This window comes from Ovis aries, chromosome 25 (genome assembly GCF_016772045.2).
Source record: "Ovis aries strain OAR_USU_Benz2616 breed Rambouillet chromosome 25, ARS-UI_Ramb_v3.0, whole genome shotgun sequence".
In the NCBI taxonomy this organism is placed as follows: Eukaryota; Metazoa; Chordata; class Mammalia; order Artiodactyla; family Bovidae; genus Ovis; species Ovis aries.
Window position 1 is genome coordinate 2246656 of NC_056078.1, and position 144179 is coordinate 2390834.

The 144179-nt window shown below is 46.1% G+C and overlaps 1 protein-coding gene, 3 non-coding genes and 3 pseudogenes across 5 annotated transcripts; all 7 read right to left on the reverse strand.

The window, feature by feature from the left end:
- Positions 1-27640: 27640 nt before the first annotated feature.
- On the reverse strand, positions 27641-27752 carry LOC114112147 (5S ribosomal RNA; annotated as a pseudogene).
- Positions 27753-33474: 5722 nt separating this feature from the next.
- LOC114110879 (5S ribosomal RNA) lies at positions 33475-33589 on the reverse strand (annotated as a pseudogene).
- A 1889-nt stretch (positions 33590-35478) lies between these two features.
- LOC114112340 (5S ribosomal RNA) lies at positions 35479-35597 on the reverse strand. Its single transcript, XR_003587685.1, has one exon. It is a non-coding gene; the product is annotated as a 5S ribosomal RNA (ribosomal RNA).
- Positions 35598-37497: 1900 nt separating this feature from the next.
- Positions 37498-37613, reverse strand: LOC114112148 (5S ribosomal RNA; annotated as a pseudogene).
- Positions 37614-39478: 1865 nt separating this feature from the next.
- LOC114112149 (5S ribosomal RNA) lies at positions 39479-39596 on the reverse strand. The gene has a single exon (XR_003587681.2). It is a non-coding gene; the product is annotated as a 5S ribosomal RNA (ribosomal RNA).
- A 1876-nt stretch (positions 39597-41472) lies between these two features.
- Positions 41473-41591, reverse strand: LOC114112335 (5S ribosomal RNA). Its single transcript, XR_003587772.1, has one exon. It is a non-coding gene; the product is annotated as a 5S ribosomal RNA (ribosomal RNA).
- Positions 41592-49007: 7416 nt separating this feature from the next.
- LOC121817953 (amyloid-beta A4 precursor protein-binding family A member 2-like) lies at positions 49008-78467 on the reverse strand. 2 transcript variants are annotated; one of them, XM_042240803.1, is made up of 4 exons: positions 78337-78467; positions 69866-70060; positions 50239-50880; positions 49008-49620 (listed from the first exon to the last, which is right to left on the reverse strand). In XM_042240803.1, exons 2-4 carry the CDS (start codon positions 69944-69946, stop codon positions 49549-49551), a joined length of 795 nt encoding a protein of 264 aa, XP_042096737.1. In that variant the 5' UTR covers positions 69947-70060; positions 78337-78467; the 3' UTR covers positions 49008-49548. The 2 variants fall into 2 exon arrangements, with proteins under 2 accessions (XP_042096737.1, XP_042096736.1); XM_042240802.1 differs by having other exon boundaries at positions 49008-50880.
- Between the last annotated feature and the right edge of the window lie 65712 nt (positions 78468-144179).

A 144179-nucleotide genomic window follows, 5' to 3' on the forward strand; every position in this document is an offset into this window, starting at 1 on the left:
CTACTATGTAGAATAATACAGAAGTTCCTCAAAATTTAAAATAGAGCTACCATAGACCCAGCAATTCCACCTCTGGGTATATACCTATAGGAAATGAAAACAGGATATCAAAGAGATGCATGCTGTCCCATGTTTACCACAGCAGCATTCATGAAAGAGAAGATGTGGAAACAACTTTAGTGCCCATCCATGGATAAACAGCTAAAACTGCTGTGGCATTTATACATGTTGTTCAGTTGCTAAGTCAAGTCTGACTCTTGAGACCCCATGGACTGCAGCATGCCACAGTTCCGTCCTTCACTATCTCCCGGAGTTTGTTCAGACTCGTGTCCATTGAGTCGGTGATGCTCTCCAGCTATCTCATCCTCTGCCGCCCCCTTCTCCTCCTGCCCTTAATCTTTCCCACCATCAGGGTCTTTTCCAATGAGTTGGCTCTTCGCATCAGGTGGCCAAAGTATTGGAGCTTCAGCATCAGTCCTTCCAATGAATATTCAGGGTTGATTTCCTTTAGATTTGACTGGTTTTCTCTCCTAGCAATTCCAAGGGACTCTCAAGAGTCTTCTCCAACACCACAGTTCAAAAGCATCAATTCTTTGGCGCTCAGCTTTCTTTATGGTCCAACAACTCTTATATCCATACATCACAACTGGAAAAAGCATAGCTTTGACTATATGGATCTTTGTCAACAAAATGATGTTTCTGTCTAGGTTTGTCATAGCTTTTCTTCCAAGGAACAAGTGTCTTAATTTCATGCTGCAGTCACCATCCACAGTGATTTTGGAGCCCAAGAAAATAAAGTCTGTCACTGTTTCCATCGTTTCCCCATCTATTTGCCATGAAGTGATGGGACCAGATGCCACGATCTTCATTTTTTGAATGTTGAGAGTTTTTTAAAATATATTGGAAGATTTATTTTATTCTTTTCTTATTTATTAATCGAAGGATAATTGCTTTATAGAATTTTACTGTTTTCTGTCAAGCTTCAACATGAATCAGCCATAGGTATACATATATCCCCTCCTGTTTGAACTTCTCTCCAATCTCCCTCCCCATCCCACCCCTCTAGGTTGATACAAAGCCCCTGTTTGAGTTTTTTGAGCCATACAGCAAATTCCTATTGGCTATCTATTTTACATATGGTTATGTAAGCTTCCATGTTACTCTTTCCATGCATCTCACCCTCTCCTCCCTTCTCCCCATGTCCAAAGGTCTGTTCTCTATGTCTGTTTCTCCATTGCTGCTCTGTAAATAAATTCTTCAGTACCATTTTTCTAGATTCTGTATATATGCATTAAAATACAATATTTACCTTCCTCTTTATGACTTCATTCTGTATAATAGGCTCTAGATTCATACTGAGTTTTAAGCCAGATTTTTCACTCTCCTCTTTCACCTTCATCAAGAGGCTCTTTGCTTTCTGCCATAAGGGTGGTGTCATCTGCATACCTGAGGTTATCGATATTTCTCCCAGCAATCTTAATTCCAGCTTGCGCTTCATCCAGCCTGGCATTTTGCATTATGTACTCTGCATAGAAGTTAAATAAGCAAGGTGACAATATACAGCCTTGATGTAGTCCTTTCCAAGTTTTGAGCCAGTCTGTTGTTCCATATCTGGTTCTAACTGTTGCTTCTTGTTCTGCTACAGGTTTCTCAGGAGGCAGGTAAGGTGGTCTCATATTTCCATCTCTTTTAAGAATTTTCCACAGTTTGTTATAATCCACACAGTCAAAGGCTTTAGCATAGTCATTGAAGCAGATGTTTTCTGTTATTCCCTTGCTTTCTCTATGATCCAACAGATGTCGGCAATTTGATCTCTGGTTCCTCTGCCTTTTCTAAATCCAACTTGTACATCTGGCAGTTCTCAGTTCACGTACTGCTGAAGCCTAGCTTGAAGGATTTTGAGCATTACTTTGCTAGCATGTGAAATGAGTGGAATTGTGTGGTAGTTTGAACATTCTTTGGCATTGCCCTTCTTTAGGATGGAATGACTGTGTTGACCTATAAATAAATGTATTGATTTCTAGGCAGTGACATGAGCTCACAGCAGCAAAGTCATTTCTCCCCTGCCCTTTGTAAATAACTAATTAAATAGACATACAGGAACTAAAGTACTTAGCACCCTAAGCCAAGGGACTCAGAGAGCTATCCAAATATAAATCCAAAAATAAATAAATGAGACCTTGGTAAGGGCTGTGGATTCAAGGAGTCAGACAGCCTTCCCCCAATAAGTTAGGAGAGTTCTGACCTGGGAAAGTACAGGCAAGAGACTTTGTGCAAGCCCAGCCTGTCTGGAGACAGAGTCCAGCAAGCCACTGCCATGGACAGACAGATGAGAGCTATACCAGAACTACCCCCTTCCCTGGATACTGCCTGGGGAGGGAGACAGCAACTGCAACCTCTCCTGAGAGGAGGCGGAAAGTGGTAACCACCAGCTACCCAGCTTAGGGATTAGGGCTGGAGAAACTTGTTTCTCTCCAACAGCACCCTGGTTTCTGGGGGGGAGGGATGGAAAGAAAGCAGATAGAAACATTAGAACATTATATGAGCAGGTTACAGCTGTCTGCTTCAGAAGTCAGCATGGGATCTGCCCACTAGGCTTGGATTACCACACATAAGAATCTCCACCTGGCCTAAAGACATCCTCAAAGCCCCAGTGCTAACCGCACACCTCCCCCCATTCTGCCGACAGCTGCTGTGTGCACCCCCAGTGCGATGTGAGAGAGGCATCCAGGATACGGGGAGCTTGCTCAGAAAACCCGCAAACGGTGGGCAAAAGCGAAATCACAAACTTGACTTATAGCGCCACCTTCTGGAACACAAAATAAATGCCTCTAGTAGCCCTGGTCCGTTGTGGCTCAGTAAAGAACCCGCCTGCAATGCGGGAGTGGAGAAGGCAATGGCAACCCACTCCAGTATTCTTGCCTGGAGAGTCCCCATGGACAGAGGAGCCTGGGGTCGCAAAGAGTCAGACACGATTGAGCGACTAAGCACAGCACTACACAGTTTGTAAGAACCAAAGTAAACATAAATCCTTAACTAAGAAAGGTGTTTGCTACTTCAAATGTGAGTGCGCAGTTGCATATATGCAAACACTATGAAAACTCAGGGAAATATGTTATCACAGACAGAAAATTCCCCAGCAACTGAACACAAACGCATGGAATATTATGATCTGACTGATAAAGCATTCAAAATAGCTATTATGAAGAAATTCAACAAGAAAACTCAAGAAGGCAACCTAATAAACCCAGAAATAAATAAAAATGTAAGGATTTCCTCAGCAAAGATTTTGAAATTATTTTTAAACTCTGGACTGAAGGACTCCGTGAATGAATGAGATGGAGAATGCAGTGGAGAGCGTCTGCCCCTAGGCAGACCAGGGGGAGGAATGGTCTCCTGGAGGACAGGCCTATAGAAAGAATACAGTCAGGAGAATGGGAGACTTAATAATAGTGAAGAAAGCCTAAGAGCGCCATTGGTTTCCATCAGAAAGGCGAATATCCGAATAATTGGGATTCCAAAGGAGGGGAGGAAAAAAGGGGACAGAGAGTTTGTTTAAAGAAACAGCAGCTGAGGGACTTCCCCGGTGGTCCAGTGGTTAGGACTCGGCACTCCCATCGCCATGGGCCTGGGTTCGTTGCCTAATGGGGGAACTAAGATCTCACAAGCCAAGTGGTCCAACCGAAAAAAGAAAGAAATACAGCTGAGAACTTTACAAACCTGGGGAAAACATGGACATGCAGGTCTACAGAACTACTAAAACGCCTACCTTTCCAGTGCAAAAAGACACCAGCCCTGTGTCTGGAAGAGTCTCTGGAGGAGGGTATGGCAACCCACTCCAGCATTCTTACCTGGAGAATCCCACGGACAGAGGAACCTGGCGGACTGCAACCCATGGAGTCGCAAGGAGACGCAACTGAAGTGACTAACACGCGCATGCGCGTGGGCTTTTCCAGTTGCAGCCAGCAGGTGGTGCGCAGGCTAAACTGAAATGTCAGGTTAGTTTCAGGAAAACAACAAAGTGATTCAGCGATGAACGTAGAAAGTTACCTACTTTTCCAGATTTCTTAGATTCGTATAGGTTATCATGAGATCTTGAGTATAGTTCCCTGTGCTACACAGTGAACCCCTGTTTATCTATTTTAAATAAAGTGGCATCTATTAATCTCATATTCCTAATTTACCCTTTCCCCTTCCCCTTTGGTAACCAAAATTTGTTTTCAATGTCTGTGAGTCTATTTCTGTTGTAGATAAGTTCACTTGTATTAATTTTTAGATTCCACATACACATGTGTGATATTTGTCTTTCTGTCTGACTTCACTTGATACAATAAGTTCTAGGTTTATTCATGATGTGGCAAATGGCAATATTTCATATTATTTTTATGGCTGAATAATATTCCAGTGTGTTGAGGTCCTTTAATGGACTGGAACCTGGTGGTCTGGAGTCGACGATAAGAAAGTAAAAGAGAGAGAGAAAGAGGCTGATATTCCTTGGTTTACACAGAAAGCCAATAAAGCCTTTGACACAAGGCTTGCACTGCTTCACATAGGCACCAGGCACCCTCTCGAGGGGGTGAAGGCACAGCGCACCTTCTCGGGAGAGTCTCAGAAGCCTGGGCAAGAAAGTAGCTCAGCGGGCTTCTGCACTCCAAAGAATCAGCCTGAGTGAGAGAGAGAGAGAGACAGACAGACAGACAGACATGGGTACCCAAGCTCTGGAGTAAACGTGTTTTATTTAACATAGTGTGGGTATATATACTGTCTTACAAGGTAGCTATTTTCAGCAAACATAAAAATCAAAAGTCCAGACTTACAAATTATCAAGGAAACATAAAGCAATCCATATCAAAGAGAGAGGGTTGTAAATAATCACTTTTACCCTGTATGGTTCAGAAAAAGGAAGAGGGTCGTAAATAGTTACTTAACACCATATGGAAGAACTAACTTAGGAAATGCATGCATTCCTCAGCCCCAGAGTGGTTTGCCACACCTCTTAATTCCTGAATATTCAGGAATTAATAAGGAACAGAGGATTCATGACAGATCCAAAACAGCACGCAGGAAGCCTCCTGTTAAATGCTTCCTGACACATTGTATATATGTACCACTTCGTCTTTATTCATTCATCTGCTGGTGGACATTTCAGTGCTGCTATGAACATTGGGGTGACTGTATCTTTTCAAATCAGAGCTTTCTCTGGATATATACAGACTTTTTGATGATGGTTGTTCTAGCCAGTGTGAGGTGGTACTTCGCTGTAGTTTTGATTTGCATTTCTCTAATAATTAGCAATGGTGAGCATCTTTTCCTGTGCCAGATGGCCATCTGCGTGTCTTCTTTAGAGAAATATCTATTTAGGTCTTCTGTCCACCTTTTGATTGGGCTGTTTATTTTATAGACATTGAGTTATATGTGCTGTGTGTATATTTTGAAAATTAACCCCTGTTGGCCTCATTATTTGCAAATATTTTCTCCCAGGCCATATATTTCTTTTCATTTCCTTTGGTATACAAAATCTTTTAAGTTTGATTAGATCTCATTTCTTTATTTTTGCTTTTATTTCCATTGCCTTGGGAGACTGACCTAAGAAAACATGACTACAATTTATGTCAGAGAATGTTTTGCCTATGTTATCTTCTGAGTTTCATGATGTCACATCTTATATTTAAGCCTTTCAGCCATTTTGAGTTTATTTTTGTATGTGGTATGAGTGTGTGTTCTAACTTCACTGATTTACATGCGCCCAGCCAACTTTTCCAACACCACTTTCTGAAGAGACTATCTTTTCTCCAGTGTATATTGTTGCCTCCTTTATAGAAGATTCATTGATGGTAGGTGTGTAGGTTTATTTGTATTCTTGTCCATTGATCTGTATGTCTGTTTCTGTGCTGGTACCATACTATTTTGATTACTACAGCTTTGTAGTCAAATCCAAAGTCTGGGAAACTTATGCCTCCAGCTTTGTTCTTTTTCCTCAAGATTACTTTGGCAATTTGGGGTTTAAATGGGCTATTTTATCTATTGGATGTTTTATATAATTCACGAAGTAACCACAAAGCAAAAACCTAGAGTAGACCCACAAAGGGCAAAGAAGGGAGAAACAGAGCATACCACCATGGAAATTAAGCAATTTATGAATTAGGCTGAGAAAGACAGGAAAAGAAATAATGGAAATACAAAACATGAAAACAAATTGGCATTAGTAAATCCCTGCTGCTGCTGCTAAGTCGCTTCAGTCATGTCTGACTCTGTGTGACCCCATAGATGGCAGCCCACTAGGCTCCTCTGTCCTTGGGATTCTCCAGGCAAGAACATTGGAGTGGGTTGCCATTTCCTTCTCCAATGCATGAAAGTGAAAAGTGAAAAGTGAAAGTGAAGTCGCTCAGTCGTGCCCAACTCTTAGCGACCCCATGGACTGGAGGCTACCAGGCTCCTCTGTCCATGGGATTTTCCAGGCAAGAGTACTGGAGGTGCCATTGCCTTCTCTGAGTAAATCCCGACATATCAATAATTACTCTACATTTAAGTGGATTGATTTCACCATTAAAAGGCACCGAGTGGCTGAATGAATTTTTTAAATGACACCAAACTGTAAGAGAGATCCATTTCAGATTTAAGGACAAATATACAGTCAAAGTGAAGGGATGGAAAATTATATTCCATATAATTGGAAAGAAGTGGGAATAACTATACTTACATCTGACAAAATAAGCCGAAAATTGTAAGAAGGGACAAAAGAGGCTGATTATAAAGTGACAAAGTGATCAATCCATCCAAAAGACATAATAATAACAAATAACACACCCATCACCTAAATATGTTAAGCACCTAAATATATTAAACAAATACTAATAGATATGAAGGAAGATGATAAAATAGGAAAAGGTGAAAACTGTGACAGATTTTATTTTCTTGGGTTTCAAAATCACTGCAGACAGTCACTGCAGCCGTGAATTTAAAAGACGCTTGCTCCTTGGAAGGAAAGCTATAAGAAACCTAGACAGCATATTAAAAAGAAGAGACATCACTTTGATGACAAAAGTCCATATTGTCAAAGCTATGGTTTTTCCAGTAGTCATGTATGGATGTGAGAGTTGGACCATAAAACAGTCTGAGCACTGAAGAATTGATACTTTTGAATTGTGTTGCTGGAAAAGACTCTTGAGAGTCCCTTGGACAGCAAGGAGATCAAACTAGTCAATCCTAAAGGAATTCAACCCTGAATATTCATTGGAAGGACTGATGCTGAAGCGCCAATACTTTGACCACCTGATGCAAAGAGCCGACCCATCGGAAAAGACCCTGATGGTGGGAAAGATTAAGGGCAGGAGGAGAAGGGGGCGACAGAGGATGACATAGCTGGAGAGCAACACCGACTCAACGGACATGAGTTTGAGCAAACTCCAGGAGAGAGTGAAGCCCATGGGGTCACCAAGAACAGGACATGACCTAGTGACTAAACAGCAACATGAAAGGAGACACAAAGAGCAATACACTCATGGCAGGGCATTTCAATATCCCACTTTCAACAATTCATAGAACACCCAGACGGCAAGTCAGCAAGAAATGATGGAAGTAAAACATACATTAGACCAAAGGAATGTACCAGACATCTACAGGACACTCCATCCAACAGCAGCAGAACCCAACATTCTCCTCAAATGTACACGCCACATTTTTGAGGGTTGATCATCTAACAGGACAAAAAACAACTCTTAGCAAATTTAGGGAGACTGAAATCATAATAGGTATCATTTCCAACCACAATGACTTAAGCTAGAAGTCAACAACAGGAAGAAAGCTAGAAAATCCACAAACATAAGGAAACAAACAAAACATTCATGAAAAACCAATGGGTCAAAGAAGAATTTTTAAAAGTCTCAAATGAAAATAGAAACACAACTTCCCAAAATCCCTAGCAGTCCACAGAGGGAGGTTAACAGAGTTAAATGCATAGATTAACATTAGGAAAGTCTAAAATACACCATCTAACTTTAAGCCTCAAGAACAACAAAAAGCAGAGGAAATTAAACCTAAAGTTAGCAGAAGGAAAGAAATAATGAGAATAGAGAGTAGAAAGCAATAGAATGGATCAACAAAATTAAGAGATGGTATTTGTAAAAAATAAAATTGTGGGGATTTCCCTGGTGGTCCAGTGGTTAAGAATGCACGTTCTAATGCAGGGGATGTGGCTCCATCCCTGGTCAGGGCCTAAAATCCCACATTTTGCTCAGCAACTAAGCCTATGTACCCAACCACTGAACCGGCATGCTCTGGAGCCTGCAAACCACAACTAGAGAGAAGACTGAACACCCCAGTGAAGATCCCACAGGCTGCAACAAAGACCCCACATTGTCAAAGAAATATTTTTTAAATAGATAAAAATGAGAAAACTTTTTCTAGATTAACTAGGAAGAAAGAGAAAAGAAAGAAATGAAAGAGGAGACATTAAACTGTTAACACAGAAATACATAAAATCATGAAGAACTATTATGAAAAACTTTATGCCAAAATGACCTAAAAGAAATGGATAATTATGTAGAATTATACAACCTACCAAGACTGAACCAAGGGGGGAAAAAAGCAAATAACAGGCAAACAACGAGGAAGGTGATTGAATCAGTAATCTAAAACATCCCAGCACAGAAAACCTCAGGACCAGATGGCTTCACTGGTAAATTCTACCAAACGTTTAAGGAAGACTTAACACTAATCCTTCTTAAAGTCTTCCAAAATTTGAAGAGGTAGAAATATGTCCAAACTTTTCATATGAGGCAAGCATTGCCCTTATATGGACAGATAAGCACACTACAAGAAAACAAAACTACAGACCAATATCCCTGATAAACATAGATACAAAAACTCTCAAAAAAATGTTAGTAAATCAAATTCAAGAACACCTTAAAAAGATTATACTACCATGACCAGGTGGGGTTTCTTCCTGGGATGCAAGCAGGGTTCAACATATGCAAATAAAATGTGATACTCCACATTAATAGAATGAAAGATAAAAATAATATGATCATTTCAATAGATGTAGTAAAAGCATTAACAAAATATAACATTGCTTCATGATTTAAAAAAAAAAAAAAAACCTCAGTAAACTGACGTTAGAAAGAACACACCTCAACATATTAAGGGCATATACAACAAACTCAGACCTAACATTACACTCAATGGAGAAAACACGAAAGCTTCCCCCCTAATACCAGTAACAAGATAAGAGTGCTAACTCTCATTACTCTTATTCAGAATTCTGGAAGTGCCAACTACAGCAATTAGGCAAAACAAAGAAATAAAAGACATCTAAATTAGAAAACAAGAAGTTGTTCCATAACACAGGTAGCTCAGCCAGATGCTCTGTGACAAACCAGAGGGTTGGAATGGGGGGAGGAGAGGGAAGGAGCTTTCAAAGGGAGGGGATATACATATACTTACGGCTGATTCAGTGTTGTTGTACAGCAGAAACCAATACAACACTGTAAAGCAACGGCCCTTCAATTAGCCAAAGCAATCCTGAGAAAGAAGAATGGAACTGCTATACTCAAAAGCTACAGTCATCAAGACAGTATGGTACTGGCACAAAGACAGAAATATAGATCAACGGGACAAAATAGAAAGCTCAGAGATAAATCCGTGTACCTATGGACACCTTATCTTTGACAAAGGAGGCAAGAATATACAATGGAGAAAAGACAATCTCTTTAACAAGTGGTGCTGGGAAAACTGGTCAACCACTTGTAAAAGGATGAAACTGGAACACTTTCTAACACCATACACAAAAATAAACTCAAAATGGATTAAAGATCTAAATGTAAGACCAGAAACTATAAAACTCCTAGAAGACAACATAGGCAAAAAAACTCTCCAACATAAATCATAGCAGGATCCTCTATGACCCACCTTCCAGAGTAATGGAAATAAAAGCAAAAATAAACAAATGGGACCTAATTAAACTTAAAAGCTTTTGCATAAAAAAGAAAACTATAAGTAAGGTGAAAAGACAGCCTTCAGAGTGGGAAAGAGTGGGGGAAAATAATAGCAAATGAAGCAACTGACAAAGAATTAATCTCAAAGCTATACAAGCAACTCTTGCAGCTCAATTCCAGAAAAATAAACGACCCAATAAAAAACTGGACCAAAGAACTAAACAGATATTTCTCCAAAGAAGACATACAGATGGCTAACAAACACATGAAATGATGCTCAACATCAGTCATTATCAGAGAAATGCAAATCAAAACCACAATGAGGTGCCATCTCATGCCGGTCAGAATGGCTGCTATCCAAAAGTCTACAAACAATAAATGCTGGAGAGGGTGTGGAGAAAAGGAAACCTGTGGGGCCCTAAGTGGGAAACCTTGAAAAAAGGGCTAGCTTTGGGGTTTGGAACTAAGATGGCGCCTGGCCGAGGAGATGAGGGTGTGGCCTAAGTTTGTTAAAACTTTTGGCTCTGGATTTCCCGGCAGGTGCACAGCGCATGATCACCATAGACTCTTGTTCCGATGACGCGCATGACGACTTGACCTTTAACGTGATTGGTGCAACTATGCTATATTAAGATTTGACCTTTAACGTGATTGGTGCAACTATGGCATATTACAATTTGACCTTTAACGTGATTGGCCCAACCCTTGCAAAACCCCCTTGCTTGCCTATATAAACCAAGAGCTTGCAGCAATAAAGTGGAACTGCTTAGACGGAACCCCTGTCACGTCTGATTGTGTGTCGCTCGCTGAGGGGCTGGGTTGGCAGACAGCAGGCTCACCTCTCCTCGGGACCCCTCGGCTTTGCTGAGGGAAGTTCTACTGCCTCTCTCTTTATGCGGAGCGCCCCCCGCCCCCGCCCCCCCCCCCTCTCCGCAGAAACCCTCTTACACTGTTGGTGGGAATGCAAACTAGTACAGCCACTATGGAGAACAGTGTGGAGATTCCTTAAAAAACTTGAACTAGAACTGCCATACAACTAAGCAATCCCACTGCTGGGCATACACATCAAGGAAACCAGAGTTAAAAGAGACATGTGTACCCCTATGTTCATCACAGCACTGTTTATAATAGGCAGGACATGGAGGCAACCTAGATGTCCATCAGCAGATGAATGGATAAGAAAGCTGTGGTAAATATACACAATGGAATATTATTCAGCTCTTAAAAATAATACATTTGAATCAGTTCTAATGAGGTGGATGAAACTGGAGCCTATTAAACAGAGTGAAGTAAGTCAGAAAGAAAAATACCAATACAGTATAATAATGCATATATATGGAATTAAGAAAGATGGTAATGATAACCCTATAAGTGGGACAGTTAAGGAGACACAGATGTATAGAACAGTCTATTGGACTCTGTGGGAGAGGGTGAGGGTGGGATGATCTGAGAGAATAGCATTGAAACATGTATAATATCATATTTGAAACAGACCGCCAGTCCAGGTTCGATGCATAAGACGAAACAGGGTGCTCAGGGCTGGTGCACTGGGTTGACCCAGAGGGATGGGATGGAGAGGGAGGTTGGAGGGGGGTTCAGGATCAGGAACACATGTACACTCATGGCTGATTAATGTCAATGTATGGCAAAAAAACACTACAATATTGTAAAGTAATTAAACGCCAAGTAAAATTTTTAAAAATGGATTCCAAAAAGGAAAAACAAAACAAAAAAAAGAGATAAAGTGAAAAAAACTAAAAATTTGAAAAAAAGATGTAAATGTTTTCTATTTACTGATGATTATGATCTTATATATTGAAAATCCCAAACTCAACTAGAAATCTGTTGGATATAATCAAAGAATTTAGAAAAATTGCAGGATATAAAAACCAATGCACAGAAATCAGTTGTTTGTCTAAAACGAACAATGAAACATGTGAAAAAGAAAGAAAACTCACAGAAAGATTCACAATAGCATCAAATACAATAGAAAAGCTACAAATACAATAGAAAAACTCTAACCACAAAAATGAAAGATCCGTACAACAGAAACTGCAAGATTTTCTGGAAAGACATTAAAGAAGACACAAATTAATGGAAAGAAGACATCCTGTGTTCATTAGTAGAAGAGTTAATTTTGTAAATGTCAGATAACTCTTTATCAAAATCCCAATGGCATTTTTATAGAAATAGAAAAAACAATCCTAAAATTTGGATGAAATGACTAAAGATCCCAAATGGCCAAAGCAATCATGAGAAAGAAAAACAAAACCATAAGCATCATAGTTTCCAATTTTAAACTGTACTACAAAACTATGGTTTTTCCTGTGGCCATGTATGGATGTGAGAGGTGGACTGTGAAGAAGGCTGAGAGCCGAAGAATTGATGCTTTTGAACTGTGGTGTTGGAGAAGACTCTTGAGAGTCCCTTGGACTGCAGGGAGATCCAACCAGTCCATTCTGAAGGAGATCAGCCCTGGGATTTCTTTGGAAGGAATGATGCTAAAGCTGAAACTCCAGTGCTTTGGCCACCTCATGCGAAGAGTTGACTCATTGGAAAAGACTGATGCTGGGAGGGATTGGGGGCAGGAGGAGAACGGGACAACAGAGGATGAGATGGCTGGATGGCATCACGGACTCGATGGACGTGAGTCTGAGTGAACTCCGGGAGTTGGTGATGGACAGGGAGGCCTGGTGTGCTGCGATTCATGGGGTCGCAAAGAGTCGGACACGACTGAGTGACTGAATTGGACTGACAAAACTATAGCAATTAAATCAGTATAATACTGACGTAAAAATAGACCCATAGACTAATGGAAGCCCAAAATTAAACCCCTGCATATACAGTCAGCTAAAATCTAACAATGGAGGCAGGAACATCCAATAGGAAAAGAAGACAATCTCTTCAACAGTGGTGTTAGAAAAATTGAAGAACCATATGCAGAGAAGTGAAATTGGACTGCTATTTTGCAAAATTCAGAAAATTAATTCAAAATGGATAAACAATTAAATATAAGATCTGAAACCATAAAACTCCTAGAAGGAAACAATGAGAAGACACTCCTCAATACTGGTCTTTCACTGATATTTTAGGTATGACGTCAAAACCACAAACAACAACACAATCAAGCAAAGCAACTGCACAAGACAAAAGCTTCTGCGCAGTGAAAGAAACAGCCAGTGAAATGAAGAGACAAACTGCAGGAGGGGAGGGAATTTTGTAAATCATGTTTCAGAATAGGGGTTATCTAAAACATAAAAAGAACTCATAAAACAACCTGATTAAAAAATGAGTAGAGGAACTGAACAGACACTTTTCCAAAGAAAGCATGCACATTGCCTAAGGAACGTGAAAAAGTGCTCAACCTCATCACTAATCTGGAGAAGGGAATGGCTACCCACCCCAGCATTCGTGCCTGGAGAATTCCACTGACAGGGGAACCTGGCAGACTACAGACCATGCGGTCACAGAGAGTCAGACATGACCCAGCAACTATCACTAATCAAGGGAAATGCAAACTGAAACCATTATGAGGTCTCACCTCACACCTGTTAGGATGTTGATCCTCAAGAAGATAAAAATAACAAACATTGGAGAGAATACAGAGAAGAGGGGCCTTTTCTTTGTGAACTGCTTGTGGGATTGGAAGCTGGTGCAGCCACTACGGAACACAGTGTGGAAGCGCCTCGAAAATTAGAAGTGGAACCACATGATCACCAGTCCTGCTCCAGGTCTAAGCTCACAGAAGATGAAAACTAGTCACTGAAGAGACACGTGCATTCCCATGGTGAGAGTAGCATTAGTAACAACAGCCATGACATGGAAATAACATAAATGCCTCCCAACAAATAAACTGATAAAGAAAACGTGGGGGACTTCCCTGGGGGTGCAGTGGATAGGAATCCTCCTGCCAGTGCAGGGGATGTTAAAAGAGGAAAGTCAGTCCCACCCTGATCACCTTTTCCACAAGTCTCCCCTGTCCTACAATAAGGAAAGTCACCCCACAGAAGCAAGGCATGAACTACTAAATGGGGCCCAGGGTTAGTTATATGCAAGAAAATAACTGTTTCCATAAAGCAGTGCATTTTCCTGAGAAAAGCTTTTCACTCATCACTAGAGGAAATAGCTCTTGTCAAATTCTAGTCAAACACAGCGTGTGTCCAATGGGCAATGCCTTCCCAAACTGGCACGTGGGGACCCAGGGAGTGTGGGAGTGAAGGATGGGGAGAGGAGCCCCCAGACCAGCAGGTTCCTGGAGTTCTCGGCCCAGGGCCAGGCTTCCTGCCCACCAGACTCCATCATGTCCCACGTGTTCATCCAGTTCCTCTGGCTGTAATAGTTTGCATAGGCGTGAATAAGGCCTAATCTAGATTCTGAATATGTTTCAGTGGCCCCTCTGGTCCCCAAAGTCAAACAGGTTATGCTGAAAAAACCTGAGCAGCCTTAACTCCCTCAAAGGGGAGCTTCCATGCAGCTTTATGTGTGGGTTGCCGAGTTATTGTCTCCCCTGCATTAAACTAAGAAAGCTTTCTCAGTAATTTTTAGGTCTTTTCCCCCCACAGAAATCTGTTAATACTCATTTCTTGAATATCTTACAAGCCCGTTTCCCCACTCATGTAAATTCCTCAACTCAGCCTTTTAAAAGCCTTTTATATCAGATTTTAATTTGATGTGGAAAGTTGTTTAAGATAGTTATTAACTGGCAGAGATAACTGGGAAAAAATAACACCGGATTATTCAAGAGAATTTACAGCAATAACTTCTAATTTCTAATATTTCTAACTTCAACTGCTATCGCCTAAATTTAGTTCCCTATTCCATCAGTTCCTCTCAGCTGGTATACATTTTTACAGAATATAAAAGAAACATACTGAAACCAAAATGCCTCCTGCCTCCCTGCTTCAGCTGGTGGTTTATAGCGGTCTGAGGGAGGAACAATAGAGCATCTGGAAGTTTTTCAATCCCCAATGATGGGTCTCCCCAGGATGGTGATTTATCTTCAAGTTCCAAATCAGCTACAAGGTATGAGAGCAGAGTCCCTCTGCTAGGAACCTGAGGACAGTGGGCGATTGGTGACTCTGACCTGCCCTCGAGTATAAGTGGAAGAGGAGAATGCAGACAGGAACAGAGAAGCTCTGAACCACAACACGCACGGTGTGCTGCTAGAATGGTGTGCACTCTGGGAGGTCAGGAAGCAGAGAGGTGGCCCCTGGCCAAGGGAATCTTGCAGGAGATGACAGTCCACAAGGGGCCTGATGAACTGGGACTGAGGTGGGAAAGGCACAGACAGGAAGGCTAAGTCAACACCAGGAAATGCAAAGAAAACACTTTGCTTGGAGTGGAAACTCGATGTCAGAGCACAGAGTGCCCATGGCATTTAAATAACAGTTGTCAAGACAACAAGGCCTGACTGTTTAGCACAGGGAAATATAACCAACATCCTGGGATAAAGGGTAATGGAAAAGAATATTAAAAAGAATATATGAATAACTGAGTCACTCTGCTGTACAGCAAAATATTAACACAACATTGTAATTCCATTATACTTCAGTTAAAAAAAAAAAAGACTAGTGAAAACGAAATAGTCGGCCCACCTCAGTATCACTGAGCTCACCAATACCCAAATCTTGGTTTCTAATGCCATTCTCCAATCAAAGGAACCAAGGCTCCTGTTGGTTCCAGAACTGAGACATGTGTTAGGGAAATTAAATGAATAGTCTCAATTAGGCTTCAGAGACAGAGCAGAGCAGGCCTCTGACCTGGCGTCTAAGCTGCCTGGACACTGCCCTAACTGGGAGTGACTGGGAGTGACTGGGAGTGACTGCCTGCTGTGAGTGCAGAACTCGCAGCACCTTAGGTGAGATGGGGGAGAAACCTTGAGATTGTGGAGACCCTGCAGGAGGCCTGGCTGACCAAGACCCAGGCTTAACTACATTCCAAGTTTTACAAGAAAAAACAAACAGCATTAACATGAAACCAGAGCTGCAATTTGGTCACAGATTGGTGATATCAGCTTGCTTCCATCCTGGGATTATAAGCGGGAACCCAGAACTCCAATCGTTGAAGTCTCACCCATGGAGAGGATGTGCTGCCTGGGACCCTTTCCCAACTGGGACTCCAGACGTGCTGTGACACGGGACTTCACAGAGCTGTTTAAGTCTGGATGTTGGTCTAAACCCAATTTGGTGATGTATTCTCTGATCTTTCTATTTCTCTTTTCTTTTAATGTTAGTATGTTGAAAGTAAGCTAGATAATTTTTTGGTAAATATCTGTATCATGTCTTTGTATATAATGAGTGGCTTATTTTGTCAACAAATCCTTTGAACCTAAGACAAAAGTGAAAATTTTCGGCAAAACAGCAGGAAATACACAAGATAGACCCATTGCATCTCATCTTGTCAGAATGTAAAGAAGGCTGAAAACAAAACATGTACATTTTAATTAAAAAATACTTCATTGCTAAAAGATGCTAACCATCATCCGACAAGAGTTGCCACAAACTTCAATATATAAAAAAGTAAGAAAAAGAAAAAAACTCAGTATCTGCAAAGCACAATAACTGAAAAACAATAAAACAAGACATACCCATATTTTATGTCCTGTTCCTTTCAGTACTCAAATGTGTAAGTAAATATGTACACTGAACATCCCTTGATTTGTTTCTCCTGGTGCTCTGCTGGAGCAAAAGAACTGTCCCTTGCAGCATAAGGAATTTAGGGACATCAGTTACCAACAGATTACCTGGAAGCAGAAGTGCTCCCAGATATTTCCAATTTCTAGACAGAAAAATTCAACAGATCAGAATGGAAAGGTTAAGGTACACATCCTTAACTGCTGTCTCTGATGAGCTTTCCACCCAAAGCAGAGATATTATACTTGCTGTGATTCAAATGCTGCTAAGTGTGCTATACCTTGAAACTTGCTGTCTCAAAGTGGGAACATCAGCCTGCTCCTAAGCACCTGGGTCATCACCTGTGTCTCTGAGAAACTGGCCAGTCAGGCCTGACAGGATCAATTTAGAGCATTAAAAAATAAACAGCAAAACAAAACCCTTAAACCGTTAACATCTTTAGGTTTTTTTCTTTCTTTCTTTTTTTTTTTTTGAGACCTCACCACTTAAATGACAGTGGCCTACTAGATACTCACTTGGGAACTGAGGAGACTCATCTCAGCAGACTAAATGCCTCAACATCCAAATTTCCGAAAAAGGCACTCTGTGTGTCTTTCGGGTCGTATTTCACGAAGCCCCAGTCCACATCCCTTCTCCCACTCTTTAGTTGTGCTTTCGAACAGGGCCACTATGATGACCTTCTCCCCAAACGGGGGCAATTTGGGTGGAGGAAGAGGAGATCAGCAAGCAAATATAGTTTCTCAGATATCAAACCAGTTACCATAAACAGTTTAGAAGAGAAAAGCATAGTTTTCTGGGCCTGGACTGGCCTCACAGACGGGAGAATGAACAAAGCTGCAAAGACAGGCGGCAGCAGGAAGGCCAAGATCTGATCTGGGACAAAACTGAGATGCACAGGGCAGGCTGCAGGCTGTAATCACAGCCTTTACACCCCTCTAAGTCCCTTCTTCTCTTCCCTGCAACTCATTTCACAGGGGAGGATGGGGAGTGATATGTAGGACCGGACTCCATGGGCACCCCAGCCTCCAACTGCCATCTGGCGCCCACAGCCCCGCCTGTTGTTGTGCACTGGAGGGCCGGGAACCCCTCCCAGCCCTGCACATTCTGGAAATGGCAGTCAAGCAGCCCCATAAGACTGGGAGCTGACTGTGGCTCAGATCATGAATTCCTTATTGCAAAATTCAGACTTATATGGAAGAGAGTAGGGAAGACCACTAGGCCATTCAGGTATGTGATTATACGGTGGAAGTGACAAATATATTCAAGCAATTAGATATGATAGAGTGCCTGAAGAACTACGGATGGAAGTTCATAATATTTGTACAGGAGGCAGTGAAGAAACCACCACCAAGGGAAAGAAATGCAGAAAGAAAAATTGGCTGCCTGAGGATGCCTTACAAATAGTTGAGTAAAGAAGAGAAGCAAAAGGCAAAGGAGAAAAGAAAAGGGATACCCGTCTCAATGCAGAGTTGCAAAGAAGAGCAAGGAGAGATAAAAAAGACTTCCTCAGTGATAAATGAAAAGAAATAGAAGAAACAATAGAATGGGAAAGACTAGAGATCTCAAGAAAATTAGAGACACAAAGGGAATTTTCATGCAAAGATGGGCACAATAAAGGACAGAAATGGTATGGACCTAACAGAAGCAGAAGATATTAAGAAAAGGTGGCAAGAATACACAGAAGAACTATTCAAAAAACGTCTTAATGACCCAGAGAACCACGATGGTGTGATCACTCACCTAGAGACAGACATCCTGGAGTGTGAAGTCAAGTGGGCCTTAGGATGCATTACTAGTAGACGTGATGGAATTCTAGCTAAGCTATTTCAAATCCTAAAAGATGATGCTGTCAAAGTGTTGCTATCAATGTGCCAGCAAATTTGGAAAACTCAGCAGTGGCCACAGAGCTCGAAAAGGGCAGTTTTCATTCTGATCCCAAAGAGGAGCAACATCAAAGGATGTTCAGTCTACTGCACAGTTGCACTCATTTCACATGCCAGCAAGGCAATGCTCAAAATCCTTCAAGCTAGGCTTCAACAGTATGTGAACTGAGAGCTTCCAGATGTACTAGCTGGATTTAGAAAAGGCAGAGGAATCAGAGATCAAATTGCCAACAACATCTGTTGAATCATAGGAAAAGAAAGGGAACTGAAAGATTATTAGTGAACCATGAAAGATGCTGGGATTCTTGGCCTCTGGAGGAGAAGAATTCAATCTGGGGCAAGTGATGAGGCTTGATCACTCAGAGCTCTTTTATAATAAAGTTTTATTTAAGTATAAAAGAAATAGAAGCTTTCTTACATAGATCAGAATGGGGCAGAAAGAGTGCCCCCTGCTAGTCTTTAGCCGGATGTTATACAGTTACTAGCACTAGCTTGCTGTTAATTATAGAAAGGAAATGTCTCAAAATTCAGAGTAGCACCAGGCCCCTCACTCACAATGTACATTTTGAGATAACATTGGCACCAAGTGAGTCATCCCAGGCCATAAAACGGTTGACATGAATCTTGAAGAAAGGCAGGTTTCCAAGTAAATATAGAGTTTCATTAGATTAGGAGAATGATGTATGAGTAAAACATACTGGTTTTTGAAGTCAGTTCCGAGTCTTAGGCAGAACTGACTTGAAGACAGAGTCTAGAGTAAATACATATTTCATTAGCGTAGCTTAAGACAAACATTTCCACAAGAAAAATGCATTGGTTTGAGAAAAGTTCAGGTGGAGCCAGGTGTCATCATGACAACACAGAATTTTAAAAGAAACCTCTTTTAAACTTGTATCGAGAAGGGAAAAAATCTAACACTTGTTTGTTTCTGCTGCCGCTTAAGAGAGATTTTTAAAAAAATGTCTGACACTTGCAGCCTATTTCCTCCATTTGGAGATCCCTTTTCTTCCTGCCTGTTAGCTTCTCATTACAGAAAAACATCTGCTTCTGTTTCATGGACTGTGATAAAACCTTTGACTGTGTGGACCACAACAAATTATGGCAAATTCTTAAAGAGATGGAAATACCAGACCACCTTACCTGGCTCTTGAGAAACCTGTATGCAAGACATGAAGCAACAGTTAGAACCAGACATGGAACAATGGACTGGTTCAAAATTTGGAAAGGACTACATTAAGGCTGTATGTTTTCACTCTGCTTATTTAATTTATATGCAGAGTATATCATGTGAAATGCCAGGCTGGATGAAGCTCAAGCTAGAATCATGACTGCTGGGAGAAATATCAATAACCTCAGATATGCAGATGACGTCACCCTTTTGGAAGAAAACAAAGAACTAGAGTCTCTTGATGAAGATGAAGAGGAGAGTGGAAAAGCTGGCTTAAAACTCAACATTCAAAAAATGAAGATAATGGCATCCAGTCCCCTGCTTCATGGCAAATAGATAGGGAAACAATGGAAACAGTGATAGACTATTTTCTTGGGCTCCAAAATCACTTCAGACAGTGACTGCAGCCATGAAATTAAAAGACGCTTGCTCCTTGGAAGAAAAGCAATGAAAAGCTAGACAGCATATTAATAAACAGAGACATTACCAACAAAGGTCCATATAGTCAAACCTATGGTTTTTCCAGTAGTCATGTATGGATGTGAGAGTTGGGACCATAAAGAAGGCTGAGTGCCAAAGAACTGATGCTTTTGAACTGTGGTGCTGGAGAAGACCCTCCAGAGTCCCTTGGACAGCAAGGAGATCAAACCAATCAATCCTAAAGGAAATCAATCCTGAATATTCATTGGAAGGACCGATGCTGAAGCTAAAGCTCCACCTAATCGGAAGTACCAACTCATTGAAAAAGACCTTGATGCATGGAAAGATTGAGGGCAGGAGGAGAAGTGGACAACAGAGAATGAGACGGTTGGACGGCATCACTGATTCAATGGACATGAGTTTGAGCAAACTGCGGGAGATAGCGAAGGACAGGGAAGCCTGGCGTGCCGCAGCCTATGGGGTCACAAAGAGTCGGACAGGATTGGGGGACTAAACAACCTCCCCAAGGCACCTGCTACAGCTGGCTGAGACACCACAGCACCTAGAATGCGCCGCGACAGCCCCGCCTCCCGCCCTGCCCCTCCGTGAGCGCGGAAGGCTGGGCACCACCCCCACGCCCTACCCTGTGCAACCGGGAACTGTAGTTCTACAGCCCTGCAAGCCGCCGGCTGCAGCAGCGGAGACTACCGCTCCCAGAATGCGCAGCGAGCCCCCCCTACCCCTCGCCTTCCCTCCGGAGGGAGGTCCTGCCACGCAGAGAAGAGTGCGTTTTCTTCCCCAGCATCTCCTGCCTGCGGAGACAAAGCGAGGCGGGGAGCCCAGTGTGGTTGGAGTCACCCTGCAGACAGGTACGTCTCCACGAGATGCTGGTGGTGAGACTGGGTTTCTCGCTGACCAGCGAGCGGCTTGCACTTCCGGCAGCCCGCGCAGCGCAGCCTGGGGTTCCTGGAGCTCGGCTGGGCCAGCTGCCGCTCTGCGCACTCCTCTGGCCGCACCGTCTCCTTTGGTCCCCGCTCCGCCGCCAAGTGCAGTGAGGCTGGGGCGTGGGGAGCCTCCGTGGTTACTCAGATCTTTACGGAGAACACGTTGAGGCACCACGCTGGGTGTCTGAAACAGTAAGTCCAGTTTAAAACAGAAGTACGGTACCTGGTACCTAGGGACCTGGAATTGCCTTTTGAAGGCCTCCTTTTTCTCTCTCCCTCTGGACTGCGGTAAATCTTCCCTGTGGACCCGGCATCTAGAGCTGAAAGTGAAGGTATTAGTGGCTCTCAGTCGTGTCCTTTGCGACCCCACGGACTGTAGCCCGCCGTGCTCCTCTGTCCATGGAACTCACCAGGCAAGAATACTGGAGTGGGTAGCCAGTGCCTTCTCCAGGAGAACCTTCCAAACGCAGGGCTGGAACCCGGATCTACCGCATTGCAGGCAGGTTCTTTACCGTCTGAGCCACCAAGGAAGCCTGCCAAAGCAGTCTTAATAGACAAAAAAGGTATTAGATCACGGACTCTAGAGGAAAAGTCTAAGAGACAGTATGAAGGGCCAGAATGTTTTTTAAAAGCACTCAAACTGGCAACATAACTGACACGTATGTAGAAATCCCAAAGATTGTGGTAACAAAATGAATTTTTAAAAACCTGAGCCAACAGTCTTGCTAATAAATAAATTCATATCCTGTAAACAAAAGGATATACTTAGTAAAAGGACCGAAGTTTACATTTCCAAGTCATAAGGCAATAAAGTTACAAATAAGAGAAGTAGGAAGTTTAATGATGAACTCCTCAAAATTTTTTCAGTATTTTTTTTAAATAAATTAATTTCTGGGTGAGGGTGCAAGTCCAAAACACAAACAGAGTACCTATAAACGTCTGTGCTTGCAAATATATCCTAATCAGATATATTCAGTGAAGGTGAATCGAGAAAGTTCTCTGACTGGGAAGCTCCTGAATGCCTAGGTCTGTTGGTTGAAGCTCTTGAGTGCCTCCTTATGAGTGGGAGCAGCACGGAAGGTTGGGGGGGGCAGTGCTTGGAAATGGAACTGATGCAGCAGCTGGTAGCAGAGGCCTCCCTCCTCCTCAGCCTGAACCTGCCTTCACAGTCCTCTCCATCACAGAGCCATGCTGCCACCACAAGTGGGCTGGTGTTGGCGGACAAGATCACAATCACCCTGCAATAGCACATGGGGTGGAAACTGGCAGCAGCAGCTGCAGTAGGGGAAGTTAACAGCCAGGAAGAATATATGATCTACCCTGTGCAAGGACTTGTGATCCCAGAAGTTCTGGTGAGGACTCGGAGCCAGGCTGCTTTGTGTCTCCTTTTCTCCACCATTCTTCCTGTGACTGGTGTGGAAATCCACAAACACATTAACAGTGCCCCTCTGTGGGCTGTGTCAACACATGGAAGTACACAGATGAAGGAGTGTTTTTTTTAATTTATTTATTTAGCTGAGGCATGTGGGATCTACTTTCCTGACCAGGAATGGAACTCAGGCTCCTAACATTGGGAGCTAGTTGTCTTAGCCACTGGACCTGGCATCCAGCTTGGAATGGGTGTGCATGTTAATTGGTTGTGTGTGCTAATTGGCTACCGTTGGATGATAAACCACCCCAAAACCTAGCTAGCTCGTGGTTGAACTCATAGTAAGCACCGTGAGCTTAGCTCAGCTGAGCCATTCTTTCATTTCACCTGGACACCAAGGTGCGTGTATGGTCTGTTGCTGGTTGACTAGGGTGCTCTACTTTTGGGGTTGAGCTGGGGGCCACCTGGGGCACCTGGCTGTCATCCAGCAAGCTCATATGGGCTTGTTTTCATGGAGAGCAGGGATCCAGAAGCAAAATATTCACTATCTTTCCAGCCTAGGCCCAAAGCTGTCAGGGTCATACTTACTGCATTTTTCTTAAAGCACATGAGACCAGCCTCAACCCAAAGTTGAAAGGACTGATTTCTGTCTCTCCATTTTGGTTTCACTTTTTACAGAACCAGCTGTAAAATCACATTGCAAAGGGCATGGATATAGGTAGAAAACATACAATCACTGTTTTTACAATCAGTATCATCATGCCTAAACAAACAAGTTTTATATAAGGTGCAAAGAGAAGTATTAATAAATTGTTGAAAAGCCCACAGAGCTATTAAACAGCTGGGATACACTCTGTCACATCCACCTGATTCCACAGCAGTCGTTGCCAGTAGACCACTCTTCTCCTGCAACTACCCCAGGGTCCTGAGAAGGTGGCTGCTACAACTGAATGAAGATTCCTCTGATTCTTCCCATCTAGTACTATTCAACACCAAAATAATGCCTAAGTACAATGCAGAAGAATTTGAATAAGGAAAGCTCTGAGTTTAAGAAATCAGGTCCAAAGATATTTTCCTTTCTAATCATAGAAGACATTTTAAAATATTAATACCTAAAATGCACTCACATATTTGAAAATTCTTTTCATCACATTTTGCTGTTTCTAGACTATGTAAATCGCAAACAGACTATGATCCACCTGTCAGTTAAAGAATATATTTTTCAAATTAAGAGATCTTCAGCGCATTCCATTGGCTACATTTCATGAAATCAGCTGAGTAATGGTAAGGGTTTTCTCCTTTCCTTTCTGCAAACCAATTTTCCAGGACAAAAAAAAAAAAGATCCAGTGAAGATTCACAGCTGACTTGTGGCAGTAACTATGCCAAAGCTTAAGAGAAGCCTAGCAACCACGGCTGTACAAAGGCCTAATTACAGATAAGCCCCGCAACCCGCATTCCACCTCCAACAAGGCTGTAGAAGGCTTCCCCAGTCCCACAACTAGAGATATTACAGTACTACCAGACAGGAGGGGGCGGATGCAAAATCTCTGTGCTCTCCCACCTCTTTAGACCCATCCATGCCGGGGTCACGATATAGAACCCTGCTTTGGGAAGCTGTCTCCTAAGGTATCTGGTTACATGGGTCAGGGCCTCAGTCTTATGTGCCCCCTAACAAACCAAGGGCACCCCAGCCAGAATCATGACCTCCCATCATGCCTGCAATAGCGGGAGCCAACAGAAGAGTCGCTTAAGGTCATCTGCCTCACCCCTATGCCCTACCAAGGCACCCGGCCCCTAAGTCACCCAACAAGCCAAGGATCTGGCCCCAAGTCGGCAGCAGGCCCTTTACTCAAGCTGGAATGTTCACTAAGGCCAGCAGGCCAGCAACAAGGAGCCACTCCAGGAATCCACAGCCAGTGCAAGATGGCAAACCGTAGCATGTGTGACAGGCACAGGCCAGAGAGTGTTGGAGGAGTGTCTAATTTCACTTCTGTCATCACAACAAAAACTTGAAGCGACGGACCAGCATTACAAGCCCTTGGACTTGGTCATGGCTCTCGGACAGACCAGTGTTACAGCCCTGTGTTACACCTCAGTTTTATTTAGAAAACGAAGGAAAATACATCCTTGAGGCGTGAGGGCATGCTGACCCAAAAGACGAGAGGAGAGAGAGACCCTGGCCCTGACTCTCTTTTTATATGTTTTTCCTCCTCCTGGGCCTGCCGATGTGAGCTGGGCTAGCCTGAATGCTGTTTCTTCTGCCTGAGGTTCTCACTCTGGTCCTCAGCCCTTCCTTCTTCTGTTTTCAAGGGCTTTTCCTTCCTTTGTCTTTTAGCCACCACTCTGTACTCTTTTTCCTATTCTAACTACCTAACATTCCTCCTCAAGAGCTAGGAGGCCAATTCTTTTGGGAATAGGGATACCGAGGTCTCTAGCTACTTCCTGCTGAACTGGGATGGTGAGGGGTGCACCTCCCCTCTGCCAGTCTAGGCCTCAGAGTCTTTATAGTGGTGTCCATCTAAGGGTGAGGTGATATTTTCTGTGGTCGCTATAGTTTTATATATCCTTGTTGAACTGGCAATGCAAGTTGTAGCTTGTTGACTTGGGCAGAGACAAACAGGGACACATGATAATACATGGAGCAATCGCAAGCACATCAATATGCTATAACAAGGATGAGCAGGAGCTCGGCCAACCTCAAATTCCATCACAGGAAGATACCAAAGAGATTGTAGCCACCAGAGAACTCTCAGCTTGTTCCTTCAGATCCTGTGGTGTCTGAATTTTCTTGAGGACTCTGAGACTTTCTTTAACTTAGGAGGTTCAGTTCAGTTAAGTTCAGTCGCTCAGGCGTGTCTGACTCTTTGCGACCCATGAATCGCAGCACGCCAGGCCTCCCTGTTCATCACCATCTCCGGGAGTTCACTCAGACTAACGTGCGATCGAGTCAGTGATGCCATCCAGCCATCTCATCCTCTGTCGTCCCCTTCTCCTCCTGCCCCCAATCCCTCCAGGATCAGAGTCTTTCCAATGAGTCGCTCATCCCATGAGGTGACCAAAGTACTGGAGTTTCAGCTTAGCATCATTCCTTCAAAGAAATCCCAGGTTAATCTCCTTCAGAATGGACTGGTTGGATCTCCGCGGTCCAAGGGACTCTCAAGAGTCTTCCAACACCACAGTTCAAAAGCATCAATTATTCGGCCCTCAGCCTTCTTCACAGATCCACCTCTCACATCCATACATGACCACTGAAAAAACATAGCCTTGACTAGACGAACCTTAGTCGCAAAAGTAATATCTCTGCTTTGGAATATGTTCTCTAGTTGGTCAACACTTTCTTCAGAGAGCAATTTAGATGGCTGCAGTCACCATCTGCAGTGATTTTGGAGCCCCCAAAATAAAGTCTTACACTGTTTCACTGTTTCCCATTCATTTCCCATGAAGTGATGGGACCAGATGCCATGATCTTCGTTCTCTGAATGTTGAACTTTAAGCCAACTTTTTCACTCTCTTCTTCTACTTTCATCAAGAGGCTTTTTAGCTCCTCTTCAGCCTTGCCATTAGGGTAGGTGCTATATCTATGATTATTGATATTTCTCCTGCAATCTTGATTCCAGCTTGTGTTTCTTCCAGTCCCAGTGTTTCTCATGATGTACTCTTGCATATAAATTAAATAAGAACAGGTGAAATTTACAGCCTTGATACTCCTTTCCTAATTGGAACCATTCTGTTGTTCCATGACCAGTTCTAACTGTTGCTTCTGACCTGCATACAGATTTCCCAAGAGGCAGGTCAGGTGGTCTGTATGCCCATCTCTTTCAGAATTTTCCACAGTTTATTGTGATCCACACAGTCAAGGGCTTTGGCATAGTCAATAAAGCAGAAGTAGATGTTTTTCTGGAAAGCTCTTACTCCATGTTATGACTCAGTTTTATTTAGAAAATAAAAGAACAATCCTCTAGTAATTAGGGGCATACCTGCCCAACAGGGTGAAAAGAAGAGACAGAGATGCAGGGCACCTTAAATCATGATTTATATGGTTTTTCTTCCCCTCCTACCCCACCCCTCCGGACGGGGCCCGCTCTACCTAAATTGGATTAGCCAGTACTGTTTGTTTCCTGAGGTTCCTCACTGCTACACTTACTACATTTGTTCTGTTTCCCCTTTTTCACTGTTAGTACAATAATCGGAGACTCATTTTCTATTATCACTACACACACTGAAGCTTGAATGTAAGGAGAGACAGACAGAAAAAGAGAGCAAAGTTCAGAGACAGACTTCCAGAGACCAGAGACGGAGATGCAGATTGACAGACAGACAAGCATCATGCCTTAGACGCAAAGACACCCACACACAGGGAGAGGGACAGAGACAGACACACAGAACACGCGAGAGAGAAGCAGAAAACAGGAGTCAGGGACAGAGGATGGCATCAGATCGAGATGGACACATTGGCACGGACCCTGACAACCACAGAGAGAGGCCTTGCTGCACGACTAGGCGTCCCCAACGCAGGGGGCGTGAGCCTTGGGCCGGCGAGCCCCGGCTGGACGCGGTCCCTGGGGCTGGCAATCACCGTGGGGACCAAGACTTCCTCGCAGCCGAGGTCTCAAGGTCCCCTTCGGCTTGGCCTCCTGAGGCGAGACCAGCCCCGCCCCAGGCCAGAGGTGAGTGTGGGAGAGAGTGTCGTGTGAGTGTGCTGGTGAGGCGATGGTGGGTTTCGGCTCGATGGGGCGGTGGATACCACAGTGAGGGGAGGTTGCTGGGGCTTTGGAGCTCTGTCCTCTTGCTGTCTCTCTCTCTCCTCTTCTCCGTCTCCCCCACTTGTGGTTTCCGGCTCTTGACCTGTCTGGGCTGCGGGGGGGTGTGTCTGTGTTTGGGGGAGGGGGCGGGCGTGAGGGTGTGTGTGTGTGTGTGTGTTGTGGGGTGTGTGTGTTGTGCGCCCGCGCCTGCGGGAGCCGCGAGGTTGCCTGCCAGGATGCGTCTGGGGGTGGGGCCGCTGGGCCCAGCCCTTAGAATGCCTGAGGCCTGCCAAGGAGGCCCAGATAGAGACCCGCGCCCCCGCCGCCGTTCGTCTGGTTTCCTGGACGCCGGCCGAGGGGCTCGCGGAGCCGCGCGAGGCAACCCAGGTCCAGCGGGAGTCGGGGCCCCGGCCAGCCAACCTGAGAGGGCTGGAGGCAGGCGGCGGCTCTGAGCGCGGTGGGTGCCAGGGGCCAGCGGCAGGTGCGGCTTGCAGTGCGGCTGGGGCCGGGGCTAAAGGAGAGGAGGCAGGGCAAAACAGAAACAACAAAAAGCTACGCACCGGATTCCCAGCGGTCTCCCATCCAAGTACTAGCCAGCCCGACCCTGCTTAGCTTCCGAGATCAGACGATCGGGCGCGTTCAGGGTGGTATGGCCGTAGACGGAGCGGCTGCCGCCAGGCGCCCTAAAGCCTTCCCTGCCTGCCGCCTTCAGCCTGACCTGCCGCCTGCCAGCGGCGGTCAGTCCAGCTCGCCACGGAGCGCGCGCTGCACTGAGCTGCACCACCCGCGACCGGACTCGGCGGCCCGGGGGCCGGCACACGCCACCGCGCCCCGCCCCCGCCCCGCCCCCCCCACGGCCAACACGGCCGGCCCGGCCGGGGACCACAGGGCTTCCGGGACCGGGAGCAGCCGGCGGTGTGCCTGCCGGGGGTGGGCGGGAGGGGTGGAGTGAGGGGCGCCGAGGTCTGGCGCTCCACCCTGGGACCCCTCAGGCACCACCCGGCTCGGGGCCGCCGCCCCTCCCCCAGCCCCCTCGCCCCACCTCCCCAAGGCGTTCGCTGCCCAGGGCCTCGGGGGCCCGCTGGGGCCCGCGGTCCTCTGAGCCTCCTGGGCCAGGCGCAGCCAGCCAGGCCCTGAGCGCCCATCCGCCCGGCACCTGCGGTGCCCAAACCACCTGCAGCCACCAGCGCCGGCGACCAGAGCTCGTCAGCCCCGCCCCTTCGCTCCTACGAGGCCCCCGTTGCCCACGCCCTCTCAAGCACCGGACCTTGCTGAGGGTGCAGACGAGCGACGCAGCCACACCGGACAGGCACACAGACACACTCGCAGGCACCCGCCAAGTGAGACAGCCGGCCAGCAGCCTCGTCACAGCGTACACCAAGCACCCGTGAGAGGCAGGGGCCAGAGGAAGGGACGGCACCAATGAGGAGAGAGAGACGCAAAGAGATGAAGGTTCGAGACAGGCCCCCAAGAGCGAGAGGGCAGATGCAGATGCAGATGCAGATGCACAGACAGACAGACACAGCGCGCAGGCACACCCAGGAGGAGAGCCAGAGAGAGGAGACAACAGAGACGACAGGAGACGGAAGCACGGACAGGGCAGGGGGATGGCATCCCATCCGAGACGGACACTCTGGCACAGACCGTCACAGCGAGAGCGGCCGTGCGCAAGGAGGGGGCGTGAGCCTTGGGCCGGGCGGGAGCCCGGCTGGACGCAGCCCTGGGGCTGGCAATCACCGTGGGGACCAAGACTTCCTCGCAGCCGAGGTCCTCAGGTCCCTTCGGCCTGGCTCTGAGGCGAGACCCAGCCCCCGCCCCAGGCCAGAGTGAGTGTGAGAGAGTGTGCGTGTGAGTGTGTCGGTGGGCGACGGTGGGGTCGGGTCGACTGGGGGAGCTGGTGGATACCCACAGTGGAGGGGGGGAGGGTGTGGCGGCCGGGGCTGGAAGCCTGTGCGGTCCTCTTGCTGTCTCTCTCTCTCCCTCTTTCTCCGTCTCCCTTACTTGGTTTCCGGCTCTTGACCTGTCTGGGCTGCGGGGGTGTGTCTGTGTTTGGGGGGGGGGCGGGCGTGAGGTGTGTGTGTGTGTGTGTGTGTGTGTGTGTGTGCGCCCGCGCCTGCGGGAGACCGCAGTTGCCTGCCAGGCGCGTCTGGGGGTGGGGCTGGGGCCCCGGCCCGCCCTAGAATGCCTGAGGCCTGCCAGGGAGCCCCAGACAGAGACCCCCGCGCCCCCGCCGCCGCCATCTGGTTTCCTGGACGCCGAAAGCCGAGGGCTCGCGGGCCGCGCGGAGGCAACCCAGGTCTGCAGCGGGAGTCGGGGCCCCGGCCAGCCAACCGAGAGGGCTGGAAGGCAGGCGCGGCTCTGAGCGCGGTGGGTGCCAGGGGCCAGCGGCAGGTGCGGTTGCGGTGCGGCTGGGGCCGGGGGCTAAAGGAGAGGGAGGCAGGGCAAAATAGAAACAACAAAAGCCTACAGCACCCATCCCAGGCGGTCTCCCATCCAAGTACTAACGGCCCGACCCTGCTTAGCCGAGATCAGACGACCAGGTGGTATGGGCTGTACGGAGGCGGCTGCTCGCCAGGAAGCCAGAGCCCTGCGCTGCGCCTGCCTTTCGCTCCGACCTGCCGCCCGGGCCAGCCGGCGGCCGCAGCTCTAGCTCTGCACGGAGCGCGCGCGCACTTGAGCTGCACCACCCGCGACCGGACTCGGCGGCCCGGGCGGCACATGCCCCGCCGCGCCCCGCCCGCCCCCGCCCCCCCCCGCCAAACGGCGGCCCGGCCTGGGGAACCAAGGGCTTTCCGGGACGGAGCAGCCACAAGGCCGTGTGCTGGGGGTAGGAGGGTGGAGTGAGGGGCGCGAGGTCTTGGCGCTCTCCCACCTGGGACCCTCCAGCACACCCGGCTCAGGGCGCGCCCCTCCCCCAGCCCCTCGCCCACCTCCCCACAGGCCTGCTGCCCAGGGCCTCGGGGCCCGCTGGGGCCGGCACTCTGAGCTTCCCGCGGCCCAGGCGCAGCCCAGCCGTGTCCGCATCCTGCGCCGCACCTGCGCGGTGCCCAACCCACCCTGCAGCCACCAGCGCCGGCGACCAGAGCTCGTCAGCCCCGGCCTCTGCTCCTACCGAGGCCCTGTTGCCCCCACGCCGCCCTCCAAGCACCGGACCCTGCTGAGGTGCAACGATGCGACGTGCAGCCACACGGACAGGCACACAGACACACCGCAGGCCGTCCACGCCAAGTGACAGCGGCGGCAAGCTCGTCAGCCAGGCACAGCTGACACCCACCCGTGATGAGGCGCGGGCCAGAGGAAGGGACGGCAGGCCGGGGGTCGGAGAGACAGAGACGCAAAGAGATGAAGGTTCATGTGAGACATGGCCCCAAAGACGGCGAGAGGGTCGCAGATGCAGATGCAGATGCAGATGCCAACAGACAGACAGACACTGAGCGCGCAGGACACACCCAGGGATGGGAGAGCCGAGAGACGAGACACATGAGCTGACCGACCGACGAGACGGGAAAGCGGGGACGGCTAGGGCACAGGATTGGCATCCCATCCGAGACGGGACATCGGCACAGCGGCTGCCACACGCAGAGAAGGCCCGTGCGCAAGGGAGGGGGCGGAGCCTTGGGGCGGGGCGAGCCCCCGGCTGGGACGCCGGTGCCCTGAGGGCTGGCAATCACCGTGGGGACCTCCCAAGACTTTCCTCGCAGCCGAAGGTCTCAAAGGTCCCACGGCTTGGCTCCTGAGGCAGACTCCAGCCCCCGCCCCCAGGCCTGAGGGTGAGTGTGGGAGAGAGTGTGCGTGTGAGTGGTCGGTGGGCCGACGGTGGGTGTTGGTCGACTGGGGGGCGGGGTGGGATTACCCAAGGTGGGAGGGAGGAGGTGGCGGCCGGGGCTTGGAAGCCTCAGGCGGTCCTCTGCTGGTCTCTCTCTTCCTCTTTCTCCGTCTCCTATTTGTGGTTTCCGGCTCTTGAACCTCGTCTGTGCTGCTTATGGGGTGTGTCTTGTGTTTGGGGAGGGGGCGGGCGTGAGGTGGTGTGCTGTGTGGGGTGTGTGTGTGTGTGTGTGTGTGTTGTGCGCCCGCGCCTGCGTGAGACCGCGAGGTTGCCTGCAGATCGGTCTGGGGTGGGCTTGGGGCCCTGGCCCCGCCCAGAATTGCCTGAGGCCTGCCAAGAGGCAGTAAGCCCGCCCCGCCGCGTTCGTCTGGTTTCCTGGACGCCGAAAGCCGAGGGGCCTGCGGGCGCGCGAGGCAAACCAGGTCTTGCAGCGGGAGTCGCCCGGCCAGCCACCTGAGAGGGGAATTGAAGGCAGGCGGCGGCCTGAGCGACGGGTGGTGCCAGGGCCAGCGGCAGGTGCGCATTGCGCGTGCGGCTGGCCGGGGCTGAAGCAGCAGGGAGGCAGGGCAAAACAGACAACCAAAAAGCTACAGCACCCTGCATTCCCAGGCGGTCTCCATCCAAGTACTAACGGGCCCGACCCTGCTTAGTTCGAGATCAGACGAGATGGCATGCGTTCAGCGGGTATGGCCATAGACGGAGCGGGCTGCCGCCAGTGCGGCCCTAAGAGCCCTTGCGCGCGCCTGCCTTCGCTCTGACCTGCGCCGCCGGCCAGCCGGCGGCCGCAGCTCTCCAGCTCCACGGAGCGCGCTCCGCACTTGGCGCACCACCCGCGACCGGACTCCCGCGGCCCTGGGGCCGCACACGCCTGCCCGCGCGTCCGCCCCGCCCCGGCCCCCTCCTTAATGGCCAACACACGGCGGCGTGGGCCTCGGCTCTGGGCGCGCAACAGGGCTGTCCGAAGGCGAGAACTGGAGTCAGCCAACGCGTGCTCTGCCGCGGGTGTAGCTGGGTGAGGGTGGAGTGAGGGGCGCCGAGGTCTCTGGGCGCTCTCCCACCCTGGACCCTCAGGCACCGGCTTCTGGGGGCCGCCGCCCCTCCCCCAGCCCCCTCGCCCCACCTCCCAGGCTTCTGGCTGCCCAGGGCCCTCGGGGCCCGCCGCCCGCGTGTCCCTGAGTCCTGCGCCCAGGCGCAGCCCAGCCGTGGCCCTGAGCGCCCATCCTTGCCCGGCACCCTCGGTTGCCCAAACCCACCTGCAGCCACCAGCGCCGGCGACCAGAGTTTCGTCAGCCCGAAACCCTTCGCCCTACCGAGGCCCCCCTCGTTGCCCTCTAGCCGCCCTCCAGTACACCGGACCTTGCTGAGGGTGCAGACGGAGACGACGCAGCCACGACGGACAGGCACACAGATACACCGCAGGCACCCACGCCTAAGTGAGACAGCCGGCTCGGCGCAAGTCTCAGCCAGGGGCTTACACAGAGGCACACACCCGTGAGAGGCCGGGGCAGCAGAGGAAGGTTGCGACGGCAAGCCGGGGTCAGGAGAGACAGAGACGCAAAGAGATGAAGGTCTGAGACAGGCTCCCAAGACGGCGAGAGGGCAGATGCAGATGGCATGCACGGCCACAGACAGACAGACGAGCGCGCAGGCACACCCAGGGAGGGGAGAGACGGAGACAGACACCAACCGACAGCGAGACGGAAAGCGGGAGACGGACAGGGCACAGGGGATGGCATCCCATCTGAGACGGACACTCTGGCACAGACCGTCACACAGCGCAGAGAGCGGCTCAGGCAAGGGGAGGGGCGAGCCTTTGGCCAGGCGACCCCGGCTGGACGCCGCTCCTGGGGCTGGCAATCATGGGGACCCCAAGACTTCCTCGCAGCCGAGGTCTCAAAGGTCCCTTCGGCTTGGCTCCCTGAGGCGAGACCCAGCCCCCGTCCCAGGCCAGAGGGTGAGTGTGGGAGAGAGTGTGTGAGTGTGTCGGGAAGGCGACGGTGGGGCTGGGCGACTGGGGGGCCGGGTGGATACCCACAGTGGGAGGGAGGTGGCATGGGGGCCTTGGACAGCGGTCCTCTTGCTGTCTCTCTCTCCCTCTTTCTCCGTCTCCTTACTTGTGGTTTGGCTCTGACCTGTCTGGGCCGTGGGGGTGTGTCTGTGTTTGGGGGAGGGGGCGTGCAGTGTGTGTGTGTGTGTGTGTGTGTGTGTGTTGTGTGCCTGCGCCTTGTGGAGACCGCGAGGTTGCCTGCCAGGATGTTCTTGGGGTGGGGGTGGGCCCCGGCCCCAGAATTGCCTGAGGCCTGCCAAGGAGGCCCAGACAGAGACCCCCGCCGCCGCCGTTCGTCTGGTTTCCTGGACGCCGAAAGCCGAGGGCTCGCCGCGCGGAGGCAACCCAGGTCTGCAGCGGGAGTCGGCCCGGCCAGCCAACCTGAGAGGGGCTGGAAGGCAGGCGGCGGCTCTGAGCGCGGTGGGGTGCCAGGGCCAGCGGCAGGTGCGGCTTGCGGTGCGGCTGGGGCCGGGGCTAAAGGAGAGGGGAGGCAGGGCAAAACAGAACAAAAGCCTACAGCACCCGGTATTCCCAGGCGGTCTCCCATCCAAGTACTAACCGGGCCCGACCTGCTTAGCTTCCGAGATCAGACGAGATCGGCGCGCAGGGTGGTATGGCCGTAGACGGAGGCGGCTGCCGCCAGGCGCCCTAAGAGCCCTGCGCTGCGCCTGCCTTTCGCTCTGACCTGCCGCCGGGCCAGCCGGCGGCCGCAGCTCTCCAGCCTCCACGGAGCGCGCGCTGCACTTGAGCTGCACCACCGCGACGGACTCCCGGCGGCCTGGGGGCCGCACACACGCCCCGCGCCCCGCCCCCGCCCCCGCCCCCCCCCGGCCAACACACGGCCGGCCCGCCCGGGGACCACAGGGCTTCCGGGACGGGAGCAGCCGTGGCCGTGCCTCGCGGGGGTGTAGCGGGGAGGGTGGAGTGAGGGCGCCGAGGTCTTGGCGCCTCCCACCCTGGGACCCTCCAGGCACCACCCGGCTCGGGGGCCGCCGCCCTCCCCAGCCCCTCGCCCACCTCCCCAAGGCGTTCTGCCCAGGGCCTCGGGGCCCGCTGGGGCCCGCGGTCCTCTGAGCCTCCTGCGGGCCCAGGCGCAGCCCAGCCGGCCCTGAGCGCCCATCCTGCCCGGCACCTGCGCGGTGCCCAAACCCACCTGCAGCCACCAGCGCCGGCGACCAGAGCTCGTCAGCCCCGCCCCTTCGCCCTACCGAGGCCTCCCCCTGCCCCCACGCCGCCCTCCAAGCACCGGACCTTGCTGAGGGTGCAGACGAGCGACGTGCAGCCACACGGACAGGCACACAGACACACTCGCAGGCACCCACGCCAAGTGAGACAGCCGGCCGGCGCAAGCTCGTCAGCCAGGGCCACAGCCAGAGCACCCACCCGTGAGAGGCCGGGGCCAGAGGAAGGGACGGCAGGCCGGGGGTCAGGAGAGACAGAGACGCAAAGAGATGAAGGTTCAGAGACAGGCTCCCAAGACGGCGAGAGGGCAGATGCAGATGCAGATGCAGATGCACACAGACAGACAGACACGAGCGCGCAGGCACACCCAGGGAGGGAGAGCCAGAGAGACGGAGACACAGAGCGACCGACCGACAGCGAGACGGAAAGCGGGAGACGGACAGGGCACAGGGGATGGCATCCCATCCGAGACGGACACTCTGGCACAGACCGTCACACAGCGCAGAGCGGCCCGTGCGCAAGGGAGGGGCGTGAGCCTTGGGCCGGGCGAGCCCCGGCTGGACGCGCTGCCCTGGGGCTGGCAATCACCCGTGGGGACCCCAAGACTTCCTCGCAGCCGAGGTCTCAAAGGTCCCCTTCGGCTTGGCTCCCTGAGGCGAGACCCAGCCCCGCCCCCCAGGCCAGAGGGTGAGTGTGGGAGAGAGTGTGTGAGTGTGTGTGTGGGCGACGGTGGGTCGGGTCGAGGGGGCCGGGTGGATACCCACAGTGGAGGGGGAGGGTGTGGCGGCCGGGGCTTTGGAAGCCTGTGCGGTCCTCTTGCTGTCTCTCTCTCCTCTTTCTCCGTCTCCCTTACTTGTGGTTTCCGGCTCTTGACCTGTCTGGGCCTGGGGGTGTGTCTGTGTTTGGGGGAGGGGGGCGTGAGTGTGTGTGTGTGTGTGTGTGTGTGTGTGTGTGTGTGTGTTGTGCCCGCGCCTGCGGGAGACCGCGAGGTTGCCTGCCAGGATGCGCCTGGGGGTGGGGCTGGGGCCCCGGCCCCGCCCAGAATTGCCTGAGGCCTGCCAAGGAGGCCCAGACAGAGACCCCCGCGCCCCCGCCGCCGCCGTTCGTCTGGTTTCCTGGACGCCGAAAGCCGAGGGGCTCGGGGCCGCGCGGAGGCAACCCAGGTCTGCAGCGGGAGTCGGGGCCCCGGCCAGCCAACCTGAGAGGGGCTGGAAGGCAGGCGGCGGCTCTGAGCGCGGTGGGGTGCCAGGGGCCAGCGGCAGGTGCGGCTTGCGGTGCGGCTGGGGCCGGGGGCTAAAGGAGAGGGGAGGCAGGGCAAAACAGAAACAAAAAAGCCTACAGCACCCGGTATTCCCAGGCGGTCTCCCATCCAAGTACTAACCGGGCCCGACCCTGCTTAGCTTCCGAGATCAGACGAGATCGGGCGCGTTCAGGGTGGTATGGCCGTAGACGGAGGCGGCTGCCGCCAGGCGCCCTAAGAGCCCTGCGCTGCGCCTGCCTTTCGCTCTGACCTGCCGCCCGGGCCAGCCGGCGGCCGCAGCTCTCCAGCTTCGCACGGAGCGCGCGCTGCACTTGAGCTGCACCACCCGCGACCGGACTCCCGGCGGCCCGGGGCCGGCACACGCCGCCCGCGCCCCGCCCCGCCCTGCCCCCCCGGCCAACACACGGCCGGCCCGGCCGGGGGACCACAGGCTTCCGGGACCGGGAGCAGCCGGCCGGGTGTGCCTGCCGGGGGTGTAGCGGGGAGGGTGGAGTGAGGGGCGCCGAGGTCTTGGCGCTCTCCCACCCTGGGACCCTCCAGGCACCACCCGGCTCGGGGCCGCCGCCCCTCCCCAGCCCCTCGCCCACCTCCCCAAGGCGTTCGCTGCCCAGGGCCTCGGGGCCCGCTGGGGCCCGCGGTCCTCTGAGCCTCCTGCGGGCCCAGGCGCAGCCCAGCCGTGGCCCTGAGCGCCCATCCTGCCCGGCACCTGCGCGGTGCCCAAACCCACCTGCAGCCACCAGCGCCGGCGACCAGAGCTCGTCAGCCCCGCCCCTTCGCCCTACCGAGGCCCCCCCTGCCCCCACGCCGCCCTCCAAGCACCGGACCTTGCTGAGGGTGCAGACGAGCGACGTGCAGCCACACGGACAGGCACACAGACACACTCGCAGGCACCCACGCCAAGTGAGACAGCCGGCCGGCGCAAGCTCGTCAGCCAGGGCCACAGCCAGAGCACCCACCCGTGAGAGGCCGGGGCCAGAGGAAGGGACGGCAGGCCGGGGTCAGGAGAGACAGAGACGCAAAGAGATGAAGGTTCAGAGACAGGCTCCCAAGACGGCGAGAGGGCAGATGCAGATGCAGATGCAGATGCACACAGACAGACAGACACGAGCGCGCAGGCACACCCAGGAGGGAGAGCCAGAGAGACGGAGACACAGAGCGACCGACCGACAGCGAGACGGAAAGGGAGACGGACAGGGCACAGGGGATGGCATCCCATCCGAGACGGACACTCTGGCACAGACCGTCACACAGCGCAGAGCGGCCCGTGCGCAAGGGAGGGGGCGTGAGCCTTGGGCCGGGCGAGCCCGGCTGGACGCGCTGCCCTGGGGCTGGCAATCACCCGTGGGGGACCCCAAGACTTCCTCGCAGCCGAGGTCTCAAAGGTCCCCTTCGGCTTGGCTCCCTGAGGCGAGACCCAGCCCCGCCCCAGGCCAGAGGGTGAGTGTGGGAGAGAGTGTGCGTGTGAGTGTGTCGGTGGGCGACGGTGGGGTCGGGTCGACTGGGGGCCGGGTGGATACCCACAGTGGAGGGGGAGGGTGTGGCGGCCGGGCTTTGGAAGCCTGTGCGGTCCTCTTGCTGTCTCTCTCTCCTCTTTCTCCGTCTCCCTTACTTGTGGTTTCCGGCTCTTGACCTGTCTGGGCTGCGGGGGTGTGTCTGTGTTTGGGGGAGGGGGCGGGCGAGTGTGTGTGTGTGTGTGTGTGTGTGTGTGTGTGTGTGTGTTGTGCGCCCGCGCCTGCGGGAGACCGCGAGGTTGCCTGCCAGGATGCGCCTGGGGGTGGGGCTGGGGCCCCGGCCCCGCCCAGAATTGCCTGAGGCCTGCCAAGGGAGCCCAGACAGAGACCCCGCGCCCCCCGCCGCCGCCGTTCGTCTGGTTTCCTGGACGCCGAAAGCCGAGGGCTCGCGGGCCGCGCGGAGGCAACCCAGGTCTGCAGCGGGAGTCGGGCCCCGGGCCAACCTGAGAGGGGCTGGAAGGCAGGCGGCGGCTCTGAGCGCGGTGGGGTGCCAGGGGCCAGCGGCAGGTGCGGCTTGCGGTGCGGCTGGGGCCGGGGGCTAAAGGAGAGGGGAGGCAGGGCAAAACAGAAACAACAAAAAGCCTACAGCACCCGGTATTCCCAGGCGGTCTCCCATCCAAGTACTAACCGGGGCCCGACCCTGCTTAGCTTCCGAGATCAGACGAGATCGGGCGCGTTCAGGGTGGGCCGTAGACGGAGGCGGCTGCCGCCAGGCGCCCTAAGAGCCCTGCGCTGCGCCTGCCTTTCGCTCTGACCTGCCGCCCCGGCCAGCCGGCGGCCGCAGCTCTCCAGCTCTCCACGGAGCGCGCGCTGCACTTGAGCTGCACCACCGACCGACTCCCGGCGGCCCGGGGCCGGCACACGCCGCCGCGCCCCCGCCCCCGCCCCCGCCCCCCCCCCCCACGGCCAACACACGGCCGGCCCGGCCCGGGGACCACAGGGCTTCCGGGACGGGAGCAGCCGGCCGGGTGTGCCTGCGGGGGTGTAGGAGGGTGGAGTGAGGGGCGCCGAGGTCTTGGCGCTCTCCCACCCTGGGACCCTCCAGGCACCACCCGGCTCGGGGGCCGCGCGCCCTCCCCAGCCCCTCGCCCACCTCCCCAGGCGTTCGCTGCCCAGGGCCTCGCCCGCCCGCCCGCGGTCCTCTGAGCCTCCTGCGGGCCCAGGCGCAGCCCAGCCGTGGCCCTGAGCGCCCATCCTGCCCGGCACCTGCGCGGTGCCCAAACCCACCTGCAGCCACCGCCGGCGACCAGAGCTCGTCAGCCCCGCCCCTTCGCCCTACCGAGGCCTCCCCTGCCCCCACGCCGCCTCCAAGCACCGGACCTTGCTGAGGGTGCAGACGAGCGACGTGCAGCCACACGGACAGGCACACAGACACACTCGCAGGCACCCACGCCAAGTGAGACAGCCGGCCGGCGCAAGCTCGTCAGCCAGGGCCACAGCCAGAGCACCCACCCGTGAGAGGCCGGGGCCAGAGGAAGGGACAGGCCGGGGGTCAGGAGAGACAGAGACGCAAAGAGATGAAGGTTCAGAGACAGGCTCCCAAGACGGCGAGAGGGCAGATGCAGATGCAGATGCAGATGCACACAGACAGACAGACACGAGCGCGCAGGCACACCCAGGGAGGGAGAGCCAGAGAGACGGAGACACAGAGCGACCGACCGACAGCGAGACGGAAAGCGGGAGACGGACAGGGCACAGGGGATGGCATCCCATCCGAGACGGACACTCTGGCACAGACACAGCGCAGAGAGCGGCCCGTGCGCAAGGGAGGGGGCGTGAGCCTTGGGCCGGGCGAGCCCCGGCTGGACGCGCTGCCCTGGGGCTGGCAATCACCGTGGGGACCCCAAGACTTCCTCGCAGCCGAGGTCTCAAAGGTCCCCTTCGGCTTGGCTCCCTGAGGCGAGACCCAGCCGCCCCCAGGCCAGAGGGTGAGTGTGGGAGAGAGTGTGCGTGTGAGTGTGTCGGGGCGACGGTGGGTCGGGGTCGACTGGGGGGCCGGGTGGATACCCACAGTGGAGGGGGAGGGTGTGGCGGCCGGGCTTTGGAAGCCTGTGCGGTCCTCTTGCTGTCTCTCTCTCTCCCTCTTTCTCCGTCTCCTTACTTGTGGTTTCCGGCTCTTGACCTGTCTGGGCTGGGGGGGTGTGTCTGTGTTTGGGGGAGGGGGCGGGCGTGAGTGTGTGTGTGTGTGTGTGTGTGTGTGTTGTGGCTGCGCCTGCGGGAGACCGCGAGGTTGCCTGCCAGGATGCGTCTGGGTGGGGCTGGGGCCCGGCCCCGCCCAGAATTGCCTGAGGCCTGCCAAGGGAGGCCCAGACAGAGACCCCCGCGCCCCCGCCGCCGCCGTTCGTCTGGTTTCCTGGACGCCGAAAGCCGAGGCGCGGCGCGCGGAGGCAACCCAGGTCTGCAGGGAGTCGGGGCCCCCGGCCAGCCAACCTGAGAGGGCTGGAAGGCAGGCGGCGGCTCTGAGCGCGGTGGGTGCCAGGGGCCAGCGGCAGGTGCGGCTTGCGGTGCGGCTGGGGCCGGGGCTAAAGGAGAGGGGAGGCAGGGCAAAAGAAACAACAAAAGCCTACAGCACCCGGTATTCCCAGGCGGTCTCCCATCCAGTACTAACCGGGCCCGACCCTGCTTAGCTTCCGAGATCAGACGAGATCGGGCGCGTTCAGGGTGGTATGGCCGTAGACGGAGGCGGCTGCCGCCAGGCGCCCTAAGAGCCCTGCGCTGCGCCTGCCTTTCGCTCTGACCTGCCGCCCGGGCCACGGCGGCCGCAGCTCTCCAGCTCTCCACGGAGCGCGCGCTGCACTTGAGCTGCACCACCCGCGACCGGACTCCGGGGCCCGGGGCCGGCACGCCGCCCCGCGCCCCGCCCCCCGCCCCCGCCCCCCCCACGGCCAACACACGGCCGGCCCGCCCGGGGACCACAGGGCTTCCGGGACCGGGAGCAGCCGGCCGGGTGTGCCTGCCGGGGTGTAGCGGGAGGGTGGAGTGAGGGCGCCGAGGTCTTGGCGCTCTCCCACCCTGGGACCCTCCAGGCACCACCCGGCTCGGGGGCCGCCGCCCCCAGCCCCTCGCCCACCCCAAGGCGTTCGCTGCCCAGGGCCTCGGGCCCGCTGGGGCCCGCGGTCCTCTGAGCCTCCTGCGGGCCCAGGCGCAGCCCAGCCGTGGCCCTGAGCGCCCATCCTGCCCGGCACCTGCGCGGTGCCCAAACCCACCTGCAGCCACCAGCGCCGGCGACCAGAGCTCGTCAGCCCCGCCCCTTCGCCCTACCGAGGCCCCCCGTTGCCCCCACGCCGCCCTCCAAGCACCGGACTTTGAGGGTGCAGACGAGCGACGTGCAGCCACACGGACAGGCACACAGACACACTCGCAGGCACCCACGCCAAGTGTGAGACGGCCGGCGCAAGCTCGTCAGCCAACAGCCAGAGCACCCACCCGTGAGAGGCCGGGGCCAGAGGAAGGGACGGCAGGCGGGGGTCAGGAGAGACAGAGACGCAAAGAGATGAAGGTTCAGAGACAGGCTCCCAAGACGGCGAGAGGGCAGATGCAGATGCAGATGCAGATGCACACAGACAGACAGACACGAGCGCGCAGGCACACCCCAGGGAGGGAGAGCCAGAGAGACGGAGACACAGAGCGACCGACCGACAGCGAGACGGAAAGGGAGACGGACAGGGCACAGGGATGGCATCCCATCCGAGACGGACACTCTGGCACAGACCGTCACACAGCGCAGAGCGGCGTGCCAAGTGCGAGGGCGTGAGCTTGGGCCGGGCGAGCCCCGGCTGGACGCGCTGCCCTGGGGCTGGCAATCACCCGTGGGGACCCCAAGACTCGCAGCCGAGGTCTCAAAGGTCCCCTTCGGCTTGGCTCCCTGAGGCGAGACCCAGCCCCGCCCCCAGGCCAGAGGGTGAGTGGGAGAGAGTGCGTGTGAGTGTGTCGGTGGGCGACGGTGGGTCGGGTCGACTGGGGGGCCGGGTGGATACCCACAGTGGAGGGGGAGGGTGTGGCGGCCGGGGCTTTGGAAGCCTGTGCGGTCCTCTTGCTGTCTCTCTCTCTCCTCTTTCTCCGTCTCCCTTACTTGTGGTTTCCGGCTCTTGACCTGTCTGGGCTGCGGGGGGTGTGTCTGTGTTTGGGGGAGGGGGGCGGGTGAGAGGTGTGTGTGTGTGTGTGTGTGTGTGTGTGTGTTGTGCGCCCGCGCCTGCGGGGGAGACCGCGAGGTTGCCTGCCAGGATGCGCCTGGGGGTGGGGCTGGGGCCCGGCCCCGCCCAGAATTGCCTGAGGCCTGCCAAGGAGGCCCAGACAGAGACCCCGCGCCCCCGCCGCCGCCGTTCGTCTGGTTTCCTGGACGCCGAAAGCCGAGGGGCTCGCGGGCCGCGCGGAGGCAACCCAGGTCTGCAGCGGGAGTCGGCCCCGGCCAGCCAACCTGAGAGGGCTGGAAGGCAGGCGGCGGCTCTGCACGCGCGGTGGGGTGCCAGGGGCCAGCGGCAGGTGCGGCTTGCGGTGCGGCTGGGGCCGGGGGCTAAAGGAGAGGGGAGGCAGGGCAAAACAGAAACAACAAAAAGCCTACAGCACCCGGTATTCCCAGGCGGTCTCCCATCCAAGTACTAACCGGGCCCGACCCTGCTTAGCTTCCGAGATCAGACGAGATCGGGCGCGTTCAGGGTGGTATGGCCGTAGACGGAGGCGGCTGCCGCCAGGCGCCCTAAGAGCCCTGCGCTGCGCCTGCCTTTCGCTCTGACCTGCCGCCGGGCCAGCCGGCGGCCGCAGCTCTCCAGCTCTCCACGGAGCGCTGCACTTGAGCTGCACCACCCGCGACCGGACCCCGGCGGCCCGGGGCCGGCACACGCCGCCCCGCGCCCCGCCCGCCCCCCCCCCCCCCCCAACGGCCAACACACGGCCGGCCCGGCCGGGGGACCACAGGGCTTCCGGGACCGGGGAGCAGCCGGCCGGGTGTGCCTGCCGGGGGTGGGGGAGGGTGGAGTGAGGGGCGCCGAGGTCTTGGCGCTCTCCCACCCTGGGACCCTCCAGGCACCACCCGGCTCGGGGGCCGCCCCTCCCCCAGCCCCTCGCCCACCTCCCCAAGGCGTTCGCTGCCCAGGGCCTCGGGGCCCGCTGGGGCCCGCGGTCCTCTGAGCCTCCTGCGGGCCCAGGCAGCCCAGCCGGCCCTGAGCGCCCCATCCTGCCCGGCACCTGCGCGGTGCCCAAACCCACCTGCAGCCACCAGCGCCGGCGACCAGAGCTCGTCAGCCCCGCCCCTTCGCCCTACCGAGGCTCCCCTGCCCCCACGCCGCCCTCCAAGCACCGGACCTTGCTGAGGGTGCAGACGAGCGACGTGCAGCCACACGGACAGGCACACAGACACACTCGCAGGCACCCACGCCAAGTGAGACAGCCGGCCGGCGCAAGCTCGTCAGCCAGGGCCACAGCCAGAGCACCCACCCGTGAGAGGCCGGGGCCAGAGGAAGGGACGGCAGGCCGGGGGTCAGGAGAGACAGAGACGCAAAGAGATGAAGGTTCAGAGACAGGCTCCCAAGACGGCGAGAGGGCAGATGCAGATGCAGATGCAGATGCACACAGACAGACAGACACGAGCGCAGGCACACCCAGGGAGGGAGAGCCAGAGAGACGGAGACACAGAGCGACCGACCGACAGCGAGACGGAAAGGGAGACGGACAGGGCACAGGGATGGCATCCCATCCGAGACGGACACTCTGGCACAGACCGTCACACAGCGCAGAGAGCGGCCCGTGCGGGAGGGGGCGTGAGCCTTGGGCCGGGCGAGCCCCGGCTGGACGCGCTGCCCTGGGGCTGGCAATCACCCGGGACCCCAAGACTTCCTCGCAGCCGAGGTCTCAAAGGTCCCCTTCGGCTTGGCTCCCTGAGGCGAGACCCAGCCCCCGCCCCCAGGCCAGAGGTGAGTGGGAGAGAGTGTGCGTGTGAGTGTGTCGGTGGGCGTGGGGGTCGGGTCGACTGGGGGGCGGGTGGATACCCACAGTGGAGGGGGAGGGTGTGGCGGCCGGGGCTTTGGAAGCCTGTGCGGTCCTCTTGCTGTCTCTCTCCGGTCATCTCAGTCTCCCTGATTTGTGGTTTTGGCTTTTGGTCTGTGTTGTTGGCTAGTGCGTCTGTGCTGTGTGTGTGTTGTGTGCATCTGTGGGAGTTGGAGCATTTGCCTGATATTATTTGTCTGCTGGTGTCCTGGGGTAGGGTTTGGGCCTGGGGCTTCATCCTAAATCATTGCAGTGAATATCCAGTGTTGATTTCTTTAGGATTTAGTGTTTCTTTCTTTACAGGCCACAGGTCTCTGAAGAGTCTTTCCAGGACCCCAGTTTGAAAGCATCAATTCCTCCGCGTTCAGCCTTCCTATGGTCCAACTATCACATCCTTGTATGACTACAGGAAAACCATAGCTTTGGGTATGTGAACCCCTGTGGCAAAGCAATGTGTCTGCTTCAAATATGCCATGTATGTTTGTCATAAGTTTTCTTTCAAGGAGCAAGGATCTTTTCGTTTCATGGATCTTTGTGATCTTAGGTTTTTAATTTTTATTTTTAAATGTTGAGTTTTAAGCTGGCTTTCCACTTTCCTCCTACACCCGCATCAAGAGGCTCTTTCCTTCCCCTTCACTCTCTGTCATTAGAGTGGCATCATCTGCATATCTCAGGTTTATATTTCTCCCAGCAATCTTGATTCCAGCTTATAACTCATCCAGCCTGGCATTTTTCACAAGGTGCTCAGCATATAGTTTAAATAAACAGGGTGACAGCAGACAGCTGTGCGGTAACCCATTCTCAATCCTGAACCAATCAGTTGTTCCGTACAGTGTTCTCACTGTTGCTTCTTGACCCACATACAGGTTTCTCAGGAGACAGGTAAAGCAGTCTGGTATTCTCATCCCTTTAAGAATTTTCCACAGTTTGTTATGATCCACACAGTCAAAGGCTCTAGCATAGTCAATGAAACAGAAGTAGATGTTTTCTGGAATTCCCTTGCTTTTCTATGATCCAGCAAATGTTGGCAATTTCATTTCTGGTTCCCCTGCCTTTTCTAAACCTTTTTCTATTGCTTGAATATCTGGAAGTTCTTGGTTCATGTACTGCTAAAGCCTAGCTTGGAGGGTTTTGAGCTTAACCTTCCTAGCATGGAAGATGAGTGCAATTGTCCAGTGGTTTAAAATTCCTTAGTAATGCCCTTCTTGGGGATTGGGATGAGGATTGACCTTTGCCAGTCCTGTGGCCTCTGCTAGGTTTTCCAAATTTTCTGACGTATTGAGTGCAGCACTTTAATAGCATCATCTTTTAGGATTTTAAATAACTCTTCTGGAATTCCATTCCCTCCACTAGATTTATTGGCAGCACTGTTTCCTAATGCCCACTTGACTTCACACTCCAGGATGCCTGACTCTCAGTGAGAGCCTACACCATTGTGGTTATCCAGATCATGAAGTTTTTTGTATAGTTCCTGAGTGTATTCTTTCCATCTCTTCTTGATCTCTTCTGCTTCTATTAGGTCATTACCAGTTCTGTCTGTCCTTTATTGTGCCCACCTTTGGATGAAATGTTCTGTGACATTTCCAATTTTCTATGGCTACCACTTTAAAAAATTACCCATCTATGCACCCAGTAGATTAGGCACCAAGCTTGCCACAAAACTTCCTGTTCATAATCCATCACTAGGCCCCAAATAGGGAATTGTGACCATGTGCTGCTGCAGAAGAACAAAAGTTCTGAGGTAAAGACTCCTTGTCCTTAAATAGTTTGCTCTAAACTCTCCATAGCGTCCTTAGGAAGCCCTTGTTCCAGATGCGCGCCCATGCAGCTGCCAAGTGTCCTCTATGCCTCCATCCTGCACCCCCCACAGAGCAGATACACTGTACTCGATCACCCTGTTTCAAAACAGGAATAATTTGTTTCTATGAATATGATTTTAATAATATTCCATAAGTATTCAGTAATTAAAGTTGTCTCCAAATCAGGAAAATCCAAAGTAATCAGCAAATATTTTGTGTGTATATATATATGTATACATATATAATTTAAAAAATCCCTTTCCATGATTTAGTTCTGACTTCTCAGTGACAGAAGCAGTGAAGAACTCAGTGTCAAAGCACACTGTGAAAAGATGTTTTCAGGGCAATCAGTTTCTTGTGAATTATTCATCAGGCTTGCTCCAATTCCACAAAGACTCCACCACAGTCACTAAGATGGAGAAAGAGCATTGGTTTTCTATGTGCTCCTATTTTGGCCTCTTCACTTAGAATACGTATCTTTTCTTTCGAATCCATCACGGCTGCATTTATATTATCCACCCTAAGAAACGGAAATAAACAAGAACGCATCTGAAATAAACACACCAATTTATAGTTTCACAAGACTTAGAAGAAACTTCGAACACTCCTGTGTCTAACTCCTCTGCCTTTGGGCAGAGCCATTCTTTAACCATCACAAAAATAAGCTTAATACTTCTAGAGACCAAAAGGAGGTTGCTAAATTTTCCTAAATGAGGAACCACATGCTTAAGAATTTTCTCCATTAGTAAACATTTCTCCTTAGGGCCTGAATGATGTCTTCTCCACTTGATAGTATGTTCTTGTGACAACACTGTTGATGATTCCTCACAAATTATTTTTCCTAAGAGCCTTGGATTCCTTATTTATAAGAGGGAGATGAGGCCTGCTATATAAATGGACAAGAGATCAAAATGAGATAACAGATAAGCAGCTCTTAGCACCGTTTATAGAAGGTACTCAACAAATACGAGTGCCTCCCTGATCACCAAATCTCCCATCTGCCAAACTGTCTGGTTATTACTTTTATTTTGGCCATGCAGTGTGGTATGTGGGATCTTAGTTCCCTGACTAGGGAACTGTGAGCATTTCAAGGAGTTACTGAGCATGGGGTCGCAAAGAGTGAACTGAACTGAACTGAACTGAAGCATTAGTGTGGGTTTATGCTGTTCTGTGCAGGCACTCAGTCGTCGGCCAACTCTTTGTGACCCCATGGACTGCAACATGCCAGACTTCCCTGTCCTTCACGGTCTCCTAGGGTTTACTCAAACTCATGTCCATTGAGTCAATGATGCCATCCAACCATCTCATCCTCTGTTGTCCCTTCTCCTCCTGCCTTCAATCTCTCCCAGCATCAGGGTCTTTTTCAGCGAGTCAGCTCTTGATATCAGATGGCCAAAGTATTGGAACTTTAGCTTTAGCATCAGTCCTTCCAATGAATATTCAGGGTTGATTTCCTTTAAGATTGGTTTTATCTCCTTTCAGTCCAATGGACTCTCAAGAGTCTTCTCCAGCACCACAATTTGAAAACATCAATTCTCTGGTGATGGCTGGCTCTAAACTTTGCAGTCTGACTAATAGGCATATCAATTAAAGTTTATATATGCATATATATATATACATATGCATGCTAAGTCTCTTCACTCGTGTCCGACTCTTCGCGACCCTATGGGCTGTGGTCTGCCAGGCTGCTCAGTGCATGGGACTATCCAGGCAAGAGTACTAGCGTGGGTTGCCATGCCCTCCTCCACATATGTGTATATATATATCCTTACACATACATTGTGTGTGTGTATAGGTGCATATGATGTCAACTGTATGCATTACTTGTATTTTCTTTTTTATTCAAGATGTCTTAGCAATTTTTCCATGTCAGTACATAGAGGTCAACAACTTTTAACCTACTACATAGTATCCTAAATAATTATTTCATAGAAATACAAAAGGTGATCTAATCCTTCCTGTGGTAATAAACATTTGGACTCTAAGAAGGGAAGTGAGCTCTTCTCAATGGTTTGGTGATGAACTATGCCTCCCTGGTGTTGCCCGTTGAACAAAAGAGTTTGGTGCAAGTTTGTGGACACCACTCCACGGGCATCTGAGGCCACGTGCATATAGCAGGGACAGGCGGAGGCAGATATAAATATTCTAAGTGAAACTATCTAGATTGGTCATAACTTTTCTTCCAAGGAGTAAACGTCTTTTAATTTCATGGCTGCAGTCACAATCTGCAGTGATTTTGGAGCCCCCCAAAATAAAGTCTGACACTGTTTCCCCATCTATTTCCCATGAAGTGATGGGACCAGATGCCATGATCTTCGTTTTCTGAATGTTGAGCTTTAAGCCAACTTCTTCACTCTCCTCTTTCACTTTCATCAAGAGGCTTTTTAGCTCCTCTTCACTTTCTGCCATAAGGGTGGTGTCATCTGCATATCTGAGGTTATTGAGATTTCTCCTGGCAATCCTGATTCCAGCTTGTGCTTCTTCCAGCCCAGCATTTCTCATGATGTACTCTGCATAGAAGTTAAATAAGCAGGGTGACAATATACAGCCTTGACGTACTCCTTTTCCTATTTGGAACCAGTCTGTTGTTCCATGTCCAGTTCTAACTGTAGCTTCCTGACCTGCATACAGATTTCTCAAGAGGCAGGTCAGGTGGTCTGGTATTCCCATCTCTTGAAGAATTTTCCACAGTTTCTTGTGATCCACACAGTCAAAGGCTTTGGCATAGTCAATAAAGCAGAAATCGATGTTTTTCTGGAACTCTCTTGCTTTTTCCATGATCCAGCAGATGTTGGCAATTTGATCTCTGGTTCCTCTGCTTTTCTAAAACCAGCTTGAACATCATCAGGAGTTCACGGTTGGAGGCAGGAGGAGAAGGGAATGACCAAGGATGAGATGGCTGGATGGCATCACGGACTTGATGGACATGAGTCTGAGTGAACTCCGGGAGATGGTGATGGACAGGGAGGCCTGGCGTGCTGTGATTCATGGGGTCGCAAAGAGTCGGACACGACTGAGCGGCTGAACTGAACTGAACTGAACTGAAGTGAAACTAAGAGATATGGAGGACAGCTTCATAAATTCTAACAAACCTGAGCTAAAGAAAAAGAGACCAGCTGGAGTAAGAGTAGAAGTATTTGAAGAGATATCTGATAATTCTACATAATTGAAGAGAGAGATGAGTTCTCAAATTAAAAGTGCACTTGAGAATGAAGCAGGATAAAGATAAACCAATACCAATACCCATAATAGAGAAACCTAGTAACATCAATGATACAAAGAATATTTTAAGAGCTTTGCAAGGCAGGAACAGAGGCACAGACATAGAGAATGGGCTTGTGGACACAGTTGGGGGAGGGGAGGGGGGAACAAACTGAGAGAGTAGCCTTGACATATACACTCTACCATGTGTAAAGTAAACAGCTAGTGCAAAGCTGCTGTGTACAAAGAGCTCAGCTCGGTGCTCTGTGATGATCTAGAGGGGTGGGATGGGTGTGGAGGGTGAGAGTAAGGCTCAAGAGGGAGGGGATATATATATGCATACAGCTGATTCGCATTGTACAGCACAGATTAACACAGCACTGTAAAGCAATTACATTCCAATTAAAATAAGGAAAAAAACCTGTATTTAAAGTAAACATTTTCCCAAATGCTGATGACAAAATATAACGTGAGCTTGTTGTTCAGTTGCTCATTTGTGTCAGACTCTTTCCGACACCATGGACTGCAGCGTGCCAGGCCTCCCTGTCCATCACCATCTACTGGAGTTTGCTCAAACTCATGTCCATTGAGTCAGTGATGCCATCCAGCCGTCTCATCCTCTGTCTCCCCCTTCTCCTCCTGCTTTCAATCTTTCCCAGCATCAGGGTCTTTTCCAATGAGTCAGCTGTTTGCATCAGGTGGACAAAGTATGGGAGCTTCAGCTTCAGTCTCAGTCCTTCCAATGAATATTCAGGGTTGATTTCTTTTAGGATTGATAGGTTTGATCTCCTTGCTGTCCAAGGAACTCTCAAGAGTCTTCTCCAGCACTACACTTTGAAAGCATAGAGATCAACCTTCGGTGCTTAGCCTTCCTTATGGTCCAGTTCTCATATCTGTACATGACTACCAGATAGCTTGAGTTGGCCCAACCAGATCTTTGTATATCACTTCACGTTGTTCATCTGTATACCTGATCTCAAGCCCATCTTCAATATGCTTCCGTGTATGCGCTGCATAACAGTAAAATGCCTTTAAAACTTTATTTTTAAAAATATTTAAAGAATGTCATTAATCTTATGGGGATATAATAAATGATTACTAATTGGATTGATGTCTAATTATTCTCATTTTATAGATATAGAGTCTGATGCACAGAGTGATTAATTTTCTTGAGGTCATATGGAATCCATGAGTATACTTTGTGAGATATGTTGAGTTTCCCAGATAAATAATATCATGGAAAAAAAGACCCTGCTTACACCACCTCCCCACACACAACTAAATGACAACAAAAGCTCAAAGGAGATATAACAAGGCAATAGGTACCTATTATTGGGATTTTCAATCGAAGAAAGACCCTATAAAAACTACAGAATAACAAATTTGAATATCTACTAGATATTTCATGATATTAAAGGATTACCATTAATTTTGTCTTAGGAGCCATTATGATTTTGTATAAATATGGAAAAAATGCAATAAACACACATACAACTGAACAATGTATGGATTAAATTACATAAGGTCTAGAGATGGCTTTACAGCAACACAGGAAGAGGGAAATGCAGAAACTAACACAACATTGTAAAGAAACTACCCTTCAATTAAAAATAAATATGAAAGCAGTTCATTCTCACTTTCCATAGAGTTAGTCAAATAGAAGTTCCTTCACATGCATCTTCTTTCTATATACATGTAAGTTTTTCTTTCTGAAAGGGAACTTTTCAAAAGTGTTTATTAGAATGCACACTTACTTTGCTTACTTTGCTACAGTTATGCTTAAATCTACTGGCCTCATTAGCATGCATTTCTTCTCCAAGACTGGCAGACTTTCAACTAATCATTTGCAAAATGGTTATTTACAGTGAACTGCCAATCATACCAAGGCCCCGGGTCTTTCAGAGAAGTGTCCCCAGATTCCACCGCCCCTGTGAAATGCACTCGGCTCGCTGCCCCTCACCGCTGGGCTGTCCCAACCACTGGCTGCAGCTGTCTGCACTTGCCAGCAGTACCAGATCCCTGTGACTGACCGAAACCCCTTGGAGAGGGGCGACAGTCTCAGGGACCACCCCAACACGAGCAGATCCAGAGCAAGCAGGTGAAGAACCCAAGCTCTGCTGGGGGGCTGGGTGTCTGCTGGGGGCCCTGGCTGCCAATCAGCCTCAACAAGATTTCCTCAACATTTACTACGGCATCTGATGGGTGAACAGGAGTGGCCGGGACTTCCATGCATAACTGAACGCATGGAGAACTGACTCGCATTCTGACTTGGGGGCTGCACAGAAGCCTTTGCTCTCAGCCCCTCAATCTGCTTCTCCAGGGCCAGCCAGAATCCTACCTCCTCTTGGGGCCACTTGGACCTCTCCTCTGAGGTCCTAGTCTTGATCTTGAAGCTCCTCTTGGTCTTGAAGCCCAGGGCGTCAGCAGGCTGCTTGGCCTCAGGAGGGAGGTTCAGAGACTTGGGCCTGCACTCGTGTCTTTTGGGGCGGCAGCCGGCCTCAGTGGGTGGGCAAGCCCTGGGGGAGTCGCTGGGCCCCGGTTCTGTCCACTCCTGCACTGCCTCCTGGCACTCGTCCATCTCCAGGTGGTGCACGTCATGGGCCAGGTAGCCTCGCCCCTCGCAGTCCGTGCCCTGCAGGGAGCTGTTGTCCTCGGGGCAGTAGCGGATGAAGTAGGTGATGCCCTCCTCCTCTTCAGGCAGCCCCGAGTTGTAGTCCTTCTCCTCCGAGGTGTTGTTCACGTAGTCAGAGCTGGAGTCCCCGTCGGGGCTCTGGTCGGGGCCGCCCTGCTCAGAGGACGCAGGCTCTCGGGCCACAGGGCTGCCAGCTCCGGGCCGCCGGGCACGTGCTGCTCCCCAGTCCTCACGCTCGGGACCCAGGCCCTCTCTTGCCCTGCAGCTCAGTAGGCTGCTCGCAGCACCCTGACACTTCAGGTGGGCCCTGGCGGGGCTCACGCTGCCGTCGTCACCGGGAGGCAGCCACTGCAGTCAGGAAGGGGGACAGGAGTCAGAGCCCACCCCAAACAGCCAACCCGAGGGGCACCCAGAAGTGACTCGCGTCCACTCGAATGACGGGGTGCCCCTCCTCAGCTGACTATGGTGCCAGGACCAGCACATGCTCTGCCTAAGAGACAGGAGGGCACCAGGGATGGAGGAGGAAAGGGGACCCTGGAGACTTCCCAGGACACCTGCTACTTCCCCCCAACTCCCTGCTCATGCATGAATTCGCCCTTTGATTTGATTAGCATATAGTTAACTTACAATGCTGTTAGTTTCTGGTGTACAGCAAAGTGCTTCAGTTATATATATCTATGTGTGTGCATTTTATATCTATATATATATACACATACATATTCTTTTTGAATATAGTTCCCTGTGCTGTACTGCAGGTCTTTGTTGACTGTCTAATTTATATATAGTAGTGTGTATCTGCGGAGAAGGCAATGGCACCCCCCTCCAGTACTCTTGCCTGGAAAATCCCATGGATGGAGGAGCCTGGTGGGCTACAGTCCATGGGGTCGCTAGGAGTTGGACACGACTGAGCGACTTCACTTTCACTTTTCACTCTCATGCATTGGAGAAGGAAATGGCAACCCACTCCAGTGTTCGTGCCTTGAGAATCCCAGGGACGGGGGAGCCTGGTGGGCTGCCATCTATGGGGTCACACAGAGACGGACACGACTGAAGTGACTTAGCAGCAGCAGCAGTAGTGTGTATCTGTTAATACCAAATTCCCTATTTATTCCTCTCCCCAGCCTTTCTCTTTGGTAACCGTGGTTTATTTTCTATGTCTATGAATCTGTTTCTGTTTTGTAAATAAGTTCATTTATATCTTTTTTAGATATGATGAAACTGTATGATATTTGTTTTTCATTTATTTACTTCACTTAATATGATCATCTCTAGGTCCATTCATTGCTGCAAATGGCATTCTCTCGTTTTTAATGGCAGAGTAATATTCCATAGTATTTATGTATCACATCATCTTTATTCATTCATCTGAGGATAGACATTGAGGTTGTTTTTATGTTTTGGCTGTTGTAAATAATGCTGCACTGAACCCTGGGGTGTATATATCTTTTTTCGGATAGGGGTGGGGTTGCTGGATCATACAGTAGCTCTATTTGTAGTATTTTAAGGAACCTCCATACTGTTCTCCATAGTGGCGGCACCCACTGACATTCCCAGCATCAGTGTAGGAGGATTCCCTTTTCACCACACCCTCTCTAGCATTTATTATTTGTGGACTGTCTAACAGCCACTGTTAGATGGTGCCCCACTGTAGTTCTGATATGCATATCCCTCATAAGAAATGAGTCAGGCACGACTGAGCATCATCACTTTCACTTTTATGCATTGGGGAAGGAAACGGCAACCCACTCCAGTGTTCTTGTCTGGAGAACCCCAGGGACGGGGGAGCCTCGTGGGCTGCCATCTATGGGGTCGCAGAGTCGGACACGACTGAAGCTACTTAGCAGCAGCAGCAAGCCTAAGAAATGATGCTGAGCATCTTTTCATGTACCTGCTGACCATCACACTCATGACTTTGTGAAGATGGTTCCTGGGTTGAGGAGCCCAGGTGACGGAGACAACAGGTTGTAAAATCAGGTTATTTGTTCTCAAAAAGAAAAAGAGAAGCTTTCATCCCAAAGATATTATGAAACCAAAGAGGAGGTGCCCTACCCCTTCCAAATCTCATCTGCTGCCCCTGAAGCCCATCTCCAATCTTCCCATTGCTTGCCTCCAACTCCCAGCACACACAAGCTTCTGCTTCCTCCTCACTCCAAACAAAACCACTGACTGGATTTGCCAGGAACCATCCAGGCTGAATGCCACACAGAGACACTGGACATGAGCCCCAGCCTCACAGGCTTGATGGGGTGGGGCCTCAGGACGGAGTTGGGGGGAACACCAGAGGGAGGACAGCCACCAGGAGAAGGGGGCACCCAGGAGGGTGCAAGGGATGTGGCTGCCATTTCAGGGGTACAGGTCATGATACTGCAGGACACTGCAAAGATCCCATGGGCCCAAACCAGGGAGGTCCTAAACCCCACCCTCCAGAACCCTACATTTTGTCCCACAAAACATAGAGTCCCTGGACAATTCTCAACGGGCACGTTGACTCACAGGATTTCTTTTTCAGACCCTTGGAGAGACAGTGGGGGAAGGGAGGTCAGTGGAAATCTCCTTCCTATCCTTTAGGGAACCTGAAAGGCTCACGTGTGGCTGTGTCTCCATAGCATCACCAGACTCCAGCAGATCCACCGTGCTTATCCAGAGCAGCTCACACACCAGAAATGGTCCCACAGCAGGAAAACTGTCACTGAGATGGACCCTGCAGGGTCTGAGCATCCTTCTGTGTCACCCCATTCCCAAACCTGAAACTGATGGGCCCATTTCAGAGACCTGCTCCCAGGGAGAGGCAAGGTGTCCAGTGTTTCCTAGAACACGGGTGACCACAGAGGATGCACCCAGAGCACCAAGCCTCATTTCACAGCAGACTTCCCATGTTCTGTGCAGCAGAAACTAACACAACATCAGAAAGCAATCACAGTCCAACAAAAAGATGACAGAGGAGAAAAATAAAAGTGGCAATAGTTTTAATTTTTAAAAAGCATAACCTTTCTGGAAACTAATTTGCAACTGGGAATGAAAAACCTTTCAAAAGACTGGCCTGGCAATTCCAAATCTAGGAATGAACACTAGATAAACAATGGTGTATATGTACAAAGGAAAGTCGCTCAGGCATATCCAACTCTTTGCGACCCCATGGACTATACAGTCCATGGAATTCTCCAGGCCAAATACTGGAGTGGGTAGCTCTTCCCTTCTCCAGGGATCTTCCCAACCCAGGATCACACCCAGGTCTCCCACATTGCAGGCAGATGCTTTACCAGCTCAGCCACCAGGGAAGCCCATGTGTACAAAGGTATAGCCTAAAAGGATGTCCATTTCACCATTACATTGTCTGGAAATAAGAAAACTTCTTTGTTAATGTACAAATCACGTACTACTTAAATGTCCAATAACATGCAATTTGTACATTATGATAAAATAGTGATGAGTATTGCAATCATTGAAAATGATATTATTCCAACTATTTCATGGAAGAGACAATATGTTAAGTAAGATACACAGGTTATAAAATATTATACTTATTTGTGAAAATATATATTTATATTAAATAAACGCATTTTCGTAAAAAAACAGCAAATCAAGGTTACAGATAGTGGCTGGACATGCCCACTTCAAGGGAGATGTCCAGTCCCTCTCATGGGGAGTTTGCATTCCTGGCAGCTGTGATGGGGGCAGCTCACAGGCTGGGGAAGTGAACACATTTCTTGCCCCCAAGTGGCATGCGCATTGTCCCCTGGAACAAACAGATGTGGCCAAGGACAGCCCACTTCTATCCACAGTTTAAAAATAGAGGCTCCTCCTCTTGCCTCAACAAAGAAATCCAGGTGGCCAAGCCACTGCAGCAAGTCGGCTGAAAAATCATCTTGTGCCTTACTTCATACTGTCCAACAGTGATGGAATTTTATACACACAACATCAGGTCTTTTCACTCAAGATACGTCTCCCCCGTTTATTTGAGCCTTAAATGTCAACAGCATTTGGGTTTCTTTATAGCTATCGACACAGGAAGCTCATTCTAAGACGTTTTAGTTTTTGTAGCCATGGGAATAGATTTTCTCTATCTTATATACCTGTTGTTGGTACATAAAAAAATTCTACTGATCTTGTAAAAGCCTTTTTGTTTGTTTATTTTTGGCTGTGCTGCATCTTACTGCTTGAGCTGTTCTCTAATCAGGAGGATTAGAGTTGTGGTGCGTGGGTTTCTCATTGCAGTGGTGTCCCTTGTTGGGGAGCATGGGCTTTAGTAATTGAGGCACGTGGGCTCATTAGTTTTGGCTTCTGGACTCTAGAGTACAGGCTCAATAGCTGAAAAACAAAGGCTTAGTTGCCCCACAGCATGTGGGGTCTTCCTGGATCAGGGATCGAACACACGTCTCCTGCATTAGCAGGCATGATTCTTTACTGGGCCACCAGGGAAGCCCGAAAAGCCCATTTTGAAATTTCAGTACTCTTAGTTGAACATTTGATTCTCTTCTCCAGCATTCTGTCTGGCTGCACTGCCCTTCCATTTACACGACAGAGGTACTGGGGCATCCCTGACTTATTCCCAGCTGTAATGAAAATGCCTTTACTTTTTTAAAATTATTTTTTTATTGGAGTGTAGTTGCTTTACAGTGTCGTTACTATCTGCTGTACAGCAAAGTGAATCAGCTACACGTATACATACATCCCCTCTTTTTTGGATTTCCTTCCCATTTCGGTCGCCTCAGAGCATGGGACTGTCATACAGGCTCCCCAGGTGGTGCTAGTGGTAAAGAACCCACCTCTCAATGCAGGAGATATAAAAGATGCGGGTTCGATCCCTGGGTCAGGAAGATCCCTGGAGGAAGGCATAGCAACCTACTCCAGTATCCTTGCCTGCAAAATCCCATGGACAGAGGAGCCTGGCATACTGCAGTGCACAGGGCCACAGAATCGGACACAACTGAAGCAACTGGGCGCACACACACAGAGTGAAGTAAGTCAGAGAGAAAAAACAAATATCATGTATTAAGGAAAATGTCTTCACTTTTTAAAGGCAGGGCTGGCCCAGGGTGAGGTAGGCGTGACCCTTGCCTCGGGCGCAAGATTTAACAGGGTGCCAAAAAACTCAGGAATCAAAATAGATACAATTCTAATGCAAGACTTCGAAAAATAAAAATTAATGCAAAAAAAAAAAAATCCACGATGAACAAGAGAGTAAAATGTTAAAGACAAGGTTGATTATTAGTGATTTGTTTTGGGGGGTGGGCTCAGGCTCCAATAGGGCTTGGCTGGGCTCTGTGAATGAACCTTTTTTTTTTTGTTCAAGTTTTCCCCATTAAGGACTTCCCTAGCAGCTCAGTGGTAAAGAATCCACCTGCACAGTGCAGGCGACACAGGTTCGGTCCCTGATCTGGGAAGATCTCACAGGCTGTGGAGCAACTAAGCCCAGAACTGCGCTACTAAAGCTCACCTGCCCTAGAGCCTGTGCTCCAAAGCAAGAGGAGCACTTGCAGTAAGAAGCCCTCACACTGCGCTGGAGAGTAGCCCCTGCTCACCACAACTAGAGAGCAGTCCGAGCATCACTGAAGACAGCTATAAACAAATAGCTAAGTGAATGAAATTATATATAAAAAAGAACCGACCTTCCAATGCAGGAGACTAGGGTTTGACTCCTGGCCAGGGAACTATTAATAAGCTCTCACATGCTGAGGGGCAACTGAGCCCGTGCCCCACATCTAGAGAAAGCCCACGTGAGGCAACAGAAACCTAGTGCAGCCAGAATTAAAAGTTTTCCCCATTACACGTAGTGGCGTGTTGGCTTTTCCAGCGCTTGATGGTGCAAACCATTCTCTCATCGTGGATACAAATGGAAGGACCCAGGCTGGTCACCCAGGACAGAAGTCACATTGTTGGTCTGCAGAATTAACCTATAGCACACTTGTGGTGTAAGAGATAGTGTCTCCTATTAAAGATGAAGACAGGAGGTCCTTGTTTCAATTCAGTCTTCCATTCACTGTCAGGCCCTGAGCACGATATTTAATGAATGGATGGCCTTCCCATCCTGGGAAACTGGAAATGATTGTCCTTACTGCTGGGCTTGAAGTGGGTTGAACAGGAGAGCAACCCATGCTGGCCTCACTCCCATGAATGCGTTTTTCCCCTACCATATACAAGGAGTGGAGAAACTTTTAAAAAATCTTTTGGCCACACCACATGGCATATGGGATCTTATTTCCCTGACCAGGGATTGAACTCGTGCCCCATGCATTGACAACACAGAGTCTTAACCACTGGGCTGCCAGGGAAGTCCTGGGAAGCATTTTAAGTGAAACATGAAGAAAGGGAATGCAGTAGAAACCCACTATTAAGTATTATTTAATGGCTGCATAATGTTTCCTGTCCCAATAAACATTATCTGACTCTTCCCCTATTAAATACACGAACTGTGTCTTATTTTTGTGTAATAAATAGTGTCTTGGTATTTCCCTAAGGATATGCTCTGGGCCTTTCTTCACGCTCTAGGGCTTTACCCAGGACCCTTTAAAACTTTTTGTTCTTCAATCCAATGTCCAGGTCCTCAGAAAAGGCGCGGAGGTGTGGGGCTGGGAGAATGTTCACTGCCCCTATGGTGGGAGCTGTAGGCAAACATGTTGAAGGTCTCTGCTTATATATACAATTGAAATATACTTGATTTACAATATTGTATTACTTTCTGCTGCACAGCAAAGTGATTTAAGGTCTACATATACTTTTCCATATTCTTTTCCATTACAGTTTATCACAGGATATTGAATATAGTTCCCCGGGCTGTTCTGTAGGACCTTGTTGTTTATCCATCCTAGATATCATAGTTTATATCTGCTAACCCCAAACTCGCAATCCTTCCCCTCCACCCTCCTCGGCAACCACAACTGGGTTCTCTGTGTCTGTTGAGCCCATTTCTGTACTGTAGATAGGTTCATTTATTTCACATTAAAGATTTCACATATAAGTGATATCATATGCTATTTGTCAAATTCTGTCTGACTTACTTCACTTAGTATGATAATCTCTAGGTCCATCCACATTGCTATATGCCCACAGGCCTGCGTTACCTCCAGGCAGCTCTGCCTTCCTTATTGTTATTGTTCACTTGCTCTGTCATGTCCAAGTCTTTGCAACCCTGTGGACTGCAGCATGCCAGGCTTCCCTGTCCTTCTCTATCTCCCAGAGTTTGCTGAGACTCGTGTTCATTGAGTCGATGATGCCATCCAACCATCTCAGCCTCTGCCTTCCTTGGGCTGCACCGGACGCCTCCTCCCACCTGACACTCTCCCTCCCCAGTTTCCTTACAGGCTGCTCCCTCAACAATGTCCACACATATTTAATCCTGCCTTAGGTCTGCTTCTCAGAGGATCTGACCTAACACAGTTCCTTACAGGAAAGAAAACAGAATAAAAAAATCACACATACCCAAAAAAACCTCCAGTGTACCCTTTAGAAAGCACAGAACCAAATACACAAGTTTATTTATGGGTAAATTTACAATAAAATTCTAAGAAAATATGAGAGACAGTGACTACTGTCGCAGGAAGGGGAGAAGTTTACACGCCTAGGACCAGGCTGGCTGCTCACCTTCAAGACTTCCTGAACTTCTTTTAATTTTTTTAAATTGTCAAAATAACCCTCAAGCAAAACAACAGCATAAGGCAAATAATTTAGCCAAATATGCCGTGTCACTTCAGTCGTGTCTGACTCTTTTGTGACCGCGTGAACCACAGACCACCAGGCTCCTCTGTTCATGGGATGGAGTGGGTTGCCATGCCCTTCTCCAGCGGATCTTCTCAACCCAGCGACTGAACTCATGCCTCATGTCTCCTGCACTGGCAGGCAGGTTCTTTACCGCTAGCACCACCTGGGAAGCCCTGATACACGAATATAAAACACCCTGGCAATCCCAGTCAGGTAAGAAGATAGACTGAGCCGACCTCCCCTGAGGCCTCCCCAGTGCTTTTCAGAGACCAAGACCCCGCCATGTGTGCCCTGACCATCTGGATCATGTGGTCATCACGGCCTCACCTCTCCTTAACCGTTTTCCACTGAGCACCCAGCCATCAACACTGAGTACATCACATTCAATTCGTCGGCTTCTACTTCTCTATTTACCCTTGCAATTTACTCACTGAAGACACTGAATCGATTATTTGTCGGAGAGAATTTCCCTTGACTGAGATTTTGAGGACTGTTCCTACAGCGGAGGAGAACACTGTCCCCTGTCCTCCATGCTTCAGCAGACTGGTGGTGGAAATGGAGGCTGAATTGATTCAGTCTTTTCTGATATTTACCAAAATTCAAAATAATCATTCTCCAAAGGTGACCAGTTAGGTTGTTTTGTTTTCCTTAGTGTCATTCAGAAGTCACAGAAAACTCTATTTTGAAAAGATACACGCACCCCAGTGTTCAATGCAGCACTAGTTACAATAGCCAGAACATGGATGCAACCTAAATGTCCCTGAACAGAGGAATGGGTGGAGAAGATGTAGTGCATACATACAGCAGAATACTACTCTGCCATAAAAGAATGAGCTAATGCCACTTGCTTCCCTTATGGCTCAGCTGGTAAAGAATCCGCCTGCAATGCGGGAAATCTGGGTTCGATCCCTGGGTTGGGAAGATCCCTTGGAGAAGGGCAAGGCTACCCACTCCAGTATTCTGGCCTGGAGCATTCTACGGACTGTATAGTTCATGGGGTTGCAAAGAGTCGGACACGATTGAATGACTTTTTACTTTACTTTAATGCCACTTGCAGCAACGTGGATGGACCTAGAGACGATCACACTAAGTGAAGTCAGTGAGACAGAAAGACAAATGCCATATGATACCACTCATATGGGGCTTCCCAGGTGGCACCAGTCGCAAAGGACAGTGCAGGAAGCATGAGAGATGGGAGTTCGATCCCTGGGTCGGGAAGATACCCTGGAGGCGAGCATGGCAACCCACTCCAGTATTCTTGCCTGGAGAATTCCACGGACAGAGGAGCCTGGTGGGTTACAGACCATGGGGTCGAAAAGAGTCCGACAGGCCTGGAGCACTTGGCACTCACATATACGCTTGCAATAGCCAGCTGGCTCTGTCGAGGCCATTACCTCAGCGCCCTCAACTTCCGCCCTGTGGTCCAGGGTTGGCAGCGAATGTTTGCCGTGAGATCTTTCTGGAACAGGTATGTTCTGTGTTGGGGCTCGTAGCGTATTATTTAAAAGTGGCCCGTTGTGCTGACCTGACAGACAGGAGATGAAGCCACAGTCGCCACACCGCCCTGCTGGCATCCTGTTTCTCCTTAAGGCAGTGTCCCGTTTTCCCTGCTGGTGCCAGTTTCTCAAGACTACGTGACCACTCGACTGTGAGAGTCCCTCCAACTGTGTGACGCAAGACCCCCGCTTCAGGCTAAAGATAAACTAAGACCCCCTCCCTTCAGGGCACAATATCCCATCGATAGGGTGTAAGAAGAGTTGGCTATAAACGGAGAGCACTGGTTTCTCTCTATAGCCAGTCCCTTTTTTTCTTCCTATAAAAAATCTTTCTCTCCCTGAATGCCCAGCTCTCTCTTTTTCTCTGTGCTCACCATACATTCTGGAAGATTTGTTCTGGATTATGGCTGTCCGCTATTTCATCCACAGTAAAGCTGTCCTCCAAGTTGCAAATGCATCAGGGCATTAAGGAGGAAATCGGATTAGTAGAATTGCTTCAGGCCAAGATCTTGCCCTGGGTAAGTTCATCCTCTTGCTGCCTAGGGGTCATCTGGATGAAGGTGGTGTGTGTGGAAGGGGAGGAGGGATCCTGGGCCTCAGAGAAAGAATCCAGCAGTGTTAGCAGACACTGGAACACATTCACTGGGTTTTACTTTGATGGGTCAGTGAAAGACAGAGTCTTCAAAGGTTAAAATATGCCATCAGCAGCCATAATGAAGGCAACCAAGAAAGTACTTATGTAGGATTCCTGAAGAGCAGCATCTTTGGTGGCGAAACAATTTCTTTTACAGGCTAACTAAGATAATCAGCTTAATTTTGAAGAAAGGACTCCTTCTGCCCCGTAACTCTGGATGTAAAATAAATAGAAAACATACTCTCTCATCTAGTGACTCTCCCCATCCCCCCTCAATCTTGCTTGGATTCATTTGAAACCTGAGATAACGATGGGAAACAGGCAGCTGTTTCTATGCATTTCTATGAACAAGAAATTAGCTAAGCAAATTTACATGGGCAAATATTTCAGGGTATTAGTTATTGAACTGAGCTGAAGGAGAAAACAAAGTCTGACACTGTTTCCACTGTTTCCCCATCTATTGCCCATGAAGTGATGGGACCAGATGCCGTATCTTAGTTTTCTGAATGTTGAGCTTTAAGCCAACTTTTCCACTCTCCTCTTTCACTTTCATCAAGAGGCTTTTAGTTCCTCTTCACTTTCTGCCATAAGGGTGGTGTCATCATATCTGAGGTTATTGGTATTTCTTCCAGCAATCTTGATTCCAGCTTGTGCTTCTTCCAGCCCACCATTTCTCAGGATGTACTCTGCATATAAGTTAAATAAGCAGGGTGACAATATACAGCCTTGACATACTCTTTTCCTATTTGGAATGAGTCCTTTGAAACAGTGTCAGACTTTATTTTTCTGGGCTCCCAAATCACTGCAGATGGTGACTGCAGCCATGAAATTAAAAGACACTTACTCCTTGGAAGGAAAGTTATGACCAACCTAGATAGCATATCTAGGAGAAGGCAACGGCACCCCACTCCAGTACTCTTGCCTGGAAAATCCCATGGACAGAGGAGCCTGGTGAGCTGCAGTCCATGGGGTCGCAACTGAGCGACTTCACTTTCACTTTTCACTTTCATGCATTGGAGAAGGAAATGGCAACCCACCCGTGTTCTTGCCTGGAGAATCCCAGGCACGGTGGAGCCTGATGGGCTGCCTTCTATGGGGTTGCATAGAGTTGGACATGACTGAAGTGACTTAGCAGCAGCAGCAGCAGCAGATAGCATATTGAAAAGCAGAGATATTACTTTGCCAACAAAGGTCTGTCTAGCCAAGGCTATGGTTTTTCCAGTAGTCATGTATGGATGTGAGAGTTGGACTGTGAAGAAAGCTGAGCACCAAAGAATTGAAGCTTTTAAACTGTGGTGTTGGAGGAGACTCTTGAGAGTCCCTTGGACTACAAGGAGATCCAACCCATCCATTCTGAAGGAGATCAGCCCTGGGATTTCTTTGGAAGGAATGATGCTAAAGCTGAAACTCCCGTACTTTGGCCACCTCATGCAAAGAGTTGACTCATTGGAAAAGACTTTGATGCTGGGAGGGATTGGGGGCAGGAGAAGAAGGGGACGACAGAGGATGAGATGGCTGGATGGCATCACGGACTCGATGGACATGAGTTTGAGTGAACTCTGGTAGTTGGTGTTGGACAGGGAGGCCTGGCGTGCTGTGATTCATGGGGTCGCAAAGAGTCGGACATGACTGAGCGACTGAACTACTACTAAGGAGAAAACTTTCCAACGTGTAGCAATATTTATTCCCAGTGAAAATGTTGTATATTATATATCTATTGGAATATAACTGCTTTACAATGTTGTGTTAGTTTTGTAACCAGGAAGGGTTAATTTTGAATTTATGTTGCATCTGTTTCTGTGACTTTAACCCTTTTTTGTTATTAACCCTACATAATGGCCTGCCTCAGGGAGATAACCTGAGCTGCCCTCCCACCTGTGAAGGACAGCAAGCAAGTGAAGCACATCCCCCTGCCTGAGGCTTCCCATTCCAGGGGACATTTGCAAGGACTGAATAGTCTTTTTACTTGGTTTCCTCACCTTCCCCCACCCCTCATCTCTGAGGTATGAAAGAACCTGGCAACCAGGCCCTGACAAGAAAGTTATTTTGAGGCACTAGCCTGGCATCTTCTCCGTCAGCTGGCTCCCCAACTAAAATCTGTTCCTTGCCTCAATGCTTCCTCTCTCAGATTCATTAGCCTGTCCTGTGGTGAACTGAGTTAGTCTGGACTCAGTAATAGTTTCTGCTGTACAAGGAAGTGAATTAGCTCTAAGTATACATATATCCCCTCCCCCTTGGACCTTCCTCCCTCCCACCTCCCATCCACCCATCTAGGGCAGCACAGAGCACCTGAGCTGAGCTTCCGGTGTTTAATTCAAAAGGACACACGCACCCTAATACAACTTTTCAGGAGCAGATAGAGTATTGTGCTGTGGCTATTTTGTTCAAGGAAGCACTTCAGGGTAAGCGGAAATAATTCCTTTGTTTTTTCTAATTCAGACTGTCTTACTCCATGGAGAATTTTCTCCATTTTCTCTAAATTTACGGAGGTTTTAATATACCTTTGTAAATGTTTAACAAATTCGAGTAACACTCCCCCATTTCTAACCAGTCTATATTCCAGCAGAAACTTCATATTTACGACAGATGTATCATCTGTTCTCTCTTGATATTGCTGATGGAGTAAAGAGAAGAAAAAACAGAAAAAACAGGGCATAAGAAGAAAAAACAGATAAAGCACATCTGTGGGTTTGGCCAGCAATAAAGGCAGGTTGGGGTGTAAGATTTTGGATGCCGATCAGAAGCAGACAGAGATACTACCCTCTTTGCACATGGCTGAGGTTGCCTCTCTTGATGGATAAGGACCTGGAAAAAGGAGTTTCTGAGCTTATTCTGAAGGAGAACACAGCAGGATAGGGACTTGGTCCTCTGGTGAGATGCAAGCAAGGGGGACCCAGGCTTTCCCTCCTCACACACCTGCCTTCAGTGCTCGGTGGATGGGCAGGATGGCTCACCTGAGCAGCAGGGACTCCTGAAAGAAGTTGTGCTGGTTGGTGTTTCTCCGGATGCTTCTAGAATGCTGAGATGCCTTTGGTGGTTTCATGGGAGCTGGCTGGCCACCAGGGATCAGGAGGGGATAGACACGGCGCTGAGAAGCAGGCAGGCAGGAGTCTGCTGTGTGAGTTGCTCTGCCCTCCAGTTCTCAGGAGCAGGTCTGTGTGTCTGCAGTGATGCTCTGAGCGGAGAAGCCAGGAAGCCGCTCATGCATATGCATGTTAAGGTGGCTGTGGCAGCAGAGATTGGCTGGAGTTGAGACCGCCGAAGGCAAGAGGCTTGGCCAGGTGATCTAGGACCACTTGGTGATGCCCAAATAATCACACGGGTGACCCTTTGTGCCCAGGAAGGGCTCTGCTGTTTGCAAAGAACTTTTATATCTGTTACCATGACTACTGTTCACAAAATAATTAGGGAAGGTGCAAGGCATAGCTTCTTCTTCTTTCTTACTTTTAACTATCAAGCAAGAAACTTAGAGACAGTAAGAAGCTTGTCCGTGTCCATGTAATAGGGAAGAATAAATCTCACTCCATATTAAATCTGTTTCTTTTAGTTGAGTCTTTGTGTTCTACTGTGTGCATTAAGAATGCTGCCATAGCCTGAAATACGCAGGATAGCCCATTCGCAGAGCCCGAAGGCTCTGACCTTTAAGGGTAAAACACTTTTCCTTTTGTATAGAGATAAAAAGTGGCAGAGCAGAGAATAACTTTTGTCCTGTTGGAGGTCTATAGGAATACTGTGACCTGATCTACCTGGACAGCTGTGGGAACAAAGGACTCCTACACCAAGACCTTTGCAATGGTCAACCATGCCCCTCCCTCATGTGTGTGCTAAGTCACTTCAGTTGCCTGTGACTCTGCGACCCTATGGACTGCAGCCCACAAGGCCCCTCTGTCCATGGGATTCTCCAGGCAAGAGTACTGGAGTGGGCGGCCATGCCCTCCTCCAGGGGATCTTCCCCACCCAGGGACTGAACCTGTGTCTCTCAAGTCTCCTGCATTGGCAGGCGGATCCTTGACCCCTAGCTTTATTTCTCCACTATTTACCGTTCTTTACCATGACCACTATTCCCAGTGTTATTTTTCTCTTTTGAAAAAAGTTAAACCTACAGAAATATTGATAGAACAATAAGAAGCATGTAAGTACTGTACGCTTATAACCTAGATTTCCACCAATTGCTAACATTCAGTCACATTTTCTTGATTTTTATCTATACATTCTCCCCACCCCAGCACCGTTTTAAAGTAACTATCTAGAGGGAACTTCCCTAGTGGTCCAGTGGATAAGACTCTACACTTTCAGTGTAAGGGGTGCAGGTTTGATCCCTGGTCAGGGAACTAGATCCCACATGCCATGAGGTACAGCCAAAAAAAAAGAAGTAGTTATCAGGAAAGTGGGCCTCCCAGGCGGTGCTAGTGGTAGAGAACCTGCCTGCCAATGCAGGAGACATAAGAGACTCAGGTTCAATCCGGGTCAGGAATATCCCCTGGAGAAGGAAATAGCAACCCACTCCAGTTTTCTTGCCTGAAGAATCTCATGGACAGAGGGGCCCTGTGGGCTACAGTCCAGAGAGACACACAAAGCCAGACATAACTAAAGTGACTTAGCACACACACACATCAAGAAAGTAACTTAGGGTAAGAAACTTGTCCATGTTCATGTAATAGGGAAGAATGAATCTAACTCCTTGGAAAACAAGCTATGACAAACCTAGACAGCATATTAAAAAGCAGAGACATTGCTTTGCCAACAAAGGTCAGTGTAGTCAAAGCTATGTTTTTTCCCATAGTCATGTATGGATGTGAGAATTTAACCATAAAGAATTGATGCTTTTGAACTGTGGTGTTGGAGAAGACTCTTCAGAGACCCTCGGACTGCAAGGAGATCAAACCAGTCAATCTTAAAGGAAATCTGGGGGAACCCTGTTTTGCTGCTTTCTCAGGAATGTCTCCTGGAATTTAATCTCACTCATTCTCTCTTCCTTGCTTGCTCTTCCCTCTGCCCTTAAGTTAGAAGTTCTGGCTGACGTGTCAGCATTAGCTAGATACTGTTCTGCGTGCAGAACAGACTCTCTTATCCTCAAAGGCCTTTCTTTACAACTCTCATGCGATTACCTCCAGACTTCCAGGAGGACCCTTAATCCCAGAGTTTTGATCTCCGTCTTGCTTTACTGCTCTTAGTTAAAGGTTATAAGTTACCAACAAATATGCACTCAGCATATGTGGTTCATTGGGTAAAGAATCCACCTGCAATGCGGGAGACCTGGGTTTGATCCCTGGGTTGGGAAGATCCCCTGGAGAAGGGAAGGGCTACCCACTCCAGTTTTCTGGCCTGGAGAATTCCATGGACTGCACAGCCATGGGGTTGCAAAGAGTCAGACACGACTGAGTATCTTTCACTTTCATGGATTTTGGGCTTTCCTGCTGACTCAGGTGGTAAAGAATCTGCCTGCAATGAGGGAGACCTGGGTTCGAACCCTGGGTCAAGAAGATCCCCTGGAGAAGGGAATGGCAACCCACTCCAGTATTCTTGCCTGGAGAATCCCATGGAGAGAGGAGCCTGGCGGGCTACAGTCCGTAGGGTCACAAAGAGTCCAGCACGACTGAGTAACACACACACACACAGCGTTTTCTCAGGGAGTTGCTCTTCTGCGACTCTGCCTGCACTGTCTCTCATCATCCTGTGTGTGAGGATTAGCCAGTGTGAAACCGCCACAGAAATCAATCCTGAGTGTTCACTGGAAGGTCTGATGCCGAAGCTGAAGCACCAATAATGGCCACATGATGTGAAAAAGCTGACTCATTAGAAAAGACCCTGATGCTAGGAAAGATTGAGGGCAGGAGGAGAAGGGGAGGACAGAGGATGAGATGGTTGGATGGCATCACTGATTCGATGGACATGAGTTTGAGTAAGCTCTGGGAGTTGGTGATGGACAGGGAAGCCTGGCGTGCTGCAGTCCATGGGGTCGCAAAAAGTCAGACAGGACTGAGCTACTGTACAACAACAATAAAATCTAACTCCATATTAGATTTGTTTCTTTCTCTTTGACTTTTGAATTCATCCCCAAGTCCAGGACTTTTCAACAGCTTCACCAAATAAACCTCCATTTTTTAAAAAATAATTAACACAAGAAATTACTTGCTTGCAATAAGGTGCCTCATTCTGGGATGGAGCAGGGGGAGGTAGAGCCCAGCTTTTTTATCCAGTTGTGTAGCTGGCAGTGTGTTTATTGAAGACAGCCATCTTCGAAATGCGTGCCTTGGCAAGCAAAGCTTAAGTCAGTCACTTGGATTAGAAAAACAAACAGAAAACCCCGCTGTCCAGGCTGCACTACGGTCCCTTCTCCTTTAGTTGCCTCCTGGCCCCCCGACTGCCTGCTCTCGTTTTTGTTTGTTTCATCATGACAGTGAAACTGTTCACAAATATACCAGTGACTTCCTCAGTGCTAGGCAGAGCTGACTCTCAACACTTTAGCCTGCATAACACTTTTCAGCATTTGACCTTGTCTGCATTCTTGAAGGTACCAGCTAGTTTGAGAAATCTCAAGAAGAGTTCTTCTGTAGCAGAAGATGGAGACTCACCGTCCACTGCTCTAGAAGGCTAAAAGTTGCAGGGAAGCAGGTTCTCTGTCATTATGAGGAAGAAAACACACAAATATAAATGTTCAGAAAAGGCTCTGTGACAGTTTGTTCAGGTCCAAGAGAGGTTCTGTTTTTCTAAATGTTTGTGTCATTATCATCATACTGTTGGCATCACCGGGAAGAGATGAAAAGCAGGTGGAAACTGGGAATATCATCGCTACTCTTTCGAAAAAGAAGATTGATGAGATGGCAGGAAGATTGGCTGGTAGGAAACATCAGTGCCATTTCAAAGCAAAATCTAACCATCTTCATGGCCATGGAGAGGAGAAAAACTTGAGGACCCCTCTTGAGATGTCATTTTCTCTCTGTTTTCTTAGGGGGAAAAAATCTTACTGAGTCAATCAGATAAATCAAAAACCTGCCTATACAAGTTGCCTATTTTAGTTACTTTAGAATCAAAATACTTATCTTTGGTAAGTAAAGGTGGAGAAGTTATGGAAAGGAACCTGACTCTAACTATAAACTAGGTGGAATAGATGGAAGAGTGGGAATTCAAACAATATTGCAATGAACTCTCAACTTTAATTTAAAAAAATATACGATGATGTTTTTCACATTCAACGTATCAGTATATCGTGACAAAATGAAAAGTCAATTTCAGCTGTGTATATTTTAATCGTTTACCTAAAATGATTTGAACTCACCAACCTAAAAGCCCAGATGAATATATTAAACTACTTATTGTATTTTTTATGAATTAAAACTTTATGTTATAGACAGGACACAGTTCTGTTTGGTGATATTTGGCGTAGAAAATGGAACTGAACAGTGGTCTAATTAGAACAGTAAATAATATGGGTTTAATTAGCCCTTATTCCCGATGACAGACTTGGTCAGTTGCCAGATATCTATATTTTCTTTTCACTTGACTCTTGCTAAAATATTGCCTCTAGTAGAGTTGCTTGCTGCTGCTGCTAAGTCGCTTCAGTCGTGTCCGACTCTGTGCGACCCCATAGACGGCAGCCCACCAGGCTCCCCTGTCCCTGGGATTCTCCAGGCAAGAACACTGGAGCGGGTTGCCATTTCCTTCTCCAATGCATGAAAGTGAAAATGAAAGTGAAGTTGCTCAGTCGTGTCTGACTCTTAGCGACCCCAGGGACTGCAGCCTACCAGGGTCCCCCATCCATTGGGATTTTCCAGGCGAGAGTACTGGAGTGGGTGTCATCGCCTTCTCCGAGTAGAGCTGCTTACTGTGCTATAAATAGATGACTTGGGAAGAAGCCAGAAACCCACTGATGTGTGAGATATGGGTAAAAATTATTGGAAAACTTCTGCCTAGCTAGGAGTCATTATTTCTTCATTTTACATTTGAAGGTCCTTTCTATAGATCCCACTCTTAATTTTTTTTTTTTGGTTGGATGAGGTAACTTGGCCTAAAGGCTTAAGGAAATTTGTGTAATATCTAGTAGAGTCCCTTGCTTCAGTTTATTAGATGTCAGGGTTTCCTGCATAAACTCTCCTGGCCTCTAAGGTAGAACTCACCTATGAAGTCCTGTCTGACTCGAGCTTTTCTGTATGTCAACAGGATGTGGTTTTGTTTGTTTGCTTGCTTGTTTTCGATTAAAATATTAAAGTGTTGGCTTTACAAAAGAACTTTACAAAATGCAGAGACACAAATACAAAAGAAGTAAAATAGCTCAGTATCCTTCCACCTAGAGGTAGAAGCTGCTAACATCTTAATTAACCTCTGATTCCCTTCCTAGGCACGGACACACTTACCTGTATTAAATGTGGTAAGGCTTACATTCTTCTCTAATTATTGCCTTTTATCCCCAAATGTTTAATAAGAAATTTCAAAATCCATAGCAATTCAGAGAAAACTAACATCCATTCTGACTTCATCACCGCCTGACTTCATCAAATTGAATGTTTTGTCGTGTTTGCGTCAGATTTTTTTATGGGGGGGTGGGAGAATAAAATGTTCCGTTGGTATTCCTTTTGTGTGTTTCCCTAACAGCCTCACTCCTTGTCCTGCTCCCTCCATCCTTAGAGGCGCTTTGGTGGGTTTTCTTCCAGCCCATATGCTTGTGCTTTTACTACTGCCTTTTCGTGTGGATATTCACATTTGTTGGTGTTGTTTAGTCACTAAGTCATGTCTGACTCTTTGCAACCGCATGGACTGTAGCCTGCCAGGCTCTGTCCATGGGATTTCCCAGGCAAGACTATTGGAGTGAGTAGCCACTTCCTTCTCTAGGGGATGTTCCTGAGCTAGGGATAGAACCCACCTCTCTTATGTCTCCTGCATTGGCAGGAAGATTCTTTACCACTAGTGCCACCTGGGAAGCCTGGATATTCACATGCTTATCACTTTATCTATAAGTGAGATAGAAAATGCTATGTCTGTTTCTATTTTAATGTAATTAAATCTGTCAGTCTTTTCCTTTAGGATTTCTGCCTTGGTTGATGTATCTAGGACAATCTTTGTTGCATCAAGTCTGTGTGACTTTTAATCTGTAACTTTTTTACTATTTTACAATGGTCAAACAACTCCACTTAGAAAAATTATTTCCAGAAGATATGTCTTTTCTATGGTTTAAAAAAAAAACAAATGGGCATTTACAAGATATATGATTTTCTAATTTGACTTTCTCATACTTCAGTAACCTCTTCATATCTAGAAGGCCTAGATAGAGTGCGTTTCCTTTTACAAGGTTGAGTGAAAAGTTGAGAGCAGCTTTTTCACATTATAGACATAGGCTTCCTATAACTGGACAGTCTACCCAAAGGGCAATGGGCAGCTCCTATTGGCTGCATGCGGTAAGTTATTCCACTATTTCTGTTAATATCTTTCGACGACAAGGTCTTGGTAGAACCACCACCAACTGCCGAACCGCTAATTTCTATCCTTTGCCCACCGCAGCTCCGCTCACCTTCAGCGCCATTAAGGTCTTTGTCAGTCTCCACACAGGAGTGGTCACCTCAGGTACCGGATCCGCGCGGGTCCAAGGCATCCACGCCCACCTGCGAGGGCCTGGTGGAGGCTTGGCCTAAGCCCTGCAGCCTTGGGCCAAGAAACTGGTCGTTGGTCAGTGAGATCTGGGCTCTGAGCGGCCGCCGCCGTTAGGCTGCAGAGGTGAGGGTGAGGGTGAGGGTTAGGGTGAGGTTTGCTGTGGCTTCCAGCAGGTGATGGTGGTGAGAGCTCTGAGGCCCCGCAAGACACAGCCCAAGCTGTCCGAGTGAGTGCACCCCCAGTTCACCTACCAATCAGGGGCCCCGGTCCGGCCCAGGGTCCCCCGGTTCGCCCGCCTGCAGGAGGTGCCATCCGGGGCCCCCAGTTCACCTGCCCACCGGAGGTCAGAGGACCTGGAGGGCCCCTGGGTTAAAGGCAGCCATCTGCTTCTCACCGTGCTCCCTGCCGGAACTGTATGTGCTGCAGCTGCTAAGTCACTTCAGTCGTGTCCGACTCTATGTGACCCCATAGACAGCAGCCCACCAGGCTCCCCCACGCCTGGGATTCTCCAGGCAAGAACACTGGAGTGGGTTGCCATTTCCTTCTCCAGTGCATGAAAGTGACAAGTGAAAGGGAAGTCGCTCAGTCGTGTCCAACTCTTCGAGACCCCATGGACTGCAGCCTACCAGACTCCTCTGTCCACAGGATTTTCCAGGCAAGAGTATTGGAGTGGGGTGCCATCGCCTTCTCTGGGAACTGTATGTAATATTCTTGAAATGCAAAGATTGTAGACATGTAGAACAGATCAGTAATTACCTGGTATTAAATAAGAGGTGGGGTGGGTAGAAAGGAGATACGACTGTAAAAGGCAACTTGAGGGATCCTTGTGATAGAAGTGTTCTGCACTGACTGAATTATATCAACCGTGACTAGTTTTTTGTGATTATGGTTTCAGTGTGTCTGCCCTCTGATGCCCTCTTGCAACACCTACCATCTTACTTGGGTTTCTCTTACCTTGGACGTGGGAAAACCACTACACCATTCAGGTATGACCTAAATCAAATCCCTTATGATTACACAGTGGAGGTGAGAAATAGATTTAAGGGACTAGATCTGATAGACAGAGTGCCTGATGAACTATGGACAGAGGTTCGTGACACTACAGGAGACAGGGATCAAGACCATCCTGTGGAAAAGAAATGCAAAAAAGCAAAATGGCTATCTGGGGAGGCCTTACAAATAGCTGTGAAAAGAAGAGAAGTGAAAAGCAAAGGAAAAAAGGAAAGATATAAGCATCTGATTGCAGAGTTCCAAAGAATAGCAAGGAGAGATAAGAAAGCCTTCCTCAGCGATCAGTGCAAAGAAATAGAGGAAAACAAGAGAATGGGAAAGACTAGAGATCTCTTCAAGAAAATTAAGGATACCAAGGGAACATTTCATGCAAAGATGGGCTCGATAAAGGACAGAAATGGTATGGACCTAACAGAAGCGGAAGATATTAAGAAGAAGTGGTAAGAATACACAGAAGGACTGTACAAAAAAGATCTTCACGACCCAGATAATCACAACGGTGTGATCACTCACCTAGAGCCAGACATCCTGGAATGTGAAGTCAAGTGGGCCTTAGAAAGCATCACTGTGAACAAAGCTAGTGGAGGTGATGGAATTCCAGTTGAGCTATTTCAAATCCTGAAAGATGATGCTGTGAAAGTGCTGCACTCAATATGCCAGCAAATTTGGAAAACTCAGCAGTGGCCACAGGACTGCAAAACTTCTGTTTTCATTCCAATCACAAAGAAAGGCAATGCCAAAGAATGCTCAAACTACCGCACAATGGCACTCATCTCACATGCTAGTAAAGTAATACTCAAAATTCTCCAGGCCAGGCTTCAGTAATATGTGAACCATGAACTTCCAGATGTTCAAGCTGGTTTTAGAAAAGGCAGAGGAACCAGAGATCAAATTGCCAACATCTGCTGGATCATGGAAAAAAGGAAGAGAGTTCCAGAAAAACATCTATTTCTGCTTTATTGACTATGCCAAAGCCTTTGACTGTGTGGATCACAATAAACTGTGGAAAATTCTGAAAGAGATGGGAATACCAGACCACCTGACCTGCCTCTTGAGAAACCTGTATGCAGGTCAGGAAGCTACAGTTAGAACTGGACATGGAACAACAGACTGGTTCCAAATAGGAAAAGGAGTACATCAAGGCTGTATATTGTCACCCTGCTTATTTAACTTCTATGCAGAGTACATCATGAGAAACGCTGGGCTGGAAGAAGCACAAGCTGGAATCAAGATTGCCGGGAGAAATACCAATAACCTCAGATGTGCAGATGATACCACCCTTATGGCAGAAAGTGAAGAGGAACTAAAAAGCCTCTTGATGAAAGTGAAAGTGGAGAATGAAAAAGTTGGCTTAAAACTCAACATTCAGAAAATGAAGATTATGGCATCTGGTCCCATCACTTCATGGGAGATAGATTGGGAAACAGTGGAAACATGTCAGACTTCATTTTTCTGGGCTACAAAATCACTGCAGATGGTGATTGCAGCCATGATATTAAAAGACGCTTACTCCTTGGAAGGAAAGTTATGACCAACCTACATAGCATATTGAAAAGCAGAGACATTACTTTGCCAACAAATATCCAACTAGTCAAGGCTATGGTTTTTCCTGTCATCATGTATGGATGTGAGAGTTGGACTGTGAAGAAAGATGAGCACTTTTGATGCTTTTGAACTGTGGTGTTGGAGAAGACTCTTGAGAGTCCCTTGGACTGCAAGGAGATCCAACCAGTCCATTCTAAAGGAGATCAGTCCTGGGTGTTCATTGGAAGGACTGATGCTAAAGCTGAAACTCCAATACTTTGGCCACCTCAAGCGAAGAGTTGACTCATTGGAAAAGATCCTGATGCTGAGAGGGATTGGGGGCAGGAGGAAAAGGGGATGACAGAGGTTGAGTTGGCTGGATGGTATCACCGACTTGATGGACATGAGTTTGAGTGAACTCCGTGAATTGGTGATGGACAAGGAGGCCTGGCATGCTGCGATTCATGGGGTCGCAAAGAGTCGGACATGACTGAGTGACTGAATTGAACTGAGTCAAGCCATGGAAGAAAACAGAAGAGGACACTCAATATACCTGTGAGCCCCTGGGAGATCTCAGATACCTATTCAGAACTACAAATGAGTGCCATTCTAACAAATACCCCCCAAATTAAGTTTCTGGGGATAAGATTTCTCAGGACAGCTCTAAAGAGCCAACACAGCTTGGCAGGGGTTGTACTCCAGAACAGACAGGAGATAGATCTTCTGAGCCCTGAACAAGGAGGGACTTGAGCCATCTGAATGGTAAGTGTTGTTTCTGGGTAAATACCTCCAGCTAAGTTAAAGAAAGTCTCACAGTCCTCAAGAAAAACATTCAGACCCTACAAGATCTCAAAATACGAGCTGGAGAGTTCTCTGGGTGCCTACAATCTCGCTTTGGGGGATCTTCCTGTGATGGGAATTTGGAGTTGGCTGATGCCCCTGCTAGTCCTTGTAATCACCATATTGATTCTGCTTATGATTGCTCCATGTATTATCAACTGTCTAGCTTGTTTTGTCTCTGCCCAAGTCAACAAGCTACAACATGCATTGCCAGTTCAACAAGGATATATAAAACTATAGCCGACCACAGAAAATATCACTCACCCTTAGATGGACACCACTATAAAGACTCTGAGGCCTGAGACTGGCAAGAGGGGGAGGCCCAATGCCCCTCACCATCCCAGTTCAGCAGGAAGTAGCCAGAGAGACCTTGACGCCCATATTCCCAAAGAATTTGGCCTCCCATCTCTTGAGGGAGGAATGTTAGGTAGTTAGAGTAGGAAAATGGAGTATAGAATGGCGGTGGCTAAAAGACAGGGAAGGGAGAAGCCCATGAAAACAGAACAAAGGAAGGGCAGAGGACCAGAGTGAGAACCTCAGGCAGAAGAAACAGCATTCGAGGCTAGCCCAGCTCACATCGGGCAGGCCCAGGGGGAGGAGAAAAACATATAAAAAGAGGAGTCAGAGGGCCAGGGGTCTCTCTCTCTCCTCTTCGCGTCTTTTGGGTCAGCATGCCCTCACGCCTCAAGGATGTATTTTCCTTTGTTTTCTAAATAAAACTGAGGTGGAGCATGGAGCTGTAGCACTGGTCCATCACTTCAAGTTTTTGTTGTGACAAGACAGAACTGAGGAAATTAGACACTCCTCCAACACCTCCTCTGGCCCCGGCCTCTCACACGTGCTACGGTTGGCCATCTTGCACTGGCTGTGGATTCCTGGAGTGGCTCCTTAAGTTGCTGGCCTGCTCTCCTTAGTGAACATTCCAGTGCTTGAGTAAAGGGCCTGCTGCCGACTTGGGGCCAGATCCTTTGTTTGTTGGGTGACTTAGGGGCCGGGTGCCTTGGTAGGGCATAGGGGTGAGTCGGATGACCTTAAGCGACTCTTCTGTTGGCTCCCGCTATTGCAGGGCATGATGGGAGGTCATGCTTCTGGCTGGGGTGCCCTTGGTTTGTTAGAGGGCACATAAGACTGAGGGCCCTGGCCCATGTAACCAGACACCTTAGGAGACAGCTTCCCCAAAGCAGGGTTCTATATCGTGACCCTGGCATGGATGGGTCTAGGGAGGTGGGAGAGCACAGAGATTTTTGCATCCACCCCCCTCCTGTCTGGTAGTACTGTAATATCTCTGGTTGTGGGGACTGGGGAAGCCTTCTACAGCCTTGTTGGAGGTGGAATGGGGGTTGCGGGGCTTATCTGTAATTAGGCCTTTTGTATAGCCACGGCTGCTAGGCTCCTCTTAAGCTTTGGCATAGTTACTGCCACAAGTCAGCTGTGAGTCTTCACTGGATCATATCTTTTTTTTGTCCTGGAAAATTGGTTTGCAGAAAGGAAAGGATAAAACCCTTACCATTACTCAGCTGATTTCATGAAATGTAGCTGATGGAATGCGTTTTCTGAAGATCTCTTAATTTGAAAAATATATTCTTTAACTGACAGGTAGATCATAGTCCATTTGTGATTTACATAGTCTAGAAATAGCAAAATGTGATGAAAAGAATTTTCAAATATGTGGAGTGCATTTTAGGTATTAATATTTTAAAATGTCTTCTATGATTAGAAAGGAAAAATACCTTTGGGCTTGATTTCCTAAATTTAGAGCTTTCCTTAAATTATTCAAATTCTTTTGCATTGTACTTAGGGCATTATTTTGATATTAAATAGTGCTAGATGGGAAGAATCAGAGGAATCTTCATTCAGTTGCAGCAGCCACCTTCTCAGGACTCTGGGGTTGTTGCAGGAGAAGAGTGGTCTACTGGCAGTGATTGCTGTGGAATCAGGTGGATGTGACATGGAGTGTATCCCAGCTGTTTAATAGCTCTGTGGGCTTTTCAACAATTTATTAATACTTCTCTTGGCACCTATATATAAAACTTGTTTGTTTAGGCATGATGATACTGATTGTAAAAACAGTGATTGTGTGTTTTCTACCTATATCCATGCCCTTTGCAATGTGATTTTACAGCTGGTTCTGTAAAAAGTGAACCAAAAGATGGAGAGACAGAAATCTGTCCTTTAAACTTTGTGAGGCTGGTCTTGAAAGGTTGTTGTTGAATCACAATGCCGCGATTCTTGGCCCCTGGAGGAGAATTCAATCTGAGGTCAGAGACGAGGCTTGACCGCTCAGAGCTTTTGTGTAATAAAGTTTTATTAAAGTATAAAGGAGATAGAGAAAGCTTCTGACATAGGCATGAGAAGGAGGCAGAAAGAGTACCCCCCTGCTAGTCTTCAGCTGGATGTAATATAGTCACTATCAGTCTGTTAATGAAAGAAAAGAATGTCTTAAAACTCAGAATGTCACCAGGCCCCTTACCCATAAGATGTATTTTGGGATAATCTTGGCACCAAATGCTTTATCTTGGGCCATAAAATGATTAACCTGAATCTTGAAGAAGGGCAGATCACCATACAAACAATTTCATTTACATAGATTAGAGGAACAATATCTGAGTATAACATACTGGTTTGTCAAGCGGAACAGACTTGAAGACAGAGTTTGGGGTAAATGCATAGTATATTAGCATAGCTTAAGATAAACATTTCCATAAGAAAAAGGCATTGGTTATCTCTAGGTTTGAGAATAGTTAACTTCAGGTGAAACCAGGTGTCATGGCAGTGCAGAATTTTAAGAGAAACCTCCTTTTAAATTTGTATAGAGAAGGAAAAATAGCACTAGTTTGCTTCCTCCTGCCGCTTAAGAGAGATAAAAGGCTGACACTTGCAGGCTATTTCCTCTCTTTGGAGACCCCTGGCCTTCCTGCCTGTTACCCTCTCAGTCTCATGTGCTTTGGCCAGAAATATGCAGTAGGTATGACCCTGACAGCTTTGGGCCTAGGCTGGAAAGATCTTGAATGTTTTGCTTTTTCTCTGGATCCCTGCTCTCCATGAAAACAAGCCCATATGAGCTTGCTGGATGACAGCCAGGTGCCCAGGTGGCACCCAGCTCAACCCCAAAAGTAGAGCACCCTAGTTAACCAGCAGCAGACCATACACGCACCTTGGTGTCCAGGTGAAATGAAAGAATGGCTCAGCTGAGCTAAGCTCACTGTGCTGACCATGAGTCCAACCATGAGCTAGCTAGGTTTTGGGGTGGTTTATCATCCAACGGTAGCCAATTAACACACACAACCACTTAATATGGTTAATATTAGCACACCCATTCCAAGCTGGATGCCAGGTCCAGTGGCTAAGACAACTAGCTCCCAATGTTTGGGCCCTGAGTTCAATCTCTGGTCAGGAAGCTAGATCCCACATGCCCCAACTAAATCAATAAATTTAAAAAAACACTCCTTCATCTGTGTACTTCCATGTGTTGACACAGCCCACAGAGGGGCACTGTTAATGTGTTTGTGGATTTCCACACCAGTCACAGGAAGAATGGTGGAGAAAAGGAGAGACAAAGCAGCCTGGCTCCGAGTCCTCACCAGAACTTCTGGGATCACAAGTCCTCGCACAGGGTAGATCATATACTCTTCCTGGCTGTTAACTTCCCCTACTGCAGCTGCTGCTGCCAGTTCCCACCCCATGTGCTATTGCAGGGTGGTTGTGATCTTGTCCACCAACACCAGCCCACTTGTGGCGGCAGCATGGCTCTGTGATGGAGAGGACTGTGAAGGCAGGTTCAGGCTGAGGAGGAGGGCGGCCTCTGCTACCAGCTGCTGCATCAGCTCCATTTCCAAGCACTGCCCCCCTTCCCTGCTGCTCCCACTCATAAGGAGGCACTCAAGAGCTTCAACCAACAGGACCTGGGCACTCAGGGAGCTTCCCAGTCAGAGAACTTTCTCGATTCACCTTCACTGCGTATATCTGATTAGGATATATTTGCAAGCACAGATATTTATAGGTACTCTGTTTGTGTTTTGGACTTGCACCCAGACCCAGAAATTTATTTTTTTTTTTAAACTGAAAATTTTTTGAGGAGTTGATAATTAAATTCCCTACTTATTTCTAACTTTATTGCCTTATGACTTGGAAATGTAATGTGTAAAATTCGTGTCCTTTTTACTAATTACATCCTTTTGTTTACAGGATATGCATTTATTTATTAGCAAGACTGTTGGCTCAGGTTTTTAAAAAATTCATTTTGTTACCACAATCTTTGGGATTTCTACATACAGGTCAGTTATGTTTCCAGTTTTGAGTGCTTTAAAAAAAGAAAACAAACATTCTGGCCCTTCATACTGTCTCTTAGACTTTTCCTCTAGAGTCCGTGATCTAATACCTTTTTTGTCTATTAAGACTGCTTTGGCAGGCTTCCTTGGTGGCTCAGACGGTAAAGAACCTGCCTGCAATGCGGTAGATCCGGGTTCCAGCCCTGCGTTTGGAAGGTTCTCCTGGAGAAGGCACTGGCTACTCACTCCAGTATTCTCGCCTGGAGAGTTCCATGGACAGAGGAGCACGGCGGGCTACAGTCCGTGGGGTCGCAAAGGACACGACTGAGAGCCACTAATACCTTCACTTTCAGCTCTAGATGCCGGGTCCACAGGGAAGATTTACCCCAGTCCAGAGGGAGAGAGAAAAAGGAGGCCTTCAAAAGGCAATTCCAGGTCCCTAGGTACCAGGTACTGTACTTCTGTTTTAAACTGGACTTACTGTTTCAGACACCCAGCGTGGGGCTTCAACGAGTTGTCCGTAAAGATCTGAGTAACCACGGAGGCTCCCCACGCCCCAGCCTCACTGCACTTGGCGGCGGAGCGGGGACCAAAGGAGACGGTGCGGCCAGAGGAGTGCGCAGAGCGGCAGCTGGCCCAGCCGAGCTCCAGGAACCCCAGGCTGCGCTGCGCGGGCTGCCGGAAGTGCAAGCCGCTCGCTGGTCAGCGAGAAACCCAGTCTCACCACCAGCATCTCGTGGAGACGTACCTGTCTGCAGGGTGACTCCAACCACACTGGGCTCCCCGCCTCGCTTTGTCTCCGCAGGCAGGAGATGCTGGGGAAGAAAACGCACTCTTCTCTGCGTGGCAGGACCTCCCTCCGGAGGGAAGGCGAGGGGTAGGGGGGGCTCGCTGCGCATTCTGGGAGCGGTGGTCTCAGCTGCTGCAGCCGGCGGCTTGCAGGGCTGTAGAACTACAGTTCCCGGTTGCACAGGGTAGGGCGTGGGGGTGGTGCCCAGCCTTCCGCGCTCACGGAGGGGCAGGGCGGGAGGCGGGGCTGTCGCGGCGCATTCTAGGTGCTGTGGTATCTCAGCCAGCTGTAGCAGGTGCCTTGGGGAGGTTGTTTAGTCGCTCAGTCCTGTCCGACTCTTTGTGACCCATAGGCTGCGGCATGCCAGGCTTCCCTGTCCTTCGCTATCTCCGGCAGTTTGCTCAAACTCACCTCCATTGCATCAGTGATGCCGTCCAACCGTCTCATTCTCTGTGCCCTTCTCCTGCCCTCAATCTTTCAGTGCATCAAGATGTTTTCCAATGAGTCGGTACTTCCCATTAGATGGTCAAAGTATTGGAGCTTCAGCTTCAGCATCAGTCCTTCCAATGAATATTCAGGATTGATTTTCCTTTAGGGTTGATTGGTTTGATCTCCTTGCTGTCCAAGGGACTCTGGAGGGTCTTCTCCAGCACCACAGTTCAAAAGCATCAGTTCTTTGGCACTCAGCCTTCTTTATGGTCCCAACTCTCACATCCATACATGACTACTGGAAAAACCATAGGTTTCACTATATGGACCTTTGTTGGTAATGTCCCTGTTTTTTAATACGCTGTCTAGCTTTGTCATTGCTTTTCTTCCAAGGAGCAAGCGTCTTTTAATTTCATGGCTGCAGTCACCGTCTGAAGTGATTTTGGAGCCCAAGAAAATAAAGTCTATCACTGTTTCCATTGTTTCCCTATCTATTTGCCATGAAGTGAGGGGACTGGATGCCATTATCTTCATTTTTTGAATGTTGAGTTTTAAGCCAGCTTTTCCACTCTCACCTTCATCAAGAGGCTCTCTAGTTCTTCTTCGTTTTCTGCCATAAGGGTGACGTCATCTGCATATCTGAGGTTATTGATATTTCTCCTAGCAGTCATGATTCCAGCTTGAGCTTCATCCAGCCTGGCATTTCACATGATGTACTCTGCATATAAGTTAAATAAGCAGGGTGACAATATACAGCCTTGATGTAGTCCTTTCAAACTTTGAACCAGTCCATTGTTCCACATCTGGTTCTAACTGTTGCTTCTTGTCCTGCATACAGGTTTCTCAAGAGGCAGGTAAGGCGGTCTCGTATTTCCATCTCTCTAAGAATTTGCCATAATTTGTTGTGGTCCACACAGTCAAAGGTTTTATCATAGTCCATGAAGCAGAAGTAAATATTTTTCTGTAATGAGATGCTAACAGGCAGGAAGAAAAGGGATCTCCAAATGGAGGAAATAGGCTGCAAGTGTCAGACATTTTTTTTTTTATCACTCTCTTAAGCGGCAGCAGGAAACAAACAAGTGTTAGATTTTTTCCCCTTCTCCATACAAGTTTAAAAAGAGGTTTCTTTTAAAATTCTGTGTTGCCATGGTGATACCTGGCTCCACCTGAACTTAACTTTTCTCAAACCTCGTGCTAACCAATGCATTTTTCTTATGGAAATGTTTGTCTTAAGCTATGGGAATGAAATATGTATTTACTCTAGACTCTGTCTTCAAGTCAGTTCTGCCTAAGACTCAGAACCAACTTGACAAACCAATATGTTTTACTCATACATCCTTCTCCTAATCTAATGAAACTCTATATTTACTTGGAAACCTGCCTTTCTTCAAGATTCATGTCAACTGTTTTATGGCCTGGGATGACTCATCTGGTGCCAATATTATCTCAAAATGCATGTTGTGGGGTGAGGGGCCTGGTGCCACTCTGAATTTTGAGACATCTCCTTTCTATAATTAACAGCTTGCTAGTAGCTATATAACATCCAGCTAAAGATTAGCAGGGGGGCACTCTTTCTGCCCCATTCTGATATCTAAGTAAGAAATTTTCTCTATCTCTTTTATACTTTAATAAAACTTCATTACACAAAAGCTCTGAGCGATCAAGCCTCATCACTTGCCCCGGATTGAATCCTTCTCCTCCAGAGGCCAAGAATCCCAGCATCTTTCATTGTTTGCCTACAACCTTTCAATTTCCTTTCTTTTTCTATGATCCAACAGATGTTGTTGGCAATTTGATCTCCAATTTCTCTGCCTTCTCTAAATCCAGCTTGTACATCTGGAAGTTCTCAGTTCACATATTGTTGAAGCCTAGCTTGAAGGATTTTGAGCACTACCTTGCTGGCATGTGAAATGAGTGCAACTGTGCAGTAGACTGAACATCCTTTGATGTTGCTCCTCTTTGGGATTGGAATGAAAACTGCCCTTTTCCAGTTCTGTGGCCACTGCTGAGTTTTCCAAATTTGCTGGCATATTGACTGCAGCACTTTCACAGCATCACCTTTTAGGATTTGAAATAGCTTGGCTAGAATTCCATCACCTCCACTAGTAATGCATCCTAAGGCCCACTTGACTTCACACTCCAGGATGTCTGTCTCTAGATGAGTGATCACACCATTGTGGTTATCTGGGTCATTAAGACTTTTTTTGTACAGTTCTTCTGTGTATTCTTGCTACCTCTTCTTAATATCTTCTGCTTCTGTTATGTACATAGCATTTCTGTCATTTGTTGTGCCCATCTTTGCATGAAAATTCCCTTTGTGTCTCTAATTTTCTTGAAGAGATCTCTAGTCTTTCCCATTCTATTGTTTTCCTCTATTTCTTTTCATTTATCACTGAGGAAGTCTTTCTTATCTCTCCTTGTTCTTCTTCGCAACTCTGCATTGAGATGGGTATCTCTTTTCTTTTTTCCTTTGCCTTTTGCTTCTCTTCTTTTCTCAACTATTTGTAAGGCCTCCTCAGGCAGCCATTTTTTCTTTTTGCATTTCTTTTTCTTGCTGGTAGTTTTTCTCACTGCCTCCTATACAAAGGTTATGAACTTCCATCCATAGTTCTTCAGGCACTCTATCATATCTAATCCCTTGAATCTATTTGTCACTTCCACTGTATAACCACAAGAGATTTTATTTAAATCGCACCTGAATGGCCTAGTGGTCTTCCCTACTCTCCTCCATTTAAGTCTGAATTTTGCAATAAGGAATTCATGATCTGAGCCACAGTCAGCTCCCAGTCTTGTGGGGCTGCTTGACTGCCATTTCCAGAATGTACAAGGCTGGGAGCAGTGCCTGGCCCTCCAGCACACACCAACAGGTGTGCCTGTGAGTGCCAGATCGCAGTTGGAGGCTGGGGTGCCTGTGGATTCTGATCCTACCTATCACTCCCCATCCTCCCCTGTGAAACGAAGCACTGGGAGGAGAAGAAGGGGCTTCAGTTCAGTTCAGTTCAGTCGCTCAGTCATGTCCGACTCTTTGCAACCCCATGAATTGCAGCATGTCAGGCCTCCCTGTCCATCACTAACTCCCGAGGTTCACTCAAACTCACGTCCATCGAGTCCGTGATGCCAGCCAGCCATCTCATCTTCTGTCGTCCCCTTCTCCTCCTGCCCCCAATTCCTCCCAGCATCAGAGTCTTTTCCAGGGAGTCAACTTTTCTCATGAGGTGGCGAACACCCAGGACTGATCTCCTTTAGAAAGGAAATTAGAGGGGTGTAAAAGCTGCAATTTGCAGCCTGCAGCCTGCCCTGCACATCTCAGTTTTGTCCCAGATCAGATCTTGCCCTTCCTGCTGCCGCCCGTCTTTGAAGCTTTGTTCATTCTCCTGTCTGTGTGCCCAGTCCAGGCCCAGAAAACTACGCTTTTCTTTTCTAAACTGTTTATGGTAACCGGTTTGATATCTGAGAAACTATATTTTGCTCACTGACCTCCTCTTCCTCCACCCAAAGTATGCCTGTTTGGGGATAAGTCATCATAGTGGCCCTGTCTGAAAGCACAACTAAAGAGCGGAAGAGGGGATGTGGACTGGGGCTTCGTGAAATACGACCTGAAATACACACGGAGTGCCTTTTTCGGAAATTTGGATGTTGAGGCATTTAGTCTGCTGAGATGAGTCTCCTCAGTTCCCAAGCGAGTATCTAGTAGGCTGTTGTCACCAACTCAATTAAGTGGGTGAGGTCTAGAAAAAAATAAATCAACCTAAAGAATAGTTTAAGGGTTTTGTTTTGCTCTTTATTTTTTAATGCTCTAAATTGATCCTGTCAGGCCTGACTGGCCAGTTTCTCAGAGACACAGGTGATGACCCAGGTGCTTAGGAGCAGGCTGATGTTCTCACTTTGAGACAGCGAGTTTCAAGGTATAGCACACTTAGCAGCATTTGAATCACAGCAAGTGTAACATCTCTGCTTTGGGTGGAAAGCTCATCAGAGACAGCAGTTAGGGGTGTGTACCTTCAGTTCAGTTCAGTTCGTTTCAGTCGCTCAGTCGTGTCTGACTCTTAGCGACCCCATGAATCGCAGCATGCCAGGCCTCCCTGTTCATCACCATCTCCCAGAGTTCACTCAGTGTGTACCTTAACTTTTCCATTCTGACCTGTTGAAGTTTTCTGTCTAGAAAATGGAAATATCTGGGAGCACTTCTGCTTCCAGGTAATCTGTTGGTAACTGATGTCTCTAAATTCCTTATGCTACAAGGGACAGTTCTTTTGTCCAGCAGAGCACCAGGAGAAACAAATCAAGGGATGTTCAGCCATACATATTTACTTACACATTTGAGTACTGAAAGGAACAGGACATAAAATATGGGTATATCTAGTTTTATTGTTTTTCAGTTATTGTGCTTTGCAGATACTGAGGTTTTTTTTCTTTTTCTTTTTCTTTCTTTCTTTTTTTACATATTGAAGGTTTGTGGCAACTCTTGTCAGATGATGGTTAGCATCTTTTAGCAATGAAGTATTTTTAAATTAAAATGTACATGTTTTGTTGTCAGCCTTCTTTACATTCTGACAAGATGAGATGCAGTGGGTCCATCTTGCGTATTTCCTGCTGTTTTACCGAAAGTTTTCACTTTTGTCTCAGGTTCAAAGGATTTGTTAACAAAATAAGCCACTCACTATATACAAATACATAATACAGATATTTACTAGAGAATTATCTAGCTTACTTTCAACATACTAACATTAAAAGAAAAGAGAAATAGAAAGATCAGAGAAGACATCACCAAATTGGGTTTTGACCAACATCCAGACTTAAACAGCTCTGGGAAGTCCCGTGTCACAGCACATCTGGAGTCCCAACTGGGAAAGGGTCCCAGGCAGCACATCCCCTCCATGGATGAGACTTCAAAGATTGGAGTTCTGGGTTCTCGTTTATAATCCCAGGATGGAAGCAAGCTGATTTCACCAATCTGTGACCAAACTGCAGCTCTGGTTCATGATAATGCTGTTTGTTTTTTCTTGTAAAACTTGGAATATAGTTAAGCCTGGGTCTTGGTCGGCCAGGCCTCCTCCAGGGTCTCCACAGTCTCAAGGTTTCTCCCCCATCTCACCTAAGGTGCTGCGAGTTTCGCACTCACAGCAGGCAGTCACTCCCAGTCACTCCCAGTCACTCCCAGTTAGGGCAGTGTCCAGGCAGCTTAGACGCCAGGTCAGAGGCCTGCTCTGCGTTGTCTCTGAAGCCTAATTGAGACTATTCATTTAATTTCCCTGACACATGTCTCAGTTCTGGAACCAACAGGAGCCTTGGTTCCTTTGATTGGAGAATGGCATTAGAAACCAAGATTTGGGTATTGGTGAGCTCACTGATACTGAGGTGGGCCGACTATTTCGTTTTCACTAGCCTTTTTTTTTTTTTTTAAACTGAAGTATAATGGAATTACAATGTTGTGTTAATATTTCACCGTACAGCAGAGTGACTCAGCTATACATATATTCTTTTTAATATTCTTTTCATTATCATTTATCCCAGGATGTTGACTATATTTCCCTGTGCTATACAGTCAGGCCTTGTTGTCTGGACAACTGTTATTTAAATGCCATGGGCACTCTGTACTCTGACATCAAGTTTCCACTCCAAGCAAAGTGTTTTCTTTGCATTTCCTGGTGTTGACTTAGCCTTCCTGTCTGTGCCTTTCCCACCTCAGCCCCAGCCCATCAGGCCCCTTGTGGACTGTCATCTCCTGCAAGAGTCCCTTGGCCAGGGGCCACCTCTCTGCTTCCTGACCTCCCAGAGCACGCACCACTCTAGCAGCACACCGTGCGTGTTGTGGTTCAGAGCTCCTCTGCTCCTGTCTGCATTCTCCTCTTCCACTTATACTCGAGGGCAGGTCAGAGTCACCAATCGCCCACTGTCCTCAGGTTCCTAGCAGAGGGACTCTGCTCTCATATCTTGTAGCTGATTTGGAACTTGAAGATAAATCACCATCCTGGGGAGACCCACCATTGGGGATTGAAAAACTTCCAGATGCTCTATTGTTTCTCCCTCAGACCGCTATAAACCACCAGCTGAAGCAGGGCGTCAGGAGGCATTTTGGTTTCAGTATGTTTCTTTTATATTCTGTAAAAATGTATGCCAGCTGAGAGGAACTGATGCGATAGGGAACTAAATTTAGGCAATATCAGTTGAAGTTAGAAATATTAGAAATTGGAAGTTATTGCTGTAAATTCTCTTGAATAATCTGGTATTGATTTTTTTCCAGTTATATCTGCCAGTTAATAACTATCTTAAACAATTTTCCAGGTCAAATTAAAATCTGATATAAAAGGCTGAGTTGAGGAATTTACATGACTGGGGAAATGGGCTTGTAAGATATTCAAGGAATGAGTATCAAGAGATTTCTGTGGGGGGAAAAGACCTAAAAATTACTAAGAAAGCTTTCTTAGTTTAATGCAGGGGAGACAATAACTCGGCAACCCACACAAAAAGCTGCATGGAAGCTCCCCTCTGAGGGAGTAAAGGCTGCTCAGGTTTTTTCAGCATAACCTGTTTGACTTTGGGGACCAGAGGGGCCACTGAAACATATTCAGAATCTAGATTAGGCCTTATTCACTCCTATGCAAACTATTACAGCCAGAGGAACTGGATGAACACGTGGAACATGATGGAGTCTGGTGGGCAGGAAGCCTGGCCCTGGGCGGAGAAGACTCCAGGAACCTGCTGGTCTGGGGGCTCCTCTCCCCATCCTTCACTCCCACACTCCCTGGGTCCCCACGTGCCAGTTTGGGAAGGCATTGCCCATTGGACACATGCTGTGTTTGACTAGAATTTGACAAGAGCTATTTCCTCTAATGATGAGTGAAAAGCTTTTCTCAGGAAAATGCACTGCTTTATGGAAACAGTTATTTTCTTACATATAACTAACCCTGGGCCCCATTTAGTAGTTCATGCCTTGCTTCTGTGGGGTGACTTTCCTTATTGTAGGTCAGGGGAGACTTGTGGAAAAGGTGATCAGGGTGGGACTGACTTTCCTCTTTTAACATCCCCTGCACTGGCAGGAGGATTCCTATCCGCTGCACCCCCAGGGAAGTCCCCCACGTTTTCTTTATCAGTTTATTTGTTGGGAGGCATTTATGTTATTTCCATATCATGGCTGTTGTTACTAATGCTACTCTCACCATGGGAATGCAGGTGTCTCTTCAGTGACTAGTCTTCATCTTCTGTGAGCTTAGACCTGGAGCAGGACTGGTGGATCATGTGGTTCTACTTCTAATTTTTGAGGCGCTTCCATACTGTGCTCTGTAGTGGCTGCACCAGCTTACAATCCCACAAGCAGTTCACAAAGAAAAGTCCCCTTTTCTCTGTATTCTCTCCAATGTTTGTTATTTTTATCTTCTTGAGGATCAACATCCTAACAGGTGTGAGGTGAGACCTCATAACGGTTTCAGTTTGCATTTCCCTTGATTAGTGATAGTTGCTGGGTCATGTCTGACTCTCTGTGACTGCATGGTCTGTAGTCTGCCAGGTTCCCCTGTCAGTGGAATTCTCCAGGCACAAATGCTGGGGTGGGTAGCCATTCCCTTCTCCAGATTAGTGATGAGGTTGAGCACTTTTTCACGTTCCTTAGGCAATGTTCATGCTTTCTTTGGAAAAATGTCTGTTCAGTTCCTCTACTCATTTTTTAATCAGGTTGTTTTATGAGTTCTTTTTATGTTTTAGATATTAATCCCTATTCTGAAACATGATTTACAAAATTCCCTCCCCTCCTGCAGTTTGTCTCTTCATTTCACTGGCTGTTTCTTTCACTGCGCAGAAGCTTTTGTCTTGTGCAGTTGCTTTGCTTGATTGCGTTGTTGTCTGTGGTTTTGACGTCATACCTAAAATATCAGTGAAAGACCAGTATTGAGGAGTGTCTTCTCATTGTTTCCTTCTAGGAGTTTTATGGTTTCAGATCTTATGTTTAATTGTTTATCCATTTTGAATTAATTTTCTGAATTTATTCAGAGTCAGACATGACCCAGCAACTATCACTAATCAAGGGAAATGCAAACTGAAACCGTTATGAGGTCTCACCTCACACCTGTTAGGATGTTGATCCTCAAGGAGATAAAAATAACAAACATTGGAGAGAATACAGAGAAGAGGGGCCTTTTCTTTGTGAACTGCTTGTGGGACTGGAAGCTGGTGCAGCCACTACAGAGCACAGTGTGGAAGCTCCTCGAAAATTAGAAGTAGAACCACATGATCCGCCAGTCCTGCTCCAGGTCTGAGCTCACAGAAGATGAAGACTAGTCACTGAAGAGAAAATAGGAGTCCCATTTCACTTCTCTGCATGTGGTGCTTCAGTTTTTCGAACAGCGCTGTTGAAGAGATTGTCTTCTTTTCCTATTGGATGTTCCTGCCTCCATTGTTAGATTTTAGCTGACTGTATATGCAGGGGTTTAATTATGGGCTTCCATTAGTCTATGGGTCTATTTTTACACCAGTATTATACTGATTTAATTGCTATAGTTTTGTAGTATAGTTTAAAATTAGAAACTATGATGCTTATGGTTTTGTTTTACTTTCTCACGATTGCTTTAGCCCTTTGGGATCTTTAGTCATTTCATCCAAATTTTAGGATTGTTTTTCCTATTTCTGTAAAAATGCCATTGGGATTTTGATAAGGAGTTATCTGACATTTAACAAAATTAACTCTTCCAATAATGAACACAGGGTGTCTTCTTTCCATTTATTTGTGTCTTCTTTGATTTCTTTCCAGAAAGTCTTGCAGTTTCTGTTGTACGGATCTTTCATTTTTGTAGTTAGATTTATTCTTAGCTTTTCTATTGTGTTTGATGCTATTGTGAATCTTTCTGTGAGTTTTAATTCTTTTTCACGTTTCATTGTTCATTTATAGAAAAACAACTGATTTCTGTGCATTGATTTTTATATCCTGCAAATTTTCTGAATTCTTTGATTATATCCAACAGATTTCTAGTTGAGTTCGGAATTTTCAATATATAACATCATAATTGTCAGTAAATAGAAAACATTTACATCTTTTTTTTTTTCAAAATTTTGTTTTTAATCGAAGGATAATTTCTTTACCATGTTGTATTGGTTTCTGCTGTACAACAACACTGAATCCGCCGTAAGTATATGTATATCCCCTCCCTCTGGAAGCTCCCTCCCTCTCCTCCCCCAATTCCACCCCTCTAGTTTGTCACAGAGCATCCGGCTGAGCTACCTGTGTTATGGAACAACTTTTTGTTTTCTAATTTAGATGTCTTTTATTTCTTTGTTTTGCCTAATTGCTGTAGTTGGCACTTCCAGAATTCTACTGAATAAGAGTAATGAGAGTTAGCACTGTTATCTTGTTCCTGATATCAGGGGAAAAGCTTTTGTGTTTTCTCCACTGAGTGTAATGTTAGGTCTGGGTTTGTTGTATATGCCCTTAATATGTTGAGGTGTGTTCTTTCTAATCTTAGTCTACTGAGGTTTTTTTTTTTTTTTTTTTTTTTAAATCATGAAGCAATGTTATATTTTGTTAATGCTTTTACTGCATCTATTGAAATGATCATATTATTTTTATCTTTCATTCTATTAATGTGGAGTAGCACATTTTATTTGCATAGGTTGAACCCTCCTTGCATCCCAGGGAAAAACCCCACCTGGTCATAGTAGTATAATCCTTTTAAGGCGTTCTTGAACTTGATTTACTAATATTTTGTTGAGAGTTTTTGTATCTATGTTTATCAGGGATATTGGCCTGTAGTTTTGTTTTCTTGTAGTGTGCTTATCTGTCCATATAAGGGCAATGCTTGCCTCATACGAAAAGTTTGGGCATATTTCTACCTCTTCAAATTTTGGAAGACTTTAAGAAGGATTAGTGTTAAGTCTTCCTTAAATGTTTGGTAGAATTTACCAGTGAAGCCATCTGGTCCTGAGGTTTTCTGTGCTGGGATGTTTTAGATTACTGATTCAATCACCTTCCTCGTTATGGTCTCTTATTTGCTTATTTTTCCCCCTGGTTCAGTCTTGGTAGGTTGTGTAATTCTACATAACTATCTGTTTCTTTTAGGTCATTTTGGCATAAAGGTTTTCATAGTAGTTTTTCATGATTTTATGTATTTCTGTGTTAACAGTTTAATGTCTCCTCTTTCTTTTCTAATTTTCTCTTTCTTCCTAGTTAATTTAGAAAAAATTTTCTCATTTTTATCTATTTAAAAAATATTTCTTTGGCTATTCAGGGTATTTTTTGCAGCCTGTGGGATCTTCACTGGGGTGTTCGGTCTTCTCTCTAGTTGTGGTTTGCAGGCTCCAGAGCATGCCGGTTCAGTGGTTGGGTACATAGGCTTAGTTGCTGAGCAAAATGTGGGATTTTAGTCCCTGACCAGGGATGGAGCCCACATCCCCGGCATTAGAAGGTGCATTCTTAACCACTGGACCACCATGGAAATCCCCCAAATTTTATTTTTTACAAATACCATCTCTTAATTTTGTTGACCCATTCTATTGTTTTCGGCTCTCTATTCTCATTATTTCTTTTCTTCTGCTAACTTTAGGTTTAATTTCCTCTGCTCTTTGTTGTTCTTGAGTTTTAAAGTTAGATTGTTTATTTTAGACTTTTCTAAACAAAGGTCCGTCTAGTCAAGGCTATGGTTTTTCCAGTAGTCATGTATGGATATGAAAGTTGGACTGTGAAGAAAGCTGAGCACTGAAGAATTGATGCTTTTGAACTGTGGTGTTGGAGACTCCTGAGAGTCTCTTGGACTGCAAGGAGATCCAACCAGTCCATTCTGAAGGAGATCAGCCCTGGGATTTCTTTGGAGGAAATGATGCTGAAGCTGAAACTCCAGTACTTTAGCTACCTCATGCAAAGAGCTGACTCATTGGAAAAGACTCTGATGTCGGGAGGGATTGGGGGCAGGAGGAGAAGGGGACGACAGAGGATGAGATGGCTGGATGGCCATCACTGACTCGGGATGCAAGTCTGAGTGAACTCCAGGATTTGGTGATGGACAGGGAGGCCTGGCGTGCTGCGATTCATGGGGTCGCAGAGAGTCGGACATGACTGAGCGACTGAACTGAACTGAACTGAATGTTAATCTATGCATTTAACTCTGTAAACCTCCCTCTGTGGACTGCTAGGGATTTTGGGAAGCTGTGTTTCTATTTTCATTTGAGACTTTTAAAAATTCTTCTTGGACCCATTAGTTTTTCATGAATGTTTGTTTGTTTCCTTATGTTTGTGGATTTTCTAGCTTTCTTCCTGTTGTTGACTTCTAGCTTAAGTCATTGTGGTTGGAAATGATACCTATTATGATTTCAGTCTCCCTAAATTTGCTAAGAGTTGTTCTTTGTCCTATTAGATGATCAACCCTCAAAAATGTGGCGTGTGCATTTGAGGAGAATGTTGGGTTCTGCTGCTGTTGGATGGAGTGTTCTATAGATGTCTGGTACATTCCTTTGGTCTAATGTATGTTTTACTTCCATCGTTTCTTGCTGACTTGCCGTCTGGGTGTTCTATGAATTGTTGAAAGTGGGATATTGAAATGCCCTGCCATGAGTGTATTGCTCTGTGTGTCTCTTTTCATGTTGCTGTTTAGTCACTAGGTCATGTCCTGTTCTCGGTGACCCCATGGGCTGCAGCACGCCGGGCCTCGCTGTCCTTTACTCTTTCCTGGAGTTTGCTCAAACTCATGTCTGTTGAGTCGGTGTTGCTCTCCAGCTATTTCATCCTCTGTCGCCCCCTTCTCCTCTTGCTCTTAATCTTTCTCACCATCAGGGTCTTTTCCGATGGGTCGGCTCTTTGCATCAGGTGGTCAAAGTATTGGCGCTTCAGCATCAGTCCTTCCAATGAATATTCAGGGTTGAATTCCTTTAGGATAGACTAGTTTGATCTCCTTGCTGTCCAAGGGACTCTCAAGAGTCTTTTCCAGCAACACAATTCAAAAGTATCAATTCCTCAGTGCTCAGACTTTTTTATGTTCCAACTCTCACATCCATACATAACTACTGGAAAAACCATAGCTTTGACAATATGGACTTCTGTCATCAAAGTGATGTCTCTTCTTTTTAATATGCTGTCTAGGTTTCCTATAGCTTTCCTTGCAAGGAGAAAGCGTCTTTTAAATTCATGGCTGCAGTCACTGTCTGCGGTGATTTTGGAGCCCAAGAAAAGAAAATCTGTCATAGTTTTCACCTTTTCCCATTCTATTGTCTTCCTTCATATCTATTAGTATTTATTTAATATATTTAAGTGCTTAACATATTTAGGTGATGGGTGTGTTATTTGTTATTATTATATTTTTTGGATGGATTGGTCACTTTGTCATTTTATAATCAGCCTCTTTCGTCCCTTGTTACAATTTTGGCTTAAAGTATTTTGTAGGATGTAAGTATAGTTATTCCCACTTGTTTTGGTTTCCAGTTATATGGAATATAATTTCCTATACTTTCACTTTGACTGTATATTTGTCCTTAAATCTGAAATGGATCTCTCTTACAGTTTGGTGTCATTTAAAAAATTCATTCAGCCACTTGGTGCCTTTTAATGGTGAAATCAACCCACTTAAATTTAGAGTAATTATTGATACATAGGGATTTACTAATGCCAATTTGTTTTCATGTTTTGTATTTCCATTATTTCTTTTCCTGTCTTTCTCAGCCTAATTCATAAATTGCTTAATTTCTGTGGTGGTATGCTCTGTTTCCCCTTCCTTTGCCTTTTGTGGGTCTACTCTAGGTTTTTGCTTTGTGGTTACTTCTTGAATTATATAAAATATCTAATAGATAAAATAGTCCATTTAAACCCCAAATTGCCAAAGCAATCATTAGGAAAAAAAACAAAGCTGGAGGCATAAGTTTCCCAGACTTTGGATTTGACTGTAAAGCTGTAGTAATCAAAATAGCATGGTACTGGCACAGAAACAGACATACAGATCAATGGACGAGAATACACATAAACCTACACACCTACAATCAATGAATCTTCTATAAAGGAGGCAACAATATACACTGGAGAAAAGATAGTCTCTTCAGCAAGTGGTGCTGGAAAAGTTGGACAGGCGCATGTAAATCAGTGAAGTTAGAACGCACCCTCATACCACATACAAAAATAAACTCAAAATGGCTGAAAGACTTAATTATAAGACATGACATCATAAAACTCAGAAGATAACATAGGCAAAACATTCTCTGACATAAATTGTAGTCATGTTTTCTTAGGTCAGTCTCCCAAGGCAAGAGAAATAAAAGCAAAAATGAAGAAATGAGAGCTAATGAAACTTAAAAGATTTTGTACAGCAAAGGAAATGAAAAGAAATATATGGCCTGGGAGAAAATATTTGCAAATAATGAGGCCAACAGGGGTTAATTTTCAAAATATACACACAGCACATATAACTCAACGTCTATAAAATAAACAGCCCAATCAAAAGGTGGACAGAAGACCTAAATAGATATTTCTCTAAAGAAGACACACAGATGGCCATCTGGCACAGGAAAAGATGCTCACCATCGCTAATTATTAGAGAAATGCAAATCAAAACTACAGCGAAGTACCACCTCACACTGGCTAGAACAACCATCATCAAAAAGTCTGTATATATCCAGAGAAAGCTCTGACTTGAAAAGATACAGTCACACCCCAATGTTCATAGCAGCACTGAAATGTCCACCAGCAGATGAATGAACAAAGACGAAGTGGTACATATATACAATGTGTCAGGAAGCATTTAACAGGAGGCTTCCTGCGTGCTGTTTTGGATCTGTCATGAATCCTCTGTTCCTTATTAATTCCTGAATATTCAGGAATTAAGAGGTGTGGCAAACTGCTCTGGGGCCGAGGAATGCATACATTTCCTTCGTTAGTTTTTCCATATGGTGATAAGTAACTATTTACGACCCTCTTCCTTTCTCTGAACCATACGGTAAAAGTGATTATTTACAACCCTCTCTCTTTGATATGGATTGCCTTGTGTTTTCTTGATAATTAGTAAGTGTGGACTTTTGATTTTTGTGTTTGCTGAAAATAGCTACCTTGTAAGACAGTATATATACCCATACTATGTTGAATAAAACACATTTACTCCATCAGAGCTTGGGTCCTCATGTCTCTCTCTCTCTCTCTCTCTCTCTCTCTCTCTCTCTCTCTCTCTCTCTCTCTCTCTCGCTCAGGCTAATTCTTTGGAGTTCAGAAGCCCACTGAGCTACTTTCTTGCCCAGGCTTCTGAGACTCCCGAGAAGGTGCGCTGTGCCTTCACCCCCTCGAGAGGGTGCCTGGTGCGTACGTGAAGCAGTGCAAGCCTTGTGTCAAAGGCTTTATTGGCTTTCTGTGTAAACCAAGGAATATCAGCCTCTTTCTCTCTTTTACTGTCTTATTGTCGACTCCGGACCACCAGGTTCCAGTCCATTAAAGGACCTCAACACACTGGAATATTATTCAGCCATAAAAATATGAAATATTGCCATTTGCAGCAACATGAATAAAGCTAGAAATTATCGTATCAAGTGAAGTCAGACAGAAAGACAAATATCACACATGTGTATGCGGAATCTAAAAATTAATACAAGTGAACTTATCTACAACAGAAATAGACTCACAGACATAGAAAACAAATTTATGGTTACCAAAGGGGAAAGGGTAAATTAGGAATATGAGATTAATAGGTGCCACTTTATTTAAAATAGATAAACAGGGGTTCACTGTGTAGCACAGGGAACTATACTCAAGATCTCATGATAACCTATACGAATCTAAGAAATCTGGAAAAGTAGGTAACTTTCTACGTTCATCGCTGAATCACTTTGTTGTTTTCCTGAAACTAACCTGACATTTCAGTTTAGCCTGCGCACCACCTGCTGGCTGCAACTGGAAAAGCCCACGCGCATGCGCGTGTTAGTCACTTCAGTTGTGTCTCCTTGCGACTCCATGGGTTGTAGTCCGCCAGGTTCCTCTGTCCGTGGGATTCTCCAGGTAAGAATGCTGGAGTGGGTTGCCATACCCTCCTCCAGGGACTCTTCCAGACACAGGGCTGGTGTCTTTTTGCACTGGAATGGTAGACGTTTTAGTAGTTCTGTAGACCTGCATGTCCATGTTTTCCCCAGGTTTGTAAAGTTCTCAGCTGTATTTCTTTCTATTTTCGGTTGGACCACTTGGCTTGTGAGATCTTAGTTCCCCCATTAGGCAACGAACCCAGGCCCATGGCGATGGGAGTGCCGAGTCCTAACCACTGGACCACCAGGGAAGTCCCTCAGCTGCTGTTTCTTTAAACAAACTCTGTCCCCTTTTTTCCTCCCCTCCTTTGGAATCCCAATTATTTGGATATTTGCCTTTCTGATGGAAACCAATGGTGCTCTTAGGCTTTCTTCACTATTATTAAGTCTCCCATTCTCCTGGCTGTATTCTTTCTATAGGCCTGTCCTCCAGGAGACCATTCCTCCCCCTGGTCTGCCTAGGGGCAGATGCTCTCCACTGCATTCTTCATCTCATTCATTCATGGAGTCCTTCAGTCCAGATTTTTAAAAATAATTTCAAAATCTTTGCTAAGGAAATCCTTATGTTTTTATTTATTTCTGGGTTTATTAAATTGGCTTCTTGAGTTTTCTTGTTGAATTTCTTCATAATAGCTATTTTGAATGCTTTATCAGTCAGATCATAATATTCCATGCGTTTGTGTTCAGTTGCTGGGGAATTTTCTGTCTGTGTTAAAATATTTCCCTGAGTTTTCATAGTGTTTGCATATATGCAACTGTGCACTCACATTTGAAGTAGCAAACACCTTTCTTAGTTAAGGATTTATGTTTACTTTGGTTCTTACAAACTGTGTAGTGCTGTGCTTAGTCGATCAGTCGTGTCTGACTCTTCGCGACCTGAGGCTCCTCTGTCCATGAGGACTCTCCAGGCAAGAATACTGGAGTGGGTTGCCATTTTCTTTTCCAAGGGATTGTCTCAACCAAAGGATTGAACCCAGGTATCCCGCATTGCTGCTGCTGCTGCTAAGTCGCTTCAGTAGTGTCCAACTCTTTGCGACCCCATAGACGGCAGCCCACCAGGCTCCCTCGTCCCTGGGATTCTCCAAGCAAGAAGACTGGAGTGGGTTGCCATTTCCGTCTTCAGTGCGTGAAAGTGAAAAGTAAAAGTGAAGTCGCTCAGTCGTGTCCAACTCTTAGCGAACCCCATGGACTGCAGCCCACCAGGCTCCTTCGTCCACGGGATTTTCCTGGCAAGAGTACTGGAGTGGGTTGCCATTGCCTTCTCCACTCCCGCATTGCAGGCAGGTTCTTTACTGTCTGAGCCACAACGGACCAGGGCTACTAGAAGCATTTATTTTGTATTCCAGAAGGTGGCGCCAAAAGTCAAGTTTGTGATTTCGCTTTTGCTCACGGTTTGCGGTCTGAGCAAGCTCCCCGTATCCTGGATGCCTCTCTCACATTGCACTGGGGGTGCACACAGGAGCTGACAGCAGAATTGGGGGGGGAGTTGTGGGGTTAGCACTGGGGCTTTGAGGATGTCTTTAGGCCAGGTGGAGATTCTTATGTGTGGTAATCCAAGCCTAGTGGGCAGATCCCATGCTGACTTCTGAAGCAGACAGCAGTAACCTGCTCATATAATGTTCTAATGTTTCTATCTGCTTTCTTTCCATCCTCCCCCTAGAAACCAGGGTGCTGTTGGAGAGAAACAATTTCTCCAGCCTTAATCCCTAAACTGGGTAGCTGGTGGTTACCACTTTCCGCCTCCTCTCAGGAGAGGTTGCAGTTGCTGTCTCCCTACCCAGGCAGTATCCAGGGAAGGGGGTAGTTCTGGTATAGCTCTCCATCTGTCTGTCCATGGCAGTGGCTTGCTGGACTCTGTCTCCAGACAGGCTGGGCTTGCACAACGTCTCTTGCCTGTACTTGCCCATGTCAGAACTCTCCTAACTTATTGGGGGAAGGCTGTCTGACTCCTTGAATCCACAGCCCTTACCAAGGTCTCATTTATTTATTTTTGGATTTATATTTGGATAGCCCTCTGAGTTCCTTGGCCTAGGGTGCTAAGTACTTTAGTTCCTGTGTGTCTAATTAGTTGTTTACAAAAGGCTGGGGGAGAAATTACTTTCCTGCTGTGAGCTCATGCCACTGCCTAGAAGTCAATACATTTATTTATATGTCAACACAGTCATTCCATCCTAAAGAAGGGCAATGCCAAAGAATGTTCAAACTACCCCACAATTCCACTCATTTCACATGCTAGCAAAGTAATGCTCAAAATCTTTCAAGCTAGGCTTCAGCAGTACATGAACCGAGAACTGCCAGATGTGCAAGTTGGATTTAGAAAAGGCAGAGGAACCAGAGATCAAATTGCCAACACCTGTTGGATCATAGAGAAAGCAAGGGAATAACAGAAAAACATCTGCTTCAATGACTATGCTAAAGCCTTTGACTGTGTGGATTATAACAAACTGGAAAATTCTTAAAAGAGATGGAAATACTAGACAACGTTACCTGCCTCCTGAGAAACATGTAGGAGGACGAGAAGCAACAGTTAGAACTGAATATGGAACAATGGACTGGTTCAAAATTGGGAAAGGACTACATCAAGTCTGTATATTGTCACCTTGCTTATTTAACTTCTATGCAGAGTATATCATGCAAAATGCTGGGCTGGATGAAGCGCAAGCTGGAATCAAGATTGCTGGGAGAAATATTGATAATCTCAGATATGCAGATGACACCACCCTTATGGCAGAAAGCAAAGAGGACCTATAGCGCCGTGAAAGAGGAGAGTAAGAAAGCTGACTTAAAACTCAGTATGAACCTAGAGCCTATTATACAGAATGAAGTCAGAAAGAGGAAGATAAATATTGTATTTTAACATATATATACAGAATCTAGAAAAATGGTACTGAATAATTTATTTACAGGGCAGCAATGGAGAAACAGACATAGAGAATAGACCTTTGGACATGGGGATAGGTGAAGAGAGGATGAGACGTATGGAAAGAGTAACATGGAAACTTACATTACTATATGTAAAATAGATAGCCAATGGGAATTTGCTCAGGAAACTCAAACAGGGGCTTTGTATCAACCTAGAAGGGTGGGATGGGGAGGGAGATGGGAGAGAAGTTCAAACGGGAGGAGATATATGTATACCTATGGCTGATTCATGTTGAAGTTTGACAGAAAACAGCAAAATTATATGAAGCAATTATCCTTCAATAAATAAATAAATAAATTAAGAAAAGAATAAAATAAAATTTCCAATACATTAAAGAAAGTCTCAACATTCAAAAAATGAAGATTGTGGCATCTGGTCCCATCAATTCATGGCAAATAGATGGGGAAATGATGGAAACAGTGACAGACTTTATTTTCTTGGGCTCCAAAATCACTGTGGATGGTGACTGCAGCATGAAATTAAGACATTTGTTCCTTAGAATAAAAGCTATGATAAACCTAGACAGTGTATCAAAAAGCAGAGACATCATTTTGCCGACAAAGATCTATATAGTCAAAGCTATGGTTTTCCCAGTTGTGATGTATGGATATGAGAGTTGGACCATAAAGAAAGCTGAGCGCCAAAGAATTGATGCTTCTGAACTGTGGTGTTGGAGAAGACTCTTGAGAGTCCCTTGGAATTGCTAGGAGAGCAAACCAGTCAAATCTAAAGGAAATCAATCTTGAATATTCATTAAAAGGACTGATGCTGAAGCTCCAATACTTTGGCCACCTGATGCGAAGAGCCAACTCATTGGAAAAGACCCTGATGGTGGGAAAGATTAAGGGCAGGAGGAGAAGGGGCGGCAGAGGATGAGATAGCTGGAGAGCATCACCGACTCAATGGACACGAGTCTGAACAAACTCCGGGAGATAGTGAAGGACGGAACTGTGGCATGCTGCAGTCCATGGGGTCTCAAGAGTCAGACTTGACTTAGCAACTGAACAACATGTATAAATGCCACAGCAGTTTTAGCCGTTTATCCATGGATGGGCACTAAAGTTGTTTCCATATCTTCTCTTTCATGAATGCTGCTGTGGTAAACATGGGACAGCATGCATCTCTTTGATATCCTGTTTTCATTTCCTATAGGTATATACCCAGAGGTGGAATTGCTGGGTCTATGGTAGCTCTATTTTAAATTTTGAGGAACTTCTGTATTATTCTACATAGTAGCAGAAACGATTTACCTTTCCCTCAAGGGTTCCCTTGGTGTGCAAGAATTCCCTTTCCTACACATTCTCATCAACACTTGTTGCTTGTCTTCTGGATGATAGCCGTTCTGACAGGCATGAGGTTTTTCTCATTGTGGTTTTGACTTGTATTGGCCTGATGATTAGTGATGTTGAGCACCTTTTAATGTGGGTGGACCATTTGGTTGTCTTCTTTGGAAAAATGTCTTTTTAGTTCCTGTGCCCAGTTTTTAGCTGAATCATTTGTTTTTTGTTGTTGAGTTGTAGGAGTTCTTTACATACTTTAGATATTAACCCCTAATCTGATATATTGCTCACAAATGTTTTCTCCTATTCTGTAGGCTGCCTTTTCATTTTAATAGTTTCTTGCACTGTGCAGAAGCTTTTGAGATTAATGTTGAGATTAAGTCCTACTTGTTGATTTTTTTTGTTGTTGCTTTTCTATCGTATCTAAGAAATCTTTGCCAAGATCAATGTCAAGGTACTTCTTCCTTACATTTTTAAAAGGGGTTTTATGCTATCAGCTCTCATGTTTAAGTCTTTGGTCCATTTCTAGTTAATTTTTGACGGTGATGTAAGGTTGAGGTCCACTTTCAATTTTCTTGGGTATTTATCTAGTTTCTCCTATATATGTGGAGATTTAATTCTGTTCCATTGGTCTATATGCCTGTCTTCATACCAGTAAGATGTAGTTTTGATTACTATAACTTTGTATGACGGTTTGACATTAGGAAGTGTGCTGCTGCTGGCTTTGTTTTTTCCCCTCAGATTTGTTTTGGCTATTTGAGGTAATTTTTGGTTCCATATAAATGAAAACTTTTTTTTGGTTTGTTTCTATGAACAATGCCATTGGAATTTTATTAAGGATTGTGTTGGATCTATAGGTGGCTTTGGGAGGCATGGGCATTTTAACAATATTAATTATTACACCCATGAACAAGAAATCTCTTTCCACTTGTGTCTTCTCCAGTTTCAACAAAATCTTGTAGTTTTCATCATATACATCATTCACTTCCTTGGTTAAATTTATGTTTATGTAGCTTGTTTTTTATGCTATTCTGAATGGGATAGTTTTACAATTTCTTTCTTAGATGTTTCATTATTAGTATATAGAAATGCAGTTGATTTCTGATTATTGATTTTATATCTTGCAACTTTACTGAAATAATTGATTAGCTCCAATAGATTTTTGGTTATATATTTGGGTTTTCTAAATAAAATCATATAATCTGCAAAAATGACAATTGTACTTCTTCCTTTCCAATCTGGATGGATTTTACTGCTTCGTTTTGCTTAATTGGTCTGTCTTGGACTTCCAGGATTATACTGAATAAAAGTAGTGGAAGTGGGCATCCTTGTCTTGCTCCTAATCTTAGAGAAAAAGCCTTCAATGTTTTTACCATTTACTATAATAATAGCAGTGAGTTTGATATATTTGACCTTTATTATGTTGAAGTATGTTTCTTCTATATCCAATCTGTTGAGGAATTTTATCATGAAAGAATGTATTTTTTTAGCCTTTTTTTCTATATCAATTGAGCCAATCATGCAGTTTCTCTCTTTCTATTAGCGTGACATGTTACATTTATTAATTTGAGGATTTTGAACTATCAGAGCTTGACTGGGATAAATCTCAATTCATCACATTGTATAGTTATTTTAATATATTTTTGAATTTGGTTTGCTAACATTGTTGAAAAATTTTGCGATTCATTGAAATTGTTGATCTATAGTTTTCTTGTAGTGCCCATAACTGGCTTTGGTAACAGGATAATACAGGCCTCACAGAATGAATTGAAAAGTAACAGGATAATATAGGCCTCACAGAATGAATTGAAAAGTGTTCCCATCTATTAAATTTTTTGGAATAATTTTAGAAGGACTGGCATTAATTATTATTAAAAAAAAAATGGTCGAATTTGCCAGAGAAGACTCCTGGCCTTGGAAAGAAATAGAAAATCTGAACAGACCAATAACAGGTAAAGCGAGTGAATCGGTAATCAAAAACTTACAGCATAGTGAAGTGAAAGTGAAAGTCACTCAGTTGCGTCCTACTCTTTGTGACCCCATGGACTATAAAGTCCATGGAATTTTCCAGGCCAGAATTTTGGAGTGGGTAGTCATTCCCAGCTCCAGCAGATCTTCCTAGTCCAGGGATCTACCAGCTGAGCCACAAGGGAAGCCCGTTCAGCATCATACTGGCTTTTAAATTTGTGCAATTTAATATGCACTGGCAATCTGTACTGGCAATTTAATATGTTGGGATTTTGATAGGAACTGTCTTGAATCTGTAGATCTGTTATCATAATAATATTAAGTAATTTGCTTCATTAATATGGGCTATATTTCCACTTACTTGTCTTTTAAATTACTTCCAAAATGTTTTGCATTTTCAATGTGAAAGTTCTATACTTTAGTTAAATTTCTTCCCAAGTATTTTAGTCTTTTATTTAGTTCAGTTCAGTTCAGTTGCTCAGTCGTGTCCGACTCTTTGTGACCCCATGAATTGCAGCATGCCAGGCCTCCCTGTCCATCACCATCTCCCAGAGTTCACTCAGACTTGCGTCCATCGAGTCAGTGATGCCATCCAGCCATCTCATCCTCTGTCGTCCCCTTATTCTCCTGCCCCCAATCCCTCCCAGCATCAGAGTCTTTTCCAATGAGTCAACTCTTCACATGAGGTGGCCAAAGTACTGGAGTTTCAGCTTTAGCATCATTCCTTCCAAAGAACACCCAGGGCTGATCTTCAGAATGGATTGGTTGGATCTCCTTGTAGTCCAAGGGACTCTCAAGAGTCTTCTCCAACACCACAGTTCAAAAGCATCAATTCTTTGGCACTCAGCCTTATTCACAGTCCAACTCTCACATCCATACATGACCACTGGAAAAACCATAGCCTTGACTAGACGGACCTTAGTTGGCAAAGTAATGTCTGCTTTTGAATATGCTGTCTAGGTTGGTCATAACTTTTCTTCCAAGGAGTAAGTGTCTTTTAATTACATGACTTCAATCACCATCTGCAGTGATTTTGGAGCCCCCCAAAATAAAGTCTGACACTGTTTCCACTGTTTCCCCATCTATTTCCCATGAAGTGATGGGACCAGAGGCCATGATCTTCGTTTTCTGAATGTTGAGCTTTAAGCCAACTTTTTCACTCTCCACTTTCACTTCCATCAAGAGGCTTTTTAGTTCCTCTTCACTTTCTGGCATAAGGGTGGTGTCATCTGCATATCTGAGGTTGTTGAGATTGCTCCCGGCAATCTTGATTCCAGCTTGTGTTTCTTCCAGGCCAGCATTTCTCATGATGTACTCTGCATATAAGTTAAATAAGCAGGGTGACAATATGCAGCCTTGATGGACTCCTTTTCCTATTTGGAACCAGTCTGTTGTTCCATGTCCAGTTCTAACTGCTGCTTACTGACCTGCATACAGATTTCTCAAGAGGCAGGTCAGGTGGTCTGGTATTCCCTTCTCTCTCAGAATCTTCCATGGTTTCTTGTGATCCACACAGTCAAAGGCTTTGGCATAGTCAATAAAGCAGAAATAGATGTTTTTCTGGAACTCTCTTGCTTTTTCCATGATCCAGCGGATGTTGGCAATTTGATCTCTGGTTCCTCTGCCTTTTCTATAAAGCTTGAACATCTGGAAGTTCACGGTTCATGTATTGCTGAAGCCTGGCTTGGAGAATTTGGAGCATTACTTTACTAGCATGTGAGATGAGTGCAGTTGTGTGGTAGTTTGAGCATTCTTTGGCATTGCCTTTCTTTGGGATTGGAATGAAAACTGACATTTTCCAGTCCTGTAGCCACTGCTGAGTTTTCCAAATTTGCTGGCATATTGAGTGCAGCACTTTCACAGCATCATCTTTCAGGATTTGAAATAGCTCAGCTGGAATTCCATCACCTCCACTAGCTTTGTTTGTAGTGATGCTTTTGACTTCACATTCCAGGATGGCTCTAAATGAGTGATCACACCATCGTGATTATCTGTGTCATGAAGATCTTTTTTGTACAGTTCTTCTGTGTATTCTTGCCACCTCTTCTTAATATATTCTGCTTCTGTTAGGTCCATACCATTTCTGTCCTTTATCGAGCCCATCTTTGCATGAAATGTTCCCTTGGTATCTCTAATTTTCTTGAAGAGATCTCTAGTCTTTCCCATTCTGTTGTTTTCCTCTATTTCTTTGCATTGATCCCTGAGGAAGGCTTTCTTATCTCTTCTTGCTATTCTTTGGAACTCTGCATTCAGATGCTTATATCTTTCCTTTTCTCCTTTGTTTTTTGCCTCTTTTCTTTTCACAGCTATTTGTAAGGCCTCCTCAGACAGCCATTTTGCTTTTTTGCATTTCTTTCCCATGGGGATGGTCTTGATCCCTGTCTCCTGTACGATGTCATGAACCTCTGTCCATAGTTCATCAGGCACTCTATCTATCAGATCTAGGCCCTTAAATCTATTTCTCACTTCTACTGTATAATCATAAGGGATTTGATTTAAGTCATACCTCAATGGTGTAGTGGTTTTCCCTACTTTCTTCAATTTAAGTCTGAATTTGGTAATAAAGGAGCTCATGATCTGAGCCACAGTCAGCTCCTGGTCTTGTTTTTGTTGACTGTATAGGGCTTCTCCGTCTTTGGCTGCATAGAATATAATCAATCTGATTTTGGTGTTGACCATGTGTAGAGTCTTCTCTTGTCTTGTTGGAGGAGGGTGTTTGTATGACCAGTGCATTTTCTTGGCAAAACTCTATTAGTCTTTTCCCTGCTTCATTCCATATTCCAAGGCCAAATTTGCCTGTTACTCCAGGTGTTTCTTGACTTCCTACTTTTGCATTCCAGTCCCCTATAATGAAAAGGACATCTTTTTTGGGTGTTAGTTCTAAAAGGTCTTGTGGGTCTTGATAGAACCGTTCAACTTCAGCTTCTTCAGTGTTACTGGTTGGGGCATAGACTTGGATTACTGTGATATTGAATGGTTTGCCTTGGAAATGAAGAGAGATCATTCTGTCGATTTTTTTTTAACTTTTATTTTTACTTTATTTTACTTTACGATACTGTATTGGTTTTGCCATACATTGACATGAATCAGCCATGGGTGTACATGAGTTCCCAATCCTGAATCCCCCTCCCACCTCTCACCCAATATCATTTCTCTGGATCATCCCCATGCACCAGTCCCAAGCATCCTGTATCCTGTATCGAACGTAGACTGGCAATTCGTTTCTTACCTGATAGTATACATGTTTCAATGCCATTCTCCCAAATCATCCCACCCTCTCCCTCTCCCACAAAGTCTAAAAGTCCATTCTATACATCTGTGTCTCTTTTGCTGTCTCGAATACAGGGTTATCATTACCATCTTTCTAAATTCCATATATATGTGTTAGTATACTGTATTGGTGTTTTCCTTTCTGGCTTACTTCACTCTGTATAATAGGCTCCAGTTTCATCCACCTCATTAGAACTGATTCAAATGTATTCTTTTTAATGGCTGAGTAATACTCCATTATGTATATGTACCACAGCTTTCTTATCCATTCATCTGCTGATGGACATCTAGGTTGTTTCCATGTCCTGGCTATTATAAACAGTGCTGCGATAAACATTGGGGTACACGTGTCTCTTTCAATTCTGGTTTTCTCGGTGTGTATGCCCAGCAGTGGGATTGCTGGGTCATAAGGCAGTTCTATGTGCAATTTTTTAAGGAATCTCCACACTGTTCTCCATAGTGGCTGTACTAGTTTGCATTCCCACCAACAGTGTAAGAGGGTTCCCTTTTCTCTACACCCTTTCCAGCATTTATTGCTTGTAGACTTTTGGATCGCTGCCATTCTGACTGGTGTGAAAAGGTACCTAATTGTGGTTTTGATTTGCATTTCTCTGATAATGAGTGATGTTGAGCATCTTTTCATGTGTTTGTTAGCCATCTGTATGTCTTCTTTGGAGAAATGTCTATTTAGTTATTTGGCCCATTTTTTGATTGGGTCATTTATTTTCCTGGAATTGAGCTGCAGGAGTTGCTTGTATATTTTTGAGATTAGTTGTTTGTCAGTTGCTTCATTTGGTATTATTTTCTCCCATTCAGAAGGCTGTCTTTTCCCCTTGCTTGTAGTTTCCTTTGTTGTGCAGAAGCTTTTAATTTTAATTAGATCCCATTTGTTTATTTCTGCTTTTATTTCCAGTATTCTGGGAGGTGGATCATAGAGTATCCTGCTGTGGTTTATGTAGGAGAGTGTTTTGCCTATGTTCTCCTCTAGGAGTTTTATAGTTTCTGGTCTTATGTTTAGATCTTTAATCCATTTTGAGTTTATTTTTGTGTATGGTGTTAGAAAGTGATCTAGTTTCATTCTTTTACCATTGGTTGACCAGTTTTCCCAGCACCACTTGTTAAGGAGATTGTCTTTACTCCGTTGTATATTCTTGCCTCCTTTGTCAAAGATAAGGTGTCCATATGTGTGTGGATTTATCTCTGGGCTTTCTATTTGTTCCATTTATCTATATTTCTGTCTTTGTTCCATACTGTCTTGATGACTGTGGCTTTGTGGTAGAGCCTGAAGTCAGGTAGGTTGATTCCTCCAGTTCCATTCTTCTTTCTCAAGATTGCTTTGGCTATTCGAGGTTTTTTGTGTTTCCATACAAATTGTGAAATTATTTGTTCTAGCTCTGTGAAAAATACCCCTGGTAGCTTGATAGGGATTGCATTGAATCTGTAGATTGCTTTGGGTAGTATACTCATTTTCACTATATTGATTCTTCTGATCCATGAACACGGTATATTTCTCCATCTATTAGTGTTCTCTTTGATTTCTTTCATCAGTGTTTTATAATTTTCTATATATAGGTCTTTAGTTTCTTTAGGTAGATATATTCCTAAGTATTTTATTCTTTTCGTTGTAATGGTGAATGGAATTGTTTCCTTAATTTCTTTTCTATTTTCTCATTATTAGTGTATAGGAATGCAAGGGATTTCTGTGTGTTGATTTTATATTCTGCAACTTTACTATACTCATTGATTAGCTCTAGTAATTTTCTGGTGGAGTCTTTAGGGTTTTCTATGTAGAAAATGTCATCTGCAAACTGTGAGAGTTTTACTTCTTCTTTTCCAGTTTGGATTCCTTTTATTTCTTTTTCTGCTCTGATTGCTGTGGCCAAAACTTCCAGAACTGTGTTGAACAGTAGCAGTGAAAGTGGGCACCCTTGTCTTGTTCCTGACTTTAGGGGAAATGCTTTCAATTTTTCACCATTGAGAATAATGTTTGCTGTGGGTTTGTCATATATAGCTTTTATTATGTTGAGGTATGTTCCTTCTATGCCTGCTTTCTGGAGAGTTTTTTTTTTTAATCATAAATGGATGTTGAATTTTGTCAAAGGCCTTCCCTGCATCTATTGAGATAATCATATTGCTTTTATTTTTCAATTTGTTAATGTGGTGAATTACATTGATTGATTTGCGGATATTGAAGAATCCTTGCATCCCTGGGATAAAGCCCACTTGGTCATGGTGTATGATCTTTTTAATGTGTTGTTGGATTCTGATTGCTAGAATTTTGTTAAGGATTTTTGTATCTATGTTCATCAGTGATATTGGCCTGTAGTTTTCTTTTTTTGTGGCATCATTGTCAGGTTTTGGTATTAGGGTGATGGTGGCCTCATAGAATGAGTTTGGAAGTTTACCTTCCTCTGAAATTTTGAAGAGTTTGAGGAGGATAGGTGTTAGCTCTTCTCTAAATTTTTGGTAGAATTCAACTGTGAAGCTGTCTGGACCTGGGCTTTTGTTTGCTGGAAGATTTCTGATTACAGTTTCAATTTCCCTGCTTGTGATGGGTCTGTTAAGATTTTCTATTTCTTCCTGGTTCAGTTTTGGAAAGTTGTACTTTTCTAAGGATTTGTCCATTTCTTCCACGTTGTCCATTTTATTGGCATGTAATTGCTGATAGTAGTCTCTTATGATCCTTTGAATTTCTGTGTTGTCTATTGTGATCTCTCCATTTTCATTTCTAATTTTATTGATTTGATTTTTCTCCCTTTGTTTCTTGATGAGTCTGGCTAATGGTTTGTCAATTTTATTTATCCTTTCAAAGAACCAGCTTTTGGTTTTGTTGATTTTTGCTATGGTCTCTTTTGTTTCTTTTGCATTTATTTCTGCCCTAATTTTTAAGATTTCTTTCCTTCTACTAACCCCGGGGTTCTCCATTTCTTCCTTTTCTAGTTGCTTTAGGTGTAGAGTTAGGTTATTTATTGACTTGTTTCTTGTTTCTTGAGATATGCCTGTATTACTATGAACTTTCCTCCTAGCACTGCTTTTATAGTGTTCCACAGGTTTTGAGTTGTTGTGTTTTCATTTCCATCCATTTCTATGCATATTTTGATTTCTTCTGTGATTTGTTGGTTATTCAGAAGCATGTTGTTCAGCCTCCATATGTTGGAATTTTTAATAGTTTTTCTCCTGTAATTGAGATCTAATCTTAATGCATTATGGTCAGAAAAGATGCTTGGAATGATTTCAATTTTTTGAATTTATCAAGGTTAGATTTATGGCCCAGGATGTGATCTATCCTGGAGAATGTTCCGTGAGCACTTAAGAAAAAGGTAAAATTCATTGTTTTGGGGTAAAATGTCCTATAGATATCAATTAGGTCTAACTGGTGCATTGTATCATTTAAAGTTTGTGATTTCCCCTGGGGGCCCACGTGATTTCTTGATTTCTATGTGATTTCCTCGTGATTTCTGGGGACATGATTTCCACGTGATTTCCCCTGGGGGCCCATGTGATTTCCCCGTTTCTTTGTTAATTTTCTGTTTAGTTGATCTGTCCATAGATGTGAGTGGGGTATTAAAGTCTCCCACTATTATTGTGTTATTGTTGATTTCCCCTTTCAAACTTGTTAATATTTGTCTTACATATTGTGGTGTTCCTATGTTGGGTGCATATGTATTTATAATTGTTATATCTTCTTCTTGGATTGATTCTTTAGTCATTATATAGTGGCCTTCTTTGTCTCTTTTCACAGCCTTTGTTTTAAAGACTATTTTATCGGATATGAGTATTGCTACTCCTGCTTTCTTTTGGTCTCTATTTGTGTGGGATATCTTTTTTCAGCCCTTCACTTTCAGTCTGTATGTGTCCCTTGTTTTGAGGTGGGTCTCTTGTAGACAGAATATATAGGGGTCTTGTTTTTGTATCCATTCAGCCAGTCTTTGCCTTTTGGTTGGGGCATTCAACTCATTTACATTTAAGGTAATTATTGATAAGTATGATCCCATTGCCATTTACTTTATTGTTTTGGGGTTGGGTTTATACACCCTTTTTGTGTTTCCTATCTAGAGAAGATCCTTTTGCATTTGTTGGAGAGCTGGTTTGGTGGTGCTGAATTCTCTTAGCTTTTGCTTGTCTGTAAAGCTTTTGATTTCTCCTTCATATTTGAATGAGATCCTTGCTGGGTACAGTAATCTGGGCTGTAGGTTATTTTCTTTCATCACTTTAAGTATGTCTTGCCATTCCCTCTTGGTCTGAAGAGTTTCTATTGAAAGATCAGCTGTTATCCTTATGGGAATCCCCTGTGTGTTATTTGTTGTTTTCCCTTGCTGCTTTTAATATTTGTTCTTTGTGTTTGATCTTTGTTAATTTGATTAACATGTGTCTTGGGGTGTTTTGCCTTGGGTTTATCCTGTTTGGAACTCTCTGGGTTTCTTGGACTTGGGTGATTATTTCCTTCCCCATTTTAGGGAACTTTTCAACTATTATCTCCTCAAGTATTTTCTCATGGTCTTTCTTTTGTCTTCTTCTTCTGGGACTCCTATGATTCAAATGTTGGGGCATTCAACATTGTCCCAGAGGTCTCTGAGATTGTCCTCATTTCTTTTAATTAGTTTTTCTTTTTTCCTCTCTGATTGGTTTATTTCTACCATTCCATCTTCTACCTCATTAATCCTATCTTCTGCCTCCCTTATTCTACTATTTGTTCCCTCCAGAGTGTTTTTTTTATCTCATTTATTGCATTATTCATTATATATTGACTCTTTTTAAATGTCTTCTAGGGTCTTTGTTAAACCTTTCTTGCATCTTCTCAATCCTTGTCTCCAGGCCATTTATATGTGATTCCATTTTGTTTTCAAGATTTTGGATCATTTTCACTATCATTATTTGGCATTATCAGGTAGATTCCCTATCTCTTCCTCTTTTGTTTTGTTTGGTGGCCATTTATCCTGTTCTTTTACCTTCTGGGTATTTCTCTGCCTCTTCATCTTGTTTATATGCTGTGTTTGGGGGTGTCCTTTCTGTATTCTGGCAGTTTGTGGAGTTCTCTTTATTGTGGAGTTTCCTCACTGTGGGTGGCATTGGACAGGTGGCTTGTGAAGGTTTCCTGATTAGGGAAGCTTGCGTCAGTGTCCTGGTGGGTGGAGCTGGATTTCTTCTCTCTGGAGTGCAATGAAGTGTCCAATAATGAGTTATGAGATGTCAATGGGTTTGGAATGACTTTGGGCAGCCTGTGTATTGAAGGTCAGGGCTATGTTCCTGTGTTGCTGGAGAATTTGCGTGGTATGTCGTGGTCTGCAACTTGTTGGTCCTTGGCTGGTGCTTGGTTTCAGTGTAGGTATGGAGGTGTTTGATGAGCTCCTATCGATTTATGTTCCCTGGAGTCAGTTCTCTGGTCTTCTGAGGATTTGGACTTAAGCCTCCTGCTTCTGGTTTTCAGTCTTATTTTTACAGTAGCCTCAAGACTTCTCCATTTATACAGCACCATTGATAAAACATCTTGGTTAAGATGAAAAGTTCCTCCACACTGAGGGACACCTAGAGAGGTTCACAGAGTTACATGGAGAAGAGAAGAGGGAGGAGGGAGATAGAGGTGACCAGGATGAGATGAGGTGAAATCAAAAGAGGGGAGAGCAAGCTAGCCAGTAATCACTTCCTTATGTGTGCTCCACAGTCTAGACTGCTCAGAGATATTCACAGAGTTATACAGAGAGGAAAAGAGGAAGAAAGGAGACAGAGGTGGCCAGGAGGATAAAGGGGGTAATCAAAAGGAGAGAGGCAGATCCAGCCAGTAATCAGTTTCCTAAGTGTTCTCCACTGTACGGAACACACAAAGAGATTCACAGAGTTGGGTAGAGAAGAGAGGGGGGAGGGAGGAGATAGAGGTGACCTGGTGGAGAAAAAGGAGAGTCGAAAGGGGGAGAGAGCAGTCAAGCCAGTATCTCATTCCCAAGTGAAAATGGATACTGAAGATTGGGTTCTTAAAGGTACAAAGTTGAGAACAAATACTAAGAAGCAAAGATTAAAAATCTAGAGTAGAGGTTGGATTCTCAAAAATACAATATTAAAGAAAAAAACAACAACAAAGTCACAAAAATTATAATATATATATATGAAGTTTGCTTTAAAAAATAGGGTCTTTTTATTTTTTTTGCAAAGTAATAGTAGGGTGCTGCTGCTCCTGCTAAGTCACTTCAGTCATGTCCGGCTCTTTGCAACCCCCTAGATGGCAGCCCACCAGGCTCCCCCATCCCTGGGATTCTCCAGGCAGGAACACTGGAGTGGGTTGCCATTTCCTTCTACAAAGCATGAAAGTGAAAAGTAGAAGTGAAGTAGCTCAGTCGTGTCTGACTCTTAGCGACCCCATGGACTATAGCCTACCAGGCTCCTCCATCCATGGGATTTTCCAGGTAAGAGTACTGGAGTGGGTTGCCAATGAGTGGGTTACAAATATGAAAATTAAAGGAGTAATAGAGGACTTAAAAATAACAATTTTTTTTTAATTTAAAGAATGATAATAGTAAAAATATATCTAGGACTTTCTCTGGTGTTGTTGTGGATAGTGTGGGGTCAGTTCATTTTCAGATAGTTCCTTGGTCCGGCTTATACTTCTCAAGATCTATAGGCCCCTTCCTATGTAGTAGGTGCTAACTACAGAGTTTTAATCTATTGCACCTGTCACTTCCAAGGTGGTTCTCTCTGTTTTAGCTTCTTCTGTTTTCTGGTCCTTCAGTGTCTAATTTCTGCCCTGACATAAGGGGGTGGTGGTGGACACTTTTTTAGGCTCCCTGGTTCACTTGCTCTCTGGGCAGGGAGGAACACTACAAACAAATAACACTGGTGTCTGTGGGGAGTGGTCCCAGTGTCTTGGCCACACTGGGTTTGCCCCCGCTCACAGCACTTGTGCTTTCCCTGTCTACATTGCTTAGGCTCTAGGTTGCTCTGCCGGGAACTGTCTGAGGCCGGCCCTGGGCTGCATGCATCTCCCAGGTCTAAGCCGCTCAGGTTCAGGCACTCAGGTAGTCCTCAGAGGTGCACACTTGGTTGGGCCTGCATTTTGTACCCTTCCCAGGTCCAAGCAGCTGAGGTGTTGGCGAGCGCGGTCACTGCGACTTATCGCCTCCGCCGTCCCTGCCGCTCGGTTTTCTGGGTGTGCAACTGACATACCTTCTCAGATGGATGTCGACCGTCCAGAATCCCAAGAAGTTTTGGTTAGCAATGAAGCCTGCTTGCAGTTTGGTAGATGATGCCTCTGGGGTCACGACTGCCCCCTTCTGGCTCTGGCTGCCCTCACCTCCTTGTCTCTGGCGGGGGATGGACCTGCCTGCAGCCAGCTAGCTCTGCTCAGTCCATTGTTCTGTGAGCAGGCCTGGCAGTGTTTTTGGTTAGGGCTTTTCACGGTGTAGCTATCCTACAGTCTGGTTTGCTATCTCAAGTTAGTTCCCTCAGATTGCCCTCAGGGCATTCAGGCCTGGTCCTTACCCTAAGCAATGCTGCTGGCACCTCCCTGCCCAGCCCCCACTTACTAGTGGTGGATGCGGGTATTTGGGCTGCTCCTCCGCAGGGAGTTACTGTTGGCCACGTAATCTGTGGGTTTTAATTATTTATTTATTTTCCCTCCCGGTTATGTTGCCCTCTGAGGTTCCAAGGCTTGGCACAGACTTGCCAGTGAGAGTGTTTCCTGGTGTTTGTAAACTTCTCTCTTTTTTAAGACTCCCTTCCCGGGACAGATCTCCATCCCTACCTCTTTTTCTCTTTATCTTTTTTATTTTTCTACCTCCTTTCGAAGACAATGGGTTGCTTTTCTGAGTGCCTGATGTCCTCTGCTGGCATTCAGAAGTTGTTTTGTGGAATTTACTCAGGGTTCAAATGTTCTTTTGATGAATTTGTGGGGGAGAAAGTGGGCTCCCCATCCTATTCCTCTGCCATCTTAGACCATCCTTCCTCTAATTTTCTTGAAGAGATCTCTAGTCTTTCCATTCTATTGTTTTCCTCTATTTCTTTGCATTGATCACTGAGAAAGGTTTTCTTATCTGTCCTTGCTATTCTTTGGAACTCTGCATTCAAATGGGTATATCTTTCTTTTCTCCTTTGCCATTTGCTTCTCTTCTTTTCTCAGCTATTTGTAAGGTCTTGTCAGACAACCATTTTGCCTTTTTGCATTTCCTTTTCTTGGGGATGGTCTTGATCCTGCCTCCTGTATGATCTCATGAACCACTGTCCATAGTTCTTCAGGCACTCTATCAGATCTAATCCCGTGAATCTATTTCTCACTTCCACTGTATAATCGTAAGAGATTTGACTTAGGTCATACCTGAATGATCTAGTGATTTTCCCTACTTTCGTCAATTTATGTCTGAATTCGGCAATAAGGAGTTCATGATCTGAACCACAGTCAGCTCTCAGTCTGTTTTTGCTGACTGTATAGAGCTTCTCCATCTTTGGCTGCAAACAATATAATCACTCTGATTTCAGTATTGACCATCTGCTGATGTCCTTGTGTAGAGTCTTCTCTTGTGTTGTTGGAAGAGGGTGTTTGCTATGACCAGTGCATTCTCTTGGGCAAAACTCTGTTGGCCTTTGCCCTGCTTCATTCTGTACTGCAAGGCCAGAAATACTCCAGGTATTTCTTGACTTCCTACTTTTGCATTCCAGTCCTATAATGAAAAGGACATCTGTTTTTGGTGTTAGTTCTAGAAGGTCTTGTAGGTCTTCTTAGAACTGTTCAACTTCAGCTTCTTCAGCATTACTGGTTGGGGCATAGACTTGGATTACTGTGATACTGAGTGGTTTGCCTTGAAAACGAACAGAGATCATTCTGTCTGTTTTGAGACTGCATCCAAGTACTGCATTTCAGATTCTTTTGCTGACTCCATTTCTTCTAAGGGATTCTTGCCCACAGTAGTAGATATAATGGTCATCTGAGTTAAATTCACCCATTCCAGATCATTTTAGTTCTGCTGGTTCCTAAAATGTCGATGTTCACTCTTGCCATCTCCTGTTTGACTACTTCCAATTTGCCTTAATTCATGGACCTAACATTCCAGGTTCTGATGCAATATTGCTCTTTACAGCATCGGATTTTACTTCCATCACCAGTCACATCCACAACTGGGTGTCATTTTTGCTTTGGCTCCGTGTCTCCATTCTTTCTGGAGTTATTTCTCCACTGATCTCCACTAGCGTATTGGGCACCAACCGCCCTGGGGAGTTCATCTTTTAGTGTCTGATCTTTTTGCCTGTTCATACCTTACAGGAGTTAGGAAGTGTTTTGTTTTGTGTTGTGTTTTATGGGGTGATTTTGAGGAGGATTGGTGTTCGTTCTTGTCAAAGGTCTGGTAGGATTCACCAGTGAAGCCATCAGTTGGGTCCAGAGGTGTTTCTGTGGAGGGGTTTTGATTAGTGATCCAATCACCTTACTAGCTGTGAGTTTATTCAGAGTTTCTATTTCTTTGTGACTCAGTCTTGTGAGGATTTGTAGCAATTTGCCCATTTTATCTAGTTACCCCATTTGTTAGAGAACAATCATTTACAGTACTCTCTATAATCCTTTTTATTCCTCCATGTTCATTTCTCATTTCAGTAATTTGTCTTCCCCTTTTTCTAAGTCAGTATAGCTAATAGCTTGTCAACATTGTTGATTTATCCAAAGAGTCAACTTTGTGTTTTTTTTTTTACTTTCTTTGCTTTTCTATTTTGTCTCTGGTGCTAATCTTCAGTATTGCCTTCCTTCTGCCAGCTCTGGGTTTAGTAGTTTGCTCTTCTTTTTCTAGTTACCAAAATAACATGAAGTTGCTGGTTTGAGGTTTTTATGTTTTTAAAGCTATAAATTTCCCCTGAGCACTGCTTTTCTGTTTCTCATAAGGTAGTGTTTCACTTTCCTTCATCTCTAAGTATTTTTTAATTTCCCCTATGCTTTATTCTTTGCTACATTGGCTAAAGTGTGTTTAATTTTTACAAATATGTGAATTTCCCACTTTTTCTTCTCTTACTGATTTCTAACTTTATTGCCTTGTAGTTAGAGAAGATACTTTGTATGAGATCTATCTTGTCAAATACACTGAGATAAACTGTAGCCTAACCAATTGTCTGTCCTGGAGGAGGCCCTAATGGAGGAGAATGTGTGTTCTGCTGGTGTGTTTGTCTGTTACACCTGATTGTGTTGCTGAAATTTTCTACCTTTGCACTCATCTTGCCTGATTATACATCAATGAAAGTGGGGTATTGGAAGTTCCAAGTATTGTGTGAATGGTCTATTTCTCCCCTCAGTTCTGTTCATCTTTGTTTTATGTGTTTTGATGGTATCATTAGGTGTGTAAATGTGATTTTGTCTTATTGCTATATTGTTGAATTTCCTATTAACATATAATATTCTTTTCTCTTGTAACCTTTTCTCACTTAGTCTATTTTGTCTGATATTAGTACAGCCACAACTGATCTCTTTTGGTTACTGTTTTCATGGACTATCATTTTCTGTCCTTTCATGTTCAACTTTTTTCTGTCTTGGGATCTAAAATTAATCTCTTATAGATAGCAAATAGTTGCATCATATGCATCATTCTGCCAGTCTTTTGACTGGAGAGTTTAATCTGTTTACATGTAATGTAATTACTCATATAGAAGGAGTTACCTCTGTCATTTTGTTCTTTGTTTTCTGTATGGCTTAATGATTTTTTTGTCTCTCATTTCCTGCATGACCACTTTCTTCTGCATTCATTTTTTGAAGCGCAACATTTTAATTCCCTTCTCACTTCCCTTTGTGCATATTCTATAACTATTTTCTTTGTGGTTATAATTAGATTATAAGTAACATCCTAAAGTTATAACACTCTAATGCCAATTTAAGCCAGTTTGATGTTAAGAACATAAAAAACCTCTGCTCCAACAGCTCTGACTTGAACTCCTTTTAGTTACTGATTATACCTTTTGTGTTGTATATCCAAAACCCCTTCATGGATCACAGCCTTGTTGTGGCAAAGGGCTTGCATAACTCAATGAAGATCTGAGCCATGCCATGCAGGGTCACCCAAGATGGATGGGCATAGTGAACAATTCTGAAAAAATGTGGTCCAGTGTAGGAGGAAATGATAAGCCACTCCAGTATTCTTGCCTAGAGAAACCCATGGACAGTATGAAAAGGCAAAAGATATGACACCAGAAGATGAGCCTTCCAGGTCAGAAGGTGCCCAGTATGCTACTGGGGAAGAGTGGAGGGCAATTACTAATAGCTCCAGGAAGAATGAAGCAGCTGGGCCAAAGTGGAAACAATGCCTAGTTGTGGATGTGTCTGGTGATGAAAGTAAAGTCCAGTGCTGTAAAGAACAATATTGCATAGGAAGCTGGAATGTTAGGTTCATGAACCAAGGTAAATTGGATGTGGTAAAGCAGGAGATGTCAAGATTAAACATCAACATCTTAGGAATCATTGAACTAAAATGGACAGGAATGGGTGGATTTAATTCAAATAACCATTATATTTACTACTGTGGGCAAGAATCCCTTGGAAGAAATGGAGTAGTAGCCCCCACAGTCAACAAAAGAGTCCAAATTGCAGTACCTGGGTGCAATCTCAAAAATGATAGAATGATCTCGGTCTGTTTCTAAGGCAAGCCATTCAACATGTCAGTAATCAATTCTTTGCCCCAACCATTAGTGCCAGAGAAGCTGAAGTGGACTGGTTCTTGAAGACCTACAACACCTTCTAGAACTAACACCAAAAAAGATGTCCTTTTCATCACAGGGGACTCTAAAGCAAAAGTAGGAAGTCAGGAGATACCCAGAATAATAGGCAAGATTGGCCTTGGAATACAAAATAAAGCAGGGCAAAAGCTAACCGTTTTGTTAAGAGAACACACTGATCATAGCAAACGCCCTTTTCCAACAACCCAAGAGACAAATGTATACATGGACATCACCAGATAATCAATATCAAAATTAATATATGTTCTTTGTAGCCAAATATGGAGAAGCTCTATACAGTCAGCAGAAACAAGATCTGGAGCTGACTATGATGCATATCATCAGCTCCTTATTGGCAAAATTCAGGCTTAAATTAAAGAAAGTAGAGAAAACCACTAGGCCATTTGGTATGACCTAAGTCAAATCCCTTATGACTATACAGTGGAGTGACAAATATATTCAAGGGGTTAGATCTGGTAGACAGAGTGCCTACAGACTTATGGACAGAGGTTCATAACAACATACAGGAGGTGGTGACCAAAACCATCCCCCAAAAAGAAATGCAAGAAGGCAAAGTGGTTGTCTGAGAGGCTTTACAAATAGCTAAGGAAAGAAGAGAACTGAAAGGAAAAGAAGAAAGGGAAAGATACACCCAACTGAATGCAAAGTTCCAGAAAATAGCGAGGCAGTAAAAGAAAGCCTTCTTCAATGAACAATGCAAATAAAGAGGGAAACAACAGCATGGGAAAGACCAGAAATCTCTTCAAGAAAACTGGAGTTATCAAGGGAACATTTCACACAAAGATGGGAATGATACAGGACAGAAATGATAAGGACCTATCAGAAGTAGAAGATATTAAGAAGAGATGGCAAGAATACACAGAAGAGCTATACAAACAAGATCTGAAGGGCCCAAATAATCAGGATACTGTGATCACTCACCTAGAGCCAGATATCCTGGAGTGTTAAGTCAAGTGGGCCTTAGGAAGAAGCATTATTATGAAAAAAGCTAGTGGATGTGACAGAATTCCAGCTATTTCAAATCCTAAAAGATGATGCTGTTCAAGTGTTCTCAATATGTCACCAAATTTGGAAAACTCAGCAGTGGCCACAGGACTGGAAAAGATCAGTTTCCATTCCAATCTGAAAGAAAGACAGGGTTAAAGAATGTTCAAACTACTGTATGCTTTTGCTCATTTCACATGCTAACAAGATTATGCTCAAAATCCTTCTGGCTAATCATCAGCAGTATGTGAATTGAGAATTTCTTGCCTGGAAAATCCCATGGACAGAGGAGCCTGGTGGGCTGCAGTCCATGGGGTCGCTAAGAGTCAGACTCTATCGAGCGACTTCACTTTCACTTTTCACTTTCACGCATTGGAGAAGGAAATGGCAACCCACTCCAGTGTTCTTGCCTGGAGAATCCCAGGGATGGGGGAGCCTTGTGGGCTGCTGTCTAGGGAGTCGCACAGAATCAGACATGACTGAAGCGATTTAGCAGCAGCAGCAGCAGGTGTACAGCTGTTTCAGAGAGACAGTGGAAACAGAGGTCAAATTTGAAACATTCATTGAGTCATAGAGAAAGCAAAGGAATTCCAGAAAAGCATCTACTTCATTGACGAAAGCCTTTGACTGTGTGGATCACAAAAAATTGTGGAACATTCTAAAACAGATGGAAATACTAGACCATCTTACTTGACTCCTGGGAAACCTTATGTAAGTCAAGAAGGAACAGAACCATACATGGAACAATGGACTGGTTCAAAATTGGGAAATGAGTATGTCAAGGCTGTATATCGTCACCCTGCTTACTTAACTTATATGGGGAGTGTATCATGTGAAATGCCAGGCTGGAGAAATCACAAGCTGGAATCAATCCAGGAGAAATATCAACAACCACTGATATGCAGATGATACCACTCTAAAGGCAGAAAAAAAAAAAAAAAAGAGGAACTAAGTTCTCTTGGTGAGGGTAAAAGAGGAGAGTGAAAAAACTGGCTTCAAACTAAACATTAACAAAACTAAGATCATGGCATCCAGTCCCATCACTTCGTGGCAAATAGAAGGGCAACAACTGGAAGCAGTGACAAATTGTATTACCTTGGGGCTCCAAAATCACTGTGGATTGTGACTGCAGCATGAAATTAAAAAAAAAAAAACAACAAAAACAACACTTGCTCCTTGGAAGGGAAGTGATGACAAACCTAGACAATGTATTAGAAAGCAGAGATGTCACTTTGTGGACACAGGTCCCTATAGTCAAGCTATGGTTTTTCCAGTAGTCATGTATAGATGTGAGGGTTGGACCATAAAGAAGGCTGAGTGAAGAATTGATGCTTTCCATTTGTATTGTTGGAGAAGACTCTTGAGAGTCCCTTGGACTGCTGGGAGATCAAACCAGTCCATCCTAAAGTATATCAACCCTGACTCATTAGAAGGACTGATGCTGAAACGGAAGCTCCAATTCTTTGACCACCTGATGCAAAGAGCTGATTTACTAGAAAAGACCTCAATACTGGAAGATTGAAATCATCAGAGAAGGTGGCATCAGAGTATGACATAGTTAGATGGGATCACTGACTCAATGGACATGAATTTGAGCAAATTCAGGGAAGAATGGAGGGCAAGAGAAGCCTGGTGTGCACAGTCCATGAGGTCACAGAGAACTGGACATGGTTTAGTGACTGAACAACAGTAGTAATTCATAACCACACTAAAAATGGTGCTTAATTCTTTTTATTAATCTCATCTATCAGAGAAAATAAAATAGTGGAGCTACAAACCACAGTTACAATAGTAGCTTTTCTAATTGCTTGTCTATCTACTTTTACTGGAAATCTTTATTTCTTCTTAACATTTTGAGCTGTTATCCAGAGCCATTCACTCCAACCTGGAGGACTCCCTGCTGCAGGAGTATAGTTAGCGCAGTTAGCACAGTTAGCATTGCTAGTTAGTGCTGGCAGTCAGTGTAGTCAGCAGATCATCATGATGCTGGGCCTCACAGCCGTTTCAGGGGACAAGGCTTCTATTGAGAACTGCGATTCTTTACATGATTGGTAAAGGTTGGTTTGCCAAAGTGGGCCCGGTATATTCTGACTGGGACAGAGTTGGCCATAAAGGTCATTAGGAAGAGTCATCAGCCCTCCTCCAGCCTCCAGGACTCTTCCAGGAAGTGAACAGTGTGAAGGTGCCGAGGTCCAGCCTCAGCAGAGTCCAGGGATATCCTCAGGATGGACGACATCCCCGAATGAAGAAAGAGAAAGAGATGAGGAAAGAATGTTGCAGATAAGAAAATAGAGCGGAGGAGGCTGAAAAAGAATAAGAAAGAGAAAAAAAGAAAGACATGGGGTGACCAAGCTTCAGTGAGTGAGGCCCGTTTACTTTATTTTCAGAGAGGGCTTTTATACCCTGAGTTGTACATACAGCAAGGTGAAAAATGCAGAGTCAACTCAACATTCCATCAGTATTAACTTTTAGTGATATCAGGTTCCTTCTTGCTAGAGTCTTATTTTTTGTACATTATCTTCTGGCCTGGAGGCCTGTTGTTACTTTATGACCTCTTTTTGATAAAGGTTGGTCAGCCAGAACAATAGTTTTCCCTTACAGTGTTTCTTCTTAAATTCCTAGCCTGCATCACCCTTAAAGTACAGAGTTACATTTTTATGGAGCAAAGATTCAGCGGGTTACAGCAAAGAAAGAACTTATTAACTCAAAGTCTAATGTTGCTAATGCTAAAACTGCTGCTTGTTATTTCTAAATCCTGACTATATGCACTCCCAGGAACACAATGGATAAGGGATGTGAGAACTTGGCAGCAAGCATGGCTCAACAATGTTGCAAGAGTCTGGATAAACCTGCCAAGTAAGCTGGAATGCTAACAGGGGGTTTGAAACACTCATGCCCAGGAGATTTATCAACTAGAGCCCTAAGTTAACTCTTTCCAGAGAAAGGTGGTTGGGGACAGCCCTCTGTTAATGTCAGAGGAGTTAGTGCAAGTCATGAAAAAACAGACAGACTCTGGTTTGGGGGTAGATGCTCGAGAAGGGGGGCCCCTCAAGGCCTGATCTCGCCTTTGCCCATCAGGCCTCCTCCTCATGACCTTTGCCATGGGCAGGATTCTCCACGCTGGCTCCTGGCATGAAGGATCTAAACCATGGAAATACTGTCAAACTACTGGAGGTGATTGACACAGAGAACACCGTTTTCCTGGAGCTGGAGGGCCTCAGTGAGGCAGATGTGTAGCCATTTCGAGGACCATGGGACATAACAGAGGCTGATGCCCAAGGGCTGTTCCGGCAGCTGGTCTCTGCCTTCCAGCACGGCCACCAGAGGCACGTCCTGCACCAGGACCTGAAGCCAGGGAACCTCTTCTTTGACATCAAGTAGTACATGAAAATTACAGACTTTGGCCTCAGCAATGAGTGTGATGAGAGTGGGAAGCTCAACACTTTCTATGGCAGCTGCACTTACGCTGCCTGAGAATTCTTGCTGGGACAGGGCTCTGACTGCCCTGTGGTGGATGTGTGGAGTCTGGGAGTAGTTCTCTACTCCATGGTGACTGGGACCCTGCCCTTTAGGGGACAGGACTTCTCAGAGCTGTGGCTGTGAATCCTCATAGGGCAACACCCCATTCCCCTGTGTTGGTCATCAGAGAAGGAATTTGCTAAAAAATATGGTCCTCAACCCCAGTGACAAAAGCACCTTAAATGACTGATGAGGCATCCATGGGTGAACCTGGGCCAGAAGGAGCCACTCAGGCCATTCTGTGTGCCACCCTGTGACAAGGACCGAGGGGTGACAGTGGTAAGGACTCTGGTGTCGGGGTGGGACCTGATCCATGACTCAGGGAACAGGCAGCAGGCACTGCACTGTGAGCTCCGGGGAACACTGGGTGGAGGGCTGCTCCATCACTGCGAGGCTCTCCCCTTCCACTGACCTCAGCAGCCATAACTTGAGCCTTCTCCAAGGCCTGAGGTGTCCACACTCATACCACGTGGCTCAAGCAGGGAGAAAAGGTACAACTGCAGGAGGCCCAGGAGTCAGGGCAGAAGACCAGGGAGCCTGCCGGTCTCCACCCAGCCTGGAGCAGAAGCCTGCCATCCCCAGTCCAGCGCCCCGTGTGGCCCTGAGGCCTTCCCTCCATCAGCAGCACCAGCAGCAGGACTGAAGTCCCAGAGGGAAGCATCTGCCCCTGGGTGTGTCCAACACCAGGAGCTCCTCCAATGCTGGCCAGCCTGAGAGTCTGTCCCCAGACACTTTCCTCTGGCCACAGCCAGAAAGAGCAGGGTTAGCCTGAAAATATGCAGATGTATAATAGTCTGCCCAGCAAGAGGCGGCATAACAAACGGAGCCCAGGTAAAGTCCATGGATGACCCAAGATGAAACGTCAGCTTACACTCCCTAGCAGTGGTCAAGGGGTTGAGTCCTCTGACAAGATTCAAATCAGAAGGGTATCCCACACCTCCATGGCCTTCAGAAGCATCGTATCCAAAACCCTGGCCAGGCCAGAGGATGGTCTGCAGCGGCCTGGACGACCAGAAGAGAGCCCGCCGGGATGCAGGCCCACCCCTCGGCTCTCACCTGAAACCGCAGAGACTGGACTGCCTCTCCTGGGTGTGTCTCCCTATCCCACTCTTCTGTCCTGCACGTGAGAGGGGGAGGGAGAGAGTTCTTGTCAACTCATTGCTTCTTCCAATTCCTGTTGATAAACTTGATGCTCGTTTTGCATCCTCCCTGCACAGAATTCAGGCTGTGTATTTTCCAGTCTAAGAAGCGTGCAGTCATGTGGTACTAGAAGTAAATTAGAACAACTAAATGCAAAGACAATTGAGAGAATTTGGATGATGACTCCCAACAGCAACAATTGCTGCGCTGCCAGGCCAAAATGCAGAAAGTGTGTATGACCTCCCTGCACTGACATTACCCAACATCTTCAGAAGGGCTGAAGGGAACTTTTGGTCCCTGGGGCCTGTGTTAATCATGACTGAGATGCCCATAAATAGGATAAAGTGAAAGTGAAAGTGAAGTCGTTCAGTTGTGTCCGACTCTTTGCTACCCCATGGACTGTAGCCTATCAGGCTCCTCCATCCATGGGATTTTCCAGGCAAGAGTGCTGGAGTGGATTGCCATTCCTTCTCCAGGGGATCTTCCCGACCCAGGGATCGAACACGGGTCTCCCACATTGCAGGCGGATGCTTTACTATCTGAGCCACCAGGGAAGCATAAATAGGATAAAGTCCCATGAAAGCCTGTGGGTGGTGTAGTCAGGTACCCGTGCCTCTGAGTTTCCTGACTTTCATAGAGAAGTCAGGATCTCCCCTTCCACGTGGTGGGGGAGTTGTCCTGATGTGCGGGTGTGACCACAGGGACTGGACGGCAGGCAGACCGGCAGGAGGAAGCGGGAGTGCCAGGCGCACACAGGACAGAGGGCAGCAGCCAGGCTGGGGAGAAGGGGCTGGGCCGGCCCCCTTGCTTCCAGGACCATCCACACTGGTGCTCTGTGCTCTGTGTCTCCAAACTGAAACTTCCCCACCTCAGGGCTGGAAAGTAGTTGACTCTGATGATGGAACATTGTGCTCACAGACTGTCTCCTCTTCTGTGAGGTGTGGGCTGGGGCTGGCTGGGCCACGGCTGCCTCCATCCCTTTATTTGTCCATCACAGTCCCACGGGGAGGGTGTGGGTTTTGCACTAAAGAGCAGGGCACCCATGAGCGGGGCGGGACACAGTCACCTTCCTCTAGACAAGATGTCTTGGGCTGCCTCCCAGAGGGCTCTTCAGGAAGAGGGTGGGGAGAAAGCCTCAGTGTCAGTGATGGAGCCCCACCAGCGATTTGCCAGCAAATCTCATGAGAAGCACCCACTTTCCCATGATCTTCAACTGTTTCCTGAATTATTAATTCCTTAATGCAGTTTACCTAACGGACAATCTCATAAAATGTGAGCTCAGGGTAGAGATGGGTCCGGTGGTGGGAGGAAGCCTTAGAGGCGGTGGGCTGAGGCATCCAAGGGCTCCCAGTACCCTGTCCAATCCCAGGTCACCAGAAACCCTCCTTTATCTGGACACTGGCTGCCCAGGACTACAGAGTTCCTGCCTCCTCTGCATCGAGGCTGCTTGTGTGACCAATCTCTCCCTCCAGGGGGATGGGAGTGATTTGTACAAACTCTAGAATGTGTCCTGGGAGAGAGAAGCAGGCCCTTTCTGCTCCTCCCTCTGTCCTGATCTAGAAACGTCAGCTCTGAGCTTGGAGCTCTTTCTGCTCTGTGGACAAAGCAACTCCTCTGGATTGAAGGGCATCAGGGACAGGAGGCTCCAGAGCAGCCCTGGACTGTCTGCCTCCTGACCCAATGTGAGGGGGGCCAGCTTCCCTTTGCCCCTCAGCCATGGGCCCTGAGTTACAGCTGTTGAGCCTTATCCTAAGCTGGACAGCAGGCTTGGAGGGGACCTTTCCTGTGGCTCCCGGGGTCAGGCTGCTCCCAGGACCACAGCTGTCTGATGTTTCCCCCCCTCACATCCATGGGGGATAGCCCAGCTCAGCTCCAGCCCACTGTCCCCTCTAGGGGCTTCTCTGGAAATCTAATGACTAAAAGATTCAGGAGCGATACATTCCAGGGGCACCCCCCACCCCCCGCCACCACTCTCTCCCAGAGACACAGCTTGTTTTGAAACAATGACATTTTCCCTGTTACCATCTGCAGATTCTAACCAAATAACTCGGGGAACAGGCCATCTCACGTGTGGTGCAGCTTGATTATTGCCGGACAGATGAGTTGAAACCAAGAACTTTCCTGCTAAGCTGACAACTGTAAAAGCTTAATTGGAAAAACCAGCCAAATTCCACTCATTTTTAAGTCAGAGACTGGGATTCAGTCAAGCCTGGGCCTGAGCCCTCAGTGTGGGGAGATGGGTATAGGACCTTGCAGGAGTCTGGTCCTGAATACATGATTTTTGTAGGCCCTCCACCCTGATGGAGCCTGTGATTTTATGGGAAAAGGAATTCCAATACATATTAAGGTATCACCACTTGATGGTTTTGTAAGAAGGTGTATAGTTCACTTGTTCTTCATTTGTTTACTCTGTCTGCAAAGTGTCTTGTAGGCTGGTTTAAAATAGAGTATTTAGTGGAAACTTTGAGGGTCAGTAAGGCTAACCAATCAGGAAACAACCGCCATTGAAATGAAAGTTTCCCCTCACAGTCCTGGAAGAGGGGCTTCACCATGCAGGGAGCATGGGGAGAGCAGGAGGCAGAGGAGCTGGAGCTGTGGACGGAGGGAGCCTTCATCCGGGTGAGCAACTTCATGGGCTCTGGGGTGAGGGGACCCTGAGTGTCAGAACCTGATGCTGGGGAGCAGGGCAGGTAGACAGTGGTGCGGAGTATGAGCCCAGTTAAAGAGGAGGTTGGATTGTATTTGAATAGTGGGCCCTGGGGGAATCCCTTGGTGTGCAGGGGTTAGGACTGGGCATTTTCTCTGCCAGGGGCCTGGGTTCGATCTCTAGTCTGGTAACTAAGATCCTACAAGCCATAGGATGCAGCCCCCCCTCCCCCCCCACCAAAAAAAAAAAACCAACACACAAAACAGTGAGCCCTGGAAGGATTCCTCTGTGTGGGGAGAGGGTCTGACAGGCGGGGATGGGGGGCCAAGTTGAAGTGAGTCAGAACAGGGGGCATCTTGGAAAAGCAAAGCATCAAGTTGACAGAAGGTAGAAATGGTCCATACAAGGCTCAGTTGAAATATCACCTCCTCAGAGGGGCCTTCCCTGCCTGTACCGTCTACAGGGAGACCCTCCTCAGGGCTCACCAGCTTAATTTCTGCCTAGCATCGGGGCCCAAACCCCTGATCCTCACCAGCTGTGCCTCCTTGCACCCACTGCAAATATCCTCACAGGGACTACAGTTCCTGCATGATCTGGTCTCTCCATTTCTCCCCCACCACTGTCCCCACTCACCTCAGCCAAAGATGTAACTAACTGATACAGCCTTCAAATCTCAGTTGAAATTTCTCTGTCCTTAAGCAGTTCCCCTAGCAGACTTGGGTCTCTGCCTCTGCCCCACACCCTTCACCCGTGAAAGCAGCTCAGGCTCTATGACTTGTGGCACGGCTAACTTGTCTATATGTGGTCTGTGAGCACTTTCCGGCAGGCCTCTGCCTTCTCTTCTTTGTGCACCCTGAGCCTGCACACAGTGGGCCTTCAGAACCTCAGGGACCTCACCCCACCCCGCGGCTGGAAACCTGAGCTGTCAAAAGGCCTGTGGATTCAGTTTGGCCCAAGCACTGCTTCCAGACCCTGGGGGCTTCTACAGCCTCTATAGCCTGAAGAGCGAGGTCTCTTGTAAGCTGAGCTTCCCAGCTGTCAGATCTCATCTCTCAATTACCTTCCTGTGCTGTCAATTCATTGTCAGTTTGGTCTCTCCTGTGGCACCACGGGAGGCTACATGGTGGAGAGAGGACCGGAGCTGAGTTTCAAGGGAGACATGAAAAGGACAGTGATGGATGCATCCTGTTCAAACTGAGTGAAGTTCTCTGTATATTCTGGAAAAGTCCTTTGGTGTGCAAGAGGGGAATACAGCCCTGAAGGCCCCAAAGCAGAAGTCCCCAGGTTGGGGGAGTGGCAAAAGCTCTTGGCCTCCCCTGTAACAGCTCCAGATGAGAGCCAGTGAACCGGAGACTGCCTGTGTGGTCACATGAACATGGTTCTGTGGTTGTCATGCAAAGCAAGAGTAAGGGGTACAGAGCTTGAAGGAGTCAGGAAGGAGTGGTTGTGGTGAAGTAAGGTCCCGCTACCTTCAGCATGAGTTGCTTTTGTGAGTGACAAAGCAGCCACATGGCAGTTTCCAATCCTTAGGCCCCCCACAGCAGCCAGTGCGGGGCTGGGCTGGGTGCCTTAGTGCCTTCACGTGGACAAGCCCTAACCATGTGGCTTCCCAGAGTTCAAGGAGCAGGGGGTTCTGTTGGCTGCACACCTCCTTGCTGTGGTCTGGCTATCTCCCTTCTTTGAACCGCCATCTTGTCCTCTAACTGGGGACAGGTGTTGCTACCTTAACAGGACTAACCCTGTGAGAGCTAATTAGGGGAATCCTAGAGTTAACAGCTGGCCCCAACAAATACTGCTTGAGTTCATTCAGATCTCCAGATTAAACTAAAGTCTTGCAATGTTATTTGGAATTTCTTCCCTGAAACTAGACAAAACCCACATTGTTGCAGTTCTCGGGACTCCACTTAGCCAGCTGAAAGGAAGAGTCACAATTTTTTTGAAAGCGGTTATAGAACACCCAGAGTGGCTTAAATAAGCAAGTCAACAAGCAGGAGAAAATGACTTAAATAACTAAGAGGTCCACAGGCAGACAGTTTCTGACAGGACTGTACCTGGATCTCAAGGACCTCAGCAGAAATTCTCTCCCCCCAGCTTCTCAGGTCTGCCTACTGCTGTCATTCTCCTGCAGGGGTCTCTGAGTTTATGGGAGCAAGATGGCCACCAACTGCTGCAGGCTACCTCCCATCCCCTCCAGCTACCACAGGCTGAACTCACGTCCCCCCCAACTGCCACAGGCTGACCTAATAACCCCACCAACTGCCACAGGCTGACCTTTGCCCTGCTCCAAAGAGAAATAAAGCTCCTCTTCCCCAGGATTCCAGCAGGAGGTCTGCCCTGAGTCCTGATTGGTCATTCGCCCAGCTCAGAGCCAATTATAATGGCCAGGGAGGGCTGAAACATGCTAATAGGCCAGGTTGAGGTCATATGACCATCCTTTCCTGGAAACCTGTGCCCTGTTCACTCTGCTTCCAGAGAGAGACAGTGTGATGCCCCACAAGCAGGAGTTAGGGTGCAGCTGCTGCACCCTCTGTGCTGTTTCCTGGGATGTGCCTGCTCACATCCTCTTCCCACATGTCCCTGGTTTACTAGATAATTTGTAACACATCGTTTCCCCTTCCAAACCCTATTTCACTCACCCATAGCAAAAAGGAGAGCCCTCCTGTTTGAAGACAGGATTGGGGATCTCCTCCCAGCCTCAAGGCTTGCTTTCAGTGTCTGATTACAGCCATTTATTCAGTCAACAAACACCCACTGAGCACCACAATGGGCTGCTATGGGTTTCAGGACTGTCAGTAGTTCTGAGTAGTGGTCATTGCCCAGGGGCCTCCCAAAGGGAGTGAATTTTCTTTGAGGAATCATCTCAGATACTGTCTCACTGAAAAACTGAGTCACTTTGCTATGCTTGTGCAACTAACACAACTTGGCAAGTCAACTATACTATTGAGAAAAAAAGATATTCCCTCATGAAAAATTGTCCTTAGAGTTGTAAGTTTTCCCTTTCAAATATAAGTTCTTAATGTGTCTAATTGCTTTTGGTGGTGTTTCCTGATGTAGGTATCCAACTTTGTTTTCCAATTGGATGCCAAATTGTCCCAACACTATTTACTTAATGGGCCTCCTTTCTCCATTTACATATTAAGAAACCTTTTTCAAAATCCTAAGTATTAAGGACCTCAGGTCTTTGGTAATTTGTAGAGCCCCGCAGTCATGCTCCCGTCTGTGTCTTCTCCTCTCCTTTTACCATTGCAGTTTCTACTATTCACAAGTGCCCCAGAAAGCCCCATGTAGTGACCTGTGGATGTCTTTGTGAGGACAGGGGGTGTGAGCGTGGAGGAGGGGCTGAGTCCTTAATGACCGTGTGACCATGCTGTGTGATCCCAACAGGGGGTCTAGCTTCCTAAGGCAGGGTCTGTGTGTCTTCTTGGTGTCATGATATGCACATTAGGGCTGGTAGATTGGGACCTGTGGCTCTGGGGCTGGGAGTGGAGAGACTAGACTCCACAGGCTGCTTTTCCATTCATTTGCCTCCTATTGTCTTTCAGTTGCTAAGTCATGTCTGATTCTTTGCCACCCCATGAACTGCATCATGCCAGGCTTCTGTGTCCTTCACTATCTCCCTGAGTGTCCTCAACCTCATCTCCTTTTTGTCAGTGAAGCCATCCAACCATCTCATCCTCTGTCGCCCCCTTCTCTTGCCCTCAGTCTTTCCCAGCATGAATCTTTCCAGTGAGTCAGGTCTTTGCATCAGGTGGCCACAGTTTTGGAGCTTCAGATTCAGCATCAGCCCTTCCAATTAATATTCAGGGTTGCTTCCCTTTAAGATTGACTGGTTTGATCTCCTTGCTCTCTAAGGGACTCTCAAGAGTCTTCTCTAGCACCACAGTTTGAAAGTGTTTGCCTTCTGTGTCCCTATGGGCTCTGCCTACCTGGTGTGGAGACACTTCTGACACTTTTCTCCTGAAGGATGGAGAAGTGCTCACTTCCTGTGCTTTCATCCCCTGCCTTATCCTTCCTTGTGTCATGCTGACAGTAAGGTACCTGTTGTTATGTTATGTGTTTTTAATCACAATTTTAAAAATGTAGGATTGATACATGCTACCATATGGATAGACAGTGACAGCTGACAATGTCCTCAGTGAAAGAAGCCACTCAGGAAAGGCCACCCAGATCACATGCTCATCTTATGCTTTAAATCCATCAGGGATTTGTATATGAGGGTAAGTCTCAATCATGGTTCCAAAAAAAATAATAAAAAAAAGAAAACTAAATTAGAATGAAAAAAGACAATTCCATAGAGTTGGGGCAGCTGGTAAAAGTTGAAGTGGGCCTGTGGTTGGATTATTACAAGATCGTCTCATGATGCTCATTTGGGGGATATATGCTGGCTTCCTTGGAGAGTGTCCTTGTTTGAGGTAAAACACACTGGCATATTTTGTATGAAGGAGCAAATGTGAGTACTTTGAGTCTTGCTATTGAAAATTTTCTGTAAGTTTTAAATTACTGAAAAATAAATTACTTCTCAAAACAACCATGTCAACAGAAGCGCAGAAAAGTCAAGACGACATCAAACACGGCTAGACAGGCCAGGCCCCACCCAGATCCTGCTCACCCCAAGTGACTAATCAAAGCCCACAGGTTTCCACATTAAGCCCTTCCTCTGCTGGGTCCTCTGAAGACAGTGCCCCTCCAGACAGCCAGCCAGGCACAGGAAGCTTCTCACCACTGTTTCTTCACCTCTTCTTCCCATGGTCTCCTGACAAAACTGAGTTCCTGAGGGAACTGAATTCCTTTCAGTGTGGACGCAGCCCAGTCCTGTCCCAACGCCAAACCCTGGGTGGGTCCTGAGGAGGCCTAGCTCCAGAGCCAAGTCTGGTGACAAAATAGGGAGGCCCTGCGCTGCTAAGACAGGCAGGATTGTTGCCCTCTGCTGGTCAACTGGGAAATGCAGGTTGCGGACACTCCCAGATCAGGGGAGGCCTAGTTTCTTGCTGGTGATCCTACTAAATCCACTGCATGTTGGAAATTCAAATGGATGCAGGCAGATATCCCAGGACTTCCAGAAAAACAGTTATAAAATAATTATAAAACATACACAATGAAATGCAAGTAGACACAAATTGACAACTTTAAAAAAGCCATTCACCTTGACCCCAGACAAATTTAAAATAGTAAACTATAAACGATACAGAAGAAAACCTACATGACCATAGGTTTCATTGCATAGATCATCAGCTTTGACACTCCAGACACAGCACACACACAAAAGGAAAAAAAGGTAACAGACAGCCAAATACTGGAGAAAAAATGTTTACCAAACACTTCTGATAAAGAATTTGTATTCCCATTACATAAAGAAGATATGTATGTGTGTGTTTGTATACATACACAAAGCGCACATGTATAAGGCAAATGCCTGCATGAAAAATAGGTAAAGATTGTAACAGACACTGCCCTGGGAAGAAGTACAGATAGTAAAAAGTGAAAAAAAATGATTAATATCATATCCCATTAGGTGATTATAGATTGAAACAACAAGAGAGCACCGCATACCTATTAGAAAAGCTAATCTCCTCCCCAAATGACAATACTGGTCACGGGACAATAAGGAACAACAGCAACTCTCCTTCATCGCTGATGGAATGCTTCAACAGCCTCTTGAGATACAGTTTGGGACATTTTTCGAGCCAAACAAGTCTCACACCTTAAGATCAACCCATCACGCATCCAGTTTTCACATAATGGCATTGAAAAACTATCCAAACAGAAACAAGGACCCTATTCTGCATTGAACCTCTACTCATAATGTCTAAACCTTAAAAGAACCAGAGTGTCTTTAGCAGATGAATGCATATGCAACTCGAGGTACAACCATGTGAAGGGCAGCAGGATACAGCACAGCAAAACATGCAATTTCAGGAAACATCAAAGAGCTAAGACAGGGTTTTCCTGGTGGCTCACTGGTAAGGAATCTGCTTGCCAAAACTGGAGACATGAGTTTGATCCCTAGTTTGGGATGATCCCACATGTTGGGGAGCAACTAAGCCCATACGTCACAACTATTAAGCCTGGTTGTCACAACTACTTAGCCCATGTGCCACAACTGCTAAAGCCCACAGGTTCTAGAACCCGTGCTGTGCAACAAGAGATGCCAGTGCAGTGAGAAGCCCAGGCACCACAACTAGAGAGTAGAGCCCATTTCCCACAACTAGAGAAAAGCCCAATCAGCAAGAAAGACCCAGCACAGCCAAAACAAAAAAAGCTAAGATAATTTTTGAAGAGGAAATCAAAGTTGGTGGTGCTCACTTCCAACAACATTTAGAACTAGACGTGGAACAACTGACTGGTTCCAAATTGGGGAAGAGTACGTTAAGGCTATATATGTCCCCGTGCTTATTTAACTTATACGCATGCGAAATGCTGGACTGGAGGATGCACACGCTGGAATCAAGACTTCAGGGAGAAATAACAATAACCTCAGTTATGCAGATGATATCACCTTTATGCCAGACAGGGAAGAGGAACTAAGGAGCCTCTTGATAAAAGTGAATGAGGAGTATGAAAAAGCTGGCTTAAAACCAAAATTCAAAATTTAACAAAATTTAAAATTCAGTAAAACAAAGATCATGGCATCTGGTCCCATCACTTCATGGCAAATAGATGGGGAAACAATGGAAACAGTGACGGACTTTGTTTTCTTGGGCTCCAAAATTGCTGCAGATGGTGATTGCTGCCATGAAATTAAAAGACACTTGCTTCTTGGAATAAAAGCTATGACCAAACTAGAAAGCAAATTAAAAAGCAGAAACATTACCTACAAAGGTCCATCTAGTCAAAGCTATGGTTTTTTCAGTAGTCATGTATAGATATGAGAGTTGGATCACAAAGAAAGCTGAGCACTGAAGAACTGATGCTTTTGAACTGAGGTGTTGGAGAATCTCTTGAGGATCCCTTGGACAGCAATCAAACCAGTCAATCCTAAAGGAAGTCAGACCGGATATATTCATTGGAGGGACTGAGGCTAAAGCTGGAGCTCCAATATTTGGCCACCTGATGCAAAGAACTGACTCATTGGTAAAGACCTTGATGCTGGCAAAGATTCAAGGTGGGAGGAGAAGGGGACGACAGAGGATGAGATGGTTGGATGGCATCACTGACTCGAGGGACATGAGTTTGAGCAAGTTCAGGAAGTTAGTGATGGACAGGGAACCCTCACGTGCTGCAGTCCATGGGGCAAAGTCAGACACAACTGAGCAACCGAACTGATCTGAACTGAAAGACCTGCATACTGAACACTTTCAGACATTGATGAAGAAAATGAAGATGACATCAATAAATGGAAAAATATCCCATGCTCATAGAATGGACAAATCTGTATTGTTAAAATGTCCATTCTTCCTCAAGCAATGTCCACTGTGAATGCAATCTCTGCCTAATTTACAATGGTATTTTTCACAGAAATAGAGCAAAGATCCTAATCATCATGTAGAAACATAAAGGGCCCCAAATAGTCAATGAAATCCTCAGAAAGGTGAACAGGCTGGAGGCATCTCACGTTCTGACTTCAGCAATATCAGAAGCTACAGTCACCAAAACAGGGTAGGACTGGCAGTGAGGCAGGTGCACAGACCAGAGGAACAGGATGGGGGCACGAAAACTCAGCCCACAAGGAGGTGGTCCATTCATTTATGACAGAGGAGCCAAGGGTGCATGGGAGGAAGGACAGTCTCACAATAAACAAGACTGGGGAACCTGGACACCACATACCCCATGCCTTGTACACTGCACACAAAGCCGACTAAAAACACAATTTTCCATATCAGGCCCTTCCTGCATCCTCTGAAGACAGTACTCCCTCACCCCCAGCAGTCAGTGGCTCACAGAAAGCTACCCACCACTTTTCGGCATTTCTTAATTTTCCTCAATTTTTCCCCCTGGCATTGCCTGTGCCCTCAGGAAATGCAGCTCTTGTCAATGTGAATACAGCCCCACTTTGTCTGGAAGCCAAAGCCCTACTTGGTCCTAAAGAACTAGAGTCCTTTTAGAGTGGACACAGCCTCGTGTTGTCCTGAAGCAAAACTCCAGTGAATCCTAAGGAGAATGAGTCCTGTCAACAGCAACGCTGACCCACAGTTTCCCAGCCCAAGCCTGGGTGGTTCCTGAGGAGGCACAGCTGGTTTCAGTCACCTGAGGAGCCAAGTCAAAGGGTGGAATGCACATGTGCCAGTGGGTCAGAGAGGTGGGCTGAGCCCCTCATGATCAGTGTGGGAACTTCAGGCCCTGCCTACTTCATAGCCCACTAAACAGTGCTCCCTGCTCTCAGAACTGCTCAATTCATTCAACTTGGGACAGTCACACTGAAATGGAGATGTGTTTGCATGCCTGCTTAGTTGGCAAGTTGTGTCGACTCTGCAACCCCATAGCCTGTAGCCCACCAGGCTCCTCTGTCCATGGGCTTTCACAGGCAAGAATACTGTAATGGATCTCCATTTCCACCTCCAGGGAATCTTCCTGGCCCAGGGATCAAACCCATGACTCTCTCTCATTGACCCGGGGGGTCTTGACCATTTCACCATGTAGGAAGCCCTGAAATGGAGACAATGTCCCATAACTCTTCTAAAAATAGTTAAGTAGCAATTAATTTGAAACCATTTTGTGTGAAATCAATGCAGTTGCAAAGATTACAACTTGCATCAAATTCACTCAAAGTTATTCACAGACACATTTTTAAATGCAAAATGATTCAAAATTATAGGAGAAAACATAGAAGCAAATCAACGTGAGCTATGGCTTGGTCATATAGATCATGAACTTTGATGTTTAAGACACAGTGTAAAAAAGGCAATCCACATAGAAAACCAAGGGATACTGTGGACTTCATTATAAAGTTGAAGATTTCAACTCTGTGAAAGACCTTTTTCAGAAAGTGAAAATACAAATCACCAACTGGGAGGAAAACAGTTGCAAAAACATCCTGGTAAGTTCAGTTCAGTTGAGTTGCTCAGTCATGTCCAACTCTTTGCGACCCCATGAACTGCAGCACTCCTAGCCTCCCTGTCCATAACCAGCTTCCTGAATTTGCTCAAACTCATGTCCATCGAATCGATGATGCCCTCCAACCATCTCGTCTCTGTCATCCCCTTCTCCTCCCACCTTCAATCTTTCCCAGCATCAGGGTCTTTTCAAATGAGTCAGCTCTTCGCATCATGTGGCCAAAGTATTGGAATTTCAGCTTTAATATCAGTCCTTCCAATGAATATTCAGGCTTGATTTTTTTTTAGGATGGACTGATTGGATCTCCTTGCAGTCCAAGGGACTCTCAAGAGTCTTCTCCAACACCACAGTTCAAAAGCATTAATTTTTTGCCACTCAGCTTTCTTTGTAGTCCAGCTCTCACATCCATACATAACTACTGGAAAAACCATATCCTTGACTAGATGGACCTTTGTTGGTAAAGTAATGTCTCTGCTTTTTAGTATGCTGTCTAGGTGGGTTATAGCTTTTCTTCCAAGGAGTAAGCATCTTTTAATTTCATGGCTGCAGTCACCATCTGCAGTGATTTTGGAGCCCAAGAAAATAAAGTCTGTCACTGTTTCCATTGCTTCCCCATGGGACCAGATGCCATGATCTTAGTTTTCTGAATGTTGAGTTTTAAACCAGCTTTTTCACTCTCCTCTTTCACTTTGATCAAGAGGCTGTTTAGTTCCTCTTCACTTTCTGCCTTAAGGGTGATGTCACCTGTGTATCTGAGGTTATTGATATTTCTTCCAGAAGTCTTGACCCCAGCTTGTGCTTCATCCAGTCCGGCATTTTGCATGATGTATTCTGCATATAAGTTAAATGAACAGGGTGACATATTGACGTACTCCTTTCCCAATTTGGAACCACTGTGTTGTTCCATATCCAGTTCTAACTGTTGTGCTTCTTGACCTGCATACAGGTTTCTCAGGAGGCAGGTAAGGTGGTCTGGTATTCCCATCTTTTGAAATATTTTCCACAGTTTGTTGTGATCTACACAGTCAAAGGCTTTGGTGTAATCAATAAAGCCAAAGTAAATTTTTTTTTTTCCTGGAATTCTTTTGCTGTTTTCTTTGATACAATAGATGTTGGCAATTTGATCTCTGGTGCCTCTATCTTTTCTAAATCCAGGTTGAACATCTGGAAGTTCATGTTTCATGTATTGTTGAAGCCTAGTGTGGATAATTTTGAGCATTACTTTGCTACAGTGTGAGATGAGTACAATTGTGTGGTAAAGGATTTTAACCTGGTAAAGGATTTATCTAAAAGTATAAAAGGAACTCCAACACAAATACCCCATTAAACACAGGTGTAGATCTACCAAAACCAGACTGTACATGATATGATACTCTATATAGAACATACTGAAGATAACCCCCTAAGACAAATAGACCTCATTCAGAAAATCAGTTAAGGGAGGGCGGTCCTAAGATGGTGGAGGAATAGGACGGGAGACCACTTTCTCCCCCACAAATTCATCAAAAGAACATTTAAACGCTGAGTAACTTCCACAAAACAACTTCTGAATGCCAGCAAAGGACATCAGGCACCCAGAAAAGCAGCCCATTGTCTTCAAAAGGAGTGCTGTATAGAAGGAGAAGTCTTGAGACTACTGTAAAAATAAGATTGAAAACCAGAAGCAGGAGGCTTAAGCCCAAATCTTGAGAACACCAGAAAATCGACAGGAGCTCATCAAACACCTCCATACCTACACTGAAACCAAGCACCACCCAAGGGCCAGCAAGTTCCAGACCAAGACATACCATGCAAATTCTCCAGCAATACAGGAACACAGCCTTGAGCTTCAATAGCAGGCTGCCCAAAGTTACTCCAAATTCAATGACATCTCATAACACATTACTGGACACTTCATTGCACTCCAGAGAGAAGAAATCCAGCTCCACCCACCAGAACTCCGACACAAGCTTCCCTAACCAAGAAACCTTGACAAGCCACCCGTACAAACCAACCCACAGCAAGGAAACTCCACAATAAAGAGAACTTCACAAACTGCCAGAATACAGAAAGGCCACCCCAAACTCAGCAATATAAACAAGATGAAGAGACAGAGGAATAACCAACAGGTAAAGGAACAAGATAAATGCCCACCAAACCAAACAAAAGAGGAAGAGATAGGGAATCTACCTGATAAAGAATTCCAAATAATGATAGTGAAAATGATCCAAATGGAATCACAGATAAACAGCCTGGAGACAAGGATTGAGAAGATGCAAGAAAGGTCTAACAAGGACCTATAGGAATTAAAAAAGAGTCAATACATGATGAATAATGCAATAAATGAGATCAAAAGCACTCTGGAGGCAACAAATAGTAGAATAACTGAGGCAGAAGATAGGATTAGTGAGGTAGAAGATAGAATGGTAGAAATAAATGAGTCAGAGAGGAAAAAAGAAAAATGAATGAAAAGAAATGAGGACAATCTCAGAGACCTCCAGGACAATATTAAATGCCCCAACTTTCGAATCATAGGAGTCCCAAAAGAAGAAGACAAAAAGAAAGACCATGAGAAAATACTTGAGGAGATAATAGTTGAAAACTTCCCTAAAATGGGGAAGGAAATAATCACCCAAGTCCAAGAAATCCAGAGAGTCCCACACAGGATAAACCCAAGCCAAAACACCCCAAGACATATATTAATCAAATTAACAAAGATCAAACACAAAGAACAAATATTAAAAGCAGCAAGGGAAAAACAACAAATAACACACAAGGGGATTCCCATAAGGATAACAGCTGATCTTTCAATAGAAATTCTTCAGGCCAGGAGGGAATGGCGAGACATACTTAAAGTGATGAAAGAAAATAACCTACAGCCCAGATTACTGTACCCAGCAAGGGTCTCATTCAAATATGAGGGAGAAATCAAAAGCTTTACAGACAAGCAAAAGCTGAGAGAATTCAGCACCACCAAACCAGCTCTCCAACAAATGCTAAAGGATCTTCTCTAGACAGAAAACACAAAAAGGGTGTATAAACTTGAACCCCCCCAAATAAAGTAAATGGCAATGGGATCATACTTATCAATAATTACCTTAAATGTAAATGGGTTGAATGCCCCAGCCAAAAGACAAAGGCTGGCTGAATGGATACAAAAACAAGACCCCTATATATGTTGTCTACAAGAGACCCACCTCAAAACAGGGGACACATACAGACTGAAAGTGAAGGGCTGGAAAAAGATATTCCACGCAAATAGAGACCAAAAGAAAGCAGGAGTAGCAATACTCATATCTGATAAGATAGACTTAAAAAAAAAAGCTGTGAAAAGAGACAAAGAAGGACACTACATAATGATCAAAGGATCAATCCAAGAAGAAGATATAACAATTATAAATATATATGCACCCAACAAAGGAGCACTGCAATATGTAAGAAAAAAGCTAACAAGTATGAAAGGGGAAATTAACAATAACACAATAACAGTGGCAGACTTTAATACCCCACTCACACCTATGGATAGATCAACTAAACAGACAATTAGCAAGGAAACAGAATCTTTAAATGATACAATGCCCCAGTTAGACCTAATTGATATCTACAGTACATTTCACCCCAAGACAATGAATTTCACCTTTTTCTCAAGTGCACACGGAACATTCTCCAGGATAGATCACATCCTGGGCCATCAACCTAGCCTTGGTAAATTCAAAAAAATTAAAATCAGTCTAAGCATCTTTTCTGACCACAATGCAGTAAGATTAGATCTCAATTACAGGAAAAAAAAAACTATTAAAAATTCCAACATATGAAGGCTGAACAACGTGCTGCTGAATAACCAACAAATCACAGAAGAAATAAAAACAGAAATCAAAATATGCATAGAAATGGATGGAAATGGAAACACAACAACTCAAAGCCTGTGAAACACTGTAAAAGAAGTGCTATGGGGAAAGTTCATAGCAATACAGACATATCTCAAGAAACAAGAAAAAAGTCAAATAAATAACCTAACTTTGCACCTAAAGCAACTAGAAAAGGAAGAAATGAAAAACCCCAGAGTTAGTAGAAGGAAAGAAATCTTAAAAATTAGGGCAGAAATAAATGCAAAAGAAACAAAAGAGACCATAGCAAAAATCAACAAAGCCAAAAGCTGGTTCTTTGAAAGGATAAATAAAATTGACAAACCATTAGCCAGACTCATCAAGAAACAAAGGGAGAAAAATCAAATCAATAAAATAAGAAATGAAATGGAGAGATCACAACAGACAACACAGAAATACAAAGGCTCATAAGAGACTACTATCAGCAATTATATGCCAATAAAATGGACAACGTGGAAGAAATGGACAAATTCTTAGAAAAGTACAACTTTCCAAAACTGAACCGGGAAGAAATAGAAAATCTTAACAGACCCATCACAAGCACGGAAATTGAAACTGTAATCAGAAAGCTTCCAGCAAACAAAAGCCCAGGTCTAGACGGCTTCACAGCTGAATTCTACCAAAAATTTAGAGAAGAGCTAACACCTATCCTACTCAAACTCTTCCAGAAAATTGCAGAGGAAGGTAAACTTCCAAACTTATTCTATGAGGCCACCATCACCCTAATACCAAAACCTGACAAAGATGCCACAGAAAAAGAAAACTACAGGCCAATATCACTGATGAACATAGATGCAAAAATCCTTAACAAAATTCAAGCAATCAGATTCCAACAGCACATTAAAAAGATCATACATCATGACCAAGTGGGCTTTATCCCAGGGATGCAAGGATTCTTCAATATCTGCAAATCAATCAATGCAATACACCACATTAACAAATTGAAAAATAAAAGCAATATGATTATCTCAGTAGATGCAGAGAAAGCCTTTGACAAAATTCAACATTCATATATGATTAAAAAAAAAAAACAAACCACCCCCTTCAGAAAGCAGGAATAGAAGGAACATACCTCAACATAATAAAAGCTATATGACAAACCCATAGCAAACGTTATCCTCAATGGTGAAAAATTGAAAGCATTTCCCCTAAAGTCAAGAACAAGACAAGGGTGCCCACTTTCACCGCTACTGTTCAACATAGTTCTGGAAGTTTTGGCCACAGCAATCAGAGCAGAAAAAGAAATTAAAGGAATCCAAATTGGAAAATAAGAAGTAAAATTCTCACTGTTTGCAGATGACATGATCCTCTACATAGAAAACCCTAAAGACTCCACCAGAAAATTACTAGAGCTAATCCATGAATATAGTAAAGTTGCAGGATATAAAATCAACACACAGAAATATCTTGCATTCCTATACACTAATAATGAGAAAATAGAAAGAGAAATTAAGGAAACAATTCCATTCACCATTACAACGAAAAGAATAAAATACTTAGGAATATATCTACCTAAAGAAACTAAAGACCTATATATAGAAAACTATAAAACACTGGTGAAAGAAATTAAAGAGGACACTAACAGATGGAGAAATATGCCATGCTCATGGACTGGAAGAATCAATACAGTGAGAATGAGTATACTACCCAAAGCAAACTATAGATTCAATGCAATCCCTATCAAGCTACCAACGGTGTTTTTCACGAAGCTAGGACAAATAATTTCACAATTTGTATGAAAATACAAAAAACCTTGAATAGCCAAAGCAATTTTGAGAAAGAAGAACGGAACTGGAGGAATCAACCTGCCTGACTTCAGGCTCTACTACAAAGCCACAGTCATCAAGACAGTACGGTACTGGCACAAAGACAGAAATATAGGTCAATGGAACAAAATAGAAAGCCCAGAGATAAATCCACACACCTATGGACACCTTATCTTTGACAAAGGAGGCAAGAATATACAATGGAGAAAAGATAATCTCTTTAACAAGTGGTGCTGGGAAAACTGGTCAACCACTTATAAAAGAATGAAACTAGATCACTTTCTAACACCATACACAAAAATAAACTCAAAATGGATTAAAGATCTAAATGTAAGACCAGAAACTATAAAACTTCTAGAGGAAAACATAGGCAAAACACTCTCCAACATAAATCACAGCAGGATCCTCTATGACCCACCTCCCAGAATATTGGAAATAAAAGCAAAAATAAACAAATGGGGCCTAATTAAAATTAAAAGCTTTTACACAACAAAGGAAACTATAAGCAAGGTGAAAAGACAGCCTTCTGATTGGGAGAAAATAATACCAAATGAAGCAACTGACAAACAACTAATCTCAAAAATATACAAGCAACTCCTGCAGCTCAATTCCAGAAAAATAAATGACCCAATCAAAAAATGCGCCAAAGAACTAAACAGACATTTCTCCAAAGAAGATATACGGATGGCTAACAAACACATGAAAAGATGCTCAACATCAGTCATTATCACAGAAATACAAATCAAAACCACAATGAGGTAACATTTCATGCCAGTCAGAATGGCTGCAATCCAAAAGTCTACAAGCAATAAATGCTGGAAAGGGTGTGGAGAAAAGGGAAGCCTCTTACACTGTTGGTGGGAATGCAAACTAGTACAGCCACTATGGAGAACAGTGGAGATTCCTTAAAAAACTGGAAACAGAACTGCCATACAACCCAGCAATCCCACCGCTGGGCATACACACCGAGGAAACCAGAATTGAAAGAGACACGTGTACCCCAATGTTTATCGCAGCACTGTTTATAATAGTCAGGACATGGAAGCAACCTAGATGTCTATCAGCAGACGAATGGATAAGAAAGCTGTGGTATGTATACACAATGGAGTATTACTCAGCCATTAAAAAGAATATATTTGAATCAGTTCTAATGAGGTGGATGAACCTGGAGCCTATTATACAGGGTGAAGTAAGCCAGAAGGAAAACACCAATACAGTAAACTTACGCATATATATGGAATTTAGAAAGATGGTAACGATAACCCTGTATGTGAGACAGCAAAAGAGACACAGATGTACAGAGCAGTCTTTTGACTCTGTGGGAGAGGGAGAGAGTAGGATGATTTGGGAGAATGGCATTGAAACATGTATAATATCATATAAGAAACGAATCGCCAGTCCAGGTTCAATGCAGGATACAGGATGCTTGGGGCTGGTGCACTGGGATGACCCAGAGGGATGGTACGGGGAGGGTGGTGGGAGGGGGATTCAGGAAGGGGAACACGTGTACACCCGTGGGGGATTCATGTTGATGTATGGCAAAACTAATACAATATTTTAAAGTAATTAGCCTCCAATTAAAATAAATAAATTTAAATTAAAATATAAATAAAATCAAACCATTACTCAAAAAAAAAAAAAAAAAAAGAAAGAAAGAAACAAAAAGAAAATCAGTTACGTTTCAGGATACAAATTAATCTACCAAAATCGGCTGCATTTCTGTATACTCAAAACAGATTATCAGGATGAGATTTCAGAAAATAACCCTATCAACAATGACATTTCCAAAAATAAAAGATCTAGTGAAAAGTAAAAGTATTAGTCATTCAGTTGTGACTCTTTGTGACCCATAGACTATAGCCTGCCAGGCTCCTCTGCCCATGGAATTCTCCAGGCAATTGGAGTGAGGTGCCATTCCCTTCTCCAAGGGAGCGTCCTGAACCAGGAATTGAACCTGAGCTCTCTCAATTGCATGCAGATTCTTTACTGTCTGAGCCACCACAGAAGCCCAGAAGATCTGGGGATATATTTAAAATCAGGAAGTAATTATTGTATACTCTCCAAACTAGAAGACACTGATGAATGAAATTAAAAATAGTGTGAGTGAATGGAAATATATATGACATGCTCATTGATTCGAACAACTCACATTGTGAAAATGATTTCACAGCCCAAGGCAATCTAGAGATATGAGACCATTCCTGTTAAAAAGCCAATGGGATTCTTTGGAGGACAAAGCATATAACATATATGAAAACAAACAAACAAACAAACCGAAAGAGTGAATATGATTTAAGGAAAGAAGGAAAACCTGGGACTTATCATGCTCCCTGACTCCAAACTATACTAGAAATCTAGAATCATCAAAATAATATGATATTGGCATGAAAGAAATACACATAGATCCATGGAACAGAACTGAGAGTCCAGAACTAAACCTGTGCGTCTATGGTCAACTCATCTAAGAAAAAGGAGATGAGAAGAACAATGGGGAAAGGAAAACCTCTTCAGGAAATTGTGTTGGGAACACTGGACAGCTACATGCGCAAGAATCATACTGGAAAACTTTTTCACACCATTTCCAAAAATAACTTCAAAATGAATTCAGTACTTCAACCTAACACCTGAAGCCATCAAACTCGTAGAAGAAAACATAGGCATTATGCTCTCAGACATCAGTCTTAGCAATATGTTTCATCTCTATCCTCTCAAGCAAGGGAAACAAAATCAAAATAAACCAATGAGACTTCATCTAACCAAAAACTTTTTACTGCAAAGGATACCATCTACGAAAGAAGAGTTTCTGAGAAAATACTTCTAAACCATTTTTCTGATCGACTGTGAGAAAATATTTCCAAAATATCGCGGTAAAATATTTCCAAGCCATATATCTGAAAAGGGGTTTATATCCAAAGTGGACCAAGAGCCACACAACTCACTCTCCAAAAGACAAAAACCAAGTAAATACTTGGCAGAAGACCAAACATTTTCCCAAAGCATATATATTGAAGGCCAAAAAGATACATAGAAAGATGGTCAGCATCACTTATCTTCAGGGAAATGCACATCTAAACCACAATGAGATGACCACCTGAAATCAGAAAGAATGTCTGTCATCCAAAAGACACCAAATAGCAATGATTGGCTAGGGTGTAAAGGAAAGGAAATCCTTGTGCATTTTGTTAGGAATGTTCCTTGGTACAGTCACTATGGGAAACAGCATGGAGGTTCCTCAGGAAGTTAAACATAGAAATACCATATGATGCAGTAATTACACTTGAGAGTATCATTCTGAAGGAAACAAAGCCATGAATTCAAAAAGATATACACACCCTAAGTTTACAGCAGCTTTATGGCTGAGATATGGAAGGCACACATGGATAAAGAAGATTTATGTATATAGGCCATTCTCACAGTGACAGTGGGGTTGTCTTCAGTCGTCACAAAGCTAACTGGCACCTCAGTAGTCACAATGGAAGAACCCTACAATGAAATAATTTGCAGGAGCTAGCTCATCTGTACCCCTTCACCCTCAGCCCTCAGCCTCCATGTAGTGCTCCTTTTACAGGAGAGAGATTTTTCTTGCTTTCAGACAGAGGGACAAAAAGTGGAAATTGTCTCTCCTCATGGGTCTTTTCTTCAGTAACAATAATTAAAAGAATGTATCATTAAAGCATTATTTTGAGGTGATCTGCCTTGGGCCTTAACAACACATACATACGCACATGCAAGCATACATGAAAGAGAAAAAGAGAATGAGAGACAGAGAAGGGGAAGGAATGGAGAAGAAGAGAAACAAACACAAGCAGAGAGGTCAAGAGACAGAGGCAGAGAGACGCACAGTGACAAGAGAAAGAGAGTCACAGAGTGAATGAACACAGGGGAGAGGGAATGAGCAGAAATCACAGTTTCCATCACCCAGTATACATGTTAGATCCAAGTCACTGTGTCCATCCACCCTAGAGGGGTGGGGATGACAGAAAGATATTTGTCCAGGAGGCAAAAATGCTGGACACCATTCGGAGAGTGGGGCCAAGTCACCTCTGGGCCTGACATGAAACAACTGGACATGAATCTAAAGGAACAGGAGGATCTGGAAAGTTGGGGTCAGTGTTTGAATTTTATTTACTCTCACTCCTCCCCTGGGGTTATGGGAAACAGGGAGGAAAGGGGTCTGCTTGACCTCAGAGCAGATGCAGGTCTGTCTCTGTTGCATTCTGTGCTATGCCAGCCCTTTTTGGAATCCATCCTTTGTTGTCTGTGTGTGTGCTTCATTTGATGCCAGCCCTTGGGACTTCCCTGGTGGCTCAGACAGTTAAGTGTGTGTCTACAATGTGGGAGACCTGGGTTCAATCCCTGGGTCGGGAAGATCCCCCAGAGAAGGAAATGGCAATCCACTCCAGTACTATTGCCTGGAAAATCCCATGGACAGAGGAGCCTGGTAGGCTACAGTCCATGGGGTCGCAAAGAGTCGGACACGACCGAGCAACTTCACTTTCACTTGGGTTTTATAGGCAGTGCAGGTGATTATTGGTCCATGTAACTGATGGCTTCCCCAGGAAGCCAATGCCACAGTGACCCTCACTGTGCAGATGGGGAATTGGGGAGACCTTGACAGGCCCATGGTGTGTCCAGGGTCACATCACTGGTAAGGAGGATGAGCCAGGTCTGAACCCAGTTGTGTCCTCAGAGCTGGGGCCCTGGCTGCACCCAGGCCTCCAAGGATGGTGGGATGGGCTTTCAGTGTCACTGTGCATGGACATAGCTTGGGGTAGGGGATGAGCATTCAGCAACCCAGAGGTGCCTTTGGGGAGCTTCGTGTGAGGAGGAAGCCTGGGTTAGTGGACTCCAGGAAATTACCTCACTTCCCTGGCAAGAAAGCCAAACAGAATCTGGAACCTGGGTCACCAGGCATGACTTCTAGAGGAGCCCCAAGCCAACTTACCTGGTTGAGAAAAAGGAATGGCCATGTTGTGTTGTGTCCCAACATCCTGTGTCCTTGGCCTCAGGAAAGGTCACAGTGTCTTCCAACACTGTTGATGTTGAGTCAAGTCTCACCCCAGATGCCATTGCTCTGAGGGACTGAAAGGCAACACAGTAAGGCCCAGGGCAGTCCACTCAGGGCCTGAGGAACCCTATGATGTCTCACTGTGCATGTGGAGGTAGGGGTTCCCATGGGGTGGATCTGCGTCAAGCAAGAGCAGGCTGCTGAGGGGTCAGAAACCTCATGGGCTGGGTGTGTCCATAGCCCAGGTCCAAGCTGGCTGCATGGGAGGTGGAGAGCCAAGGTGGAGCCCTTCCCAGCCCTCTAGGTGGATCCAGTAGATTATTTTTACATGAACTATTGCAAATAATAAGGGTGAAACACCTGGTAGCTCAGTTTGCAAAGAATCTGCCTGCAATGCAGGAGACCCCGGTTTGATTCTTGGGTTGGGAAGATCTCCTGGAGAAGGGAACAGCTACCCACTGCAGTATTCTGGCTTGGAGAATTCCATGGACTTATACAGTCAATGGAGTCACAGAGTCAGACATGACTGAGCAACTTTCACTTTAAAAAATTATGTTTAAACTATGCAAAGAACATGAATTGTGTTTTGGTTAGGAAAGATATACAAATATTAAGGGTGTAGTTTTGACAAGGTGAAGTGAGGGGTTATTTTTGCTCTTAAATAATGTAGAGGCTGGGTCATTGTTCCAGAATGCATAAGAGAGAATTGAGGTCAAAGCCTGAATGCGCAAAGTTGTAAAGGTCTATGGAAAAAGAGAATCATGTATAATCAAGCTGATTAAGACTGAAAAAACTCATTTATAAGATTTGTTTGCTAGCTTGCTTGCTTGTCTGTTTTTAAAGAGCCCAGCAGTGTACTGATACAAAACTATAATTTAGTCTGTCTCTGTCAAAATGGCAAAGTTTCTTGGATTATCAGTCTGCTTTAATAAGAGATTGGAGGAGATTTTTCTTTACCCTTTGAGTAATCAGCCTAGGAAACAACTATCTTGTATCTTAATAATTTCCTGTTGTCTTTTCTATGTCTTTGATTATTCAAGAAAATCAAGACTTCTCTATTGAAAGAGTTATGTTTTTTGGTCTTTTATAAACATATGACCTTCTTTTTTTGTTTTTAAAATCTGTTATTGTAACTTTGATTAAGTAGATAACAAAGTTGTTTCATGGTGACCTGTAGTTCTATTTAATCAAGTGGTCAACTATTTTGACATTTCAGACAATTTTCTGAACTAATTTCTAAATAAAGTTTTATTGACTTTGAAGTGACTGAGATTGTCTAGAGGGCTCCTGGAAAATTCTCAAAGGATTTGTTCTCACACCTCGTAAAACAAGAGATGTTAAACTAGGTTTACTTGATT

What these genes read in the sequence shown, in the direction of transcription:
- LOC121817953 (XM_042240802.1), bottom strand. Translation starts at nt 69,946, where the DNA reads ATGCCTTGGACCCGCGCGGATCCGGTACCTGAGGTGACCACTCCTGTG. An exon ending in AGACCTTAATGGCGCTGAAG is followed by an intron (nt 50,881 to 69,865) that starts GTGAGCGGAGCT and finishes TCCTGACTGCAG; the next exon opens with TGGCTGCCTCCCGGTGACGA.